General features: G+C 40.1%; 5 protein-coding genes across 10 annotated transcripts; 2 read left to right on the top strand and 3 right to left on the bottom strand.

The window, feature by feature from the left end:
- Positions 1 to 8,494: 8,494 nt before the first annotated feature.
- Positions 8,495 to 11,564, top strand: LOC143864862 (Pentatricopeptide repeat (PPR) superfamily protein). The gene has a single exon (XM_077375726.1). The coding sequence runs from the start codon at positions 8,831 to 8,833 to the stop codon at positions 11,108 to 11,110; it is 2,280 nt and encodes a 759-aa protein (XP_077231841.1). The 5' UTR covers positions 8,495 to 8,830; the 3' UTR covers positions 11,111 to 11,564.
- A 15,024-nt stretch (positions 11,565 to 26,588) lies between these two features.
- On the bottom strand, positions 26,589 to 45,872 carry LOC143864721 (PHD finger protein ALFIN-LIKE 4-like). The gene is made up of 5 exons (XM_077375505.1): positions 45,401 to 45,872; positions 45,274 to 45,306; positions 43,329 to 43,557; positions 30,231 to 30,366; positions 26,589 to 27,291 (listed from the first exon to the last, which is right to left on the bottom strand). The coding sequence occupies exons 1-5, from the start codon at positions 45,492 to 45,494 to the stop codon at positions 27,031 to 27,033; spliced, it is 753 nt and encodes a 250-aa protein (XP_077231620.1). The 5' UTR covers positions 45,495 to 45,872; the 3' UTR covers positions 26,589 to 27,030.
- A 5,401-nt stretch (positions 45,873 to 51,273) lies between these two features.
- LOC143864733 (ferric reduction oxidase 6-like) lies at positions 51,274 to 85,591 on the bottom strand. 6 transcript variants are annotated; one of them, XM_077375525.1, is made up of 10 exons: positions 85,570 to 85,591; positions 80,489 to 80,833; positions 80,302 to 80,392; positions 79,924 to 80,121; positions 77,805 to 78,039; positions 54,966 to 55,293; positions 54,498 to 54,771; positions 54,032 to 54,287; positions 53,530 to 53,950; positions 51,274 to 51,701 (listed from the first exon to the last, which is right to left on the bottom strand). In XM_077375525.1, the coding sequence occupies exons 2-10, from the start codon at positions 80,718 to 80,720 to the stop codon at positions 51,532 to 51,534; spliced, it is 2,205 nt and encodes a 734-aa protein (XP_077231640.1). In that variant the 5' UTR covers positions 80,721 to 80,833; positions 85,570 to 85,591; the 3' UTR covers positions 51,274 to 51,531. The 6 variants fall into 6 exon arrangements, with proteins under 6 accessions (XP_077231640.1, XP_077231638.1, XP_077231636.1 ...); XM_077375523.1 differs by lacking the exon at positions 85,570 to 85,591 and adding an exon at positions 81,862 to 82,018; XM_077375521.1 differs by lacking the exon at positions 85,570 to 85,591 and adding an exon at positions 81,708 to 81,847.
- A 9,803-nt stretch (positions 85,592 to 95,394) lies between these two features.
- LOC143864772 (alpha/beta-Hydrolases superfamily protein) lies at positions 95,395 to 100,923 on the top strand. Its single transcript, XM_077375590.1, has 6 exons — positions 95,395 to 95,835; positions 99,316 to 99,427; positions 99,585 to 99,678; positions 99,862 to 100,039; positions 100,118 to 100,187; positions 100,311 to 100,923. The coding sequence occupies exons 1-6, from the start codon at positions 95,534 to 95,536 to the stop codon at positions 100,620 to 100,622; spliced, it is 1,068 nt and encodes a 355-aa protein (XP_077231705.1). The 5' UTR covers positions 95,395 to 95,533; the 3' UTR covers positions 100,623 to 100,923.
- Positions 100,924 to 103,066: 2,143 nt separating this feature from the next.
- On the bottom strand, positions 103,067 to 114,421 carry LOC143864774 (NAD(P)-binding Rossmann-fold superfamily protein). Its single transcript, XM_077375592.1, has 4 exons — positions 113,735 to 114,421; positions 113,494 to 113,656; positions 113,235 to 113,421; positions 103,067 to 103,458 (listed from the first exon to the last, which is right to left on the bottom strand). The coding sequence occupies exons 1-4, from the start codon at positions 114,188 to 114,190 to the stop codon at positions 103,296 to 103,298; spliced, it is 969 nt and encodes a 322-aa protein (XP_077231707.1). The 5' UTR covers positions 114,191 to 114,421; the 3' UTR covers positions 103,067 to 103,295.
- Between the last annotated feature and the right edge of the window lie 29,758 nt (positions 114,422 to 144,179).

The raw sequence follows: 144,179 nt of genomic DNA on the forward strand, positions 1-144,179 counted from the left end.
CCAGATTATTTGTCGGTGGGTCGGCCGATAAACTCTGGTTCCGCCCACTGCCTATCTTCCACGGAGCCATTACGAGACGTGTAATCCAGTAAAAGAGAGGTCTTTTTTCAAAGAATTGTGCATGTATAGAAGGCCCCTATGGTCATGTTTGTATGGCAAGAATTTTGTGGAAAAGTTAGGGAAGGAAAAATATTTCTAAAATTTCTTACATTTTTTAGACTTGAAAAAAAGATAATCGGAACAAACCCAATTCAAATTTTGTTTAGAGAGACTTATAATTTATGATAATATCCTTCCAAATTAATCATAATCAGAGATTTTGTACGGTGTAATGTAAGCTCTTCCAAAAAAACAAAGGTGTAAAAATGGGTTTGGTGAGGGTAAACATGTAAAAACCCAAAACCCAAAAACTCCGTTCAAAACGGCGTTTTGCAAACGGACCTCCCCCCCTCCGTTTGCAAAACACCGTTTTGAGGGTTCAAAACGGTGTTTCAAACGGCGTTTCAAACGGAGGCTGCGCACCCAAACACTCCCAAACGGCCGTTTGGCCCCAAAACGGTGTTTCAAACGCCAAACGGCGTTTTAAACGGTACGCCAAACACGCACTTAGTGGTTTATGGTAATGAGATTCACATTTCTGGTTTTTTTAACACAGAATTTGGGTTTAATGTATTAGTTACTCAGAATTCTACATGTTAGTTTGTCATAGTTTCTGTTTAACAGGTTTCTATTGAGTTTCCGTGCAACGAAACGCATATTTCTGTAGTTTTTGTTAAGTTTCTATGAGCTTTCTGTTAGGTTTCTGTGCAACGAAACGCTCATCTGACAGATTTTCTGTCAGGTTTCTTTTCCTTCCGTTTCCTTTCTGCCACGCCAGTTTCCTTCCCATCACTTACCTTTCCTTTCCTTTCCCGACAAGAGAACAGAGCATCAAGGATTGGGTCTTCCATTTTTTTTGGATATACTCAATAAATCTCAAATATCTTTCACTCTCAGAATATGGGATTCAGCTTTCATTTCCACCCACGAAAAGAAGTATTGAGGGACAACTCAAACTCCCACACAACTTCTTCTCAAATATAAACTTATCATGTTCCCATAGTCAACAACAATCTCTCTCTCTCTCTCTCTCTCTCTCTCTCTCCCGTTGATAGATAAAACGGAAGATGTGTTTTAACCCTGTAATTCCGAAAGTTGAAAACCTCTAAGATTTCCTGAATCTTGCCGGAACCTCCACTTTCAAACTCCACTAAAAGGATATTGCAATTTCTCCAACTTATAACATGAATCTTGTGCGAAATCTATTCTCATAGTTAGAGCAAGTAAGACCCCTTAAAAAAGGTCATGATCTGTTGTGTTCACATCGTCTCTCCAAGGCAAATGTTTTCACGTTACTTGTTTATTTCATTAGTGGGTGTGTTTGGAGTTTGTTTTTGCAAAGATGCTAATGTGGCAATTAATTGCTTTTCAAGTGGTGAATGAAGACATTTGACAAACTACAAATCTGTAGACTACATATTGTTAAAAAAACACTGCAAATCTCTCGACTGAAATATCCAATTTGGAGTATAGGTTACTAGCACTACACATACTAGTCTAAAGAAGTAGATGATGGGATTGTGGTCTTACTCTATGTATCCATTTTAACATTATACGTTGTAGATGCACATTCAACTAAGCTAAAAAAATACTTTTTATAAAAGGGGGTTGTGGTCTTAGTGTATGTATGCATGTTCTCTTTTATGCCTAAGTTTGTCATCAACATGCAATGTATCGTCCCATAATAAGCTATTGTTCTTTCTCTTGAATATCGTATTATTCCTACAGAACTACAATACTACCGCATGAGCTATTTTGCATTCTTATGGAATACAAGTTTAAGGCATTGTTACTTTTGCTTCGCTTGTGCTATAAATATATGGTTAATTTTTATCTCTTTTTTATTTACTTGTTTGCATTTTTTTTATTTCATATTTGATCCATCAAATTCACTTTATATGAGATTATCTTTATAATTTTGGTGTAACAATATAGTCAATCAACCCATAATTTGGAGTTTTGAGATGGAATATGCCATCTTTAATCTCGAATTAGTAATTTTTTATTTTTATCTTTTGATTTACTTAACTCAAAAAAAAAAAATAGATATAGAAAGTACCATTATTGCTACTAGTTACAGTCCCGTGCGATGCAGTGAGCGATTAAAAACTTATGATGTTGAAATATTTTTCTTAAAAAAGCTGTAATTTGGAAATGCAAGTTCTGTGTAAAAAATGTAAAAAAATGTGAAAAATAAAGAAAATCAGCAGCCAATATGATTTATAAAAGGTATGAAGAAAATTAAATTCAGGAAAATTAAAATTAAAAAACGGCAGGTAGATCAAAACCATGTAGTTCAGTGTCTTCATCATGAAATTTCATAACCATGTGCAGACAACCAAAAGACCGCAAAATCATTATAACTCAACGGACCAGATCTTCATCTAAGGCACCACCATTATATTGTACAATAGGAAAGAATAAATGGCCAATGAAAACATATGGAAAGAAACATGCAAAATGAAGAATTCCTCTAAAATCATTGACATCGATGTAAACAAAGTAACATAGAAAACCAAAAACCATTGTATCCCGGCATCCTATCTCTTCTTTTGCGTTCTTGCTACGGTCCTCAGCAAACCGAAAATTCCACCGAAAATTTGAAATTTTGGCTGAAATCCCACGAAATCTATTTAACGCCTAATTCTTTTCCAAATTTATTTCGACCGAAATTTCCCAAATTTCGGCAATTTCGGCTGAAATTTCAGGATATTATTCAATAGTTGTCAAAAATCCAGATTTTTTGGTGAAATCCCTGAAATTTCAGGATAAGCGAAATTTCAACAAAATTTCGGCCGAAAAAAACTACAGTTTCGGATATAGTAGATTTCGGTTTTGTTATCGACTGAAACCCGAAATTTCGAATTTCGGTCGAAATTTAAAACCTTGCTTAGCATGAGATGAAATCCCAAGAAAGGAAAAGAAAGGGCGGCCCACTGCATGAGGCTCTGTTAACTTACCAACTTCTCCAATAGCTCAAGCTGTTGGAGAAAGGCAGTATTTAATCTTTTATACTTTAACACTCCCCCTCACGTGTGGCCCCGCTTTCTAGGGTTGGCCTACACGTGGCACATGTGGCCCCACTTTTGGGTTTAGCCATTGCATGTGGATTTTGCTATCAAGGAGGTTTGAACCCAGGCATTTGCTCTGATACCATGTTAACTTACCAACTTCTCCAATAGCTCAAGCTGTTGGAGAAAGGCAGTATTTAATCTTTTATACTTTAACAGGCTCCCGCCATTGTTGTGTCTGGGGAGGGCTAGACGTATGCAACCTTACCCTTGCTTTTGCAGAGAGGCTGTTTTCGTGACTCGAACCTGTGACCACCAACCAGGTCACATGAAATCACAAGAAAGGAAGAAATAAAACCAGAACTCCTCAAAAAGTAACGGAAAGAACATAATAAATCATGTTGACTCTAGAAAGGTGGGTGGTCATAAATTTCCATTTCAAAATGAACCAATTTCTCATCATGGATTAGATCTCAAGGTTTCTGATGAGAAGGGTAACAACCAGAGCCAAGTGACGTATCCAAAGAAATTCAGGACAGCAATGATGATGGTGGTTTAGTAGCAATGGAAGAAAATTGCACAGATCTCTGTGATTCGTCCACTGCCAATTCGTCCACTGCCAATGTAGTCATGCTTGATGAAGGCTCGGGTCCTGCAACTCCTCCTTGGGTTTATCTTTCGGCCAAAGTAGCAGGTGTTCAAGAAAGTGATTCTGATTCGAATAAGCCCGTCAAACGAGAAGATGAACAAGTTGGGAATGATAATGTCTGTAATAGCAGTGACTTGCCAGTTTCCGACACCAAGTTTACGCCAATAGATCGTCCTGGAGTGACATGTAAGGTAAATTTTCATCGGATACCTGAAAAAACACACTGACATTTTCTACATTTTCTATAATCCTTTTTATGCGTACTTTTCTCATGTATGCATATGCAGCCTGGTATAGTTGCATGAATCTTCAATGCAGGGTGCTTGCTCCCTCTCCGGAATGTCCCAATTTCTTGAGTTTTTTGGGTCTAAAATAGCTTATTTTGCACTCTGTTGCTCCCAGTCTACTCTAACTGCTGCTTCTCGTAACTCTTTGACCCTTTGTCTGGACGCTCTTCTAGCCCCAAATCATAAATGGGTGGTCATTTTGAGGGACTTGTTCAAGTCAGCAATGTTCTCCACCTAAGTCTATGTTCTTCATACTCTCAGGGTTAAGATGGTATCAGTTTTTTTTTTCCCCGTTACCTTCTCATTCTCCTGGCAGCCTGATCAGCATTTCTGCTACCATCTTTGAGCTCACCCTTTTGTCTAAAATGTTGGTCGAGCTTTTGTATTCTCCTCATGAAAAACAGGGATCGTTTTTTTGGGATTTGGCTTGAGCTTTCACCATGAAATTTGGTTCGGCTGTGGTTGAATCCAATCATTTTCTGCACATTTTTGGATGATCTAGTGCACATTTTCTGCACCACAAATGGTGTAAATCATTCATGGATCATCACCCTTAAGATGGGCTGTAGCCAATGGTCAAGACTTAATTCTGATCGGATGATCTTAACCGTGAAGTAGGTTGGCTGCAAATAGATGATTGAATCTTGAGGCACAATACAGTTCCCAGTCTAATTATCGAACTGCTAAGATCATTAGGTGACTAATTTTCAAAGTAGTCCACGCAATAGGGGAAAGTGAGGACAGTCCACATTGAGGACTTCACCATCTAATGTGGCTAACATGAATCTTTTGCACAATAAGTATTACCACAAGGATAACAAGCTGCGCCGCTTGAAGTTACGCGGATTGTCATTCGTTAGTCCAAGTAAGCAGAAACTGGCAAAATCTGAGTTGAAGATAATCAAGGGTTTCTTGATTAGTCTCCATTACTAACCTCTCCAATCTGTTTTCCGACACACCTCCATGGATCCCGATCAATCCCCGGCATAGCTTCGCTAGGGTCAGGTGAAATCTGATGGCAGAGGTAGGTCAAGAAGGAGATTGCATCTCTCAGGAAGAGGAAGGTCAAGACGGGGATTGCATCCCTCTGGATGTTGGGGATCATCAACAGGTAACATTTACAAACTTTATCCGGTTTAAATTGAACAAAGAGAAAGATCTTAGTGAGAAATTTCTTGTGCTCAGAAATCTTGCAAACACTAGCAATATAGATGAGGTTTTCTCTCTTCGCACAAAAATGGCAATCCTAAAAGATCTAGAGGCTGAACTCGCAAAATCTCCAAACTCCATTGGAGATGGAAATTTCTTGGAACCGTCCCCGTCTCAAGAATCCAGCTCCTCATCAATTGAGAGGTCTGCCAGTAAAAACCAGATACCCCAAACCAGTAACCTTGAAGTAAGACACTCTCCAGTTGAGAATGCTAGAGCATCCCTATCTAGAGAAACATCAGTTAAGGATGCTAGGAAAACGAAGGCAACGACAATGTTTCTGAGATTAAATTAGGCGCCTGGAAAAATATTTTTTTCCAGACCGAAGCAGAGTTCCTCTCCTACTCTCGAACATTTTCAGCTTAAAAATGAGCGGGAAGACAACAAAGTTATATCTTTTGATATGGAAGAGGTGAGTAATGGCAGAAACAAATGGGACAACAACTTGGTTGGTTTTTCCCTAGGGAGAAGACCATATTTCCTAGCTTTAACGGAAAATCTAGAAAGAAAGTGGAAGTTAAAGGGTAGTCTGCAACTCTATGCTCTTCTTAATGGGTTCTTCCTTTTTAGATTCAGCTGCGAAGAAGATTGCACGCAGGTTCTTGAATCTAACGACCACTCCTATGCTGGCAGACCTCTTATCCTCAGGAGATGGGTCCCTGGAATTCCCTTGGAGAAACCTGAGTTGTTCTCGGTCCCAATTTGGATAAAACTTCCTGGACTCCCCCTTGAGTACTGGAATACCAGAGGTATCAGCAAAATTGGAAGTGCAATTGGCAAGCCTCTCTACATGGACTCCCAGACAGCAGAGGAAACACGATTAAACTACGCTAGACTGTGCGTTGATATTGAAGCAGGTGCAAAGCTTCCAGAAACGGTAACCATCCAAGCTCCAACATGTATATCAATTCAACAAATCGAATATGAATGGGAACCAGCTTCATGTAAGGTCTGCAAGAACTTCAACAATTCAAATGAAAAATGCCCGCAGCAACCAAAGCCAATAACCAAGACTCAAACTAAAGAATGGAGACTAGTGGAAGTCAAGGCATCCCAGACTCAAATTCAGAATATCACAGACCCTAGAACCACAGTGACAGAGAACAAAAGAGGCCAGGTGTCTTCTCCAACCAAAGCCAAAACCCATAATAAGTTCGCCCCTCTAGAGCAATCTGAAAGCAGGGACCCGGATGAGGAAACCCAAGGCCATTCCGTTATTCCTCTGGAGAACGAACAAGTAGATGCTTCTGAAGACAATAGTGGGAGGGAGTTAGGAGATGAGCACAATGAAGATGATGAAGATGAAAATCTTCCTAAGGAACATCTAGTCCCTCTCTCGGCTGAGCCTATTGGTCACCACACCATAGTGCCTCATGGAATGAAACATGGATGGAGGTGAAAAGAAAGAACAACCAGAATTTGCGGAAGAGCCAGAGAGCTCAGAAGATGAGCCAACGGATGATAGACTCCCGTGGCTAAAAGGGGAAGGCCCCAAACCCCCCTTCTTCCATGGGGTAGGCCGGGTCCCTTACTTCCCTCTATGGCTCTGCTTGTTTGGGGGTTTTGGGATTCTACAGTTTGGGGGGCCAATTCTAAGTCCGATGGTGTGTTCTTGCTGGTTTTGTTTGTCTTTTCTTTTGCAGGCTTTTAGTGTTTTTGTTGCTAGGTCTTGTTCATCTTGAGCCCTTGTAGCTTTTGCTTGTTTTCCCCTTGTTTTCCCTTGTTTATGTGGCAGGGGTTGCTTTCCTAAGCTTCTTGATGTATCTTTCTCTTTCATTTAATATATCTGGTGGGGGTCTGCCTAACCCCAGCTTACCAATAAAAAAGAAAAAAAAAAAAAAGGATAAAAAGCTGCAGTTGATTTACTATCTTGAACGCTGTTCACTAACTCTGTTCTGGTAATATTTTACCTGAGAATAAAGGTCCAAGATAAACAAACAGAGGATAGCAACTCTATCCAAAATACAGCAGTAAGAAGTGTCCGCCGTTCATCACCCACCATAGAGTCACCTTCAAAGATTTTTCATGCAACTGTCCACAGAGCAATCCCTAAAAGTTTGAAGACGGGCAAGTACGCTCTGGCCTCTACATCATTCCAGTTACACTTGAGAGTTATTCTGTTGTGATTCCTAAATAATCTTCCAAAATCAGTTCAGCCCAGATTTCCTCAGGAGCTGCTGTTAAATTTAACTTCTATTGCATGGCTAGGAGGCATTCACAGGGAGTCTTGGACTCAGTGATGACCTTTCAAATAGTGGCATTCTTTGGTGTGTGACACAATGAGTCTCCTCTACTCTTGATACAACTTCACATAGGGCCCATCGCAGAGGCATTTTACGAACCTGCTGTTGCATGAGAGAGCAGCCACGTAGGCTCACCTTTTGTCTTATTCATTTAACTCATTCTATATGGCTGCACTCTCATGCAACGGCCTGTCTGCGAAATGCCCTCTGCGACGGTCCCTAGCAAATCTCATTCAATAATAAGATTAGTGCCAGAATAATAATAATCTAGGTGAAAGGCGAGCTCAATGAAGCAAGACACGCGATAGTGTTTCTCTTCTGCATATGTTGAGGGATATCTCGTTTCCCATATGTATATTTCTTTAAAAGATTATGGTTTTATCGTTAAACTCTGTTACTCTGCAATTGACAATCATAGAAAAATGGAAAAATTGCCAATGGGAGACATCAAAATACGAGAATTGCCAACTGGAGACACTTTTGAAAAATTATTAAAGAGGGTTGATAACCCCCTTTTGAGAGTTTGATAACCTCATTTAGAGGGTTGATAACCCCCTTTTAGAGACTTGATAACCCCCATTTCGTCCCCCTCTAACAATTTTTCTCATATTTTGATGTCCCCTACTAGCAATTTTTACTAGAAAAATATATGCAATAGTCTGTTACGAACCTATATCGGATCGCAATGGATTTGATCTTCTCGGAGGGAAGATCAGCTTCGAGGGAAGGGTCGTTCCTCCTTTCTGTGCAAAAAACACAAATTTGGGATAACTTTCTTCATTCCCTCCAAAAAAAACTTGTTACATGTTATTTATTAAAATTCCATAAACTAGATAAGCTTCATCTCTAAGACTCCTAGCTAACTAAATAACTACAAAGCAAATTTGAAAATAACAAATATCACAACTAACTTATTTCAGCCAAGGTGGGACCCAAATAAGCACTTAACTTATTCTCTTGCTGAATGATAAAAAATACATTAACTGAAGAGCAATCAAAGGTACTGCATGAAGCCACCCTCATCATACAATGATGATGTTGATTGAATTACAATCAAAGGTACTTTCCTCTCAAATCAAGAGAAAAAGGAAAGTAAAGAAATGAGATAGAGCTTACCTTAAACTCTTACTCTGTAATGAGCGGGAGCATGAGGTCACTTTGACGGACGGTCTCATTCTGGATCGTGAGCCAGACTAAAAGAGTAAGTTTCAAAAAGCAGTTAGAAAAGGATGATCATCCCACCCTACAGATAAGGAATCTGAATGGATTGTGACCAAGACATAGGTGGATGATCCATTGACACCCCACCCTTAAGTCCTTAACTAACTAGACATGTCACATAATTTAAACACAGTAGCACTCAACATAAAGAACTTGAATCACATCAAACAATTCCATGCACAGATCATCCGCCATTCCCTCCATCACCAAAACCACTGGCTCGCCACCCTAATCACCCGATGCTGCCGCTTTCGCGCCCCCTTACCCTACACCCGCGGTCTATTCGACTCTACGCCTCACCCAGATGTCTTCCTCTTCACATCCATCCTCAAATTCTTCTCCCAATTCGGTGCCCATCACCACGTTCTTTCTATCTTTGCTCGAATGCGAAATTCCAGCATCGAGCCTGATGCTTTTGTCTTCCCCATCTTGATCAAATCCGCGGGAAAGTCCGGGATTATAATCCAAACCCATGTTCTAAAATTGGGTCTCTCTTCAGATCGTTATGTTCGAAATGCGATCATGGATATGTATGCTAAGTACGGGCCGATCGATGTTGCTCGAAAACTGTTTGATGAACTGCCTGATAGAACAATTGTGGATTGGAATTCCATGGTTTCTGGATATTGGAAGTGGGGGGATGAAGCTGGAGCTCGTCGGGCGTTTGATTCGATGCCCGAAAGGAATGTCATATCTTGGACTGCAATGGTTAGTGGGTATTCGAAGAGCGGCAATTTGGAGAATGCACGGAGGTTGTTCGACGAAATGCCTGAGAGAACTGTGGTCTCATGGAATGCGATGCTGTCGGGTTATGCGCAAAATGGGTTTGCTGAAGAAGGGCTTAGGTTGTTCGAGGAGATGATGGATGCGGGAGTTAGGCCCGACGAGACAACTTGGGTTACTGTTATCTCATCGTGCTCGATACGTGGCAATCTTCAACTTGCAGAATCACTCGTTGGATCTCTCGACCAGAGGCTGATAGAGCTGAATTGCTTTGTCAAGACCGCATTGCTTGACATGTATGCGAAATGTGGGAGTTTGGTGAAGGCAAAACAGATTTTCGACGAGATGAAAGACCGGAACCCGGTTTCTTGGAATGCCATGATCTCGGGGTATACAAGGAATGGTGATTTAGCATCTGCGAGGGAGCTCTTTGACAAGATGCCTGGAAAGAATGTCATAACATGGAATTCAATGATCGCTGGTTACTCTCAGAATGGACATTCTATAATGGCGATTGAGCTTTTCAAAGAAATGGCAATGACAAAAGACTCTAAGCCAGATGAAGTGACAATGGTGAGTGTTGTTTCAGCTTGTGGCCATCTGGGGACTTTAGAATTGGGAAGATGGGTATTGAATTTCATCACGGAGAACCAAATTCAATTGAGCATTTCAGGGTATAACTCGTTGATATTCATGTATTCGAGATGTGGAAGCATGTGCGAAGCTGAGAGAATTTTCACAGAAATGGCGTCAAGAGACATAGTTTCTTATAATTCCTTGATTGCAGGATTTGCAGCTCATGGTCTGGGGCATGAAGCTCTTGAATTGATGTCGAAAATGCAAGGCGAAGGCATTGAACCAGACAGGATAACGTTTATCGGTGTCTTAACTGCTTGTAGCCATGCTGGATTACTGGATGAAGGCCGACGGATTTTCAGTTTAATTGAATTACCAGTGGTAGATCACTATGCCTGTATGGTTGATTTGTTGGGTCGATCGGGTGAACTAGACGAAGCAAAGGGACTACTAGACAAAATGCCAATGACACCACACGCAGGAGTTTATGGGGCTCTCCTCAATGCCTGTCGCATCCACAGAAGAGTTGAGATTGCGGAGCTTGCTGCGTATAAGCTCTTTGAGCTCGAGCCTGAGAATTCAGGCAATTACGTGTTGCTTTCAAATATTTATGCCTCGGCAGGGAGGTGGGAAGATGTTGAGAGGGTCAGAAAGGCAATGAGGGAGAGGGGGGTGAAGAAAACAACAGGTTATAGTTGGATTGAATTCAATAGGAAAATACATCAGTTTATAGCCGGAGACCAGTCACACGAGCGATCAAGGGAGATCTATGGGGTCCTGGAAGAACTGGGGAAGAGAATGAGGGGTCTTGGGTACAAGGCTGATAAGAGCTGGGTTTTAAGAGATGTTGAAGAGGAAGAGAAAGAAGAGATGGTGGGGACTCACAGTGAGAAGCTGGCCATAGGATTTGGGCTTCTGGTCAGTGAAATTGGGGATGTGATTAGAGTTGTGAAGAATCTTAGAGTATGTGGGGATTGCCATCTTGCTATTAAGATGATTTCAAAATTGGAGGGAAGGGAGATTGTTGTGAGGGATAACAACAGGTTTCACTGTTTTAAAGATGGGGAGTGCTCTTGCAAGGATTACTGGTGATAATTTCTTAGTATTGGAAACAAATTTCGGCAATGAGAAGAAGGCATTCAGGCCTCACTATTTGATAAAGGGCATTCCGTGACAAATGCCATGGGACAGACTGAGTGATGGCGGTTTATTAACTTGAAAGGGTTCCTTTTTCCCCGTTCATTGCATAAATCCTTCATTTTCTTCCTCCCCTGGCTATTATTAGGTGGAAACCATCATGTACTTGGGAATTCTTACTTGAATCATATACATGGTAATCCAAGCTTCTATCAACTAAACTCTGGGTCTACAATTTTGTTGGTGACATCTTTGCCAGCTTCCCTGTGCGACGGAGATCTGGATATCCTTGTGGTTGGTGATGCTTGAGAGGCTTCCAGTGTTTCTCAGCAAATTCATTTTTATGGAGGAAATTTGATGTCCTTTGTGTTTAAAGAAACTGGAATCGGCATACTGTTTATCCCTTGAATGCTTGTATTCTCAGCAGATTTGGAGGATCATCATTAACATATGTAAGAAACCTTGCCAATTTGATGGATGCCATTTCCAGCTTATTCACTAGATTTATAATAATAATAGTATCCCATTTGCCAATGATGCCACTAACAGAATAATCTCTAAAGTCTTCTCGATATTTCCTTCTTTTTTTTCCTGATAGATAAGCTGGGTTTTGGTGGGGACCCCTTCCATTTTATTAAAATGAGAATGACAAGCCCACAAAAACACTGACACTATCACAAGAATAGGGATACAAATCAAGAGAACAAAGACGGGACCTATCCCTACATACAATATCTAAGAAAAAGTGAAAACACAAAGGATCTCAAGAACCACATTAACCCCTAATGTGAGTCGCAATTGAATGGAAATCCAATGGGATACTTTGGAAGTTCAAGAAGTTTGAGGCAGGGGGCCCTTTTCGCCTTATTTATTCATCATGGTTGTGGAAGCACTTAGCTTATCAATATCAAAAAGCAGAAATGAGGGGTAATATAAAGGGACTGAAACAGAGTCGAAACTCCGAAACGATGATCCCCCACCCCCCTCTTTCAATTTGCCGATGACAAATTGGTACTCATTAAGGAAAATGGGAAGTCAATTTGTTGGGGTTACACACAGAAGCAAGAATCCCAATTCGGAAAGTTAAATGGGATGTGGATGGGTTATAAGGGAATGGACACCCCTCCCTCTAACGGCTAGCTTTTAGGGGTGAGTTCTACCCGGTTAAAATCCCTACACAATTGATAATTTAAAGAGGGTCTTCCGGTGGCTTGAAATGACATTGGGATTGAAAATAAATTTTTGCATGAGTGTTATTGCCGGCATCAATGTGGAATAACAGGTAGTGAAGAGACATGCTGAAAGTCTTGGTTGTAGAGAAGAAATGTTATCTATTACTTATCTTGGCCTACCACTAGGCTATGGATTTCCAAAGGCTTCACAATGGGACCCGGCGGTGGAGAGAATTAAAAGAAAGCTTGACACATGGAAGAAAAAATACATCTCTTTTGGAGGTAGAATCACTTTGATCAAGGCGGCTTGAGCAAAATGTCGTATACTTTATGTCTCTTTATAAACTACCGACAAAAATAACCAAAAGAATTGAAAATTTGCAGAGGGATTTTCTTTGGGAAGGGGATGGAAAAAATAGGAAGCTAAAAGGATTTAATGACCTGGAAGAAGGTGACAAAATTGAAGAAACATGGGGGCTGGGGATTGGGAAGATCAAGCTGCGAAATAAAGCATTGCTAGGCAAATGGTTATGGAAATTTGGTGAGGAAAAAAGGCTCTTTGGCATAAAGTCATTGGGGACAAATATGGGAGAGGGTGGGGGATTGCGTTGGAGGGTCATGTCATGCATTCCCAAACCTATTCAATTATGCAACCAATAGAGAGTCCAAAGTTTCTTACTATTTGGTGAGGAGTGAGGAAAATGGGAGGGGTTTTTGGGATATTAGACTTAGGCGTAATCTCAAAGATGATGAAATGGAAAGTTTCTTAGCTCTCCTAAACCTCTGAAATTCCTACTACAGTTTACCCTACAAACCGGACCATAGAGTTTGGACTCCCGAACCACAAGGGGGCTTCTCAATTGAGGCCAACCCGAACCCAACCCGAGAAAGCATTTACTCAACCAGACCCGACCTGATTTCCAACCCGGCCCGACCTAATTCTAACCCGATGAGGTTCAACCTGACCCGACCCGAGGAACCCTTTTTTTCAACCCGAACATGTACCTTACCGATACACCAAAAGCTCCAGAGCTTATGGAACGTGTTAGGCAAGGCCCTTTAAACCTGTCACATACCTAGCTGGGTCCCACCCAGTCCCATACCTAGGCAGGCCCCCACTCAGAACCGTAACATACCACCACGCTTCCGAATCCGCGGTCATCGGCGGCCCACTCTATGACGGCTTTCACTCTGGCTTTTCCAGGTAGCCCTTTTCACAGGTTGCCCCTCCGTGACTCAAACACGGGACGTGGTGGCTGCTCTGATACCAAATGTTAGGTACTTTACCGATATGCTAAAAGCTCCGGAGCTGATGGAACGCGTTAGGCAAGGTCCTTTAAACCTGTCCCATACCAAGCTGGGTCCCACCTAGTCCCATACTTAGGCGGGCCACCACTCAGAACCGTAACAGTTCAACTCGACCTGACCCGAGTTTTTTAGCTCACAAAAAAAATGATAAAAAATGTTGGGTTTTACTTGGGTCGGGTTGCCCAAGCCCTCAACCCAAACCCGATCTGAACGCAACCCGGGTTGGGAAAAATCAACCCGAACCCAACCTGACCCGACTGTTTTTCGGGTTGAACCCGACCCGAGTTGCACCGGGCCAAAACCGGCCCTCAGGCTTTACGCCCAATATATTGCCGTTCTCTCCGTCCAACTTTCCTATCTCTCGTTTTCCCCCTCTTCTAGGGTTTCAAAACGCCTTCTCCAGCATTTCAAAACCCCTTCCCGTTCTAGGCCACTTCCTCTCTCTCTCTCTCTCTCTCTCTCTCTCTCATATTCTTTCTCAACACAACCCTGACCTATATCAGCCAGCCCTCGTACTACTTCTTGAGAGAGAGAGAGAGATGAAGAAGAGAAGGTTGGGTAGAAATGCAACAACAACACCAACAACAACAACAACTGGAACAAGAATAGAATCTCTTCCTCAAGATATTATTTTCAACATCTTCTTCAGGCTATCAGTTGTATTCCTTCATCATGTAGTGAGGTGTGTTTGTAAGTCATGGCGAAACTACTTAATGATCCTGATTTCATCTATGCCCTTCTTTCTAATTCCATACCCGGCTTCATTTCCCAATCACATGCCATAAATTCAAACTCTTCTATTGATATGCTCTCCATACGCATCAACAAGAATCAAAATGGATACAATATCCATAGAGATTCAAGGATCTTCGCAGGCGGGTTAGATACGAAGGCCTCTTGTAATGGCTTAGTCCTCTTATACAATGAAATAAAATATCGCGTCGCAAATCCAATCACCGGCCAGTCGCTGCAACTCCCTCCCCCCAAACTTACTATACATAATTCCTATGGCTTTGCATTCGATCCTTTGGCTCGACACTACAAAATTATAGGTTTGTGCGGCCACAAATGTGAGATACTGACTCTGGCGTGCTTCCCAGTTATGATTTGGGGCTGGATCCTATAGAATTTATTAGTATTTGCGAGCGCGACCGCCCGGTTTGGGGCAATGGTGCCTTGCATTGGGTTGTCTATGGTGGGAATACCCGATCCCTCTATCCATCTTTCTGCCAATTTGATTCTCGTAAAGATCGTATACTGTCGGTGGAAGTAAGCAATGAAAGATTCAGAATAACCCAACATCCAAATGGTGCTCAAGGCAGTCAATGCTGTCTGTTGGAGATGGAAGGGTCTCTGTCTTTCTTCGATATTTTCTATCCGACCCATTTTGGATATATGGGTTTTACAGGACTACAGTAACCAGGTGTGGTTGAAAAAATACAGCCTTGGTATAAGAGCAAAAAACTTCTGGAAAGGTTGGTATTCTCCACTAGCTGTTGTGGAAAATGGGCGATTTATAATCTTTGCAACAGCCTTAGAGGGCATCAGATTGTTCTCGTGTGATCACAAGCTCCATGAGCTGAAGCCAATTAGGACCTACAGGAAACACCTTTACGGGGATTCCCATTTGTTCTTGTGGCCTTATGTCAACAGCCTCGTCTCTCTGCCTGCACTCAATTTTTCTATAAATCCTCCCCGGAAAATGCAGGTATGGGAACCACCGATAATGCGGCGAATGAAAATCCTAACCGACTTGGCACAGCGTGATCAAGTACTCGGTTGATGCACTAGTCATAACTCGGGAGAGTCAAAGGAGTTTTCTTTTTCTTTTTTCTGATAGATAAGCTGGGGTTTGGCAAGACCCCTACCAGTATACTAAGAGAAAGAAGAAATAATTAGTCTTGTGTAGCAAGCTCCCATGGAGTCTTTCAAAACTATTTAGAGAGAAAGTCTGCTGCTTGATTTGCCTCTCCAAGTATGGGACACTTTCCAGAAAATCGGGGAAGATAGAAGCTTATGGATCTCGGCTAGAGCAACCTTCTTTTTCCATGGACATCCATCTATCAAGTTTACTACTATAAGGGAGTCAGCTTCAATCCAGAGGCTATCCACTTTGTGTTCATGAGCCATCGTAATTCCTTTCAGAATTGCATCGATTTCTAGCTCATGGATTGACTTCAATAGAGAAGAAATGAATGATCTTGCCGTTACTGTCCCTAAGAATTCCTTCCAGTCTTGGAGTGTAGAGGGTTTCCCTTTGTTTTTTAGTTTAGAGCATGTAGTAAGGGACCTGTGTGATGCTGGAGCATCCACTAGGAATTCGACATTGGCCTTCAAGTGCTGGGTAGTCTTGTCATTTCAGATGTTCATGTCCTTTTAAGTTCTTTTTGTTAGATCATTTTCTATTTGTAAGTTGGGTTGATATATAACGCCTGTCTCCTTTTGGTTTTCAGCTTCTGATGAATATTATTGGAAACTTTAGGGTTTTTTTGGGAGAAAATCAGTTTGACAACGAGAAAGGGAAAGGCAATCTTGTATTCCAAGTTTCCTTCATCATTCTTCGTTTGTTTTTCCCATGTAGTTTGCAAGGTGTACTTCGATTAACCATCCCCTTGCTAAGCCAGTTCTTGTTTGCAAACATCTTGGTGGAATCTGTCCTGGAGAAGCTTTGAACATCTTAGTAAAGTCACGGTTTCCCTTGAGTATACTATCCTCTGATCTGTTCCTTTGCTATGACTTGATGTGGAAGCAATTTTAATGGAGATTTTTGCAATGTAATTTCCATATTTTTCACTGCTAGCAAGTAAGTTTATGTTTCTGCCCACTAGAATCCAAGTAAATGAAGTAATTCGGTGGAAGTTCAGTGAGAGAACTCCACACCTTTTAACTCTATCACCCGTTTGATCTGCGATAATGCACATTAAAAACGCCTAGATCTGAACGCTTTACCAGTTTCATGAGTTTCTTGGGTTGAAATCCCTTTCAATAAGTGGTTGATTCTTTAAAAGATGCCCATTTAGAAGCACCTAATGTGGACTGATGATAAATGTCGATTCATATACCTGGGAGCTTAGGTTAATTCAAAGGCCATGCATTTGTGGAATTTGAGAGATTAATAAGCCCAATTTCCATACAAATTTGCATCAAAATATCACTTTGTGCTGCATGTTAGAAGGTTTTTAAATCAACCTAAGGCTCAGACAAAACTAGCTCTCGGTTTACTTTTGAGCTCTAAAAGACAGACAGTTCAATGGATGAGCCTAAGTAGAATGGCACCAACATTAAGGGGCCGTTTGGATACACAGGCTTTAGAATCTTGGATTTCTTCAAAATTGTACATGAGAGACGAGAAGGAGACCAGCAGTCGTTTTCTGATTTCTCGCCCTTCTTTCCATCAGCAAGAGAGTAGGAGATCATTCCATGTTTCCAGGTTTTAGAAATCTCAGGATGAGGGAGAGATTTCTAAAACCTGGTTTTCTTAATTAAAATCCAAGATTCTGAACAGTAGTGAAACGGACGGTCTCCTTCTTCTCTTGTCTCCCATCTACAATTTTGAAGAAATCCAAGGTTCTAAAATCCGCATATCCAAACGGTCCCTAATTATCTAAATAATTTGGTATTTGTTCAGTTGGAAAGAGAATGGATGCTTTCCATTCCTATAGAACAGAACATGGGAATTCATTTTCAAGGTGGTTGCGTGTTCTTGGGCATTGGAAAATTGGCAATTGAGGTTGGAGTTTGTGGCTGTTGCTTCAAACAGTAATTTCATCATCTGTAGGTCATTTTCTGTTGCAGATGTTGAATTACACTAAAATGCTCAGCTTGTTAACAACTAAGAGCCTATTTGATTAGTAAATGATCTTAGCCCATATATACACTAGTCCAGAAAAATCCCACAAGTGCAAGGTGGATCCCTCGCTACGACTAGTCTCAATGTTTGAAAAGTTTATGATACCACATATAAGCTTGAGAGCTGGTAAGCAATGTAGCATGACTTTAACATGGTCTATGCAATTTTGTAAAATAAGAATGAATGCAATAATCAGACTATAAACTACAGTTCAGTGGGTATATATCACAGGATGAGAAAACACAAATATATTAATATTACAATATCAAAGTACTAATCATGCTATAAGAGCATGAAGAATATGAACAGATGCTCATGTGATAGGCATGGCCGTCAACAAACACTGCATCTCGCAGTCTGGTATCTGATATGACATGATATGACAGGGTCCATTATTTTACCTCTATTGGCTTAAGAGGCCAATGCATTTTTATCTCATTGGCAGGCTTACAAACACATATCATCCATCATGAGCCAAACCACGAGCGGCATTCGCAAATGCTGACGTCGTACAGAGGCTGTTTCCATGACTCAAACCCATGACCACCAGGACACAATGGAGCAACCTTACCGTTGCGCCAAGGCTCGCCAGTCCCTAAGTCAGGGAAAGAGATGGAAATGATTGGCCTAATGGATATTGAAGTAAAAGGGAATTATAATAAATTAAGTGGCTCTTCTGATGAGGACCTACATAAGGAATCATTCAAACTACCCAGGAAAAGCTTTAGCAATTCTGAAGGTAAGCTGCAAAGAACACTAAGTTCAGGTGATGGCTCTCTAAGCCTGAGAAGAATCAAATATTGCCACATGATGGCATCTCTCGTCCTAATCAAATGGCATCCATATCCTCCAAAGATTGTTAGGATGAACTAAATTGTGAAATTAAAGCTCTGAAACTTGACAACGGACGAAACCAACAGGACCAAAGTAGTAGAAGGGTTGATCACTATGCCATGTCTCCAAGCTTATTACACAGTAACAGCCTTGCAGCCAATTTCGACAAATGAGAACCTGTGAGTTACTTCTTTTGATTGATTATAAATGGCATGATCGCATCATTTTCTTTTTGAGTTTCATCTGATCTTCGTAGTACCATTGAACAAAGTATAGCTGTTGTTCAATGGCACTACGAAGTATAGCTGTTTTGTAGCTGTTTTATTACTTCTCATCATGATTAAATAATCTGCTCTATTCATCGAATCCACCCTAAGCTAAGTCAAGATGGTTTATCTAGGCTATAAGTAATGTCTTAATGAGGCAAAACTCTGTTTATAATTGTAACAGTGGCATGCTTTTCATGGACCACCAAGTCAAGTTCATAAACTGAGACCGGCCCAAGAATTTCTGCACTACTTTGCACATAAAGATTAGGGTAAGATTTTTGAACAGCCCGCACAGGTAAACATATGATTTCAGGAATCTAAACCTTAACGAATCAATCCAGTGTTTAATATACGTCAATCAGAGAAAAGGACATTGCCACATTGGTCCATCAGTGATGTTAAATAAAACCCAATACTTGGTTGGGACTTGGGACCACCCCAACTATTTTTGTCAATATACTGGTCACAATCAGTTGCCCTGGTGTTGTTACCACCAAGGTTTTAAATTTCGACCGAAATTTCGGGTTTCGGTCAACCCCGAAACCGAAATTGGATATACACGAAACGTTACAATATTTCGCACAAAATTTCGTCCCCCTCCCCCCCCCCCCCCAAAAAAAAAAAAAAAAACAAATTTCAGCCGAAATCCTAAATTTCGGTAATTTCAGCCGAAATTTTCTACGTAATAAAATATGCATTTATTTGGTTTCGTGGATTTCACTCGAAATTTCGGGATTTAGGCTGAAAATTTCGGTTCCGGTGAAGACCGAAACGCTTTCCGAAATCGAAATTTAAAACCTTGGTTACGACTTACTACACAAAAATGCCATGAATTAAAAAAAAAAATCACTTTAACTTACACAGAAATGCTATAACTTAACTAAAATTTGCATGAAGGTTATGTTATGGTTTATTTGTCCATTATCTTATTCTTTTCTATTTCTGGATGTTCGATAATACATATAGTTATTACATCGCATATATGGTATGGAATGCCATAAATTAACTAAACTTTGTCTGAAGTTTGAATATGGTCTATGACCACATCTCTTTTTCATGTTATTCCAGTTTTTCTTTTTTCCCATTTCTATTTTTTCATAAAAGAATTTCATACTGCTTACAACCATTTTAAGATCCAACTCAATATGTATTCATACAGTTTTATATTCGAATATGATGTCAGAACATCTAATAAATATGTAATTCAAGCTGGATTAAATATCAATGTTGTAGTTTTTTTTTTTTTTTTTTTTGAAAATTAACAAAATTTTATTTGATAAAAAATGGGGACAAGATGTCCCAGTACAGAGTCCAATTCAGTAATAAGGCACAAATTGCCTACATCTGATCCAACGAATTACAATAATTTACATTTGTTTCTGTAGCATATACCCCCTCTTTAGCCAGTGCATCTACCAAAGAGTTGGCCGTTCTCCTCCGGTGAACAAGTTGAGGATGGATCCGATGAACCAGATCCCGAACCTCATCGATAATATAGTTCAACCTCCACGGCCCACCTCCTTGGTTCCTAGCCCAATCAATAACATTTGATGAGTCCCCTTCTACAATGAGTGGGCCTAAATTGTTAGTATCGTACCATCGTAATCCAAAGAGCAATCCGCTAGCCTCGGCCCAATGTTTTAGTTTTATTGAGTGCTAAAGCTGGTACAGTTTGTTTCACAGATGAGCAAAATCATTTTTAACAGCTGCACCTGATTGTTATAATATTAGGACTCTTATTAAATGTCTTTAATTATCTTTCTTTTGTTTGCATCACTTCAATTGTATCACTCATTAGTAATTTTTTTTTTGTATAGGGAAATGAATCAGGACCTGGCTGCAATGGTCTTCTATGCTGGAAAAACAGTAAACCACCCTATACAAGAAAGGTAGGAATTGCACTGATCTTCCCATTATCATGACCCCATATTTTGTCATGAATTTCCTTAAAAAAATTAATGAAAATAACTGTGTTTCCGTCTATTTATTTAATCAGGTTAAGCAAGGGACCAGTGTGCGATCACATAAGCCTGGACGTTTCTTATGGTTTGGACAGTGTAGGAAATCAAAGGCCTCAGATAAAACAATCAAGAGATGAATGGGTAAAACTGAGAGATTTCGAATCTCAGATTCTGAGATTTCGTTCACATTTTTTCTATATAGTTTTGAAATTGAGCCATTTTTCAAGTTTATCAAAGAACAGAGTAGGGTCTTTTACTTGTTTTTTTTTTTTTTTCCAAATTTCTTGAGATGAAATAAAGGGATGGAAACATAGAACTTGCTTTTGTGATGGCTTTGCATTTATAGTGCAGTGGTTAAGAGTGATGAACAATTATGTTACGAACCCGGATCGGTTCGTAACGTGATTCGATCTTCTTAGAGGGAAGATCAACCTCTTGATCCACTTCGAGGGAAGGATCGGTCCTCCTTTGTGCAAAAAGACACAATTTCTAAGATGGATTTTTTTTTCATGAAATAGAAGATTACAACTTATTTATATCCAATAATCCTACATACTTTCCTACATAATAAGATTCCTAGCCAAATCTACTTCCCAATTAAATAATAGCTTACTATTCGAAGAGTAGCCAATATGCTAAGAGTCCCAACAAATATCCATCTCCTACTGAATATAGATAACTACTAAAAATATTGTCAACAACCACATTAGTATCAAAAGCCAATTTATATATTGCTAAATCCTAAGTGGGACCCATCTCGGTACGTATCATTCCACCGCCCTTGAAATCAACCTTGTCCTCAAGGTTGAAGATTAAGCACTGGTTGGTGAAAAATGAGATCTTGTGTCCCTTTCTTCCTCCCTTTGTCTTATAATTAGTCATCATTTTGCATGCCGTCATCAAGGGCCGCGACAACTTCATCTTCAAATGAATCTCATCATGTCGTTCATAAAAGCTCTTTTGCCACACTTTTTTTAAATAATTGAGATTTAGATGCACGAATGGTCTTGGATGACGATCTTCTCGATGGCGTTGGACATGTTGAGAGGGATGACGGATTTTCCGGAGACGAACTTGTCGAACTCGACGACACTGAAAATCTGCGACGACTTCCTTTTGTGGCTTCTTCTCTTCTCTATGATCTCTTTCGCGCTTCTTCTTGTCTCCTATTTTTCTGTTTCGTTGTTCCTTTTTATTATGCAAGGCTTTTCGACGGTGCTCTCGCTCAAATCTTCCATCAGACATGGAGGTTCTTTTGACTTCACGCCAAATGATAATGCTATCTCATTGAACTTGGCCTTCATAGAAGATAGATGCCTTAGGATCTCTCTTATATTCTCATCCCACCGATCCATTACTCCTTCGATTTGCTTCAACATGATTACGGGTCGTGCCGCTCTGATACCAATTGTTACAAACCCGGATCGGTTCGTAACGTGATTTGATCTTCTTAGAGGGAAGATCAACCTCTTGATCCACTTTGAGGGAATGATCGGTCCTCCTTTGTGCAAAAAGACACAATTTCCAAGATAGATTTCTTTTCATGAAATAGAAGATTACAACTTATTTATATCCAATAATCCTACATAATAAGATTCCTACCGAAATCTACTTCCCAATTAAATAATAGCTTACTATTCTAAGAGTAGCCAATATGCTAAGAGTCCCAACAAATATCCATCTCCTACTGAATATAGATAACTACTAAAAATATTGTCAACAACCACATTAGTATCAAAAGCTAATTTAGATATTGCTAAATCCTAAGTGGGACCCATCTAGGTACGTATCATTATTGTTACGAACCCAGATCGGTTCGTAACGTGATTCGATCTTCTTAGAGGGAAGATCAGCCTCTTGATCCACTTCGAGGGAAGGATCGGTCCTCCTTTGAGTAGAAACACAATTTCTAGAATAATTTCTTCATTGATGAAATAAAAGATTACAATTTATTTATATCTCATAATCCTAAGTAACTTTCCTACATAATAAGAATCCTACCCAAATCTACTTCCTAATTAAATAATAACTTGCTATTCTAAGAGTAGCCAATATTCTAATCAAATCCCCATCTCCTACTAAATATAGATAACTACTAAAAATATTGCCAGGAATCACATTAATATCAAAAGCTAATTTACATATTGCTAAATCCTAAGTGAGACCCATCTATCTAGGTACGCATTATTCCACCCCTCTTGAAATCAACCTTGTCCTCAAGGTTGGAGATTAATAAATGGCTATTTGAGGAGATGACCTTGCGCACAACTTTCCAAATTTCTTCTCTCTTTTCTTTTTCTTTATTCTTTCTCCCTCCTTTTCGTCCTTTCTTTGTCTTATAATTAGTCACCATCTCTCTTATATTCTCATTCCTTTGATCCAGTGCTCTTTCGATTTGCTTCGACATGATAACAGATCGTGCCACTCTGATACCAATTGTTATGAACCCGGATCGGTTCGTAACGTGATTCGATCTTCTTAGAGGGAAGAGCAGCCTCTTGATCCACTTCGAGGGAAGGATCGGTCCTCCTTTGTGTAGAAACACAATTTCTAGAATAATTTCTTCATTGATGAAATAAAAGATTACAATTTATTTATATCTCATAATCCTAAGTAACTTTCCTACATAACAAGAATCCTACCCAAATCTACTTCCTAATTAAATAATTACTTGCTATTCTAAGAGTAGCCAATATTCTAATCAAATCCCCATCTCCTACTAAATATAGATAACTACTAAAAATATTGCCAGGAATCACATTAATATCAAAAGTTAATTTAGATGTTGCTAAATCCTAAGTGGGACCCATCTAGGTACGTATCAAATTATTAATGGAAATTCTTGTTTGGATAATTTCAACGGGTGGGAATCGAAACTGAGTTCTTGTCTCATATTTTTATATTCTATTTTTAAAATTTTTAATATATTTCGAAAATTACAATTATGAATCAATTAGTCAGTGCATAATTTTCAACAACCCTTTGAGAAGTAGCATGTGCTGGAGAAAATGTACGGCCGAGATAGCAGAAAATGGAATGGAAATGGGATGCTTCAAGGTGCGAACTGCGAAGTCTCTTTCCTTATGACGACATTCCACCCACCCCCACCCCCCATTTATGTGTAGGGGAACCATGAATTCACCTCCAAGATACAATTAAGCCCGTTGAATCTTCACCTAATGTTTGTTGACATTTTGCACTAAACTGAAACAAACCCCAAATTACCCTTGGATTGACAAGTATTTGAGATACTGGTGTCTATTTTTGCAAAAAACAGAACCGTATGGTGAAAAACAAATTTAGAAAGGCTTTTAGAGAGTGAAATCATTGGAAACCATCAAGCTCGAATTTCCCAATTGGAATTTCGTAATCTGCTGTAAATGACAAGTTTTTGCTCTTTTTATAGAGCCTCTCGTGTCTTTTCTGTTTGAAAAACACTCTCAAAAGGCACATTTTCAAATTAGAATGAAATCTAGCAGTTAGATCGCGCCCAATTGCGATTCTATTGTCCAAATCAATCCTAGAGTGACTGTTGGTTTTTGTAAAACTTTTGTCCTCCCCTATAACCGCTAGATTTGCTAATCCACGGCTTGGATTGCACCCGATCAACTTATGGTCGTTGGGACGCAACTAGTCATGATCCGACGATCCACATTGCACCGGATCATTCACTGGCCGTTACTTGAAAACCTACACTTCAGATCACACTAGTTCCAGATCTGACCGTTTGATCATACCTGACCAACTGATTAATCACCATACGTGACCGATTGACGGATCAAGATCACATCCAACCGATCACCATCAGATTAGATTGATTCGTATCAAACGGCCTAGATCCAATCGTTCCTCACGACGATGCGAAGTGCGCCAAAAAGCGCCTTATAGCCTCCGTTCCGCGGGTCCTTCACTTGCCAAAAACCATTTTTGCAACAAAGCAATAGAGGGAAGCGAGAAAGGCTTTATATAGGCCTCTCTAACATTTTAACTTCTCAGTGTTGGACTATCAACTATGTTCTTCTTCCCACCCAGCACTTTTCAGCCCCATGTACATTCTCATTTCTATATGGGTCCAAACTATATCCACATGCTTCTTGTTAGCGAATTGGGTGAAGTAGCTGAAATGACTGCAGAGAGGCAATTTCTAAACTAAAATATTAACCAATTAACCGTGCAATACTGATGGGTCTAGACAGATGGCCATAATGGTTGAGAGAGAGAGAGACAGACAGAGAGAGAGAGAGAGAGAGAGAGAGAGAGTGTGCAAGGATGTTTGTGGCAGTCATCTCCTAATATCGCGTCACATGGCCAACAAGGATTTTGTGCCAATCACAAGGTTCATCACTCAAGGTGGTTAAAAATCTATCACAATATTCCATTCAACAAAAATTACCAACAATAAATCATGTAACCGTAATCTACCCAACGGCCCACCTCCTGAACACATCATTAGCAATTTTTACCAAAATGAATCTAAATAATGCATGCATGCATGCATGAAATGGAAACATGGTCCAAAAGCCAAAAGCAGCCAGTCAGACATTTTGCCTCTACTAACAATCCATATAGTGTGCACAAAACAAGTAGAGCGATAGAAGAATAATCATAATATCATAATCACAAAACCAAAATGTGATCACATAAGTGAATCTCCATACTTAATGCAGCCTCCAACTAATAAAGGCTATCAAAAGTGTCAATCAACCCTTGCACACTACATGCTCTCTAAGGAGCTTTAATGACAAGCCTTTTAGTCAAAGAATCCACCAACATAAGTGGGTGGTTAGGTACTCCACATATACACGTTGATCCTGAACTTCCTCCCCTAGAAAAAGGTACTTTATACGTATACGCTTCGATATGTCTCTAGACTTGTTGTTCTTGGAAAATAATACCTTGACAGACTTATCGCAGAAAAAGTTTCAGTGGCATTCTAATGAAATCGATCACCTGAAGCCCTAGAACAAATTTCTACAATCAGGTGTTACCCAAATCTTCAGAACACAAAACAAATCTTGCCTCCATTGTGGATGAAGCTGTCATTCTCTGCTGCAATTGAACAAAGTAAAGCTGTTTTATTACTCCTCACCATGATTAAGCAATATGATCTATTCATCGAATCCTTCCTAAGCCATGTCAACATGGTTTATCTAGGCTATAAGTAATGAGACCAAACTCTGTTTATAACACTGGCATGCTTTTCATGGACTCCGCCAAGTCAAGCTCAGAAACCAACGCCAAAACTCAAGAAGTGGACAACTACAATGTAAGAAGAGACTCAGTTGGAATTTCTGGTCAATCTTTCCTTTGAACCCTTGTGACAATTAAAAAAAAAGACATTTTTCTACTAGGAAATGCTGCTTAAATCGAAGAGATTTACTGCGGCAATAAAGAATGGTTTCCAAAACCATATATATATATATATATATATATATATATATATATATATATATATATATATATATATATAGAGAGAGAGAGAGAGAGAGAAAACGGTTCCTACACACGTGTAGATAGGTTATCTACACACTAGCTTAAAATACAGTGGGGGCCACATTATTTGGGTGATCCAAACCATTCATTTTTAAGGCCCTCACATAGATAGGGTGTCCACAAAAAATCAGATTCATAGGATCATCCTAACCATTCGAACTGTGGAGGCAAAAAATGGACTAATTTGTGAAGGTTTAAAGACATCCATTTTACCTTCACAAATCGTAGGGTTGGGATGATCCTATGGATCTGATTTTTTGTAGACACCCTATCTATGTGAGGGCCTTTAAAATGAATGCCTTGGATCACGCAAACAATGTGGGCCCCCACTGTATTTTAAGCTAGTGTGTAGAGAACTCTCTACACATGTGTAGGAACCGTTTTCTCATGTGTGTATATATATATAAAGAAAACTCTCTACACATACTCTAGCTATAGTAGTATATATACTACTATAGTTAGAGTAAAAAGGAATGTCTTTTCTTTTTATGTGAGATTTACACATCAGCATTACTCTTTTACCATTAACCCCTTACTTGTTATCTCTATGAGAAAAGGAATGTCTTTTCTTCTTCTGTGAGATTTACACATCAGCATTACTCTTTTACCATTAACCCTTTTCCTGTTATCTCTATGAGAAATTATTTGAGGGTAAAATCGTAATCTACATACGAAAAGTACCGACCCTATGTACCTGTTTATTACAATTACAAAAAAAAACTACGAAGAAGAGGTAAAGACATATGACAATGATGAAAGAACTACTTTATATTACTCATGCAGGATACTTGCAAAATATTGACGGATTCTGGGCACCTGAAGAGGAACAACAATTACGGAAATCAATAGATTGGAGGGCTAGGATCAGCCTATATCGATTGGAGGGCTATGATCAGCCTATGAAAGAACTACTTTATATTACTCATGACGGATTCAATATAGCGCCCAAACTTCTGAACCTATCTACCCATCTATGCATTTGGGTGTCCTAGACTTTTGCCCTCTTGTTGCTGCTGCAAGTTGGGCATTTGTATTGCTTGATGTGCTCAGCTCTGGCGGGAGTGATCTTTACGCATTTTCCGTGGAACCATCTCTCACACACATCACAGCAAATCCAGAACTCATCACTCGCATAGTTCTCCCCACAGGCTCCACACAGTGTCAACCCTTGCTCGTCCTCCCCACTCTCCTCATCTTTTGGGGGTGCCATCTTCAACACCTTCATCTGGGAGTCAGACTGTCTGGGTTGCTGAAAAAACAACATCAGCATTGTTAAATTCAAGTTTTTATATGGGGTGCGTGTGAAGCTGCGCATAATCAAGGCGCCACCTTTGATATTTGATCCAACAACAGCCAACTTTACAAGAGGCTGTAGTTGGATCAAACACCTAGGGTGGCACCTTTGATATTTGTCCACATGTTCACCATATAATTTTGCTGTTGAACCCTATTTATAAGCTATTCAAAACTCACAAACCCACAAATCCAATAGAAAATTCCAACCTACCCTGTGACAGATATCAATATAGTCCAAATAAGATGATACAGGCACCCCCTTAATATGCAACCACATGCCCAACCCCCATCTTTTTTTACATTTTTCAGATTGATTCCCATTATATGCATTTGATGTGATGCTTTCAAAGTAAAGATAGAGGTAGAAGTCCATATTACCTCCCCTTTCAAAATGTATGGTAGGTCTCTTGGCAGTTAATGGATATTTTTGTTTTGTTGAAATGGAAAAATAAAAACACCGAAGGCATCAGATAATAAGCTTGGCAGTCAATGGATTTAAAGTTGCTTTATCTTATTTTTCAAAAAAAATGTTTGATTTATCTTAAGCAGCCCATTTAGCCACATCTTCCATGGAGTTCATGGAAGAGTGCTTCTTAAGCCATGTATTTGACACAATCCACAGATACACAAATACCCCCAAAGGGGATATGAGACGCACACCCTGAATTTTCATAGTTTTGGTAGTCACAAACAGCTGAAGATAGGTGAGGAGCAGAAGGCTCCGTTTCATTAGAACCCAATCTGCCCACTAGACCAGAAAAAGCGAGAAGAATATCACCCACGTGATTTCTAAAAATGCCTCCAACAGTCCAAACCCTGCAGAGCCCAGATAACCAATAGCAGCAGCACCAAAGTTGAATTTGATAACGCTTCTAGGGAGAGGACGCCATCTCTCTTTCCTATTACCTTTCCCACCCTCATGCAAATTATTTCCTCCCACTTTTCATAAAGGTCCTGAATAGAGTACCCATGGAATTCCTTAATCAAGCAGCCCAACAGAAGATAAGGCTCTTCAAAACCCCAATAACCGTCGCCAAGGAGAATTGATCACTTGGTACCTTCTCTGTCCTGGTCAATGGAGTCCCTGCGGGGTTTTCAGTAGATCGAGAGGGCTGAGGCAGGGTGATCCTTTATCCTTAAAGGCAAGTCGGAATGGTCAGTCGATCTCCAATCCCCAATTCGCTGATGACACACTCATATTTTAGGAGGAGGAAGAGGAGTTCACAAGAAACACCAAAAGACTCTTCAAGTGGTTCGAGATGGTGTCTGGGCTAAGAATCCACTTCACAAAGAGTTCCTTAGCAGGTATCAACTTGCTTAAGGAGGCGAAGCATCATGCTTCTATTGTTGGATGTAAAGAAGTGATCTTGCCGATCACTTATCTCGGTCTACCATTGGGATACGGAGTACCAAAAGCAGCGCTATGGGATCCTGTGATTGAAAGGATGGTAAGGAAGCTGGCAGCTTGGAAAAAAAGACCCCGATCTTTTGGAGGGAGGATTTCATCTTGCTAACCTATGTGTTCTTTGTAAGGGGATTCGGTAGATTGTCTTTTGGTTCACTGTTTTTTTTTTCGCATGGCAGGGTCTGGAATCGGGTGATGAGATGGTTTAGGTTATTGTGAGCAATGCCCCTGTCCATTGCAGGCCTATTTACTTAATTGAGATGTGTTCACCTCAGTTCGTTGTGTTGTAGTTTCTTGCATACGGTCTTTTGGGAACAATCTGGACAACATGGTTTGAGAAGAATAAGAGGATATTCGAGGATAGGAAATTGCCATGCAGTCATCTGATTTTGAAAGTCAAATCTTTCATTATTCATTGGGCTTGTGTGTGCAACGAATTCATAGTGCATAGGTATGAAGAATTCACTAGAAAGTGGGCTGAGATTTTGGTTGGTAATATTCCACAAAAGAAAATATATACGTCATGGAAAGGGCCTACCCATTATATACTACAATTAAATTTTGGCGGGTGCTCCATTGGCAATCCAAGACCAGCAGGAGTTGAAAGAGTTTTTAGAGATTACAATTGTAACATGCCTTTGTCTTTCTCTAGACCGATAGGTAGAACAAATTAAATGAAGGAGAGATAAGAGCTCTTCTTTCGAGGTTAAAGATTTTCAAGAGGGAGATGAGCAAGACTCTTATTGTCGAAGGGGGACTCTTCTAACGCTATATCGTGGGAAAACAGAAGTAGCATTGGTTTGTGGAGACAAGCTAGCTAGCTTGATTGAGGAAGTTGTAGATTTATGTAGAGATTGTACCATTCTCTTTACTTGTTTTCCAAGAAGCGCCAACGATTTAGCGGATGGTTTGGCTAAATCAGGAGGGAATAGAGAGATATTGTATGAGCAACCTAGAGAGATATTGTGTGAGGAGCAACCATTGCCCCTATGTAATGCTGTTCTCCTTTTAATGAAATCATTATCGTTTCAAAAAATGACTTCTTACTCTTTTTTAGCACACAAATTTAAATGATCAAACTAGAAGGAGAGAGGAGATGACTTACTTACCCATTTTTTATTGGCTTTCGATGTTCTATGCAGTAAATTACCATTGGGGATGTCATTGAGGGCTCTAAATTTATATACTAACCGAAGTTCAATGTGTAAGGTTAGATGTTTTCTTGGCCATATCTTATTTTCCACATTTCCAATTATTTTCCGGTATCTTGATAATTTTATGGAAAAAAAAAACCACAAGTTAATTCTAGAAAAAGGCAATCTGATTCTATGAAGTTGATTCAACCTGACCTTAAAACTTTACTAAGCGATTCAAGTTTCAAAAGATGAGAAAAATGAAATGGGTTGCCGGAAGGAATTTAGATTCATGGAGAGAGAGAGAGAGAGAGAGAGAGAGAGAGATTAAAAATGTAAAGCATTTAGACTCACCATCTTCGAGGTTGACTTGCTCTTGTTGCTGCTATTGGGGTTGGATGCTGACTTTTCTCTTGGTTGCTTCTTAGCATTCCCAGTCACGACCTCGAATATGGTAGGAAGTTCATTCATCATGTGAAAGAGCCTCTTCCTGCAATTTTACATATCCAACCAAAATGCAATACACATGGTTATTAAAGAACTTTTTTGAACTAGGGAAAAGAAAAAATCAATTACCATTCAAAAAAAGTCAATTGTTCCATAGAAAATAAGGTTATGAAACCGAGTACAACATGCAAGAGCTACTACAAATAGTTGTTCTTCATAGTTTTGAAATATAAATTTACTGAAAAGAATCCTAACATCATCTCTTGAAAATATGAGATGGACAATGCTACTCCACACATTGGTACCTGTAGACACCCCATTTTGACCGGACCATTTTCCCCAAAATCGAATAAATTTCTGAAATCGATTAAATTCCCGAATGAAGTTAAGCCGAAACCTCAAAATTAAAACCCCATTTCAATCAAAAGGGATAAAAAATACATAAAAATCCAAAAACAACAAAAACATAAAAAAACAACAAAAGCGTTTTTCGAAAAGCTGTTTCGAACTACGTTGGCTTGATCATTTTCCACAGGGTACGTAGGCAGCTTGGAATTTTCGTCCCAAGTTCAGTCAAACTTTTCAATAAAATCATTTAAACCCTTCAAAAAAAAATCATTTCAGCATCTAAAAATATCTTTCAAGCTTTTCCCAAAAATACAAAAACCAAAATGGGCAAGGATGGTGATTGCCAGGTCACTTGGAGCCTTCTTTTCATTTCATTTCCGATTTTGATCGTGGTTTGCCGGTTTTATCGGTTTTCCGACGTTTTATCGGGTTTTGGGATGGGCGACGACGTAGCGTGGCTCATTTACAGGGATTGTCCTCGTTGAGCCCAACGATAGGCTATGACGATCGCGAGACTTGTCCGATCTTTAGCGGATCAGGATCACTGAGCTCGATTCCTTTAGAATCGCTCCCTGAGTCTACCGTATGTCCCATTTTCTTTTCCCTGGCATTTTGGGTTTGCGCATACCGTCTATTTTCTGATTCCTTTCTTCCCTCGCATCTTTTAGTTTATCGTGTGTTTGTCTTTGGTTCCTTGTGTGTTTACTTTCAGCTTGCTTATTCCTTGTGCGTTTAGTTTCACATGCTTAGCTGTAGATATTTACTGCTTTTCTGCTTATCATATCTGCTATTACTTGCTTAGCTGTAGCTGTGCATGCGGATATTATTGCTTTCCTAGATGTGATGGGTTAGGAGTAGATGGATACTTGTTCCCATTTCACATGATTTTAGCCCAAAACTCTTCAAAATTAATTTAAAATGGCATAAGAGACCAGGTGCTTGCACTTGGGCGAATTGGGGGCGCTTAATACCTTCCCCATTCGTCATCAGGCACAGACTTTTGTATCTCTGGTTATCCGTTGCAACAGAGTATTTTATGGGATCCAGGGCCTACTTCCTTGGATGACAACTCTTCTTTGTTATAGGTACATATTGGTTCCGGGCTGGTCCTTGAATCGAGAGGTATCTCATTTATATCGCCACCCATGCTATGAGTGGCATCATTTCGAGAGTTCCTTGGTAGAGCTCTCCTTCACATTGTGAAGATCTTAGAGGATAGACGTGGGATCTCGTGTCCCTCGCCCACCGTCCTCGGGATCGAGATCCACAGGCTGGTGACTCTGTTGGGGAACTCTTGGAACATTACCTAACTCTGTAAAAATGCAATTTTTACTAATTTTGGAAGAAATTTGAACTAAAATCATTTTAAATGGGAACCTTTTCCGTTAGAATGCCAGGGGCACCAGATAGAGGCGTAAATAAAACAAGGGCTCACACACTCACTTCCATCCTCGGAGAGATACTATGAGTAGGAGCCGTGAGGGCTATACCCGCCTTCTAGCGCCACCGCACTAGTAGTATACTCAGCACCTAGACACTTCGTGTGTAAAACGGACATAGTTCGTTTACTGGAGGGAACTCACAGTATACAAGTAACTATGAAACCGGCCAGGTGAACCTCGCAGCTTGACTCTTATATATATATTGCATTGTACTTTGTTTGCATTTATGGACGAACATGTGTTGCTTACACATGTGGAGCCTAGACTTAGGAGCCTTGTCCTACTTATAGATTATTGTAGTTCACTTTAAGTGGCTACAACGCGGTCCTAGTACACTCACATGTCTGTCTTGAGTTAAGACCTCCTTGACTCCGCTAGATTAGACTAGGATTGGTGCCCCTGGTTAGGATGTATATATATGCATATATATTTATTACTAGATTAGGGCTTGCTTCATAGTTAGGTTTTCTTTCCTAATCTAATCCATTTTTCCCATCCATCCGTCTTTTGGATTATGATCAGATCATTGGTTTCACATCATTATCTTTATAGCCATGATCTATCTTCCCTGAGCTTGATCATTTGATCGATCTTGATAAGATCGCTCTGCATGCCAATTATGAGTCTATCTTGCCATTATTACTACCAGAGTGTGTGTTCTTGCTTAGAGCCCTGTTTTATCAAGACCATGACGGCGTACTCTTCATGTTTAGTTGTTGAGACCCTCCTAGTATAGCCATTATACTGCCAATTTTTTCCTAAAAACCTTAGAGTGATCATTATTCTTTTAGGTTTGTTGATGAACCATGTGCTTATCGTACCACATCTCCTAGTATAGCTGTCATGCTGCCGAATTTTCTCTAAATACCTTGAGTGTGATCATTATCCTTTTAGTCTTGTTGACAAACCTACCTTACCACATCTCCTTGTACAGCCGTTTCGCTGCCAGATTTTATCCAAGGGAATGATGTGTTTGTGCTACCTTTTGTTTCAACTTGCACATTACATTATCATGTGATTACTTCTCATTGAGCCTAGTGTTTATGGTGTCCATGACAGGAGTCTCACCCAATTGCTCATCATACCTCCTAAAAAAGAGCCTTCATCTCTGGACTCGCTCACTCTCGTCAGTCCAACCCCACCCAGATGGCTGAGTCTCTTGAGAGTCTTGTTAGGGCCGAAATGAGGGAAATGACGATGAAATCCAGGACCTGATAGACGGGGATCCCCTCATTCTTCTCGAACTCAAATGCTTCCGAGAACCCTGCACCTAACTATGTTGCACCTCTTCCACCCACCATGGAACCATTCAACTCATTCAACCCTTCATAGATCTTACCACTTCTGGGCTGGAAAATGAATGGGAATGAAAAGGAAAGATGTCATGGCTTGAACCCCTTGAAAACATCATACCAGAGAAAGCCTTGCCATTGTCAGGTGCTAAAGATCAATTTGAGCTTGGTCAACAGAAACCAAAGAGGCCGTTCCTTCTAAGATTCTAACTCCAGGGTTGCTCTCTCCAATCATTATCATCATTAATGAAGGCACGATGTCATGAACTTTCAGCGCTAGTCCATTGCCTCCAAAAAGTGTCATTTCTTCGAAATTCGTCCTTCTCGTGTGTGTAACCGCTCTCTTGTCCGAGTTTGTAGGTCAAATAATCATGTTAGTGTCAAGTCCAAGTATTTTGTGTTTGCTCGCCTTTCTTATGATGAGTCAGCATTCAACCCATTGTTATGTCTGATGTAAAGCTCAATGTTGCGTGTCGAGTATCATCAATGTACATAAACTTCTCAATGAAATGAACATGTGTTTTCAATATCAATTTTCCTCTGTGTTTCCTCTTGGATCTAATGTTGAACAAACTAAGACACCCTTCTCGGAAGATGATGCAGACGAAATTCCCCTCGAGATCTGAAAGATGGTCAAACGAGAGGAAGAGCGTCGAGCAAAGCCACTTAAAGACGAAATCGAAACTGTCGATGGTGGTATCGAAATCTGAAACTCGGGAAATACAGATTGGCAAAATTTTATCTCCCGAAGAGCGCGAAGAATCGATAAGCCTACTAAGAGGGTTCAAAGTAGTTCTGCTTGGCCATATGAGGATAAACCGGGAGCATGCCCTAGTGCTATTCAATGAAAGAGTCCCTCAGCTTTAGACATCAGGTCGAAAAAGCGAAAATTTCAGAAAGGGGAGCATCAGACATCAAGTGACGATAGTGAAAAGATTGAGAGAACCCTTGCGAGCAACAAAATCAAGGCCATAGAATATGAACCCCAAAAGAATATTTGGGCCATATATTCTGATGGAATTTCAAGTCAAAACAGTCAAGGAGTAGGGGGCGATCCTGATATTTAAAAAAAAAAAGGGAACCAGAAGAAAAATAACATCCAAAAGAGAAAAAGAAAAAGAAAAAGAATGAAAAAAGATGAGGATAGAATCCAGAACAAAAAAGGAGAAGGGAACATACCCTTACGTCAACTCCTTAGAAATATCTGAATCCCAAGAAGTGGAGTCAGTCCCAAATGATCTTTAGCATTCAAAGAAGACCCCGAGTCTTAGAATACCGAGCATCAATTCAAGATCCCAGAGACAGGTGAGAATTCTTTCAGACAAGCTTGCGCAGTACAGATGAAGTCCTTACAGGAAATGCCGCCAAACTCCTCAAAAAAAAAAAAAGAAGGAAAGATTCAAAGCTATTGAACCTCAATCATTTGAGAAAATCTCATGCCAGAACACCAGAAAGCCATCCTTGGCCGTTTGAACTTTCAAAACAAAAAAATTTCAAGTTTGAAAAATCCTTTTGCAAACACCTTTGAGCCTCAACAAAATCAAACATCCTTTTCAAGCGCCCACAAACCAGGGGCATTTTAACTCTGAACTACACAGACCTGATCCTTTTCTACAGGGTACGTAGGCAACCTGATCTTCCAGGTTCGGTCAACCTTTGAGTTAAAAGCTAAATCATTCTTTTTCAAACCCCAAGCGAACTACGGAGACCTGATCTTCCATTTTTGGGGTATGTAAGCAATCTGGTTAGACCAAATTCGGTCGAAATCATTTGAACCAAAGAAATATCCAACCCTTTTGAACCCACGCCCACCTAGAAAGTCCTTCTGGTGAACAAGGAAAGGTTCGAGGCAAAAGAAGAAAGAAAAGAGAAAAACGATGGAGTCTGAGACCCGCTAGGCTGAAAACCCGAAAGGGCGGCCTAAGCAAAAGTTAGGGTCATTCACCCGCTAAGTTGACAACCAAAAAGTCGGCTTAGGCAAAATTCAGGGTACTCAAGCCCGCTGGACCGAAAACCCGAAAGGGCAATCCAGGCAAAAGATAGGACAAGCGGTCCGCCGGATTGAAAACCTGGAAAGGCAATCTGGTCAATGGCAGTGACTTCTCACAAGGAGCGAATCAATGAGGTGAAGAAAGAACCTTCAACCGGAGCAAAATCTCATAGTCCAAGGAGTGCCAGCAAGCTTATTTTGACGCTCCTCTAAACTAGGGCATTGAAACCGAGCAATCTGAAAGGGATAATAACCATGAAGGAAATACTGAAGGAGGAGAGTAGTGTCCCTTGACACGGTATTCGAAATACTCTTAGAGTGGTTAGGCCATACCCTAAAACATATAACACATAAGATCCAAGAGTGAGTAAAAAAATGAGTTGAGTTTCTAGAGTGATAGTTTTCTTTAATTGAGTCATTTGAAATTCGTTTCTCCTATTTATTTGTTGTCATTTCCCTTTGAAGTCGAAGTCGCTGGCGTTGGAAGAATGGCAGCATGGCCTAAAAAAAAAAAAAAAATTTAGAGTAAATCCTGGTTTAGGTATCAGAAGGAGCAAGAGTCATCTTATTCAAACCTACCAGAGACCTTAAGCCTCCAGAAGTGAGCAATGCAAGAAAGAGATTCTTAGACTCAGGCGTCACGGTGATAGTCCTCCTCTCTCCATCCGAAAAAAAAAAACCTATGCAACATTAAGCATTCATGAAACCAAGCATCTTTTCTTCAACTATCATTGTTTTTTCCTTGAAACTCTGGTCATGGAAGCACAAGTACACTAGGGGCATCTTTTATGACGCCATCCAGCAAGTTGAGATAAGAGAGGTTACGAGCACATCCCGAGTCAAACCTCCAATCTCCCTAGCTGAGCTTACTCTACAACAGAGTCAACTCATCAGCAAAATCAGTCCCCAGTAGAGTCTAGAATCTACTTCCCTGAAAGTATGCTGTCAACTGCTCCAAGCACTCAATTCCCAACAGAATCCAATTCTTTCAGAAAGGGGTCAATATCCAAAATTCCAGCAAATCATGTGAGTCCCGTCCTCAGCAAGGAACTCACACTCCCTTTTTCTCGGCAAGAGACAAGACAATTCTCAAGGGGATCAATCTGAATCAATCAATCGATCCAAATCAATCAATCAATCAAAAGCATGAGAGTATCAATCTTTTCATAAGAATTTTACTCTTCAAACAAATCTCCCTTGCTTGTTACTGCGTGAGGGTTCCGCATAACAAAGCTTTTCCTTTTGATTAGTGCGTGAGGGTCCGCCTAATTAAAATTTTCCTTTTGTTACTGTGTGAGGGTTCCACATAACGAAGTTTTTTCTGCTTGTTACTGCGTGAGGGTTCCGCATAACAGAACTTTCCCTTTTGATTAGTGCGTGAGGGTTCCGCCTAATTAAAATTCCCCCTTTTGTTACTGTGTGAGGGTTCCACATAACAAATTTCCATTGCTTGTTATTGCGTGAGGGTTCCGCATAACAAAGCTTTTCCTTTTGATTAGTGCGTGAGGGTCCGCCTGATTAAAATTTCCCATTTTGTTACTATGTGAGGGTTCCACATAACAAATTTCCATTGCTTGTTATTGCGTGAGGGTTCCGCATAACAAAGCTTTCCCTTTTTATTAGTGCGTGAGGGTTCCGCCTAATTAAAATTCCCCCTTTTGTTACTGTGTGAGGGTTCCACATAACAAATTTCCATTGCCTGTTACTGCGTGAGGGTTCCGCATAACAAAACTTTCCCTTTTGATTAGTGCGTGAGGGTTCCGCCTAATTAAAATTCCCCCTTTTGTTACTGTGTGAGGGTCCACATAACAAATTTTCCTTGTTACTGCGTGAGGGTTCCGCATAACAAAGCTTTCCCGTTTGATTAGTATGTGAGGGTTCCGCCTAATTAAAATTCCCCCTTTTGTTACTGTATGAAGGTTCCACATAACAAATATTCTTTGCTCGTTAATGCGTGAATGTTCCGCATAACAAAGCTTCCCTGTGGTTAGCGTGTGAAGGTTCCACCTAACCAAATCTCCCGTTAGTGCGCGAAGGTCCCGCCTAACTAAAAATTCTATTTTCAAGGGGTGAAGGTTCCGCCTGATTATCCCAGCCTCATTTTCAGTGCGTGTGGGTTCCGCCTGATTGTTCAAAGTCCAATATGCCATTTAATAAAAATCCAATCCCTTTTGTATCTTTTCATTTCAAATCTCCGACCGATCAAAATGTGTTGTTTCTTCAGCTTTGGCAATCTTGTGACGAGCGCCCTCTGCCAAAGAGGGACATCTGTAAACACCCCATTTTGACCAGACCATTTTCCCCAAAATCGAATAAATTTCTGAAATCGAGTAAATTCCGGAATGAAGTTAAGCTGAAACCTCGAAATTAAAACCCCTTTTCAATCAAAAAGGATAAAAATACATAAAAATCCAAAAACAACAAAAGTGTTTTTCGAAAAGCTGTTTCGAACTACGTTGGCTTGATCCCTTTCCACAGGGTACGTAGGCAGCTTGGGATTTTCATCCCAAGTTCAGTCAAACTTTTCAATAAAATCATTTAAACCCTTCAAAAAAAATCATTTCAGCATCTAAAAATATCTTTCAAGCTTTTCCCAAAAATACAAAAACCAAAATGGGCAAGGATGGTGATTGCCAGGTCACTTGGAGCCTTCTTTTCATTTCATTTCATTTCCGATTTTGATCGTGGTTTGCCGGTTTTATCGGTTTTCCGACGTTTTATCAGGTTTTGGGATGGGCGACGACGTAGCGTGACCCCTTTACAGGGATTGTCCTCGCTAAGCCCAACGATAGGCTATAACGATCGCGAGACTTGTCCGATCTTTAGCGGATCAGGATCACTGAGCTCGATTCCTTTAGAATCGCTCCCTGAGTCTATCGTATGTCCCATTTTCTTTTCCCTGGCATTTTGGGTTTGCGCATACCGTCTATTTTCTGATTCCTTTCTTCCGTCGCATCTTTTAGTTTATTGTGTGTTTGTCTTTGGTTCCTTGTGTGTTTACTTTCAGCTTGCTTATTCCTTGTGCGTTTAGTTTCACATGCTTAGCTGTAGATATTTACTGCTTTTCTGCTTATCATATCTGCTATTACTTGCTTAGTTGTAGCTGTGCATGCGGATGTTATTGCATTCCTAGATGTGATGGGTTAGGAGTAAATGCGGTGAGTTAGGATTTGGATGTTTATTTTCTTTTGCCCATCCCCGGGTCATGCATGCTTAGATAGACGTTTCTTCGGAGATACTTGTTCCCATTTCACATGATTTTAGCCCAAAACTCTTCAAAATTAATTAAAAATGGCATAAGAGACCAGGTGCTTGCACTTGGGCGAATTGGGGGTGCTTAATACCTTCTCCATTCGTCATCAGGCACGGACTTTTGTATCTCTGGTTATCCGTTGCAACAGAGTATTTCATGGGATCCATGGCCTACTTCCTTGGATGGCGACTCTTCTTTGTTATAGGTACATCTTGGTTCCGGGCTGATCCTTGAATCGAGAGGTATCTCATTTATATCGCCACCCATGCTATGAGTGGCATCATTTCGAGAGTTCCTTGGTAGAGCTCTCCTTCACATTGTGGAGATCTTAGAGGACAAACGTGGGATCTCGTGTCCCTCGCCCACCGTCCTCGGGATCAGGGTCCACAGGGGCACCAGATAGGTGCGTAAATAAAACAAGGGCTCACACACTGGGGACAAGATGGGTATGGTCGGTGGGGAAGTGGCCTCTCCTCTCCCTCTCCTCTCTTTTTTTATTAGCTGCCTATGGGGCTCCCCTGTTGGGAGAAAAAATGAAGAAAACCCCTTTCTTGCTCTCCCCTCTTTCCCCCTCTTGCGGCTGTCCATCCGGCTCCCTTAAGCCCTAATTCATTTCGCACTTAAGAGGGGAAATGAATAAATTCGCGCCCCTATTCTTGCCTTGAACAGCCCCTACAAGTGTGTTGCTCACTCTCTTTGCAAAGTGGGGTGGGCTGTCCCTAGAAATAAAAGGGGGGCGAATGTATTATTCTCTTTGTATATATAGGGCTTTGATATTGGCACTCTTTATCTCGCTATACCACACCCCTTTTCCTTGTCTAGCTAGAAAAAAAAAATTAACACCTCCAAGCTTGGTTTTTGCACAAACTTGACTGGTCTTTTCTTCACTTTGTCATCTTATAAAAGGAATGGAATATTCAAAACACGAGAGGATGGGTGTTCATATCCAAATATGGTGTGCAAATGAACACTGGGACTCACATAAAGGGGTGTTAATACCAAAGTTCTGGGCATTTTGTACTTTTTCTCACTTTCTTGCAAAAAATGGACAAAACTGAGGTAACTAAATAGGGAGACCCTAAGAAGCATGAGTACGGGTACGGGGTGCGGGTACGCGGGTACGTGATTTTCAAAAAAAACCCAGGTGCGGGTACGTTTGGGTACGCTGAATATAATAATATTTTTTATTATTTTATTTTCAAAGTTTCAATTCTACTCCAGATTTTGTCTGCCAAACAAACAGCAAGGCCTAAACAATTAAAGTAAAAATTACCCACAATCTCAAACAAACAAAGCCTAAACAAACATCTACTGATTTTTTCCTATCCATTTAATTTATCTGAGGTGCATGTTCTCTCCATAGAAAATGAGCCAACAAATGGTTTTTTGCAAAATTGCCTAGTAAATCCCAATCGGATTTCAAAATCTGAAACGAACAGGGCCTTAAAGGCTTAAACCCTAGATGGCTGGCACAATGGCACCTTAGATAAATTAAATGAATAGCACAAAACCTTTAATTTTGAGATTGTGGCAACTGATTATGAGCCTCAAACCTATTATCAGACTCAAATTAGATTTGGGGAACACAATCAGTTGGCATAATCTCAAGAAAAAAAATGGGAGAGAAAGAGAGAGAGCGGGAGAGATAGAGAGAGAGAGAGTGCAGTATCATTTCAAGAGAAATTATATGGTGTAAGGGCTTACAACAATAAGGCCTTTTGTACGGTGGAAGTACCACCCTTGTCTTTTGATCCAACAACAGCTCCTCAAAAAGCTCAAAAAGTGAGCTGTTGTTGGATCAAAACGGTACCCCTACCATTTTGTTGTAAGCCCTTACACCACATAAAATCCCTCATGTCAAAAAAAAAAAAGAGAGAAAGAGAGCAGTAGAGAGAGAAAGAGAGCAGTAGAGAGGGAGGGTGAGAGAGAGAGAGAGAGAGAAATACCTTTGAGAGAGAGGGAGGGAGAGCCGGAGAGAGCCGCCGCCGGAGAATCCATCCGGAGAGGGAGTCACACAGAGAGAAGGCGAGAGAGAAGCGTTAGGGTTAAAACCCTTCGTTTGCTTTTTATCTCATTTTAAACACCACCCCCCCCCCCCTCCTTTTACCTCAACACGCCCCCAACTATTTTTTTTTTTTTAAAACATCTGGTTGTGCGCACCCCGAACGTACCCGATACGCACCCGAAAGTCAAATTTCGTTTTTTTTTAAAACCCATCTTTGGGTGCGTACCCGGTACGTACCCGGGACGTACCCGAGGGTACCCGTACCGGATACGCACCCGACATGGGTACGAGGGCTTTTTAGGGGTACCCGTGCTTCCTTGGGGAGACCTAATGAGGTTTGGGGGGCACTCGGGCTTCCAAAAGATTTCAAAATGATATGCGAATGGGCATTTTCGGGCTCTTTTGCATTTTAGGACTCGATTCTTCGGGAATTTTTGGGATTCGGTTTCGAAACTTTATTCGGTTTTCGGGAATTTATTCGATTTTGGGAATTAGGGTCCGGTCAAAATGGGGTGTCTACAGTACCTAAAGAATGTTCGAGCAACAGATCAATTTCAACGCTTATACAAGTATGCCAGCATCAAACGGGTCATTCCAACTTCGTGCATAAGCGCGCGCGCGCGCACACACACACACACACACACACACACACACACACACACACACATATATATATATATATATAAAGCAATATGATAAATAGCGATTTTTTCTTGTTTTTTCAAAATCTCACGGAACGACGCCTGGATATCCTTCTCGATTTCGACAATCGTCTCCCCTCTTGAATACTGAAATTCCAACTCAATCCCTTACTTCATGGATTTTTCACGCTGTTTTCGCCATTGAGCCCCTTGTGAATTTGCCTAATTCCATCTCATCAGGTGTGTCCCTCCCTCCCTCCCTGAACTGCATACCTTTGTAATCAGTTTCAGGATCCGATTCATTTCCAACATGAGTAGAACCCTTTCCTTTTCCTATCGGGTCTCTTTCTCTTCCACCCCTAGACGACGGATGGAGGACCGTTTACCGTGCAACTCTGCCATGTGAAAGAGGAACCCCGCTCTCCCTTTTGAGTCACCATCGAATGACTCACCCCACAGATGTACCGACAGCTTGAAGGTCTCAAAGGAGAAGGTTGTAAATTCTAACCCATATCCCTTGGAAGGCAATCTTCTGAGCATAACGTGAAGACTCTTTTTTCGCCATCTTGCTTTCTCCACATGTTCCTTCCAGGCCACAGACATGGTTTTAAATTTCGGCCGAAACAAAACGTTTCGGCCGAAATATTTCGGTTTCGGTGGAAAACGAAACGAAATTCACAGTGAGTCGGAAAAGTACCAAATTTCGCCGAAACGAAAAATTTCGGTGAAATTTCGAAAATTTCGGTGAAATTTCGAAAATTTCGGTGAAATTTCGAAAATTTCGGTGAAACGTTTCGGTGAAGTACAAAATTTCACCGAAATTTCGGTGAAACGTTTTGGAAATTTTGGAAATTTCGGTGAAATTTCCGAAATTTTTACAAGATTTCGTCCGAAATTTAGTACCGAAACCGAGATTTATAACCTTGGCCACAGAAGCTAGGGTTTCTCTAAAGTTTAGTTGATTCTGATACGTTATGTAGGAATTGAGAGAGACGGATCTGTAGCATTCTCCAATTTCGGAGCAAATGGAGACGCTGATCCGAGAGCCAACGACCCCTCTCTTCCTCCCCGAAAATCTCTTTGGAACTTCTCTGACTTGCAAAAGCCCTTTCATGTGGCTTCTTCCACAGAAAAAATAATCGAGACCCCATGGCATTGGAAATCAATGTCCTTGAAGACTTCTAACGGACTAGTTGAGAACAAAAAATTCGGAGTTTGTCATCATTGCGGGTGATATTTCTATAGAATTTATAAATACATATGATCTACTTGCAGACATATTCACAAAACCACTTAATGAAGATAGATTTTGTGATATTATGAGTAGTCTAAACATTTGGAGCCTTGAACAAGTTAAAGAATTTGAAAATGGTACTTGATTGTGTATTTATCAGCGTGAATCTTATGATCTTAGCTAGCTTTGAATGTCCACACTTATTAGACCATACTTGATCAGCTAGCTTTGAATGTCCACACAATGAGTGTAACATTTTTTATACTGAATTTTTTTATCTATTGTTATCTTAGCAAAAGAAAAAAGAAAACAATGAAGTGCAGACATTTGGATTGCCACTATGACAGCTCATAAAACAAGAACAAGAACCGACCAACTGACCAAATTACCATCCCAAGAACCAAATACTGTAACAAACAAAGTTCTGTGTGAAAATAAAAGATAGAATGATGCACCTTGATAATGTCTCACCTAATAAATTCCTAGGGCCTTTATATTCTTCAAGAATGTAAAATTAAGGCTCAAATATGAAATATCTATCAATATTTGAAGTGCATAACAGACAAAAATGCATACAGATATCTCTCTCTCTCTCTCTCTCTCTCTCTCTCTCTCTCTCTCTCTCTCTCTCTCTCTCTCTCTCTCTCTATATATATATATATATATATATATATATATATATATATATATATAAATGAATTTCTACATAAAAAATATTTAAGAAAAAGAAAAAAGATGAGTTTAATGGCATGTCTTTTCAATTAATTGCCTATCAGTGCAACAAAAACAATAATAGTTACCTTTCATTTTTGTCAAAACCAAAGCGTGCGCCGAAATAAAACGCGACCGCAAGTAACCATGCATCGCTGTGAACTGCAACTAATGATAACCAGTCCTTTTCTTGCATTCCATCCCGAGCAAAATTTATTCCGAGTGCTGGCTCAGGAAGCTCCGGAGGAACTTCCTCAGCAGGCAGGTTAACTTCCCATGATTCATTGGGAAGTCCGTACAAACAAAGGTTCTCTTTTTCTGTCAATGCACCACTCATGTCTTAAGAAACAGTACGCAATACTGTCTTCATCAAATGATCAGACCAGACAAATTCCTTGTGGCCAGTAAAAAATTACTATATAAAGTAGTAATAGAATAAAATGTTCTAAAACTCGAACTAGACTAAGAAATATATCCTTTAATATAGGAGTTTAGTCAATAACTACTTATGCCGTTATTAATGGCACTGTGTGTGGCCCTGCATACTAAAACATACATCTGTGTACATATTTGGGAATTTATTCAATAGTTATTGTTAGTGTCTGACATTATTTAATACTCTTGAGTCTTGATTCCAATGGTTCTTATATCGCGAAGAGGATTAATATTTTTAGCGACACCATGCATTCTAAATTGGTATTGTACATAAATGTTCAACATGTTGGCAATTGACATAGACCGAATACCGAATCAGAACCCAATTTTAAAGAGCTGCTTGGAAGAGACCTGTCCATAACAGCCCTCCTATTTTTCCAAAGATCCTACACCACATTTATTTCCATTTTTTATGAAAAGAATGCCCCAATTTGCAGAGTGAGGTCAATCTGAGTCGATCAGCTAGTTCTTAAGCACTTAAATTGTACTGCCAAAATAGAATCTGTTCACTCTTAAAGAGGAAACCTCTTGGCAATGTAAGAACCATTAACACCCAAAACAAAAAGCAGCTTCACGCACAATTGGAAATTCTGATTGGTGACACAGGGTAATAATTTCTCGGAAAAGTTAAATTCCATACAAAATATTTAATAACAGTAGTAGAAGATACGAAAGCAGGGATGCAATAGCAGCAAAATTCCCAAAGATCAACAAAACCATAAATTGCAAATGAGTAAATCGAGGATGGTGGACAGTTGGGAGTTGGGACTATTTTAAAAAAAGAAAGTGTCTGCATATCATTTCCCCAACTTTATTGAAAAGCGAGTACTCGATTGATGCGGTCATAACTCGGGAGAGTCCAAGGAGTTTTTATTATAGGACACGGAACACGGCCACGGGGAAAGGGAGTCGAGTCGAGGGAGTTTTAAAACTATGGAAGAAAGAGTCTACCAACAAGTATTATAACATAATAAATGTTACTGCTGCTGACCAAGAAAAAATAATTTAGACTAATAATAGTAATAATAATAATAATAATATTGTTCATAGAAAGAAGACAAAATTAGATAATTTGAAAACTAGCTTAAATTTTCACTCACTTTAAAAAAAAAAAAGAACACAGAGCATAAGAATTCAAGGGTTCCCAAAAGAAAAGCTTTGAAAAAAGGATATTAGACTTTTGCTATCTAAATAAATAAAATAATAAAAAAACAAATACAAGTGAACCTACAAATTCTGCAGAACCAAAGGAAACATTAAAAAAAAGTCCAACAAAATAAAGAGGTTAAGACAATATAACGACATTAACCTAGGCTCAGAGGAAAAACATCATAGATAGGGCCTGTTTGGATTGTAGGAATTTTCAGGAAAAGTTTGGAAAGGAAAAATATTTCCAAAACCATCTACTTTATTTACACATGAAGAAGTATAACTTGAACCAACCCTATTCAATTTTTACGTAGAGGGAGCTTCAACTTATGATGATATCCCTCTACATTAAGCATAATCATATTATTTCCCTCGAGGAGAAAAAAAAAATTTTGGTTTTTCTTGCAATCCAAACAAGACCTAAATCTTGGGCATTGAGAGAAAACTCACCGGGATCACATTCCTGATAAAACTTGTCAACATCTGCAACGAACAGAAACAGAGAAAACTGGAAGAAATTACGAAAACACTGAGAAATTTTAGGAAGCGAGTAAAGAATGTGAGAAAGCAAGCGAACCAGTTGTGAGAGCTTTGATCATTCCTTGGCGCCGGCCTCTGAAATCCTTGAAAACGTCCTCCACCGTGCGAGGATTGTGCGGCGGTCCTTCCATGCCCTACTTTACCCTAATAAAACTCGTTAGGGTTTTTTTTCTGAGATAGAGAGAGAGAGAGAGAGATTAGGGCTTTTTCTCGAGAGCTTTAATATAGTTCAGAGAGAGAGAGAGAGAGACATGGGTTATATGGTTTAGAAGGGAATGGGATGAGAAGAGTGATGGAACTCGTTAGGGTTTTTTCTGCCCATCTTTGAATTTTGTAAGGGGGCTGCTTTATTCTTTCTGCAACGAAACCAACAGAGAAAACAGAAAGCCAAGACCAACACAGACACAGAAAACAGGGGTTTTGGGATTTTGAAAGCTGAGACTGAGAGCTTCTTTTTCTTTTTGGGCGAGGGAGTTTATTCGGAGATTTTATTATATGGTGTAAGCCCGTAATGTATGATGCAGTGTTTTTTTTAAAAGGGTATTTTGTACGGGCCACACCATATGTACATTTGATGGGATGATCCTAACCCCTTGATCGATAGAGGTTTCCATAGTATGCAACTCCTCTATAGATCGGAGGGATAGGATTATCCGATTTTTGGTTAATCCTTAAATTACTCTGTGGCCATCAAATGGACGGTTTCGATCATCCTATGATGTAGTCCGTACAGTATTTTTGAAAGATACTGGGCTTACAACATCTAAAACCTCGTTTATCCGTTGCTGTCTTGCATGCCCTATCATATGACATGGTTTTTCAATTCGGTCATGTGACCAATCGTTGCACCAGATCGCTGTCTCCTCCTGTCCAATAAAACATTTTGGCCTAACTAAGAGTTATGGGCATTGGATCAAAATTTATATCATCCATTCATGTGGGCCCGCTCTACTTTTTGGGTCCTACAAGGGAGCATTTATGTGAGATCAAGACCGTTTGATCATGTACAACATCACAAGGGGACCCATATTGAACATAGAGACATGTCATGTGTATGATAAAGGACAACGTGCTTAGAGTGGAATTTAAATGGGTTTTTTTTTTTTTTTTTTTTTTTTTTTTTACAAAGAGCACTTAAAGATTATATTCCAGACTTTTAGAGACAATCTGTATGCGAATTCTGGCTTGATGATGTGTCCTTCTTGGGGCATGTGATTTCCAAGGATGGAATCTCTGTTGATCCAAAAAAGATAGAAGCCGTAGTTGAGTGGAAGAGGCCTAGCACAGTGTCAGAGATACGGAGTTTCTTGGGATTAGCAGGCTACTACCAACGATTTGTCGAAGGATTCGCTCGTTTGGCAGTGCCATTAACTAGACTGACCCATAAAGGTGTTAAATTTCAGCAGTCTAATGAATGCGAAGAAAGTTTTCAAGAGTTAAAAAGACAGTTAGTGTCTGACCCTATCCTTTCTCTACCTGTGGAGGGAGGAATTTTTACCATTTATAGTGATGCTTCTAAGATGGGTTTAGGTTGTGTTCTTATGCAAGATGGCATAGTGATAGCGCATGCGTCCCGACAATTAAAACCATATGAGCGAAATTACCCCACTCATGACCTTGAGTTGGCAGTTGAAATACCCCAAACCCAACCCAAACATGGAAACGTTGGGGGGAGAGGGTATTTTCGTCCCAAAAAAATAAAAATTATAAAATATTGATTTTATTTAATTAGTAAATTAAAAAGAGGAATAAAATAGTTTCCTAATTAGAGTTGGTTAGGGTTTCCAAACGCCTTGCTAAGTTAGGATTCTCAAAAGCAAGAGTCTATAAGTAAATCCTTAAGCTACAGATTTTGGAACTCTAAACTCTAAGAGAAACTTATGGAGCTTTTGGGAGAGAAGAACGAAAGTTCGGGGAATTCATCTTCCAAGAGGTATGAAGTTATAATTATGATTTATTTTCTCCCTAAAGAGATTCAAATCTCTTACGAATAAAGATAATAGTGTAATCATGGTGATTTAATTAAGCCCTGTGTTTTTCGATGGAAGAACCATTGATTAGGGTTGAGGAAATTGGTTTTTCTCCGAAGATATTCGCACTCTTTCGCGTTAGATGCCCTAATCAAGTGGAGGAGATTAATAAATAAGCTATTAAGATGTTTAGTATGTTTAAGGGATGAAGAAAGATGGGTTTTCGGGTGGAAATCCGGAAGAAACTAGTGTTCTTTCGGGTTTCGAAGGAAAAAACCAGTTTTTCTAGTGGCAGTTGACTGATACGCCAAAACTGTGTTTTGGCCAAGAAATAGTAGTAGAGGGGCAATCGACTAGTCGGGCCAGTCGACTGGAGCGTCAATACTGTATTTTATGTTTGAAACAGTAGTCGATGGTTAATCGACTAGTGGAGCCCAGTCAACTGCCAATGATCTGAAAATTGTAAATTGAATTTGGAGGTTTTCCAATGATTTTGGTGGGCATAGATCTGCCCCAGGGTACTTAGATATTAATCCAAAGTATTGATTAAGGGTTAATATGGATTGTAGGAGATATTACATAGTAATCGAAGGAGTTACTTCGTGGGAGACAAATCAGACAAGTACCACAGGTGAGTAGACTTGTTTTACCACAGTTATTCTATATAATGAATATGATTTCTTATGCAAAGTTATGCATGTTTATGATTGTTATTGACTGTGTTGGAGTACACGAGAGTCAATAGTCATGGTATGGTATTGAATCCTGGTGCGGATCTACCATAGGCACTTGGATGCCTGTTAGACTTGATAGTCGTGGTATGGTATTGACTCCTAGTTCGGATCTACAGTACGCACGTATGTGCCAGTCTGACTTGATAGTCGCAGTCCTTGCATCAAGACAGGGTGTTGTCCAAGTGAGGATGCAACGGTTAATGTCCGTTGAGACAAGTGTTTTGCATGATTATTAGTGTATGAGACTGTTTCTAGGCCGTCGAAGTAATGGTCACGGATCAAGCCGCAGTATCACCTATCGAGGTATTACGAGGGTGAAATCCTGGACGAGATCGTTGGGATTTGGCTTCCTACGAGCTAGTAGGCAGGTTCCGTTGGCTACGTAGTCTAGATGTACTAGTCTCACTACACTATGGATCAGGCGAAGCTACTGTTACAATTAAAGTTACAGTTACGTTTACAGGTACAGTTATGCATGTTTATGCTAGTTATACAATTTGCTAGCTAGATTGCTATGCCAGTTACAATTACGTTTACAGGTACAGTTATGCATGTTTATGCTAGTTATACAATTTTCAATCTAGATTGGTATGCCAGTTACAGTTTTACATATATTGCCAGTTATTTTGTTTTATTTAATTGGTATTATGTTATTAAATGTAGACATGTTTATTTCACTGAGCATTAGCTCATTCCACGTATTCTATTTTACAGGTGATGGACAATAGGATGCATGATTTCGTGGGCTTGGGACTGAGCAAGGGCGACAAATTAGGAGATTTATTATTTTTAGTTATTCAGATAGTAGTTTTAGTTACAATGAACATTTAGACATTTAATTTGGTTTATTGATGTAGTCCGTTGGACAAGATTTAGTTTCCGCATTTATTACTCTGATGATTAATTAATAAATTAGTTTTGCTTTAGTGGCTCTGTTTATTGCATGGTTCCAGCGAAAGTGCCTTACATATTCATGGTTTGATGAATATGTGGTGTTGTTATGTGCCTAGATTGGAAACTCGGTCTGGGGCGTAACAGCTGTGGTTTTCGCCCTCAAGATATGGAGACACTATTTACATGGGGTACAGTGCGAGATATTCATTGATCATAAAAGTTTGAAGTACATCTTCACGCAGAAGGAGCTGAATATGAGACAAAGGAGATGGTTGGAGTTGCTCAAAGATTATGAGGTAACCATTAACTACCATCCAGGGAAGGCTAATGTCGTAGCAGACGCTCTAAGCAGAAAATCCTCAAGCAATTTGGCGACCTTGATCACCACTCAACAACATCTTCTGGAAGACCTAAGGAGGTTGGAAATGGAGGTATGTTTGCATGAGCGAGGGACACTTTTGGCTACACTTGGAGTTCAGCTAACATTAATTGAAAAGATTAAAATAGCCCATGATGGATCCTCAGTTGCAGAAGATCAGAGTAGAGGTAGAGGCAGGCTCACAACCAGAATTTAAAATTAACAAAGATGGTTCCTTAAGGTATGGAAGTAGAATATGTGTGCCGAATGACTTTGAGCTAAAGAAAGATATTATGGGAGGCGCATAGTTCTGGATATTCAATACATCAGGAGGTACCAAGATGTATCGGGATTTAAAGGAGTCGTTTTGGTGGAATAATATGAAAAGAGAAATTGCCCAGTTTGTTGCCCAATGCTTAGTGTGTCAGCAGGTGAAGGCTGAACATATGCGACCAGGGGGGCAATTACAACCTCTTCCCATTCCGAAATGGAAGTGGGAAGACATTGCTATGGATTTTGAAAAGTGAGATGGAGGTGGTCCGGATGTAAAGGTGATAGGGAAAAGTTGCCGGAAGTTGTGGCGATGGCGTCAATGATGGAAAAGAGGGTTTCGGCTGAGAAAATGGGTGAATCTAAGCTTTAAGATGGTGGTGGATGGACGGAGGTTTTGAAATGGGTTTCCAAGATCTAAAATAAATTTAGAGAGGGATTTTGAAATGGGTTTGAGATCTTGAGAGTTAAAGGTACTGTTGGAAGAGGTCATGGTGAAGAGATGGGTTTCAAGGGGTGTAGGAGTAGGATTAGGGTGGAGATAGAATGGGAATAAAATGGCCACGGTGGCTAGTGGAGGAAGAGACGAGGAAGAAGATGGGGTTATGGTGGCTGGTGGTGGCGAGGTGGAGATGGAGGGCCAAGATGATGGATCCAGAGCTAAAGGATTCGAGAAGATGAAGTTGAAGAACCCAACCCCCTTCTTTCCCCCTCTCTGCTCTGTAGCTTTCCCCCTTTGTGGCTGCAAAATCAGCTCCCTGTTTGGGAGAAGTAAAATGAAGAAGACCCCCCTCGTGCCTTAATCGGCTGGATCTTTATAAAGAAGGGGGCACATTTTGCCAACCCCTTTTCCTCCCATCACAGCCCATTTGTATGGCATTTAACCCTCATTCTTTCATGAAACAGGTAGTCTGGGTGAATAGAAGAGGAAGGAATATTTAACACCCCTTCTCCTTCTTTGGACAGCCCATTTAGGGGGGCTGAGTAAAGAATAAGAAGTGAGTGACATATTTGTCTCCTTTTCTACCTGATGGAGCATCTCCCACTTGGATGATACAGCCCCCTCTCAGACATCAGCACAATTATATGTTGATAATTGCACCCCGCCCATCTGTCTTTTTTTGTTTGCTAACTAGCGGACACAATGGGGCTGATATTGGCACATCGATATTTTGATAATTACACTCTCCCTGCTTGTCTTTTCTCACTTGCAAAGCACTCGGGAAAAAATGTGAAAAACATTTAATAATTCTTTAAATCCCAAGACAAACTGGGTTAGTGAAAATATCAAAATAGGACCTTGCCGGTATACATTGGAGCTCGGGGGATGAAATATAGGAGTGCCAATACCAAAAAGCTCAGGTGTATTTTTGTAGGTCTTTCTAATTTCTAAAAAAATGAAAGAGAAGGTCAGGGCAATGGCAATTGAACAGAGGATATCAATGGGGCTCGGGGATCACTCGGGTTTCAAAATATTTTGACAACTGGTCTCCAAATGGGCATTTTCGGATTTTTCAGGTTCTTTCGCAATTAGAGCTCAGTTTTAGGACATCAAGGAATTGTTTTTGGGATCCAAGGGTTCAGGAACCTGAAAGTTGATTCTGGAAGACTTCAACTTCAGTTTCGGGACCTGGATTTCGGAATTTTATTTGATTTTGAGAAATTAGGTCAGGTCAAAATGGGGTGTCTACACATGAGAACTGTTTTTTTATACATTCCTCATCGCTACAAACGAGAAACATAGCAATCCCATTTTATGTAGCATGTACATACAGATATATGCAAATACCATACATTGGATCCCCATAACAAAACCTTTTTATATATAATATATAGATTATATGCAAGCACATTAGAAGAATCTTCCCACGATTCTTCCATGTGAAAGGCATGATCCCTCTCGAATTTGAAGTTTCATGTTAGTTCTTCATTATATTTGAGGCTACAGATCAAAGCTGTGGCTATTGAAATGGAAGATTGGTTGATTGAGTCTGCACTTTAGGCTCTGTGACCTGCACTCTTTAGCTACACTAGATTGAAGGCTTGGAGGGCCACATACAATGACACCCACATCAACGTGCCCCCAACGCTTTGCAATGGAGTCAAAAATTTCTGAAATGAAGTAGAAGAAGAATCCATCAACTTGTGGTCTGATAACAATAAACTGAAAAGGATTCACACCATGAATGACTAAAACTTTTGGGTATGAATAGCTTAGATATTGAAAGAAAAGTACAAAAGTCTGGCCTCTAGATATTTATCACATAAACTGAATTTCTATTTGATTATCGTAAAATGCATGTTTTCAGGTTTCTTAAGTTCAACCATCGCACTTTGAAAACCATCAGCACAAATGTAGCAGGGGCATTCCATTTTTAAAGAAATTCCATGACACATGTCAACAGCCATTAGAAGAAAGCCATGGACACATTTTGCTTGTTTATTGTTATTGTGGTATTACTAGTGATGCATTTTTAATATTTTCAAATAATCAATTTTCTATATCTCATGACATTGCAAACTAGCATGTATATAACATCCCTTTGAATGCTATCATAACATCCTAGGTTTTTCAAGGTCCCATGTCTGGCGCCTTCTGTCTATGTTTGACACTGGCACACATCATTCTCCATGGTATAAATAAAGTCTATAAGAGGAAGGATTCTAGGAGCTTGTTGATTACAATTTTCCTCTCTTATTTCTCCTCTTCCCTTTCCCTTCTTCATTCTTCACCTTCCCCTCCTTCCTTCTTCCCCTTTCTTCCTCTCTTCTTCTTTTCTTCTTCTTCTCTTCTCCTCTTCTTCTTCTCTCTCTTCCCTGTCCAGCATCAAAGAGGTATAAGAGCGAAAAGATCCAAGTTTTGTTTTTCATGATCGAAGTTGCATCTATTTCGTGGTGAAAATCTTGGAAGAAACGATCAAAGGAGATGTCTGCCCAGTTGACTCACCGGCCAACTCCGTCATCCAAGTCCATCCCTTCTTCCTATGTTAAAACCTCCATCAATCCTGTTCAAGTAGCTTCTACAATCCCCATCACTTGTCATATGAGTAAAACATTCGAGGTTAGTATTTGGTTTTATCCTAAATGAGTAAGAGGAGATGATGTGTAAGTAAACTTCTAGGTTTGCAAGCTTACAGTTGAAGAGACTCATTAGTCCTTTTCACGGGATAACAAGCTCTCTAAATTTGAAGTGTGAATATGTTGGAAGAGACTTCCTCAACCACGAGCCTCTTGGGTGCCCCAGATAAACCTAGGGGCTCATAAAATGATAGAAAAGATCTCTCTCCAAAGCCATGATACTCAAATATTTCTAGATGCTCAATGTACCACGTTCGATATGACAAGATACCCAGAAACTTCACGGATACTTCTGTTGGTCAAATAATTGCCTTGTCCCAAACAAATGACTCTTGTTCGAATCAACTATCAAGTTTTTTGCTTGTTAGTGTCTTATATTTACAATTATAACTATATGAGACTTACAAATGATCTTTTAAAATTATTATTAATTCCATCGTCTAAGTCTAAGTTAAAGCTGGTTAAGTTCTATGATATTTTATTTATAGATGTATTGTTTCTTAGATCATGGAATGTCAGATTATCCAACTTTGATAGATGTATTTATAGATGTATTGTTTCTCAATTCTTGCTTAGTATGTCAGATTATCCAACTTTGATGAGGTTGTGCAAGCAATGGAGTACTCAAAGTAAGCCACTTTGCCCCCAATAAGATACATGCATGGAAATTTTTAATTCTACAATGGATACCATAGCCCAATAAAAAAGAATAGAAGCTCCAACTAACAAAAGCACCTAGAAGGGAAAAGGGAGACTACCCAGATGCAAAATGTGAGGACTTATTTCAATGATTTGTAAAAACTGTTAATATGCAGGATTTTGATTTCTTCGGTTAGAAAAATAATGTAAGCTGGATCATTACCTTGAAAGTTTGGCCTGCATCCATATTGTGTGGTTCTTAAGCAAGCAAGATTTGTCTGACATGCATCACTTTTTCGCTGTGGTGAGCCACTCCTCTCATTCTCATCCATAGATATTTCATGTTTTGAGACTTTCTCTTCCCAGAGATGCCATAAGAAAACCACAAGACCTCCAAATATGATAACACTAACGGTCATGCATATGATGAACAGAAGTCCTTGGAACCACCAAGAAGATATACCAAAAGGTCTTATGTAAAATGCTCTCAACAAACCGAACAAGATGACAAAGCCAAATGAAGATATGATAATGTAAGATCCAGACCATATATTATTCCCTGTACCAACCAAACTAGACATGCTACTCCCATTGGTCATGGGAAAAGACGAGCAGTTCATGCTCTTGTAATGGTTACCATCTTCCTGCAAATAGAACAGAATTATTGAATTCCGATTACTGGTGTCTTAAATCAAAAGAATTACTAATGATAAAGCCACACCTACCAATAGAGGCTCTGATTCTTGAGTGACGTAAGTTTGGATCTCTAGATGCAATTTATCAGAAAATGATGGACAGATGGATTCTGCATCAACTACTGAAAGAAGAGAAAGTTCCTTAGATCTTTTCACAGCCCAAACAATTAATACATTTTTCGGGAGACAGGGTTTTCTCTCCTGAACACGATGTAAGATGTCACTCAAGATAGCAAAAAAAGGCGAAATTCCAATGCCTCCAGCTACCAAAATAAGGTTTTCATACCTAAAAGATCAGAAAGGCTGGCCAAATCAGTTTATCTATCAACAGCGATGCAATGAAAGGCAATTTATAATGAAAAAGAAAATTTATAAAGTGCAGCAATATGTACTGTAGACTTGTTAATAATATGCCAAGTTGAAACCCAAAGCCTTTCTAGCAACATGCTGCCACCATATACTAGCTCCAGAAATATAGTACCAAAACAGTACATACATCAAGTGGTATGCTGACTCATGCCCATAGGGCCCCTCAACGGAAGCTGTTATAGTAGAATAAGGTTGAGATGTTAATCCTTTGGAAGGCTGCTCTGGAATGTTTATTAAGTTATCCTGTAGCTTCCTAGTCCATTCCCCGAGAACCTTTATAAGAACTGAAAGATGGCGCCTTCCATCCAAAGGACTGGAGGAAACACTAAAGGGATGCCATTGCAGCCAAGATAACTCACGAACTTGAAGGAAAATAAAACTAAGAGCATTGTATCGCAGATCTGTGACATTGGAACAGTAATTAGAACACATATAACTACTTAAATCGCCAACACAAGAAATCATCTCAGAGCTACGAGGAGAAGGAATCAAATGCTAGAATGAGAAAGGGTGTTCCACTGTAATAAATATTTTCTTTTGTTTACAAATGAAATATTTTTGCATGGAAGTATGGGAAACAATTGATAAGTAGTACTTTTAGGCTTTGAGAAAACCAATTCTACTGATCCACATGGAAAGGTCGTTGCAGCGATTATGTTGATGGTAGTTCGTGATTGGCAAAATCTCAAAAAGCGGTCAAGTAGGAAAAGAAATATCCCTCCCGCAGCGATGCTGAAAATGAAGTCTCCAACATGCATAGCTAAGAAGAGGATGAAAACTACATATAGTTGATGAGTGTAGAAGAAAAGCTCGAAATACTGTATCCTCACTGGACGAAGTGATGTCACCCACATTAGTATACCAGCTGCAAGGCTAATTACTCCGGCAAGATTGGCAATACCTATATTTCTCCATTCTAACATCTGCATGTGCAAACCGAATTAATAATTAAAAAACGCAAAACATGGTGGTAAATAGTGGCCCTTCATGAAGTCTATAATAAACTACCTAAACATTAGAAGCAACTTGGGCTAAACGTTTGCTGGCAATAAGACAGAGAGTCAAGGAAAATATATTGGGCAAAGATATATTTCTTTAGGAAATCACATTTTATAGAAAGCAGCTAAATGAGGTACCAAAAAATAACTCTGATATTTTAAACCACATGCAAGCAACTCTTAGAAGAAGGTTTTCGTAATAAGAGCAGTATGCCTTTCTTCTCAAAGAAATAAAAACATCATGATTATATCTTAATTTAGAAGGTTGCTGTAATACGATCAGTATACATTACATCTCAAAGAAATAAAAGCATCATGATCGTACCTCAATTTGATGGTTTGGGCAGTATCCTTCTCTCCTTTTTTCCCATACCAATATTTTAAGAGCGTATTTTTTCATGGGGACCTCCAATAAGAAGTTTACACAGACCTCCCACTTGGTTTTCAGCCACCAAAGGGGAGAAAGGGAAGGTGTGTAGGATTAAAAAGGCTATATGTGCTGATGCTGATCACGGTGTTAAAATTGATGGGTGGCAGCATGACCATTCTTGTGGTGTATGTAGATGACATTGTCATTACAGATCATGATGCCGAAATTATCAAAGTGAAAGAACTTCTTGGAAGAGTATTTGTCATCAAAGACCTTGAGCCTTGATGAGCACATTTATGTGTGAATTGTAGGTAGGAAAAACATGCATATTTCATATTTAGAGTGGTACTACTAAGTTATTTTGCTTGTTTTCCATCACTTTGAGGGATAAGATCATCTTATCGCCCACCAATTGGTTGGTTCGGATAAGCTTTGGAAAATGATTCGAGGGGTACAAGCAATTTATCCCAAGGCCCATTAAATGTGCGGTTAAAATCATCTTATGGCAGTGGATTGCAAAGGGCAATTAATTCACATTTGTTGACCATTAATTGAATGGTTAGGATCAGCCCGCAAAAAATGATGCAAGAGGTTCAACCATTGGTAAAACCGAAATTCACATTGGGATCCATCAATTTAACGGTTTGGATCATCTCATTGGAATGGTTTAGTGGTGCAATTAATTTACAAGTGGACCGTCAAATGGATGGCTTGGGCCATTCCTTGGAGATCAAGAGGAGAGAAGGGAATTATCAATTGTTTGTGTGCATTACAAATGAGGGGTAGACTAGACATTTGTGAAAATATGTGGCATGGTTGCAATTCATTCAAAAGATGAAGATAACTTGGTCTTTTTACAAAGCATGAAAGAGAAAAAAGGGAAAAACCCATCGACTTAGCTCTCCTCCCCTAATTCGTTTCACTCTCTCTCTCCCCTTACCCGATTTTTTCTCTCTCTCTCTGTCATCCCGTAATTCATCTCCCCTATTTTCTCTCCTAATTCGTCTCTTTCTCTCTCCCCCTTACCCATTATTTGGACGGTTAGATAATCCCATGATGCCTAATTTTTTTCTCTCTCATACAATAGAAAGTGTTGGGAATTCCTCCAAATTGATGGGGTCCACAAAAGTTTAAAAAATCAATGGGAATTGTTGTTCGGCCAAGTAATGGGTCCCACCAATAAAAAAATCAGCAAACCGACTTGTCTCTCTTATTTTAGGAAGGCAAGGCACGTGCAGCTCTTTTGTATAGGGTTTTCTATTTTGATCTTATCCAAATATAGTAACCCAATAGCTTCTTTCTATCAAAGAGAGTTAGTGCAACTCTCTCTCTCCTCTAATGTAGGACCGACTTGGGGAGGAAAATATTTTCTGACCCCCCCCCCCCCCCCAAATCACTTTCCTGGAAATAAGTTTCCAGGGCTGTGTTTCACCTCGCACTAGAATTTTTTTTTCCAGCCCCCAATTCGTAGGTCTGCTGGTAACCCTCACACCCCAACTTTTTCAACCCCCATCATTTTTCCTCCTCTTCCTTTCATCCCTTGGTAAACCCTACCACTCTTTTCTCCTTGTTATTATGTGTTAGATCTTCATCTCTTACTCTTATCCTACCTTGATTCTAGTTTGTCCTTTGCGGCTCCCCTCTGTGCCTCATGGCTTCCCTCTTGTCAAGCTTCGTCGATGCCCGTCATTCTTGGAGCCGCGTCTAGCTGCGTATCCTAGTTTACCCACCTATTTTGTTATCTCCTGTTATTCGTCTTGGTTTGGATTGTCTGTTTCTTTCTTGCTTGTTGTTATGGAGGAGGTGCTTGACAATCCTTCCACAGGAGTGGCTCCTGGTGTTCGTCCGACACCCTCTTTAGCGTCTTCTTCGTCATCATCTCTCTCTGTGGATGGATCATTCCCACATATCACTACTGTTAAGTTGGATGGGGCAAACTACGTTACTTGGAAAGCAGCCGTCGAGAAGTATCTTATTGCCCGTGGGAAAGCCCACGTCATTCGTCGTGATCCTCCTCCTACAACGGATCCCACCTTTGATCAATGGGAACAGGAGGATGCTCTTGTTTGTACCCTTCTGTGGCAGAGTATGTCTCCTCACTTCTCTGGGCCCTTGATGCTTCTGCCTACTGCGAAACGGATCTGGGATCAGGTTACTCTTCTTGACTCTGGAGTGGCAAACATTAGTCGGATCTGCTCTACCTATTCCGAGTGGGTGCATTTCCGCCGTGGTGATCTTCCTCTTGCCACCCATTACAGCCAATTCGTTGGCCTCTGTCAGCAGCTTGATGTTTACATGCCGCTTACCACGGATCTCACAGAGGCTGCCCGTCAGAGGGATCAGATCCGTGTTGTGCAGTACCTTGAGAGTTTGGGTCCAGAGTACATACATCTTCGTCAGCAGATTATCGGTTCTGGCGCTATTCCTTCCCTTACTGAGGTTTACTCCCGCGTCCAGCAGTGCTCTCCTGGTGATCTAATGATATCTGTTCCTATTGATGGTTCTGCTCTCGCGACCTATGATGGCAGTACTGGCCGTGCCGGCCGTGGTGGTGGTCGTTATGGTGGTGGACGTGGCCGTTCTTTTTGCACTCACTGTCAGCGCGAGGGACATTATATTGACCATTGCTATACCCTGCATCCCGAGCTTCGTCAGGCACGCTTGGCTCACATGGGTGCTACTACTGCTTCGGCTTCAGATTGTGCTCCCTCTGCTTCTGTTCCTTCACCAACTGATTCCACCTATACCTTATCCCGTGCCGATTATGAGGAGTTCCAGCGTCTGCGGCTCAGTTCTCGTCCTCCCTCTGCAGGTTTCTCTCAGCCAGGTAGTTCACCCACTACCCTTCTATCTAGCTCAGGGTCATGGATCATTGACTCTGGCGCATCCAATCACCTGACTGGTAACTCTTCTCAGCTTCATTCTTTTTGCTCTTTCTCGTCTCCCTCTCAGTCTATCACCCTTGCTGATGGGTCCACGACACCTATCACTGGTGTTGGTCATATCTCCCCTCATCCTGCTCTTACCTTATCTTCTGTTTTATGTGTACCAAAATCACCATTTAGTTTACTTTCAGTTAGCCAAATTACTAAATCTCTTCACTGTTCTGTCTCATTTTTCCCATCTTACTGTTTATTTCAGGATCTCTCGGCTAGGAAGACGTTTGGAACGGGTCGTGAGGTAGATGGACTCTATTGTCTTTACTGCCGGCCGCCTACTGTCTTACATAGCTCTGTGGATACATTTCAGTGGCATTGTCGCCTGGGGCATCCTTCACTTCAGTGGCTGCAGTAGACTTCTCTGGTTTCCGGACCTTTTTCTAGTTTTCAGTGCGAGTCTTGTGAACTCGGGAAGCACTGTCGTGTGTCGTTTCCGTCCCGGATCATTAGTCGAGTGTCTAGTCCATTCTGATGTATGGGGACCCTCTAAAGGTCGCGTCTACTACTGGCTTTCGGTATTTTATTGTGTTTATTGATGACTTCTCACGCATGACCTGGTTATATTTACTGAAGAGTCGATACGACGTGTTCTTTGCTTTTCGCACATTTCATTCTGAAATTAAGAATCAATATAATTGCAATATTAAATGTCTTCGTACTGACAATGCTAGAGAATATTTTTCTGATACTAATGGCTTTTAATCCTATCTCTCACAACATGGGATTTTACATCAGTCTTCATGTGCGTACACCTCTCAACAGAATGGTGTTGCTGAGAGGAAACTTCGTTATTTGCTTGAAGTAGGTCGCACTCTTCTTTTTCAGATGAGTGTTCCTAAGGCATACTGGAGTGATGCCCTTCTCACGGCGTGTTTCTTAGCAAATCGCCTTCCTCTGTCTTAGAGGGTGCCTCTTCTTTCGAAATTTTATCTCCTAGTAAGGAACAGTTTCCTCTGACACCTCGTGTATTTGGATGCGTTTGTTTTGTTCATCACCTTGGACCTGGCCATGACAAACTCGATCCCCGGTCTGAGCGTTGTGTCTTTCTGAGGTATTCCCGTACGCAGAAATGCTATCGTTACTATAACCCTCGTCTGCGTCGCTGGTGGTTTGTCTCAGTCGATGTTACGTTCTTTGAGTCTGAGGAATTCTTCCAACATGACGCAGCATCTTTCACCCCTTCTCTCGAGTCCGAGGTCTCGCTTCCCTTACCAGATCTACCTGCTTCTCTTCCGTCATCTCCTCTTTCCGTGCGGCCAGGTTCTGCAGCTTCTACTTCTTCTGCCACATTGGAGAAGCCAGCTCCACCTAAAATTATACAGCAGTATCAGCGGCGCCAAGTTACAGATAAGTCTCTTCTACCTCCTCTCGCACAATCATCTTCTGAGCCGATGATCCCTCTCTTCTGCTCTCAGTTATCTTCTCTTCCGCCTTCCTCTGTTGTTTCTGATTCTCCTATTGCATCTCGTACGAGATCCCGTTCCACTGCACATCCTATTTCGAGTTTTGTTTCTTATGATAAGCTCACCAGTACCTTCCAGAGCTTTGTTTCCTCCTTGTCTTCTATGTCTTTACCACAGTCAGTGGCTGAGGCTCTTGACCATCCTGGCTGGCGTGATGCTATGAACCTAGAAATGGGCGCTCTTCATAGTAATGATACATGGGATCTGGTTTCTCTACCCCCTGGTGCCCGTCCTGTTGGTTGTCGGTGGGTTTTCTTCATCAAATACCTCCCTGATGGTACTGTCGAGCGCTTAAAAGCACGGTTAGTCGCGAAAGGATACACTCAGACTTTTGGTGTTGACTACACTGAGACCTTCAGTCCCGTTGCGAAAATTCCCTCTGTCCGTGTGCTCCTGTCTCTTGCTGTTAATCATAGCTGGCCCCTTCATCAGCTGGATGTGAAGAATGCCTTCCTCCATGGCGACCTGACTGAGGAGGTGTATATGGAGCAACCACTAGGGTTTGTTGCTTAGGGGGAGACTTCCTCCTACGTGTGTCAGTCACTCTATGGCCTCAAACAATCTCCGCGTGCGTGGTTTGGGAGATTCGATGAGGCAGTCATGCGCTTTGACATGAAACAATGCGCAGTGGATCACTCAGTCTTCAGTTATCACTCTTCAGCTGGGTGTATTTTGTTGATAGTTTATGTGGATGACATAATCATCACAGGGAGCAATTCACAAGGTATACGACGTTTGAAAACCTTCTTGCAAAAGGAATTCTCTACTAAGGATTTGGGTCAGCTCAGATATTTCTTGGCGATAGAGGTTGCTCGTTCTTCTAGAGGCTTGTTTCTATCACAGAGAAAGTATGTCTTGGACTTGCTAAAAGAAACAGGCAATCTTGGAGTTAAACCAGCTTCTGCACCCATGGATCCTAATGTGAAACTCGTTCCAGAAGAAAGAGAGTTATTGGAGGATCCTGGCAGGTATCGCAGGCTTGTCGGTAAACTTATATATCTCACGGTTACTCGGCCAGATATTTCATATGCTGTTGGTGTTATCAGTCAGTATATGAGCTCTCCACGTACTTCTCACTGGGCTGCGGTGACACAAATTCTCAAGTATTTGAAAGGGGCTCCAGGGAAGGGATTGATGTTCAAAAGACATGGCCATATGAAAGTTGAAGGCTTCTCTGATGCAGATTGGGCTGGATCCCCAGCAGATAGACGGTCCACCACTGGGTAATGTACATTTGTAGGTGGCAATCTTGTTTCATGGAAGAGTAAGAAGCAGGATGTTATAGCTAAGTCCAGTGCAGAGGCTGAATACAGGGCAATGGCACAGACAAGCACGGAACTTATTTGGCTACGTTCACTTCTTTCTGAAATTGGCTTCATTTCATCTTCTCCTTCGCAACTTTATTGTGACAACAAAGCTGCAATATACATTGCCAACAATCCAGTCTTCCATGAGCGCACCAAGCATATTGAAGTGGATTGTCATTTTATCCGTCAAAGAATCCAGAAAAGAGAGATTTGAACTGTGTTTACTCGGTCAGGGGACCAATCAGCTGATATGTTTACAAAGTCCTTAAATAAGTCAAAATTGAGTGATATATGTAACAAGCTAGGAATGTATGATATCTACATTCCAGCTTGAGGGGGAGTGTTGGAATATGTAACTTGCCTAAGGGCATTTAGGACTTTGTACATCCCTTTATGTTTTAGTATAAAGATATGAGTCAGGGGGAGATAACCCTAACTCATTCTATTTTCTCTGTCTAAACTTTCGTCTAACAAAAATCATAGCATAATTTTCTCTCTACACGTGGATAATTCTTTCTTTCTTTAATAATTAGAAAGCAGCTTGTTTTAGAAACTCTAGGATTCTAAAAAAGATAGAAAGTAATCATGGCAATTCCTCTCCCATGTTATAAAAATCTCTCGTACCTCACATGCGAAAAAAAAAGTTTTTAGTATTTAGTTGACAACCTCTCTCTCCCTTGCTCGTTTTCTAGCCCACTTCCCTCTTTGTCTCTCCGCTTGTCATTTTTTTTAACTCTCTCCCCTCTTTATTTTACACGTTTTTTCTTTATTTGCCCTCCGCCAATTGTTTTTCTCCCAACAATCCCTCCTAGTTTTCGTCCAATTTATTTTCTCCTCCCCAATTTTCGTCCAACTTTCTATATTCCCTTAATTTTCATCAAATATTCTCTCTCTCTATTTTTCTCTTGTTTTTCTCTCTTGCTTTTTCATCTAATCATATCCACTCTCATCTTCCATCAAGAAGCTCGATCCAACCATCCAAGGCTCAATCAAAGGTGACATCAAGGCATCGAAGGAGGATTCAACCATTGAAGGAGGAGAAAAAGAATAAGTTTTTCTTATTTTTGCTCTTTATTTCAATTCCAATTTGATGTACTCTTGTTATAATTCCAATTAAAGAAGAGTTATTTCTGTTTCTTTTTCTTTTTCAAGTTCTTAGATGGTATTATTTTCTTTTATCTCTGTTTTTTTCCCTTTCTCCATGAGTAACTAACCCCATCTACTTAGGGTTTAGATGAAGCCATGGGGAAGGAGAAAGATTGTTGATTAAAATCAATGGTATGAAATAACATCATATATAGGGCTTTATAATATTGGATTCCCTTTCATCAACAATTATTCAAGCCTCTAAAATACTTCTTGGGTATTGAAGTGGTATTGGGTAAGATTGAAACGTGAAATCTGTATATCTCAAATGAAGTATGTGCAAGATTTACTCCAAGAAATAAGAAAGTTGGGTATCAAACTAGTAGACAATCCTACAAAACAAAACCATAAGGTGCATTATCAGCATTAAGATCATATGCTCCTCGTTCAAGTCATCTTGAAGTTGTCTACAAGATTCTAAGTTATTTTAAAGGGGCCCTTTAAAAAGGCATCATGTATGCTTACCATGTTAGGAAATAATCCTAACCATGGTTGTGGCCCTAGCAAGATCGACGGCCGAGATCATATTTGTTGGTTAGTTATGGTTATATGAAAAGACATAACCATATAGAGAAGAGATGTAAATGTATTGAAAGGTTGTTTGAGGGATGAGCCAGCGTGATGAGGAGTTGCGTCCCTTCCCTTAAACATCTATAAAACTCTCTATGGGTCCCTACTTGCACACATCCATTATCGCAGCCCATCCTTTGCAATCCACGGCAAAAGGAAGAGGAAGCCGATCCCCACCACCGTCGGTTGTGGAGCAAGGAGAAACTCAAAGAGGAATTCTTTCCGACATAATAAGAAAACAACATACATGGCTTCCGGTATGTTGCTTTTCTATTCAATTCAATCCATATTGTTAATTGTGTGTTTCTCAAAGTTGGACCGTCAAAGATCCGTCGCTTGTGTTCCTGTTGTGTTGAACACTAACATGTGGTATCAAAGCCACGGTTCCGGCGCGAGAAAATCGCATTAAAAGTGATTGAAATAGGGTTTGTGAAAACTTGTATTTTGACTGCCTCCATCAATTCTGAAGTCGGATCGATGATTAAATTGCATAGAAACATTGTTCATGTTCCCACAAATCCAACGCAACAAACGGTTCGTCGATCCGATGTCTGGATTGTGTTTGGTGGCGATTTAAAGATCGAAAAATCACTTTTGGGGAAGTTTTGGACCTCGTTGAAAAACAGTGTGCCTCTGGCAACCGGCTTGTCCGACCGGAGATTTTCCGGCATGGTTGCGAAGTTCGTCGAGAGACGAGTCCAATGGCATATTCTGCTCCTCAATCGGACATCAAACGAATCCACAGTGATAAATCGAAATTTGGGTGTTTTCGAAAATTTTCTAGAATTTCTTGCTGCTTTGGGAAGAAGATGAATAGCGACGGGCTTCACGGGCCGGAACCGGGCCGAGCTGGCCCGATAAGGGTCCAAGTTGGATCCACGCTCTGTTAAGACCCACTAGATTCGTCTAGGGCCTACCAGACCCGTTCAGAACGGGTCCAGACCGACCCAGTCGCCGGTTCGGCCTTATTTTAAGGGTTTTTTGACCCATATAAGATTCACCCTAGGGTTTTGGACCCTTCTGAACCCGATTTTGGGGTCCCTTTATGTATTTGAGGCCTATTTTTCATAATTACAGTATAATTTTCAAAACTTTTGACTTTATAAGTTGATTTTAAGTCAAATATTTTGGGCCTAGGTAAAACTGGTTCCTAAGGTTACGGACCGTTCTGGACCTATTTTTGAGGTCTTTTTTAGTATTTAAGCATTGTATGATATAGTTACAGTGTAAAATCAAGACTTTTGGTTTTGTAAGTTTGATTTTAAGTCAAATATTTTGGGGTTTTGGACTTGGGTTAGACCATTCTGAACCCGTTTCCAAGGTCTGTTTTGGTGTTCGGAGTCTGGAATTAAAAATTCCAGTGAAATTTTATAACTTTTGGGTTTTTTAAAGTGGGCCTTGAGTTTGATTTTGATTTCAAAATCTTAAAGAGTTAACTAAATGCCATGGAGACCCAGTTATGTAAAGTTTTGATGTTGTTTAATGATTAAAACTCAGTTAATGAACACCTTTGGTTTCTAATTCTTAACTTAAGAACCCCTACATGTTGTTTATATGCTTTATGTTTTGCATATAACTTAAGGGTTAAAATGATTAGTTGAATTCATATATGGGACTAAACTTTTAACTTGAATGCACATTAGTTCATGCCAGATATGCTTAAAACCTAAGCTTATGGTTATAATAAACTGATAGTGTGTATTTTCAAAACCTAAAACATTGAATTATGTTTAATCATGGAACTTGAAAGTTGGTTTTGTACACACAAGTTTATTACATTGTTTATTATTTTTAGTTGAAATTGAACTATATCTTGTTATGATTGGTCACTAAATGAATGAACAAAAAACTGCGATTCCAACCGGGAAACGAAATCGCTTAAGGTTAAGTGGTTAATTTTGAGAACCGTGTCGCATACAATGACACATTTATGGACTATGAACCACTTTCAATTGTGACTATTTGTCCAAGAGCAACACTTAGCCCAACGGATGACTGTTGTTTTGCACAAATAGGCAGTGTGAGAGGGCTAGGCCTGGGTAACCTGGTTTGGGGTTGTGCTTCTGCCCAACGGTGATGTGCGCCTCAAGTATAGGGTTATCTGGCCCTAGTTGGTCTCATGGGAGAGCCAATTGTGTGCCGTGGCACGGCCCAACGGACAGCCCAAGGTGACACGCCTGGTGTCTCGCCAGAATCACAGTATTGTGATTTCCTGAATTGAAAATCATTTGTGTGTTGTGGCACGGCCCAACAGACGACCCACAATGACACGTCTGATATTTCGTCGGGGTCACATTTTTGTGTTGTTTGTGATTCTGGGCAATCTAACTAATTTTCCCTTAAGATAGATTGACTGAGTATTGTATGTGAGAACCAATTGTGTGTAGTGGCACGGCACAACGGACAACCCACGGTGATACACCGGTGTCTCTTCATAATCATGGTATTGTATTTTCTAAAGTAGAAACCAATTCTGCATCGTGGCACGGCCCAACGGACGGCTCACGATGGCACATATGGTATCTAATTAGAAGCACACTTATGTATCATCATAATTTTATACATTTTAGTCATTCTTTTCAGTTGGATTGATTAAAATCGTGGATTGAGTTAATTAAACTCCATTTGTGGACTGAATAGGTGTTATAAGAAGTGAGCATGTTTGGAACTGCAAGTTTGTGTGTGTGACATTGAAGTTGTTGGTATCTTAGTGTCTTTTCTAGATACCGATTATGTTGAGTACTTTAGTGGGTCAGAAACCTTAGCAAGTGATGGAATAGATCTGCATAATTCAAGACTACAAAAGGCTAGACTATGCATCATTAAATGACAGGCTCACTAAACCCACATCTAAAAGATGCTTATGAATAGTGGGAGTTCAATGTTAGTATCAATCTAGTAGTAATAGTAGACCTCCATTTTTTTATGCAATTCGAGATGTTTTTAAGACTCGAAAATGCAAAGGAGTTCTTGAATGTAGTTAGTGAATATTTTAGAGGATCATTTGAAGCACTTGAAAATACCCTTATGATGTGTTTTGATAATCTTAAAATATATTCACCAAAGTTGTAGTTTTGAGCACATTTTGAAAGGCTTTAGATTCAGAACCTTGGTTGTGCTCACTTTACGACAAACCTCTTTGTTATTCTAAATGGCAACATTAGAGTCCCGAAGATATAGACTAGCCTTAGCATTATCATTAAAGAGAGTGAACTTGGTATCAAGTGCCATTATCTTGAATAATAAATGACACAAAGTATGGATCCCTTAAGTTCGATATGGCCTGGAATTAATACCATATCTTTGTACATTATGATTTCTATTTAGTAAGTGTTGAATAACATGTTGTACGGTAGTGTAGTCATTACCTCTAGTATAGAGGGTATTGTAGTCTTTGTACTCACTTGCCCTATTTGGGCCTATATATACATCATATTCATGAGGAGCTCCCTAGTGGAGACTCCATCCTTCACTCTTCTTGTTCCTCTCTTCTAACCAGTGTTTAAAAACGCGGATTTGACGCGGAACGCGGCCAGGAAAAATCCTTGTTGACTCGGCGCGGACACGGCCAAGAACGTGGTTGACACGGGTTGAAGCGGTCATAACTTGGGAGAGTCAAAGGAGTTTATTGACTCTGTAGGGCAAAACGCGGAATGCGGATGTGGTGCAATGCGGAAGCGGCCGAGGTAAAAAGGAGTCGACTCGGGTGAGTTCCTTGTCGAGTCAAGGAGTTTTTAAACACTGCTTCTAACCCTAATCTCATTTCTAACACGGTATCAGAGCCAATCGGCTGATCCTTCAAGAAGGAAAGAAGAAGAGTCTATCTCCCTCCATGCCATCACTTTCTCTCGTATCTCTCTCGTAACTCGTTTTCCTCTCTTTATCTCTCTAAAGTTTATCCCTCAAATCTCAAATCCCTCAAATATCTCTCTCGTAGTGTCTCTCTTTCCTTGTCTTTAAAAACAATTTTTTTTTTTTGAAGAAAATCTCTCTCGCGCTCGTGTCCTTCCCTTCTCCTCCTCCTCCCACTGCCCCTCTTCCCTTTCCCCTAACCCCTCCATTCCCTGCTACAGTAACCCGCTACAGTAACCCGCTACAGTAACCCGCTATAGCACCGCTACAGTAAATCGCTACAGCAACCCGCTACAATACCTAACTAAAAAAAAAAAAAACCATTTCTATACCCTAGAAATCTCACTCTCTCTTTCATTTCGTCAAACCCATTTCGTTTTTAACCCATTTTCCCTCTATCGTATATCTCAAAACAGAACAAAAATCATGTTTGTATTACTTGTGTAAACCCATTTTGGGTTCTCCTCCACTCCAAAGTTCTCTTTATTTTCTCTTCTCTATAGCTCTTTTGGCCTATGGCCTTTGTCTTTCTCATCTCATCGTCAAGGTGCACCCCAAGTGTTTGATGAAATGTCTCAAAGGGGTTTTGTGCCTTGAAAGTGTTATTTTTGTTTCAAGTTGAAGGCCTTTGGCCTCAACTTGAGGGGGAGAGTTGTCTTGTATTGTTTCTTGTTGTTCTCTTGTGCTTGTCTTGTTGTCGTCTTCTTATCATCTCTTTCTTTCTATTACCTTCTATGTCTTTTATGTAGTTCTTCAAGGCGCGCATCAAGTATTTGATAAAATATCTAAGAGAGATGTGGTGCCTTGTTTGTCATCTTTCCTTTTTCTTCTTCTCTACGGCGCACACCAAGTGTTTGATCAAATGTCCGAAAGCGGTGTAGTGCCTTGTTTGTCTTCTTTTCGTTGCAAGTAGAAGGTATTTGACCTTCAACTTGAGGGGGAGTGTTTTCATGTAGTTCTTTGTGTCTTTTCTTAGGAGTGTTGTCCACTTTGTTGTCTTTGCTTGAGGGGGAGTGTTGTTAGTGTTGTCTTTGTCTTCTTGAGGGAGTGTTGTCTTGTTTTCATGTCTTGTTTTTCATGTCTCTTCGTATTGTCCGGCTTTATGCCTTATCTTCACCGGGCGATGGTTTCCCCGTTGTTGGTCGGTTATCTTCTTCCCTGTCTTCTTCTTATCTCGAGGAAACTGTTTCTCTGCCGACCTCTCATTAGGCGACGATGTTCATGCCGTCGACCTTCTTTCCAGACGATGGTCTTCCTATCGTTGTTCGGTTATCTTCTTCCTTTTATCTTGTTATCTTGAGGCGGCGGTTTCCCCGTTGACCTCTCATTAGGCGACGATGTTCATGCCGTCGACCTTCTTTCTGGACGATGGTTTCCCCATCGTTGGTTGGTTATCTTCTCCCTCCTTTTCGGGGCGATGGCTTCCATATCCCTCGTTGGTCGGCTCTCTTACAGGCGACGATCTTTTCCCGTCGACCTATCTTTTCCGGACAATGGTTTCCCCATCGTTGGTCGGCTCTTTTCAGGCGACGATGTTCATGCCGTCGACCTTGTCTCCAGGCGATAGTGTCCCCATCGTTGGTTGGTTATCTTCCTCTTCTTATGTTCAGGCGACGATTTTCATGCCGTCGACCTTGTCACCAGACGATGGTTTCCCCATCGTTGTTTGGTTATCTTCTCTATCTCTTATTCTCTCCAAGTGACGGTTTCCCTGTCGACCTTGTCTCCGATGGTTTCCCCATCAGTAGTTATCTTCTTTTCTTGGCATTGACTACTTAGCTGATGTTCTCGCTCGTGGTGCTTCGTCATTGTTTGTGTGCGCACCTTTGGTGTGACCCCTTTTTGCTCAATGGATCATTGTTATTCCCTTACCGAGGTGCCTTAGTGCGATCCTTCGTGGTTCCAGACTTATTGTCGAGTTCTCATTCAGGGGGAGACCCGGTTGCGACCGCTCTCGCCGTAGTGCTACTTCAAGAGTTGTTACTTTTTTGTGGCCGCTGATCTCAACGACCGTACTCTCATGGTGGTCGTTATCTCTTGTTACGCTTTCCTTATGTATTCACCATACCAGCTTGAGGAGTGTTATACCAAGCTGGATGTGTGTATGAGCTTATTGTATTTTTTGTTATTTTTAGTTGTTTTTTTTGTAATCTCCTCTGTACCAAGCTGGAGTTCCCTAGTATATACACTCCAACTTGAGGTGGGGTGTTGAATAACATGTTGTAGGGTAGTTTAGTCATTACCTCTAGTATAGAGGGTATTGTAGTCTTTGTACTCACTTGCCCTATTTGGGCCTATATATACATCATATTCATGAGGAGCTCCCTAGTGGAGACTCTCCATCCTTCACTCCTCTTCTTCTTCCTCTCTTCTAACCCTAATCTCATTTCTAACAGTAAGTACTCCGGAAAAGATCTGTGAACAGATTAAGGCATTACTATTCACATTTAGAATTCTATGTGAGGTCTTCGTGCGAGTCGTGCTTAGTAGAGGAGAGTATACCATTATATCGGGAAATAGAATAAAGGTGGTTGTTGAATCCATTGTTACTCGCCACTCTTTTCTGAAATTTTGGTTTCATATGAACTACAAACCTTATTCTAAAAAAACTTGATTCCTTTGGCTATGAATCAAGGTCTGGAAGTATAATGGATTCTCTCTAGTTTTCCATTACCTATTTAGTGAGTTTGGTTCTCTTTAGGGCAATCCTTATTGACTTGGATAGCACTTCTCTCAAGGTCAGACTTGGCCCACCTTGCATTAGAATGCGATAATCGGTATTGTTAGAAATAAATGAAATCGCATGGACAAGAATTTATCCAATCAGTGGCTTAAGTTTTTTAACCATATATATGAGGATAGTTGGGTAAAAGAAGAATTCTAGATTCACTTGATTTTACCGATTTAAACAATGATACGGGGTACATTGAAGGAAAAATATATAAAGATTAATCGGTTTAGGGTGTCACCAAGAGTATTGATCTACTAAAGGTCATTCACAATGACATCTTGGATCTTTTGACTCTGACGGTTGGTGGCAAAAGGTGTTACCCTTTTGGTTAAATTTGCTAGCCATAGTTAAATGTGTCTCTCTAATCAGAAGTATGAGGCCCTATCTTTGTTTGTGATCTATAAGGTAAGAGTCGAGAATTAACTTGACATAAACGATCAAAACAATGAGGGTCATTTATGCAAGTATCTGTTGCCTAAGATGTGGGTTAAAACTCTTAAAACACCGATGTATTTTGTGATCCAAGTAAGGTTGTGCCTAAGACCCTTTAAGATTTATGGGTCATAAGGAAGCTGAAATTGGAAAACATGCAACTTTAGATTGTTTATATGAGGCAAAAGTTTATAACCCACGAATAAAGTGATTAAGCTCTATGACCATAAGTTGCAATTTCATAGATTATCTTAAAGTATTTAAGGGTTTTAGGTTCTGTTGGTTGACCCATAGTATGTATATTGTCGGGATTAAATGTGCCAAGACTTCTAAAGGATGGTGACCTTAGTGGGAGTGTAGTGTCTTTAGTAAAATCACCTTTAAGGAGAACTAAATTGTAGTACCGGTACTGGTGATCCAAGAGAAGGTGGTACCAATGCTCGTTGGAACATCAAAAGGCACATATAAGTTAACAACCCACATTATAGATGTTTTGGTAGTGACGACTACCGAACAATCCTTGATATGGTCACATTAAGTGGGAAGGTCAACTTTTGCTGATGACTATATGTCTTTCTGAGTGGGTGAGAAATGACTAAGTAATTTCATTTCTTTCAGTCAAGCACTAATGAGCAATCAAGAAACTCAATGGCTCGAAGCCATGAAAGAAGAGTTTCTCTCAATGACACCTTGTAGAAGACTTAAGAGTCAAGCCATTTGGCTGTATATGGGTCTTTACGACTAGGAGAGACTCCATAGGTGGAATTAAGAGATATAAAGAAAATTTGATTGCAAAGGCTTCACTCGGAAAGAAACAATAAGAATACTCTCTCATGTTTTAAGAAATATTCTTTTGGAATGGTCATGAAGTTTGTGACTCGTTGTGATCTAGAGTTACAATAAATGATTATAAAAGTGACTTTCTTAAAAGGTGACCCATTTGAGGTTATCTATAACCTGAAGGTTTTGAGGCTAAGGAAAGAGGCACATAGTCTGCAGACTTAGAGATTCTGCTTAAGGTTTAGAGCAGACTTCTTGACAATAGTACATAAAGTTTCATTTAGTACTCTATGTTAGATTGTAAGGAATTGTCACAGAATAAGTCAGTGGGAGTAATATTATCTTCCTCGTGTTATGTGTTGATGTTATACTACTTGCTAGTAGTACTTGGCCATGTTCAGTGATATTCATACAAAAGAATTCAGGTGAAGCATCCTACATGATAGGAGTTTAGGTTCACCTAGTTGAGACTCGAAGATTGTTGACATTGCAGAAAGCCTATATTGGTAAAGTCTTAAGTATTGAACATGGATAAATTACTCCATTTCTAGTGTTCTTATAGTTAATGATGATATATTCAGTCAGTTCCAAGGTCCCAGGATCGATCTATCATAGGAGCAGATAAAGGGATTCCCTAATAGTTCCGCAATTGGGGGTCTATTGAATGTTTAAATCTGCACCTATCTGGGTATAACCTATATAAAGGGCAAATTTAGAAAGTACCAATGTTATTTATGTATTAATCATTGGAAATTTGCCAAAAGGTTATACATTGTCTGTAAGGGACTAAAGGTTTAATGCTCACATATAGTAGATAAGATAACCCTAGTGTGATTGGTTAATCTGATTCTGACTGTTGTCAGAACACCTAGAGTTTTGCTTTAGTATATTTTGCAGAAAGTCCTAAATCGTGGAAGAATTTCAAATTGACACTTAGTTGCTTCCACCTTGGGTATGGAGTTAATTGTGTATTTCAAGGCCTTGTGTTATGCCTTGAAGTTGCGGAATTTTGTCTCAGGGTTTTATCATGTTGATAGTCGACAAGTTATTGAGAATGTATTGTGATAATTCCGCTGCGGTTTTACAATTCCAAGAACGACAAATCAAGTAAAGGGTCAATGTATTGACATATTGTCGTGAGGAAGTGAGTTCAGAAACATTGTGTATCTATGGAATGCATAAGCACCACACTTATGTCGGTGGATCCTTTGACTAAAGGCTTGTCACCAAAGCTCTTTACAGAGCAAATAACGCATAAGGTTGGTTGACATTTTTGATAACCTATACTAGTGAGAGTCTGCATTAGGTATTGAAATATACTGATGTGATCACATATTTAATTTCTGATTCTAATATATTATCATTTACTACCGCTCCATTTTGTGCACATTATGTAAATGGATAGTTAGTAAGAGGTAGAATGTCTGTAGACTGTTTTGGACCATGTTTACATCTTATGCATGTATGCGTTTACATTCATGTTGGAAAGTATTACTAATGATATAGTCATGGGGTAGGCTATTGGGTAGAGTTGGTGACCCAATGGTTACATGGTTTATTGTTAGTAGTTTTTGCTGAACGAAATGTTATGTTTGTTACTTACCAACCTTAAGTGATGATCATTATGTATGGCACAAAGATTCTTGCTGGCCAAGTGGGAGATTGTTAGGAAATAATCCTAACCGTGGTTGTGGCCTTAGCAAGATCGACGGCCGAGATCATATTTGTTGGTTAGTTATGGTTATATGAAAAGACATAACCATATAGAGAAGAGATGTAAATGTATTGAAAGGTTGTTTGAGGGATGAGCCAGCGTGATGAGGAGTTGCGTCCCTTCCCTTAACATCTATAAAACTCTCTATGGGTCCCTACTTGCACACATCCATTATCGCAGCCCATCCTTTGCAATCCACGGCAAAAGGAAGAGGAAGCCAGTCCCCATCACCATCGGTTGTGGAGCAAGGAGAAACTCAAAGAGGAATTCTTTCCGACATAATAAGAAAACAACATACATGGCTTCCGGTATGTTGCTTTTCTATTTCAATTCAATCCATATTGTTAATTATGTTTTTCTCAAAGTTGGATCGCCAAAGATCCGTCGCTTGTGTTCCTGTTGTGTTGAACACTAACATACCATGGTCACTTGGATGTATAGAAGTACTCATTGGAAAAGCTCTGCCACTGATTGTAGGCCCACTAATGGGTACTGCACCTTCGTTGAAGGCAGTTTGGTTACATGTAAAAGTAAGAAACAAGTCATTGTAGCCAGATAGAGTGTTAAGGCTGAGTTTAAACCAATAGCCCATGATACTTGTGAGCTCACGTGGATAAAAATGCTTCTTAAGGATACGGGTGAGAGTGAATATGAATATGAAATTGTTTAGTGATAATCAAGCAGAAATTCATATTACTATGAATCTAGTATTCCATGAATGGATCAAGCATATAGGGGTAGATTGCCATTTCTTCAGATAAAAAGTAAACGAAAAGGTAATGAATTGGAAGATCTGAAAATCAATTGGCAGATATTCTCGCCACGACAATGACAGGCAAACGACTTCAAGAAATTCTTTACAAGCTGGATACGATTGACATCTACAGTCTAGCTAGAGTTGAAATAGAGTATTTTCGTGTATTCTACATCCGTAGTCCAGCTAATATTGTATTATTTATATGAGGGACTTGATTAGTTTACATTTATTTCTATTTTATTTGGGATTTGTTATTATTTTAGCATGCCTATTATCCTCGATGTGGGCGTTGTCCACAACCCCTAGGGTCCACCCCGACCCCTCTTTTATTTCCCTTTTACCCTAGCCTATAATATCGGCTCACACGCACCCCACTTAAGTCACTTATGACTTAAATGGCTTTCCTTTATTTCATCGGTGCCTAATAAGGGCCAACACTTAAAAATCCAGATCATCACTTAAATCCCAACCCAAGCCTAATAGTTATAAAAGCTCAAGAAAACCCTGAAACTGCACATCATTGGAAATCATGAAGGCTCCCCGCTCCCCTGACCCCCACAATCACAAGGTGGTGCTCTTCCCCCTTATCGGTTCTCCCTTCTATTCTTCTTACTCTCTTCTCCTCCCATCCTTCCCTTTTTTCCTCCATCTTTCTCCACTCTTTCCTTCCCCCTTCTCTTGTTTCCTTTCTATCTTTCCTCTCATCCTTTGTTGTCGGTCAGCAAAATACGCAGCGCCCCCAACACACGCACGCACGCACACACAGAGAACAGCCCTCTCCACTAGCTATTGGCCAGCACGGCATCTAGGCTTCAACCGACGGCCCTTTCCCTCATCCCTGCACTATACTTACTACCAGCACCCTTTTGCTGATCTGTCTTCTAGTTATACCCCTTTCTCCTGTGACAGCCAGCCTTTGTAGCTTCTGTCCATCACCTGTTATGCTGTATCCCAGTGAAACATAGCAGATCTTGCCTCTCTTGTCTCTTTTATCTTCTACCCCTCACTCCTTGCTTTATATTTCTGCTAATACCCCTCTACTAGCTGGTATAATAACTGCGGTTACTGAAGTTTACCCATCCCCAAATCGCCTTGCGGATTTCCTTGCTGCCTTCCCATATTACCATGATACCAACCACTTTCTCTCTCATTTTACTCATCACCAGTAGCTGGTACAGTTCTTTGACAGACCGTGGTTGCTGCTATTGCTCTACCTCCTCTTGGGATATGATATCCTTCTCTACATGGTTCAAGGCAGAAGCCTAAATGAGATTACTCCCGTATTATCCGCTGCCCTATAGACAGTTGTATTTGCTGCCCTTTTCCTTCTGATCAACCTCCACCTACCCATATCTTTTATCATGATTACCCTACACTTGTTATAGTTTCTTTTGGGCCCTCGTCTTGATTATTTTTACATTTTTCATCATGTGGGTGGACAGACCATTACACCATTGTTACTATGTAATTATGGGTCTGATTTCTTTGGTGTGATCTAATTGTTTGCAAACTTTACTTGGGCTGAATTTATCCTAATAATGAATTGACTCAAAGGCTTGCTAAACCCTAGTTGCTGTTTTGTTTATTTTTGGATGTTTAATCTGTTCATGGAATGTTAGGGCTGATTTATTGAAGACGAGACCAAGGAAGCAGGATTCTTCCCTAGGAGCCTTCGATTCCCGTTTCGATTCTCGCTTTCGATTCCCGCTCTGGCAACCTTTCGTAGGATTCTTCCCTGGGAGCCTTCGATTCCCGCTTTCGATTCCCGTTTTCATTCCCGCTCGGGCAACCTTGGACGAGACACCATTTTGCTCCAGAAATTCTCTATAAAGAACTCGCCATCTCTAGGTTTGCACCAATTATAAAACTTTCACCCCCACAAAAACTTCCATCTTCTTCTCTCCTCTCTTCTCTTCATTATATCCTTTTTTTTTTTTTTGAAAATGTCTTCATTATTTCCTTTTATAGCTCCTTGATTTATAATATTAAGATAGTCTTTGTTTTCATAAATCCATTAAAAGAAGGCATGTGTCAACCTCTTTTCTTAGGTTACCCGAACTAGATAGAAACTTCTTAGTTTTGGCACCTCTAAGGAACCATGATTCTTGGGCTACTAGCCTCTGACTATTTGAGGCTTCATATGAAGGCTTGGTACCCAGTTTTGCCCAGTTTCTTCGGAGTTTCAATTTTAGCACAAGATGCATTCACCAATACCAAGGACATCATTTACCCTCATTCCATTATTCATTCTTAAAGAAATAAATAATCTCACAAGAGACCCTCTTTAATGACATGTAAATAGTCATCTAGTGAAATGAACTCTTTTCTTTGAGACGATAACAGAGTATTAAAAATCAAAGGGGTACTTACAATAAGGAAAAAGATCGCCCCACACAAAGAAGACCTATTTATACTCTTTTGGTAACAAGAAAAGATTCTAAACGTCTATTAATATCAGTGATTTCACTAATAATGTCCACAGCCTCCAGAGTCTTGATGTGGTGCCCACGCAACTGCATGCTTCCTCCACTAGAACCTGCCTTCCATATAGCTGCCTTCCATATAGCTTGAGAAGATTCAACAACACTCAACTCAACTCAACTCAACAAAGCCTTTGTCCCAAACTAGTTGGGGTCGGCTAAATGAATCCTTTAGAAAAATTTCATGAAGAAGGTGAAAGGAATCTACCCAGCTCTAATCATGGCTCTAGTTGGGTTCTTCTATGTGGATCATTTTCTTCCATTCTATCCTATCCAAGGTCATGTTCTCTGTTATCTTCCTAGCTATCAAGTCTTTCCTCACTGTTTCTACCCAAGTTGTTTTCGGTCTGCCCCTACCTCTTTTTACTCTCTCAATTTGGCACGAGTCGCCTATTCTCACCGGGGCATCCAAAGGCCTACGTTGGATATGTCCAAACCATCTTAAGCGGTGCTCTCATCTTCTCCTCAATTGATGCCACCCCCACCTTTTTACGAATGTCTTCGTTTTTAATTCTATCTAACCTCGTGTGGCCGCACATCCATCTAAGCATTCACATCTCCGCTACACTCATCTTATGCACATGCTGCTTCTTGGTGGCCCAACATTCTGAACCGTACAACATGGCTGGCCTCACAGCTGTCTTATAAAACTTTCCCTTCAACTTGGTTTTATAAGACAACTGCATGGCCAACAACAAAGATATATTAAAAGAAAAAGGTTATAACCATGGTTTTAAATTTCGACAGAAATCCGAAATTTCGGATTTCGGTGGGGACCGAAACCGAAATTTCCCGAAATTGGAAATTTTGTGAAATTCCAAATTTCTAAATTTTCTGTAAAATTTCGGTAAATGCCATTTTTTATTTTTTAAAAAATGTTACAAAATTTCGGCCGAAATTTCGAGCCAAAATACCAAATTTCGGATTTCGGTGGGGTCCGAAATCGTTACCGAAACAAAATTTAAAACCTTGGTTATAACAATGGTCAAAGATTTCCCCACACTGAAAGAAGACTTTTTTACACCCTCTTTCAACTAAATTATTTAAATCATTAGCCTCTCTTCCATATGAACAAAATATGCATCAAAACCTCTACTGGTATGTAAAATTAATTCACCCGATAATGTGCAGCCTCCACAGTCCTCATCTATGATGGGATGCCTATTTAACTACATTTGACGAACCGCCCATAGCTACCATTGAACTTAAGTTTAATAACAACAGGTGGAGGAGGAACCTGTCTTATTCTCTTTCTTGCCCTAATCAGATGGCTTCCAATGATGGTACTCCAGCTTTAATGAAAGGAAATTTTAGTAATTAATTCTTCACAAGAATGCTCTAGTTTTGGGAACTAAATTTATCTATATCTTCAAGCTTTGGCAAATGCTCTACCAGTTAACAGTGCAAGTAAACAGTTGCTAGAAATATGACTAGATCCATCAACCAACTTTTTTTTTCAAATGGAAGATCCATCGACCACACATTGAATAATAATGAGGCCATTTCATAATATGAATCTAAGCTGAACTGGTCACTTGATTCATTGCTTGAGGCTGGCTTATCAGTAATCATTTGTTAGTGAGTCTAAATAGAAGCAACACACTTTGAATAATAATGATGCCATTTCTTAATATGAATCTAAGCTGAATTGGCCACTTGATTAATTACTCTTTTTGGCCACTTGATTAATTAATCTTTAATTTAACCAGTTCAAAGTTCACATTAAATGCTTGTCATAAGAAAAGTCAGCAATAGATCGGTAAGCAGAACAATGGATATTTCTGTTGCAGTATTTTTAAGACTTAAGAGGTCCATATTAATTTACCACCATTCTACCAATTTATATGTTCATACAGTTAACAATGAGGAGCGCACACACACATATTTGAACTTACTTCTTGTATGAGACGGCCCTGCAGTACCCATGAAACCATATAACATATGCCATGTAACGTAAAAAGCATCATTGTGAGATGTCCCAGCCATATATGGTATTTGGTTGCATGCTCAAAAGGAATATCTATGACGCGAAGAAGAATTGACCCTCTTGAGACTGGCAGAAATAAAAATGCCAAGCAAAACAATCCGATGGAACCTAAACGAAGGCCCGACATGTCCAACATCTGATAACTGCAAAAATTAAAATTGTAAATCCATTATTCCCCTAGTAAAGGAAAAAAAAACTGTATGAATGCAAGGAAAGCTCATTCCTCCGATGATAAAACACATATAAGTGAGATGCACGGGGTTGAAGGACATAAGATTTCATGCCACTTTGGTAAACTCAAGCATGCATACGTAGAAACAATGTCCCAATGCAACAATTAAGAAAGAAAGTTGTTCAGAATATGTTTAGGGGTAGGGATTTGCTAGAGTCCATCGCAAAAGGCATTTCGCAGATGCTCTGTCTCATGTCAGAGCAGCCACCTTGTGAATGAAGACAAAATATGTTGCAAAGTGAGTGTGTGGCTGCTCTGACATGCGACAGAGCATCTGTGAAATGCCTTTTGCGATGGACACTAGCAAATCCCTTTGGGGTGGTATTTCAATGAAGAACAGTCCAAAAACTATTCAAAGGAGAAAAATCCACGTTTATTATATGCTCTAAGTCAGAAGATGAAGCAAATGTGAATGCTGGTACTGCATGCATACTGATGCCTAAAGGTGAACGCTTGATACGCTGGGGCACACTCAAATATGTAGAGCTCCCTGGTGCTTCAATGGTTACATCTCTATACAACTGATAATGATAAAGGGAGACCCAACACATCATATGGAGAGTAGGATGGCTCTAAACACAATCTAACAAGCAGGAGACTAACCTAAAACACATGGACAGGCATTGGAAATATAAACATAACTAGATACAAAATAACTGAACATAAGACATCATACTAAACTAATTGCATATTTCTCATCTTTAACAACTAGTATGATTATACATGTTTTTTGCTTACTAAGATGATGATTTTACTGATTCCTGTCCTTGATAGCACTTGAATCCTGAAATAGGTACAACTATTTTCAGCTGAGAGATGATGTTCCAGGGTTACTTATCCAGTAGAAAAGGAATTCATCATAGCGATGCATAATAAAAGTGTGTCACAAGGATGTGGGCTAATGTGAAATGTCTATGCTTGATATGGGCAGCTTAGCAGAAAGAGGATATGGCAGCTGTAATGCAGGTCTTGGTGTTTTCATGAACTCAGGAGCTCCATATTGACTTATAAGCAATCCCATCTTCTAGACTTATGATAAGGGTTGGGACAGCCTTGGGATAATCCAAAAGCGGTGAAGGATGATCTCGGAACAATATGAAGGAAAACGAGAAGTGGAAGACCTTCAAAGTTTATCTGCAAGTATGGTATCCAAAGGATCAAAAAGCTTCTTAAATAGACTTTGAGGTTTTAGGTCCCAAATATCAGTTGGTAAGCCCTTGACAGAAGTAGGGTGCCCAACATGAAATGTGCTTGGTGAATCACTAGGATCAATACCCTCACAATGCAACCGCTTTCAACCATACATACAGTATTGAGGCTTGTATATAATTCTGATGACTTCCCTCATTAACAGAAACTTTCAACATCAAAATACATTTGAAGGATCCATGATTCAAGAATACAAAGAAAGATAATGGCATTTCAGACATGGCTATGTCAGTCAGTATTAATAAACAAAAGTTTAGTGCTCTAGATGACAAAGAGGCATCATAAGTCAAAAAATAATAGTAGTTTAATAGGGCAAGATAACCAGGAAACACCCATGTAGATGGATATAAGCATATAACTGTAGATTCACCAATCACTATAAGCAGTGTAGGTAAACCTTTCATCACAACCAGAAAAAAAAACAAAGGACCGAGAAAATCAAATGATTTAATTCTTAACACACATGGTCACAGAAAGACAAGTTCCGAGTAACAAAAGATCAACAATATATTGAAATCAACACTACGAAAAATCAATTGTAGATCCAACAAACCAAAGCAAGACTTGATTTATCTGATTAGTATACCTTTTCACTTTAAAAGGCAAGGATGACTTGGATATCGAGCTATAGTTTTGCATTGTGTATGCATAAACTGCCCAGATGATATAGGCAGCAAACAGGAGTATCCCAATCAATTCCGCAGCAGAGACAACACCAAACGGTCCATCAATGAGAACAGGGAATGTCCACAAACTGAACCTTGGAGAGTTTGATTTCTTCTTCCTGGAAATGAAGCAAATCCTTATAATGAAAATATGTATAACAAAGGCGATGTAAAAATAGACACGCTGCATCGGAAATCATTCTTCTCATCCCGTTCGAGTCCATCGATAAACATTTGAAATAGGAAAACAAATGACTTTTGAAGAGATTTTATGCTGAAATAAGTAAAGAAATGCGTACCAGTGGTATGCTCTTGGGAAAGCAGTTACATATGCAATTGACAGAAATGCAATAATGAGAACCGGGGCACTGAAAAGTAGAAATATACTTCCTGCAGTTTGGAGACACAAAGAAAATAGCATAAATTAAATATCACTTCATTTTCAGGGTCCAAAAGAAATGAGGAAAATAAATTTCTACTGCTTACCTGAGTAACCAAAAACAGTTCCGCTGGTAAGAAGAATCCATTTCTGAAACAATCCCTGAATGAACTCACTAGGATAGAAAAAAATCAGAGCAACCCAGCCTATAAAAATGGCCCACATTAGAATTTTGAGTACCCATTTCACCAAAGATTCCGAGAAGGAAGTCTGTTTGACAAAACCATGTTCACTGCCTTCATTCAAGAGGAGTGGTTCACGAGCTAAGTGTTCAGCCATGAAAGGAGAATAACAAGCCCAGATCCAGATTAAAGTAAGCCTTCTTAACCTCCGTAGACTTCAAACCTCTCACCAATTTCTGATGATCGGCATCTCTTTAAATACTTCTATTGCTTAAAAGAAAAGAAAAGAAACAACAGAAGAAAGAGGGATTGTAAGCGACCATTTCACATCACCATCTCAGTCATGTAATTTCAGAATTATTAGAAGCAGATTTATCATATAAGTTCTTTACTGTTGGTTGAAAACAACTCAAAATCGAAAACCCAAAAACAAAAGTAATCTCGAACGGTCTAACCCATAAAATTTCAGTCAACAATCATTTAGTATGATACAAAATTCTAAAGGGTATATCAACCTAGTTTCGATGATTTACAGGCAGTTGAAAATGAAAACAACCAGAAACTCCCAAAAGGATCACCACCATAGCATAAAACAAATCAGGAGGTGGGTAATAAAATCCTGATAAGTAAATGCATTCCATAACATAAACACAAGAAAGACACAAATTTCAACCAATGGATACAGAAACACAAAAGGGAGAATTGCACATATCACTAGTAATAAATGTTTTTTGAATGAAAAAAAATTACCCCCACCGAAGGAAGGTTGGCATTCAAGGTATAAACAAATGCACGCCACTCATCCTATATATCCATAACATAAATACATGAATAAAACTAAAACCTGCCAATTTAAATTATATAGAGAATAAGAAAAAACAGACTATCCGAAATGGCTATAGCAAGTAAATAACCAATTTCAGAAAACCAAAGAAAAAGGAAAGGAAACCTCTCTCTCTCTCTCTCTCTCTCTCTCTCTCTCTCTCTCTCTCTCTCTCTCTCTCGCTTTTCTTTTTTTCTTTTTTTTGTCTAAATTAATTGGATTTAATTGTCAAGGAAGTTAGGCTTTCTCAATGTATAAAAACTAAAATACTTCAAAAAAAAGACCAAGATGAAAAGAGAAAAAATCAGAGATGGGTTATACCTCCACCTAAAAATGAAAACAACCCAAATTTAGAACTGAAGAAAAAATAAGAATGCGTCATTAGGAAAAGCTTAAAAGTTGATAATCTCAATCAATCTCAAGTCTAATAAGAAAGAAATTAAAACACCAGAAAAGGAGTGGTTGGCATACCCACCAAAAAAGATAAAAAGGGAGTGGATATTACGACAGTGGCTGGTGTCCACATGAAAATGGGAGGCGGCATTCCATGGTTGGATATGAAAAGGAAACGAGGAAAAGATAGCTGCATGGATGAGGGGCATGTGGTGTCTGTTAAGGAAAGAAATGAAGACGAATCTTGAATAGACAAAGAGAGAGAAAGAGGGAGATTGTGGGTCTGATATTTACTGGTTGGTGTCTGTTTATACTTTATAAGAGGAATCTTGAGTGGAAGCAAAGAGGAGCGAGAGAAAGAGAATCGGCTTTGATATTTAGACCATTATTTTCATTCCGTACCCGTACGGATTTGAATTGTGGTTGTTGTCTGGACACCTGGGGCCCTCAGAATTTCTCTTCTTTTGCACTCAGTTCCACATTATGCCTTTACTCTCGACTCTCGTGTAAGCTTTTGGGCCTTTTATCGGTCCTTGATATTTGTGGGCTTTACCCCCACGGTAGAGGGACATCTCTCTCTCGATACAAAAGAAAATAACAAGGGATTTGCTAGCACATCTGACAGCATCGACCTTGTAAATGAAGACAAAATCTGCCGAAAAGTTAGCCTCTGTGGCTGCTGTCAGATGCAAGTAGTGGTGCAACTCTGGCCGGGTTGAACCCGATTTTTTGCCGTGTCAGGTTGGGTTTTCTGAAATTTGGGTTGGGTTCAGGTTAGAAAAACTCAACCGATTTGAATTCGGGTTGGGATGTCGGGAACTTGACCCGACCCAAAACCCGATTTGTATTTTTAAAATAATAAAAGGAAAATTCTAAAAAAAATGTGATTTTTATCTGAAAATCTCAGAAAATGGTTGAGTTGGCTAATTTCTCAAAAATGGGTGAAACGCATCCCAATGAGTGTTTTAGGACCAAAATGCCCTTGTGTTACTTTTCCCTCCAACAAAGTAAGCAACGGATCCCAATGCATTTCACCTAATATTTTTACCTTCTTCTTCCCCATGCCAAAATGAAACTCTATTGCCTGTTGTAAAAATCCATGGAAATTCCATTGCAAAGAGGTGAAACTCTCCTCTCCTAAAATCTAGATTTTATTGGATTTATTTTTCTTGGCCTATGAAACCTTAGCTTCTCTGGTAGGTCCATTGTGATACATTTGCATAGGTTTAACATGTTCCTTACAATACTATGGTGTATTGTCATCATCTTGTTTATTTGTTAGGGATTTGTTATGGTTTTGTTAGGCATTTGTTATTGTCATTATCCTCTTTACAATGTTATGACGTATTGTCATAATCTCTCTATCTCTCTATTGCCCCCTATGTTTCTATTTAGAGTAAACCCGGATGAAACTCATGTCTATACAATTACAACTATTATTTAAATATGTAGAAGCAATATTTTGTTCTCAGAACCACTGTTGATATCTGGGAACCAATATTTAAACACTCAAAAGCACCAATTATACTTAGGAACCATTATTTACCACTATGCAGTGGTTCCGAGTTATAAATAGTGGTTCCAAGATATAAATATTGGTTCCAGGGTAGAAATATTGCTTAACACAATCTAATAGTATTTCATTGGGTGTCAAAGTTACAATGAATTTATGAACAATGGGTTAAATAGTTGTCTAAACACTCAGATCTTATGGTGGTTCATAGTTTAGATGGCCTAATACTTGTTCTGAGAGTTTAAATTGTGAGATTGAAAAAGTTATGCAGTCAAAAGTACTATAAAAAGTGAAAATGACTGTATTTATAGGGTTTTAAACACTCAGAAGCACTCATTATACCTAGGAACCACTATTTACCACTATGTAGCGGTTGTAGTTGTTCCGAGGTATAAATAGTGGTTCCAAGGTATAAACAGTGGTTCCAGAGTAGAAATTTTGCTGCACACTTCATTGGGTGTCAATGTTGCTACGAATTTATGAACAATGGGTTAAATAGTTGTCTAAACAGTCAGATCATATGGTGGTTCATAGTTTAGATGGCATAATACTTGTTCCAAGAGTTTAAATTGTGAGATTGAAAATTTTATGCACTCAAAACCACTACAAAAAGTGGGAATGAGTGTATTTATAGGGTTTTAAACACTCAGAACCACTAATTATACCTAGGAACCACTATTTACCACTATGTAGTGGTTCCGAGGTATAAATAGTGGTTCCGGGGTATAAATATTGGTTCATACATTTTAATAGTATTTCATTGGGTTTCAAAGTTGGAATAAATTTATGAACAGTGGTTTAAACACTCAGAATATCATTTAGATGAAAGGAACAACAATTAAATCCTTTCAAGCACTAATTGTGGTTTCAAGATTCCTGAAAACCACAATTACAGTCAAAACTACTATAAAAAATGAGAATGAGTGTATGCGTAGTGGTTTAAACACTCAGAACCACTAATTATACAGTGAGAACCACTATTTATACCTCGGAACTACTATTTACCACTATGTAGTGGTTCCAAGATATAAATAGTGGTTCCAAGTTATAAATAGTGGTTCATACATTCTAATAGTATTTCATTAGATCCATTATCCTTTTTGGAGTGCTTTTCAGATCTTAGTTTCTGAGTCCGGGTTACAAGCTATTTTGAGTCGAGCGGGACCATCCATCAAAGTGTTATAAGTCCTACTTATATTGTACATAGTTAGCACTTACAGTTTGGGATCAAGAGAAAGTGGAAAGAAACTCAAGATGATACATAATTTTTATCCAAACAAAAATACAAAACATGAAATGTTGTTTGAAGTTTTGAGTATGTTTTCCATAGGCTGATCCTCGCCCTTCAATCTACAGAGATTTCCATAATCCGAATTTCCTCTATGGATTGGAGGGCTAGGATCACCCTATGGAAATGATTTTTTAGGCACGACATATTTGCATTGTGGCCCATCTAATGGACGGTTTGGATCATCCTATGGTGTGACACGTACAATACTTTTGGAAACTCGCTTTACTTTCTACTTCTATATTGAGGTTTAGAAGTCATCGAGTTGAAACCGGATCCAAGGGCCAAACCTTAACACATATTCTTTTTGTAAGAAACCCAATAATAAGGATCAAAATGATACCGGTCCATAAAACAAATCCCAAGAAACATTCTAGAAGCTGAAATAAAAGGAATGAGGGGTCCAAAGTTATCATTACTTTCACCTGGTAAAAGATCTAAAGATTAGGATCTCCCGCTCACCTTATCCGAAACGTGCAAACAAACAAAAAATGCATTGTTCGGTGAAATGAGAATTCACGTTTACATCCTCTTGACTTTAGCTTATCTATCAACATTCGGGAGAGCTATCAACAGTGATTATAACTTTGAAAATGAGAAGCTTTCCGAAGCCAATTAATGAATTAATGGACAAGGTAAGTTTATGCAATTATCCAGCACAATTATTAAACACAATTATACTGTCAACAAGGCATTGACACGAATACAATCATCTTGTTAATCACATAAAGTTCAACTCAACTCTCAAATCTACACAATTTTTGAAAGCTCTTTTGAATTCTTAAAATGAATTTTATGAATGAAGAAACAAACTGATTGTAAACTTGCAAATATTAAAACACCTTTCTCTATTCATGCTTCTCACCAGTGATATATCAAGTTGATCTAACTAAAAATCAAGCACAAGAAAAAAAACTAAGAAACTTAGATTCTGGCCATGAAAATATTTAAAAAGACTAAAAGAAATAGAGAAAAAGAATATGAATTACCTGAAAGAGGATAAAATTGGAGATCAATTCGCCAAATCTTGTCAGAAATGAAACTCACCGGAGAGTGTTCGGATTTCCAGAATTTGCAAAAATTGTCATGCGCATCGTATGGATCCGAAGACTTCGGATCTAATAATGAATGTCCGGAATCAGCGAAGATCCGTCAGAAAATGACAGCGAGGACCGGAACAACAACGATAACCAGAGAGTTGTAGTTGGCACCGGCGAATCTGCCGGAGAAGAAATTCAAGCTTGTCTTCCCTTTTATCTCTCTCTCTCCCTCTCTTGCTCTCAACGAGAACCCCCTTTCGCTTTGATTTTCTAAAACGAAAAAAGGAGTCCCCTTCTTCTGTGATTTTTCCGATTGAAGACAAAAACCCATTTCTCCGTATATTTTCCCTGCAAATCTCTTTGCCTCTGAATTTTAGATCTGAAATAATAAAGATCCAAACCCTAGTCAATCTTTTCTTTCACAAATCTCTTTATTCTCTGAAAATTGAGAATCCAGTGATGGAAAAGTGATGGATGGTGATAGAGGAAGAGGATGGATGAGATCTAATGGTGGAAAAGGAATAGAGGTGATCAGATCTTGGGTTTTTGTTTGAGGAAAGTAATGGTGGTAGCGGTAATGGTAAGGAAGAATCCTATGGAAATGATTTTTGGGGCACAATCTATTTGCGGTGTGGCCCATCAATTGGGCGGTTTGGATCATCCTATGGTATGGGTTGTATAGTCCATTTTGAAAAATATGGGCTTAATTCATCCTACAAGGGAGCTGTACAATGGAATTTTACCAAAGGCAATGGATTTTCTACACTTGCGTGGGGAAGAAGAAGCTAAAAAAGGTGAATAGGGTTTGTGAAATGCATTGGGATTCTTTCCTCAAAAAAGTGGAGGGAAAAGCAACTCAAGGGCATTCTTGTCTTAAAACATGCCTTGGGATGCGTTTCACCCATTTTTTGAGATTTTCAGTTAAAAATAACATTTTCTTGAGAATTTTCCCAATAATAAAATATACTTAAAATGAAAGTTGAAAATTTGCCTTCTTTATTTCCTCTCAAAAATTTTAATTTTCTAATTTACTTTTAACATTACCTAAAATAGTAAAAGTCAAAAAAACTAAAAAAGGAATGATATTATCCCTCTAACGCATAAAATATTAAAATCTCCCCTTTCACATTACTTGTTAGTTAAGTTTTCAAGGCACATGGAAAGACGGAAAGTTAGAAATGTTAAAAGGCTTAAAGCCTAAAGGGGGGTCAACCCGACCTGATTTGAAAATCGGATCAGGTCGGGTCGGGTTCGGGTTGAGCCTCAGCTTGCTCCCTCTCAACAACTAAGGCTTTGTTCACAACAGCCCCAAGAGTAGTCAGTTCAAATGGTGCCACCACATACTTAATGCTCGATCTCAGACCCTCCTGAAATCGCTTGACGCGAGAGGCCTCGCTCGCCACCATGTTTGGGGCAAACCTAGATAAACTAGTGAACTCTGCCTCATATTGGGTCACTGTCATTCCTCGTTGCTGAAATTTCATAAATTCGATCTCTTTCTGATAGTGCACACTCTTGGGAAAGAACTTTTCATTAAAGGCTCTTTCAAACATCTCCCATGTGTACGGCTCAGCATCCTGCTCATGGATTCTTTTTTCCGTTTTCCACCAGTTATGCGCTTCTCCTTGTAACATGTATGTTGCAAAATTTAATTTCTCCTCATCCGTACTCTGTAGAACAGTGAATATCTTGTTTATTTCGTCCATCCACTTATCCGCATCCAATGGGTCAACACCTTTTCAAACAGTGGTGGATCCATCCTCTTAAACTCCGCAATCCTACCAAGCTGTCTTGGCTGGTTTTGTGCTTGCTGTTGTCGCTCCACTCCGATTAACATTTGCATCATATTAGCCATATTAGGTGGATTTGGCTGCTCTACTCTCGGCTGTGATCTGGCTTGCCGAGGTACCTCCTGGGCCTGAGCCTGCTGAGGTGGCACTCGATCAGCAGCGGGTTGACCGACGATATCATTATTATTTCTAGAACCTCTGGCCACCATCTTTCACCTAATTCACCAATCATAACCAACATTGTAAGGCTCCCATAGATACCATAGAATGATTAAATTTATCACAATACATATCACATATTATGATAATCATTCTAATCGTCCTAAGGGTCACTTCATACAATATTATCGAATCCTAATTAGTGAACGATTGGTTCCAGAAACATTCCAGGGTTCCTAATGTCTCTAGTTTAAAAATATGTGATTTGATACCACTCTCTGTTACGCCCCCAACCCAGAAGCGTGGAAGCGAGGGCGCGAACAGCGACCACGCGCCTATGGTTGACCCAAAGACACGCAAGGTCGATTTCAATTACAATGTCTAGCACAAGGAATTGATTAAAAACCCACAGTTAATAAAAATAAAAATTTCATCAAATACCATTCCATAATAATTAAATAATCCCAAACAACGACATAATTAATTCTTTCACATAGTTCAATACGAAATGAAATAAATAAAGGTTCTTCTAATTCTTTAAATAACTAAATCTTTTATTTGAATCTCTATCTTCATACTAGTCTTCTACGTTTAACCGTCTCTCGTTGGAAATCCTAAGCCTCCTGATCATCTGAAAAATTTAATGTGAGGAGTGGGATCACGCTCAGCAAGAGATTATATCCCTTACTTAGCCGAGACAAGTATGCCACAATAAAAACATTAGAAGAAAATCACTAAGTAAATCATGTCACAATTTAAGAAGAAATATGCAACATCTCAAAAATCTACAAACCAAATAGCTCAATCACTTTGGAAACTATGCATATTTGATAATCAAAATAAGCAATTAAACCATTGTACTTTAAGATGAGAAGCAATTTAAGCATTGAAAAAAATTTAAACACTTCTATTTGCATTTTGGAAAGAACTTGGAAACTACGATCACTAGGACTACGATTTTACTAAGTCAGCACTCTCTGGCGACGACAATTCACTTTAACTTTGGAGTCACTACCATATGGTCACTAAAACATGATCATGTGTCAGCGATTAAGCCCCACTGACGGGCTCTTATGTAGTCCAATTGAGAATCCATTAAAACAAAACATTGAAATAAACATTATTCGATGTACCCTACACTTTTAGAAATCAAATAACAATACAAGTAATCACAATCAACATATTTTTTTTCTATATTACATGCTTGTCTCGTATCTTTTAAAACATGGGTGTACAATAATCTTAATAGAATTTCTATTTGGAAATATTTTTCAATTATCATAAAAGCATAGAATTTTTTATTTATAAAGAATCATTTCAAAACCAATTTACAATTGTCCAACAATTCATTTAAATAATTCTTGGAGTAGTTTAGGGAAAATAACTATTAAATAATTCTTGGAGTAGTTTAGGGAAAATAACTAAGTAAGAGGTATAACCACTTATCTTCTTCAAATACTTCTTTTACGAAAGTCCTCTTTCCAATCCCTCGAAGATCGGAATTGAATACCCTATCAAATAAGGTTTCCATCATTGAAATATACTTAAAATGGTAAATTATGGGTACAAGAGAGTGTGTTGGGGGTACTAAATCGGATTAGATCGACCAATCCCCTCTTTGGTCAACCGACTGTCAATTCTAGGCCCAAAGTTTCCAACTCTAAATCCCACAACACTGATTTACAAAGCCATGTCCGTAATTTTCATTTTAAGTTAGCTCTATTAGATATGTAAGGTTATTGTATGAAACAAAATATTTATAGAGTTAATAAGTGAAACATAATACACTATCCAATAAAGGTACTGTATAGAATAAATTTTGACAAAGTTTCTTCTCTTGATTGCCTGAACTCTGACCCATTCGAGTGTCTGACGGGTTCCCCCTTTTCTTTTGATTATCTTCTTATACAATAACTTTGTCAAAAATTGGTTTTGAAATGATTCTTTATAAATAAATAAAATCTATGCCTTTATGATAATTGAAAAATGTTTCCAAATAGAAATTCTATTAAGATTATAGCACACCCATGTTTTACTGTATTGGGTCGTACAAACCCAAATGTCACATCCATTGACTCATCACCACCAGAACGCCATTTTTGGCATATATACTTCAACTACACCATACTTTTATAAGTTTAACTTGATCTACCAGCTTTTGGTGTACCGAGGGCATATCAACCATCTACACGTTTGGTTGTCTGTCAATTTTATTTTTTGTTTCGAATTGAACTAAAAGTATAAAAATATAATTATTTTAACTAAAAATGAACAAATTAATGATAAAATATATAAACACTAACGATACGTGTAGACCCCGATCCGAGAGAGAGGTGGGAGACGAGCCCCCAGCAATCTGTGGACCTCCACATGTGAAGGAGAGCTCTACCAAGGAACTCTCGAAATAGATGCCACCTTCATAGCAAAGCACGAGTGGCGAATAAACTAGATACCTCTTGATCCAAGGATAAATCCCCAAACCAGGACGTACCTAAAATAACTCAGAGTCGCCATCCATGGATAGGCCATGGAACCCCCAAAATCAAATCCTCTGTGCAATGGATAACCAGAAATACATATGGGCTCGTGCCTGATTACGAATGGAGAAGGTCCGAAGAGCACCCATAATTCGTCCGAATGCAAGCACCTGGTCTCTTATGCCATTTATATTAACCTCGAAGAGTTTTTGGGTGAAAATCATGTGAAATGGGAACAATCCTCAGGAGTCGTCTACCTAAGCATGCATTTCCTGAGGATAAAATAATAAATATGCACAAAATAAATGAAAGATGTGTCACCTAATCACAACTAGATTATGAGTGACATGCTTAACTGGTGTCTAAGTTCCGGTGAACAAAAACATGCATGCTACAACTAAAGGTATAAGGTCTGCGCATGAAGGTAAGAAAACACAACAAGATACACAACACGACAACACAACAAGTCCTAAGACTTTAAACGATTTAGCCCGAGTCCTTGGACAGTCTGATGTTCATCCAAAGAAGCCTACGTATCCCTGCCTCCACGAGAATCAGAGCAACGTAGTTCTTCGCACCTATTCTAAGCTATGATGCCTAAGACACCTAGACCTCTATCCTAGATTCGATCTAAAAGACCGGTCTAGTTATTAAAATTTCTTGTGCGATTATTTAAATTCCAGTGAATTGCGGATTTTAGGACACCCTATATGCCCTAACTAAATGCAGGTTAGCCCTAAGCTAATGCAGGTGGTTCCTACAACCTATGTGTAACTAGGTTGTGTTTCCTAAGAAAAATAAATGGATCATTAACGTATCATATTCTAGTCACCAGTCGGCGATGTGGATCACCAACTGATCGGACGGAGGGGTTCCTATAACTCTAGGACAAACCCCTAACTCTAAAACAAGCACAAACAAGCACACAACAAAACAAAGACCAAACCTTAACTCTAAAACTCTTTATCTAGGACATAGTCCTAGCCTTGAAGGATTAATAGCGGTACCGAATTGTGGTCGGAAATTGGGCCGGAGATTGGCCGGAATCTGACTGGATTAGTCGGGGGAAGAAGATGGAAGAGGTTAGGATTTCGAATCTAGGGTTTCAGAGATATGAGAATGAAGATCAAGTAATGGTGGGTGAGATGATTGAAGAAGAAGAGGTGAATAGTGATCGGAGGTGGAGAAGAGGAGATGGCCGGCGAGCATGGGGTTGATGGCCGGAGGTAATGAAGCTAGAAATCTCTCCCTCTCTCATCTCTCTGTATTTCTCTGAGATTTTTACAAATATCCCTATCACCCAAAAATCCGATCGAGTCCATATATATAGAAAGAGATGATAAATTAAACCCCCTTGCATCTTATTGGACAGCCCACTCTGTAATTGATGCACCCCTCCTATGTGCATATCCAAGGCTATTTTCAACTATACAAAGGGGGGAGGGGGCAGGTAAGAAACAGAGCTAAAATCTGACTATTTCCTTTAGGCTCCTAATTAGCATTGACACCCACATTTTAGATATTCCACTCCCCTATTTAGGGTTCGGTCAAAATGGGGTATCTACAATACGTCATAAACTCTAATAGGTAAAATAGTTGGAAAATAGTGCAAAAAGGAAAGAAATAGCAATATGAACAAGATACTACACAAAGATCTAGGACTAATTTTCTAAAATATCAAATATAAAATAAATTGAATTAATGAAAAGTTAAAAAGTATGTAAAATACAAAAAAAGTAAGAATGAGTTCTTAAAAATAGGCACATAAACTAATACATGCGTGGATCATGCTCCTAACATGTGATGTAGCACTATATACATATATGGAAATGATTTTAGCGCTCCAATGTTTTGATAAACATGCGTTCCACATGTTTGTCGTGTAGTATTTAAAGGGATTTAAGAGCTTTTTGAGAACTGTGATAGTCATTTGATAGCACTTTAAATACTACACGACAAAAATTGGTGCGCATGTTTATGCAAATAGTGGAGTGCAGAAATCATTTCCCTATATATATACACACACATATATCAATTAAAACATAGCGGATATTATGAAATTTTATTAGGTAAAACTAAAAATAAGTAAATAAAATAAAGAAAAACCAAAGGCATGCATAACATATATCTATCGTAACAAACATAAAAAATAATCAAACACTACATTACCTAGATAAATTTATCAACAAATGCAATAGAATGAAAAAATTAGAATAGATTAAATAATAAAATCAACACATATAACACTCAGATCTCACGAAATCTTGTATCAAACATGCATGTTATTTATGTATTATTACTAATCAAGAGAGGAAGAGATAGTCAGAGAGAGAGAGAGAGAGAGAGAGAGAGAGAGAGAGAGAGAGAAGAAGAAGAAGAAGAAGAAGAAGAAGAAGAAGAAGAAATAAGGATTTTATGTTGGACGAAAAATCTATAAAATTTGTAATTATTTAACACATTAATTCATACGCCAAATCTTATATTTTTTTATGAATCTTTGATCCATGGATTCACACTTCAAATATTAATGTTTCATAATTGAATCTAGTAAATCTATGTCAATTTAGGTCATATAACCTCATGTCAAGCAAAATTGCTTTAAAATGACAAAACAAAAAAGAATAAAAAGAATAAAGGTTTAGCACATTCACGTAAATATGACAAGATATAGATCACGTATTAGTACCATATCGACATATCAATCCCTCTGATACACTTCTACTTTTTTGTGAGCCCTCGAAAGGGGGGGGTAGGGGTGGGGTGTAAATGTTGGACGAATGAGGGATCCAGTCGCAGAGGAAGAGGCCATGGAGATATGGAAAACAAAAAAATCTCTCTCGCTCTTTTACCCAGAATACCTAGATTACTAGATTGTTGATGGCGACATAAGCAAAATTCAGAAGACCAAGAAAACAATACCGATTTGGTTACCTGACTAGTAACCTCAGCTTGATTCACTCCCCTCTTGGCTTCGATGTTTCTCAAACACGAAGCCTAGGAAGTTGGAGTGATGGCTCCCTTTGATCGCAACAGCCAATGGAGGACGTTGAGAAGAACCCTTCTTATCAATCTTGGCTCCAAGCCAAAGAGGAAAAATATCACAGAGATCTTGAAGAACCTTTTTTCCAAAACTTTGCTCAAAGCCCAAGAGGAAAAACATGTGGAAGAAGAGAGAGAGAGAGAGAGAGAGAGAGAGAGAGAGAGAGAGAGAGAGAGAGAGAGAAGAAGAAGAAGAAGAAGAAGAAGAGGAAGAAGAAGAAGAAGAAATAAGGATTTTATGTTGGACGAAAAATCTATAAAATTTGTAATTATTTAACGCATTAATTCATACCCCAAATCTTATATTTTTTGTGAATCTTTGATCCATGGATTCACACTTCAAATATTAATGTTTCATAATTGAATCTAGTAAATCTATGTCAATTTAGGTCATATAATCTCATGTCAAGCAAAATTGCTTTAAAATGACAAAACAAAAAAGAATAAAGGTTTAGCGCATTCACGTAAATATGACACGATATAGACCACGTATTAGTACCATATCAATTTATCATACCATATCGACATATCAATCCCTCCGATACACTTCTACTTTTTGGTAAGCCCTCGAAAGGGGGGGTGGGGTGTAAATGTTGGACGAATGAGGGATCCAGTCGCAGAGGAAGAGGCCATGGATATGGAAAACAAAAAAATCTCTCTCGTTCTTTAACCCAGAATACCTAGATTACTAGATTGTCGATGGCGACATAATTAAAATTCAGAAGACCAAGAAAACAATACCGATTTGGTTACCTGACTAGTAACCTATGCTTGATTCACTCCTCTCTTGGCTTCGATGTTTCTCAAACACGAAGCCTAGGAAGTTGGAGTGATGGCTCCCTTTGATCGCAACAGACAATGGAGGACGTTGAGAAGAACCCTTCTTATCAATCTTGGCTCCAAGTCAAAGAGGAAAAATATCACAGAGATCTTGAAGAACCTTTTTTCCAAAACTTCGCTCAAAGCCAAGAGGAAAAACATGTGGAAGAAGAGAGAGAGAGAGAGAGAGAGAGAGAGAGAGAGAGAGAGAGAGAGAGAGAGAGAGAGAGAGAGAGTTAATTTTTTGGAAATTTGGAGAGAGAAGGAAAGAGTGTAAAATGGTGCAAGAGCAATTTACTTCTCCCTTCTCCACTATATATAGAGATTGAGAGGTAGGCTGGACGTCCAATGACTCTTGGATGCCTAAGCTTCTCAAAAACACTCACTTTCCATTTTAATAAAATTCTTTTATTTGTTTTGTAAACTTGTTTCAAAAACACCTTTTGCAAATATGGAAACCGTCTCTCTTTATCCCTTCCTTTCAAAACTCCACCAATTTGGAACTTTCAACTTTCCTCAAATTAATCAATTAATCATATTAATTAAGGGAAGTGATATATCAGCCCCCTTTGATCACCGGGAACACCCCCTGTCAGTGTTTGTGGCAATCAAGGGCATTGAATTCTTTTGACAAAAGTACAACAACTCCTTTTTAGTCATTGATACACTGACAGGGGATTTTCCTGGTGATCAAAAGGGGGGGATATATCATTTCCCTTAATTATTTAATCAACTAATATACACCGTATATGCACTAATGTGTAATCCTCTCTGTATCGAATACACTAAATCTAATCCGTCAATTGAACCTATAAATCCTGGACCTTGATCCTCCAAGGATCGTAGCGGGTCATGCGAGTTATGAGTAATATCAATGCAGGGATCTAACAACCTATCCTGCGAGCCCTAAGATGGGCCCCACTACGGACCTACGCAATGTAGTCCAACTATGGTCACATTAGGCAAAAGGTCCCCACTAGGACATTGCCCTGAAAATGACTGTTAGATCAACATACCCTATTCATATCCGATGTGTACATCCTTCCTCCAACCCTTCATTCACGGGGTTGGTTCTTACTCGGGTAGACATCAATTATCCCCTTGCCCACCTAATGGTAACACATTCCAATCTTTCAGCTTGGGCCTGCTAATGCATTTTCAAATCCGTTGAAAAATACAAAATTGTTTTTAAAGTCATTTGATAAAAACTTTATCAAATTCGTCTGGCCAAACATATTTAAGAAGGCTTAGGTGAGATTGAAACTGTAAATCCTCTTAGATATAGTCTTAAATATAGGACATCCTTGTTGATCCCGTGAGTTACCCTAAGACCTAGTGATTGACGCATTTATCTCCGAGCTGCAGCTAATTCAGAATTAATATTTTATGTCATACAGAGAAACATCATTCAACTCACAAGTAGTGGCAAAATTGATTCTTAGATGTGAGTTTGCCAAACAGGATTATATTGCCAAGGACACTTGGAAAAACTCATTTTGTTTCTTGAATCCAGATTGAAAATCAAGAGAAAGTAAAAGCTTGAAAAGCCTCAACAGGGTGACAATGACAATTATCTATAAAACTGTAGAGCGAGCAAGGCCTAAGAAAAAATAAGGGTCAAACAAGAGCATGGCTGTGGCATTTGTTCCCACCACCATATCTTCACCTCCTCGTCTCTTTACTTGTTCTTCTCCTAGGACTTGTACTTGTTCAGTGCTGTTTCGTCCTTCAAGGCAAACCCATCTCAGTAATTCCATCCTTGTTTTGTCCAATGCCAGAAACCTGGCTGATAGGTTGGAAGTGAGAGAGATATACCAGAGCTGTAACACATGGCTGTGGAGGGGCCACGTCATCAACTTCTTGGTAAAGGGTAATGGACCCCCTCTGCTCCTCGTTCACGGTTTTGGTGCCTCCATCGCCCACTGGCGCAGGTTATTCATCTCTCCTTTTAGAATACCACTTGTTCCAATCTTCTTTATTGATTTCCATGTAATTATCAACAAGGCTCAAGGAAAACTGTCATTCATTCTCTTCCCTTGTTTGTGACTATTTGTTGCTTGGGAATTTACGTTTTCTTCTTCTTTTTCTCCTTTCCTCTGTATTAGGTTTTGTATATTGCTTTTTTTTTTTTTTGAGAAGGTAACTATTTCATTTCATCTGTAAAAAATTTACAAATTGACACTTCCCTGTGACTGTACACAAAAAGCAAGGCTATAATCTTATGTAATCCCCGTGATATCGTTAAAAGATATTTCCGTGTCTGATCGGATTGCACCTGCCTTTGCTAAAACGTCCGCCCATTGAATTTGCTGTTCGTCTCCTATGCGTTAATGATGGGCGGATATCTCGAATAAGGTCTCTAATCTCTTCCACCGTGCTAGCTAGTCTCCATGGCCCAGCACGTCTACCCCTAGCCCACGCAATAACATTTGTGGAGTCCCCTTCTACCATCAGAGGACCCATATTGTGAGACTTATACCATCTCAGCCAGAAGAGTAATGATTTTGCCTCAGCCTCATTTGCATCACACAACCCAACCGGCCCTGAGTAAGTCATGATGACTAACCCATTTGCGTCACGTAGCGTGCCCCCGATTCCACCCGGGCCTGGATTTTCCAACGAGCTTCCATCAAAATTTAACTTATAAAATCCGTCAGGAGGTGCGATCCATCGTGGGCCAATAGTTTTTGACACTTTTCTTTCACGGAAAACAATTTGAGGCTTCCGTAAGGTCTGATCAACCGAATAAGGCATTGTCGAACCAATCGCCCAGGCCAAAACATTGGAAGAGTCGTCCTCCACGATCAAGGGGGAGGAGAAATGAGACATGTACCACTTGATACCCCACAATAAAGCCTTTGTGTCTGCCTCATTTGACTCGCAGACGCCTGTTGGACCAAAGAAGGACAACAAGGTACATTTGTCTGCATCCCTTATTAGCACAACCTGGTTTTCCTCTCACGCCTCCGTCAAAATTGAGTTTTAGCCAATCGGGGTGTGTGTGTGTGTGTGTGGGGAGCGGGGGAAGAGCGAGGAGTGGGGCAGTTTTCTTTATGCCTTTTTACCGTATGACCGAGCGTTAGTTGCGAATAATATCTGTTGTATAATAGATCACCAAAATGTCCTCCAATTTAGCCCAATCTATAAGTGGTTTATGGCAGCAAAATATTACTGTAGGATAGATTGCCAATATCCCCAAAATATTGGAGTGAAATTCCAATATATTGCCGGTTCCATTGCCGTAAAATATTTCCCATTTGCACCTCCAAAATATTGCCGTAGAAAAGATCTCCAATATCCCAATGGTTTATAGCAGCAGCAACAACAAGGCATCGATCAGTAACTAATATGGCTACTGGAGTGAAAGTATCGTGATAATCAAGACCTTCCATTTGAGTGTAGCCTTTGGCTACAAGTCATGACTTGTATCTTTCAATGGAATCATCTGCCTTGTATTTGGTTTTATATATCCATTTGCATCCAATAGGGCATTTGCCTAGAGGTGATGGTCCTGGTATGTTTGTGTTGGACAATTTAAAAAATTTTAAATAGAAAAGTCAAAGATGCTTTTGTTTGGTGTTTAAAATTTGGAGGGAAGATTCAAATTAAAGTTATCCCCCTCTTTCTTATGAAAACTAGAATCAATTGCATGAATGGGGATTTGAAGTTTTGAACCCAAGACCTTGATGTGTGTGTGAATGTTGTGCTCTCTAAACCAAGGCAAAATAAATAGTCCCACATAGGAGCTTGAGAGAATTTTTCTCATCCATATAAGATGGAGAGTTGGAGAAAGGCTTGAGCCTTCAAGGGGCTTTAGAATTTGTTGGATCCCGTGGCCCGAGGTCCGAGGTCCGGGTTCGGGTTTGGGTACAGTTAAAGTATCTTTTTAATGCCCAAATCATATTTAATTTTTCCCATTAAATTTAAATCGGTTTTTAATATCCCCATGTTTTGGTATTGACACCCCTAATAAGTGTGCAAACCGTTTCATATCCAACAGTCACATTTGTGACTGTTGGGAGAGAAACGTTTAAGACACTAATGGTGGTGATTAATCTCTTCCAACGGTCACTTCCTCATCATCTATAAAAAGGAGAGATCAACACCGTTTGGAAAACAGATTGATGTACACGAATTCTGATTTTTAAAGGCAACTTCTGTACTGTTTTTTATTATCTTCTTCCTCCGATCTTTCTGTGTTTGAGCACTATTCCAAGGTGGTTCTGGGTGGACCAGTCAGCGAGTGCACGTGGACTGGAGCCAACTTTGGGTGTTTTATCTTTTGGAGCATCGGTTCGCGGATCCCGGTTGCACCGGTAGGGGGCGGATACGATTCTAAAGGAGAGTGACCAGTGGCACGACTCAGCCTTCTTCTTCTTAATCGGGTTTTCCAGAAACGTTTTTCTACAAAAAAAGATAAGTACTGGTTTATTTACATTTCTGGTTTCCAACAGAAAAAAGTTCTCCTTTCAAGTAACAATTCTCGGGTTCGATTAAGTCACAGATCAGACCATTGACTTTCCAACAGTTTGTCTTCCAGAGCTTGAATTTCCTTTGGCATAGCTTCTCGTCATTCAGGTACCTCAGCTGCTTGAGAAAAGGTAGTAGGTTCAGGTACTATTGATACGAGATGGTACGGGTGAGGTGGGGTCTCGTGAAATTATTGAAAAGTTCCATTTTTTATGGGATTGTCGCTTTTTCCAGTTCCTTTTTTATTATTGTTGATGTTTTATTGGATTTTAATGTACAATATGTTTAATAGCTATTTCTAGTTCATTTTTTATTATTATTGTTGATGTTTTATTAGATTTTAATGAACAATGTGTTAACTAGCTAATCGTATATAGGAGGATAAGTATGTTTTATGACAAAACATTTAATTTGTTTCTCTTTATTTAATAATTATATTTGAGGAATTGTAAGTGTGGTGCTTCATGTATATGGGGGCTTAGGAATATAAGATTGATGTACTGCTTGACTGTTTTCTTCCCAGGCCAATTTTTGAATATATTGATGGTTCCTTCTTCACTAATTGATTGTTTTTTGTTCTATCTATTTTTTGTTCAGAAACATGAGAAGATTGGTTTTACCCTATATATGGTTTGATTCTTCAGTTTCTCAACGTGATTCCTTTTACTTTGTTCCAGATTGTTGGCAGTATTTGCTTTCTGGCTGTTATTAATTATTTGATATCTTGCAAGATAACCTGAATTTTGTGAACTTTTCCTTTTATCTACTTGAGTTCAGGAATATTATTGCATTGGCTTGCCTTCTGATTGATGTAACTATTTGTTTTATGGTTCACTGTCAACATTGGATTCTGTCTATTTGTGCTTTAGGTTCTAAATAACATTTGTAAATTCTTTCTACACTTTTTATGTGAACTTTGGGTTCTATCTGCTTGACTTCAGGAATATCAACACATTAGCTGAAAGCTACACTGTTTATGCCATAGATCTGCTTGGTTTTGGTGCTTCAGATAAGCCAGCAGGCTTTGCGTATACAATGGAGGCATGGGCACAGGTAATCTTGTCTACTTCTCTGCGACTGACCATGTTCTACGTATCTCATTAAATTGCTGCAAATTTTGGGGTTATCCTGTCGTTGTTACTCTAGTTTCTGCAAACGTCTTAGATCTTCTTGCATTGTTAAATCTCTCATAGAAAACAATTTGGAACAGTTGATTTTGGATTTCTTACACGAAATCGTTCAGAAGCCAACTGTGTTGATTGGAAACTCGGTTGGAAGCCTTGCTTGTGTTATTGCTGCTGCAGGTTGGCTGATGATTTCATAATTGTTTCATGAGTTTCTCTGGATGAAAAGCTATTGCTCAAGAAACATCACAAATTCTTTGAGATTCTCTTTTTTTGAATGGCCAGATTCTTTGAGATTCTGAGCCATCAGATTAGCTTTGAATCATATCTCTGCACCTTACATGATCTCCTTTCCTCAAATAGAATCTTCAAGCGGCCTGGTTCGGGGGCTCGTGCTACTGAACTGTGCTGGCGGCATGAACAACAAGGCAATTGTCGACGATTGGAGAATTAAGCTATTGCTGCCTTTACTTTGGTTGTTTGACTTCTTATTAAAGCAACGGGGAATTGCGTCGGCACTTTTTGAGCGTGTCAAACAAAGGTACATTTTCTAGTTGTTCTTATTGTTTGTAATATGCGATAAAAAAAACAAAAATCTCATGTATTGAGACTGACACAGAGATAATCTGAAGAACATCCTATTGTCTGTGTATGGAAACAAGGAATCTGTTGATGAAGATCTGGTAGAGGTAAATTGACTCTTAACATTTGAATTCCATTGCTGTAACATTGCTATTCTTCTGATTTGTTATTTTTTTTAATGGTACTCTTCTGATTTGTTATTTAATTTTGAAACTCTCTTCAATATGCAGATCATTAAGAAACCGGCGGAAGATGAAGGGGCACTTGATGTGTTTGTTTCTGTTGTGACAGGCCCACCAGGGCCGAATCCGATATCCTTGATGCCAAAAATCTCATTACCTGTTCTGGTTTTATGGGGTGATCAAGACCCATTTACTCCTCGTGATGGACCTGTTGGTAAATATTTCTCTGCTCTCCCTTCTCAGCTTCCAAATATAAGCCTTTATGTTCTGGAGGGTGTAGGGCACTGCCCACATGATGATCGACCTGAATTAGTCCATGAAAAACTGCTCCCTTGGTTGGCAACTCTCCCTCCTTCATGAGTGAAATCCTACCTCTCCCACCATTTTATGAACACGACCTAGATGTTGAAAGTTGAAACCAAGAATCACATATCATAGCATTCATGTTCCTGGTGTTGAGAAAATTTAGGAAGATTCAAGAGATGCCATGAATCTCAGGCAAGTCCACGATTGAGTCTAAAATTCAGAATGCCCCTTGATTTGTTTTTGATGATTTAGGGTTCATCATGTTGTAATTCATGTATATGATAATTGTTAAAGCCTTCTGCCTTGATTATCTTTGAGCAGAATAGAAAGCATATGCATCATTCCTCTGTGGTTATTCTACACGAAGGCTGCCTTCAGGTGCTGATATTTAGCACTGTAAGTGTTGAATATGGTATGCTTTTATTGAATTTGAAAGCTTTGCTTGATTGGAAAAATAATTGCAGCGTCTGAGTGACATAGCCTTGGGGACTGTGTGGGGAAAAATGACTACAAGCTATGTACAGCTCTGCCTATTTCTAGCGAACTCTCTCTGCTTAGTGAGTTTGTACTACAAGTAAACAAAATTAACAACGATTGTTCTTGAGAGGACCGTGTGTAATTTATCCAAGATAGACAATGTGAGCAAGTGTTCAACCGGTCCTCTCAAGAACAAGTGCTGTTAATTTATCCAATGTGAGCAAGTGTACCGTAGCTAATTTATCGTGTTCACACTGTCTATCTTGGATAAATAGCGCGAGCGACATGAAGTAGACTGGCATATTAGCTAAGGGATAAATTACGGCGAGGCTTTCTTGAGAGGACCGTGTTCAACCAAGATAGACAATGTGAGCTATTTTCTTTAAGCAAGGGATTTATATGCTATAATAATATGATAACCTTAACAAAGTAAATTGTCGTGAAACAAAGCAGGAGATGCTTCCTCGCGCTTGAAAGTGAGGGTCTCTTTAAAGATCTCAATCCTCTGTTCTACGCTGTTAGTAGCAATGCTAACGAATTACACATTTTCCTCAAGACATAAAAATCAAATTCATAGCCTTCTCCAAATACAATAATTAAGACAATGTCTGCAGTCAATTGGGAACTGATTTGGGAATAGTAAAAAAGCCAAGTGGACGACCCAAACTTAAGTCCGTTATCTACCACTGATGGAAGCTTCAGACTCCCATGACATGATGTGGGTGAAATTGCCTCTTCCAATATATTTATGGGTGATCAACAGTTTGTTATTTAAGCAAAAATCCACATGATCCATCTACTGTGGCAGAAGACAACGGAGTGTTCGGATTGAGAGACAGGTTCATTTTTTTGTAATCCGAATGTTAACAATACCTGGTATGTAACTCTTTTTTACGAGACAATCTAACATTTACACAACCGTGAAACTGCCGAGACTAACGATCTTTTCGTACAGATAGCAATTGTTGATCAGGAAGGCCATTGGGTGAAAATTGCACTAAATCAGACTAACTGTTCTATCAATAGCTTGAAAAGGGATAGGTGAGAAGGGCAATGAGCCACATTTAGCACGTAGAAATCATTTGATAGGATCATCCAATCATGGCGAGGCCCATAATTTTGGATGGTACTGATTAGCCTGATCATGTGTGATCATGTGTCACACTTCAGAATAGTCTCGCCACTCAACGATAAAGACCAGTGTCGCAATGCATGAAGCAAAAGTGGAAAGTGAGAGGATTAGAAAAGAGAGAATGCGGGAAGGAAAAAGCTCTTAAGAAAGTAAAGAGAAAATAAATAGGAAGCTTCTCTTAATTAGGAGGAAATTTGTATGAAACGAATGGGTAGTGATCTTCCCTTAAATTTGAGAAGCAGAAATAACTTAGCCGATAACTATGTTTGAAACCTCCATTTAAAAAAAAAACTATGTTTGAAACCATAATAGGTACAGAGTCAACTTCCGCTGCATCAAATTCAAACGCCAGCCATGCAAAGCTCCCAGAATCGATTTTTCCTCTGATAGAAGCAGATAGAGAGAATCACGAATGCTACGGGTTGACAACCAGGAAGGAGTGCACAGACTCATACATTTTAGCAGCCACTGCATCCTCTCAACATCAATGGAGGGAGATAAAGATTTAAGGGAGAGGATGAAGACAAAGTGGGGTGTTGTGGTGATTGTTGCACATGCACTGCCAGAAGAACCACCATGATAGGGGCTCAGCTGAGGGTAAGGATAGGGGGAGCCTTGAGCACATGGACCTACTGGTGGGGTGTGAAGGTAAAAGAAGAGGGGAAAAAACGAAGGAACAGAGAAAAAGAAGGTGCTCAGCTGATGATATTAAGTTTGCTTGCCTTGTTGGGGGTAGAACAGACACTAGTCAAACAGAAGATCAAATCAACCCTTTACAAGCTATTTACATGAAAATAAGCATCACTAAACCACTACAGAAAGCAAAAGAACACCAAAATCTCTAATGAAACGACTCTTCACAACCTACTAAATGAAATTAAAGCTGAGCTAAAAGTGAAGGGAAGACAAACTTCATTGAGAATCCAATCCTGTAAAAGGTCTGATGATATGGTAAGTAACACACAGGATTTGTAATGTTAATTTGCTCAAGACCCAATTACATTCAGTTATGGTATGAAAGTAGATTGAGTAAACCACGAGAGAAAATAACTTTATTGTCCAATACAGCATTTATTAGCATATATGCATGGACTGATAGCCCACTTGCTGTAAAAGATCTAAGAATGTTGGTTAGCTTGCCCAAGGAAGCCTTTCTCTTTCATGCTGCCGACGGAATCTTGGATGGCCTCCTCAATTGGCCTGAAGACTATTCCGAGATCGATCAACCTCTTTGCTGCATTTTTACATTCCACGAGGCCAGGTTGGGTTTCTTCAGAAAACCTGATATCATCAATATTAGGATATCGAATTCAGATAAAATCAAGTATATTAAAAGATGGGGTGAAGTTCAATTTGGAATGCCCAAGATTGAAAAAGAAAACCAAAATAATGAATAAGTACGGGCAGTTATTAATACATGGTTATACTAACTTAACTTCGTAAAGGGAGAAAAGACTTTCCTCTTATATTCATGATAAGACAAATAGAGATTACTAGCCTTTCTAGAATATTGACAAAATAGAAGGAAATCGATTCACAGCTTACAATTGTAGGGTGGGAATGAAGAGATTATAGTGCAGCAATATCGTATAAATAATGGAGACTTTTAACTGTGGCTTTGCCAAGACGTTGGTGAAACAGAACTAAGGGTTTCTCCTTTGTTCCTTAGGATTTACGGTTACAAGTCTACAGTTTTACAAGGTTTTAAGGTAAACATCTGTCATCTCATGTGATCAAAATGTCAGGTAATTAACCTGATGCACGTGGTTTACGGGTGGCTGCGTGCATCCATAGGGATTAGTCCCGCCCTAAAATGGGGTGGGGATACCCTATGTCATAAAAAAAAATGTCAGTTAATTGATGTTCACTTTCATAATGGCAATGCGTAGAAGAATATATGTTGCCAGTCCATGAACAGGAGAAAAAACGAAGGGATTGGCCTATTTACAATTTTTGAAACCCACTGTGTAACGTATACATGTCACACACCCGGGTCACACTTCAAGACATCTATTAGGAAAAACCCCCTATCTTTTTTCTTGTGTTAGTAAACTACTTACATATTTTGAATGCATTTATTATCTATATATATTTTGCTATGCTTCTAAAAAATAACAATATATCTTTCACTAAACTGAATGTATAAACATGCCAGCTTGATGGGTTTTCAAGGATTTCCATGTTACACATGTTAATCTCTAAGACTAAAACATTTAAGTACACAGGAACTAATGAATGCCAAATTGCAAGCTTCTACACAGCCTTCAACATGACAAACATTGAGAAAATTGCATGCTAATTGACCATTAAAAGAAGAAAAAGAATGCAAATTGAAAGAAAACTCCACCCAAACTCATCTATCAAAATGAAGGATTAAAAAGAATCCCCAAGCCATCGTACTGGCAAACCAGGAAGAAGAAAAATCAGCAAACTATACAACGTAATCTCCATAACTCGAAAAACCAAACATAATAATATGGCGGAACTAAATGGGGCGAAGTTGAAGAAGGGAAAAGCTCATGGACAAATAATGACCTGGCATTTGATGAATGTGGACTTATTTGAACCATAAGAGAAGGGTATGTGCCCACATGATAGTACACCAAACAGAACATGGACCAATACATGGACAATAATGGCTAACCAAATCTCCCATATATGTTCCTAAAACTTGAGGTGGGTATAACAGACTCTTGATTGTTAAAAAGATGCACTGCGTACCCCACCCATAATTTATGGATGCATATATGCTACTTTGTGGGTTCTGAAGCATCTAACTGCATTACTTAAATTCCATTTTTGAAATTTACCAAATGAATCATGGACAAATGATAAACGAAAAAGAGAATCATGACAATATTATAGGTCTCTAACATAAATACACAGTATATATATAATTTTTCTAAAAGGCAGAGGCGTGAGGCCAGGTGCAAGCCTCACAAATTTCAGAGTTCTAAAATTAAAAGTTAAAAAAATAATAAGAAAAGTAGCGTACAAAAAGTAAGGAGATTGAGCCAGTAGCTCAATTGTTTAAACTTCGTTCTTAAACCTAGAGGTCGGAGGTTCAATCCCAGCTTACCTACAAAGAATAAATAATTCAAAAAGGAGGATTTTGGATAACAACTTTAAATTAATAGCTTCATTGATTGTCCTGATTGAACAACCATTTTCATTACGGAGTAGCAATGAAATGATGATAGAGATGTCTAAAACGGGACAAGTACATGTATCATATCATTTTTTGAAAGGTGGCTGCAATTTCATTCATAGAAAAGGAGAGGACCGAGTTGGTCAACTCCAAGGAACAAGATATAGATACAATGATAGAACCAAAAATAGAGAAAAATTACAATAAGTCAAGGAGGAAGATAATCAAAGCACTCTAAAACTGTCCTAAAAACGCCTCCCCTGGCTAGAGAATCTGCTTCAGCATTGGCTGATCGCCGAACATGGCCAAACACAATAGAAGAGTCCTGAATCAGGTCCTCAATCTCTTCGAAAAAAGGCAAAAATCTCCAGGGAGGAGCCGCCTCACCCGAAAGCCATCGAATTACATTTAAGGAATCCCCTTCCACTATAGATGTGTCATAAACCTGACTATCCAGAAATTTAATCCCGCTATGAACGGCTCTAACCTCTGCTTCATTCGAGTCCGCTACTCCAATAGGTCCTGGGTAAGCCCAAAGAACTTCCCCATTGTCATTTCTACATAGACCCCCAATTCCTGCTTCCCCAGGGTTACCAAGAGACGAGCCATCGAAGTTAAGCTTCATTAGCCCCTGTGAGGGAGGAACCCAAGATTGTATGATTTTCGCTTTGCTGACCCCTTCCTTACAGATGATTGCCCATCCTTCCCAAAGGTCAAAAGCTGAAACAAAGCGAAACAAAGGGAGACTCCGAGCCCAAGATATAATAGCTGCTATCAGCTTTACATAAATCCAATAGGGAGACCTAGCCTCTCCGTCAAAGACTCGCGCATTCTTTTCTTTCCACAAGAACCACCACGAAGCCATAAGGCACATCTTCCAGAGTATCCTGCATTTCTTTCTCCAAGGATTCCACTCCCAACTCCTAATGAAGTAGGCCATAGTTTTGGATGGAACCCAACAGACTCCAAAGCGAGTGAAAATGAGACCCCAAATGACTCGAGCTACCTTGCAATGAATGAAAAGGTGATCTATTGATTCGCCAGCAGATAAGCAAAGAGGACAATAATCTACCAACCACATTCCTCGCTTCCTCAAAAAGTCCATTGTCTGAATCCGACCGCTGCAAACTGACCACCCAAAGAAAGCAACTCTAGGCGGACAAAAGAACTTCCAGACCGAAGAAGATAAAGGCTCCGCTATACTAAAAATCAAGTGATGGTAAAAAGATTTAACTGAAAAGAATCCAGAAGGACTCCAACTCCACACTCGTTTATCTGCGCCCAATTTCTTGATGTAGCAAGGTTCTAATAAAGAAAGGAATCCTTGAAGATAATTTAATTCTCTATAAAAAAAGGCTCTTCTAAACTTAGGAGGCCAAACCACTTTCGCGTTCACTCTTTCAAAGCAGTCCTTGACCCATGCCCCTTTCTGAGACGACACCATAAATAACTCAGAAAAAAGCTCCTTGAGACATGGCCAAGCACCAAGGGTCCAGCCAAAACCGAATTCTGTCCCCCACATAGACCCTGAAACGAACGCCTTTCTCAAAAAGAACCTTCACCTTCAAAATGTCCCTCCAAACCGAGACACCTTTAAATTTATAGTTATCAGCAGAGCACCAGTGACCATTCGAGAACCCATACTTACTTCCAATAACTCTAACCCACAAAGAAGACCGTTCTTTGCCAAACCTCCAGAGCCACTTTCCCAATAGAGCCTTGTTGAAGCCTTTAACCCTCCTAATACCCAATCCTCCATTTTTTATGGGGAGACAAACCTCACTCCATTTTACCAATGAAATCCCTTTTGAAGAATCCGATCCTCCCCACAAAAATCTTCTCTGGATTTGCTCAATTCTCTGAGCAACACTCACGGGACATTTAAAAATAGAGAGAAAATATATCGGAATATTTGATAAAACTGCCTTTATGAGTACCAACCTACCACCTTTGGATACCAAGCACCGCTTCCAGGTGTCCAATCTCCGCTCAATTCTTTGAATAATGGGGATCCATAAAGTTTTGTTTGGTCTTCCCACTCCAATGGAAGGCCAAGATAAGAGGCTGGTAGAGAATCGAAGGCACAACCCAAAATTCCCGCAAAAGAAGAAGCGTCACACGCGGAAACGTTGATCGCATACAGCCTGGATTTCGCAAAATTAGATCTTTGACCCGATACCATCTCGTAACATCTTAATATTGCTTTAAGATTTAGAATCTGGGAGACAACCGGCGGGCAAAACAGGAGAGTATCATCCGCGAATTGAAGAATCGATACTTCCACCCTATTATTGCCAATTAGAAACCCTTCAAGGAGACCCAGCACGCTTCATTTTTTCATCAATCTGCAAAGGGATTCTGCTACAATCACAAAAAGAAAAGGAGACAAAGGGTCCCCCTTCCTCAAACCTCTAGTCGATTTGAAGAAACCTTTTGCAGATCCGTTGATCAGAACGGAGAACCAAGCAGACGCTAAACAATTTCGGATCCACCACATCTCCAACGGCCACTAAAGCCCATTCGACCCATTAGATAATCGAGAGCTCCCCAATCCACTCTGTCATATGCCTTCTCCATATCAAGCTTGCAAATAATTCCTCCTTCCCCAGTCCTTCGGTAATAATCGATAGCTTCATTATCTATCAGAGAGCAGTCAAGAATTTGTCTGTTGCTTATGAAAGCGCTTTGACAGTCGGAAATAATTGATGGTAAAACCGCTTTGAGGCGATCCGCCAAAACTTTGGCAAGGACTTTGTATAAGCTACCCACCAAACTAATCGGACGAAAATCCGAAACTTTTGACGCCCCTTCGATCTTTGGAATTAGGGAAATAAAAGTAGCACCTGTTCCTTTGTCAAGAACTGCTCCCTCAAAAAATTCATGGAAAAATTTTAGTAAGTCCGATTTAACAGCTTCCCAACAAAGTTGAAAAAAGGCCAAACAGAAACCATCTGGACCAGGAGCTTTATCTTTTGCTAAAGAGAACAATGCTTTCCTAATTTCCTCCTCAAAGAAAGGGGTTTCCAGCCTAGCCGATTCCTCCAAGCTTAAACTATCAAACGGAATCTCTTGAGGAATTGGACGAAGCCTCCCGTCGGCTGAGTACAACGACCTGTAAAAGTCAATAATTTCTGCAACAATCTTCTTCTTGTCCGACACACATGCCCCCTCCACCATTAAGGATTCAATTCTGTTTCTTCTCCTGCGGGCACTGGCCATGGCATGGAAGTAGGCTGTATTTTTATCGCCCTCAGACAACCACTTGCTCGGGATTTTTGACGCCAAGAAATTTCTTCGAGCAGCAGCAGCCCTTTATGCTCTTGGCTTAACCTTCCTCGATCCTCATAGTCTTCGTCCGACGCCAGACCACACTCTTCTAGGGCATTTAGCTCCAGCATTCTATCCTCAAGGATCCGCTTCCTGCCGTGGTCAAGCTCTTTCTTCTCCTTAGCCCACTCTTTCAATTTTGACTTAAGGAATCGTAATTTTTTGCCAATGATTACATCAGCTGGACCTTCAAAGACGCAATCAGACCACCAACTTGCTAGACGGCCCTCCATAAGGGAGTCTTCCAACCATGCTAGCTCAAATCTAAAAGGAGCCGGTCCCCACGACTCCATTTGAGGATTTTAAAGAATAGGGCAGTGATCAGAAACTGAATGAGCTAAGGCTTTTTGATGGACTTCCGGAAGTGTTGCCAACCATTCTCCTGAAAGTAAAAATCTGTCCAGCCTACTCTTGATCGAACCTCTGGCCCAAGTGAAAGATGCACTGCCCAACGGGAGATCCACCAGCTCATTGATCACGATGAAGTCAAAAAAATCTCTCATGCCAGAATTGACTCGCTGACACCCTAAACGATCCCCTATTTCTAGAATTTCATTGAAGTCTCCCCCAATGCACCAAGGGTAAGAGCAGAGATTTCTCATCTTTGCCAATTCTTCCCAAAAAAGGCTCTTCTCAGCTGATAATGTAGGACCGTAGACTCCAGAGAATAACCAAACAGAATTGTCATTCGACTTTCGGAAAGCTACTGACAGAGAATAAACTCCACGCCATACATCCTTAATGACCCATTTAACCGTGTCCCAAGCCACCAGAATGCCCCCCGAAGCTCCTTTAGAAGCTAAGAACGCAAAATCCCACTCATTTTTGAACCCCATGCTTCTCATGTCTATTCTACTAATATGCGCAAACTTTGTTTCCTGAAGGCACACAACTTCAGGTCTCCATATTTTAACGTATTCTTTAATTTGGATTCTTTTCTCCTGTAACCCCAAACCATTTATATTCCAGGATAAGATCTTCATTAACAACCTTAAACAAAAGAAATCTTCCCCGTCCTGGCACCGAAAGCTCTTCCTTTTTTCTTAGACTTAGGGCCTTTACTTTGCGACCCTGAGTCATAATTGATATTAGATTTTAATCTTACCAGCTCTCTTTCCTTCCTTTTCAAATTTGCTTCAGAAAGGGTATTTGAACTTATAACACCGCCAACTCCCTGAGTTCGGCTTCCTTGATACTAGATCTGTATTCCTCTTCAAGACCCGTAAAAATTAAGCCCAGGTGAGCACTAATTTGCAAAGTATGGTCCACCATCAAATCAACCACTTCCTGATGAGAACCAGACCCAAAATCGTTCTCCGATAAAACAGGAGAAAGCTCTGAGACAAAAGGCAGTAAAAGAGGCACCGCCTTGCTACACTATCTCAGAGACGAGAGATGAGAGAAATTTCCAAGCGATACCCTTACGAGAAGACGAAGAGGATGCTCCCTAGCACCACCAGAGAAACAATTCACCAGCCCTGCAAAACCACTAAGGTCAATCATCACCTTTTTGTAGCCCAAAAAGCAAAGAAGGAACGAACTGCCAACAGGAGAAATAGAATTTGGATTCCTAAGCATGCAACGGTTTTCCACCAGACTACTCCCCCTCAGACCTTCCTCCTCAAGCTCCTCCTCTATCTCGAAGTTCAGACTGGTTCGTGAACCACCCACTAGAATTAAGTCATGAAAGCACCTCTGAGCTATGGAACCCGACAAGGACGAAGAAGGAGAAGCATATGAAAAAGCCTCCCCACATACGGGAGGCAGGAAAAGATCGACTGGATAGTCATAGGTTTCATCCCAGGGACTATCGAGAATCAGAGGTTGGGATAGGTTCGAACCTTTTGCTAAGGTAAAAGGATAGAGAAAATTAGGCCCATTTGCGCACGCCGGTTGACACCAAACAGAAGGCCCATCAAAAATTAGAGGATAAACAGAGGCCCAAGACTCCTCTTGACTTTTAGGGCCCACAGGTAAAGAAACTAGAGGGCCTGTTGTTGAAAAAACTTCTAGTCCAGAAAAATCTAGAGAGCCCACTTCTGACACTTCGAACAGCGAGACTCGAGATGCATCTCGTTTAGACGGAGGAGATAATGCTGAAATAATATCATTGAAACTGTTGACCAGAAAAGAGGACTCTTCCCCTGATGAGACGTCCCTGACAGGACCACACAGACTCCGCCATCTGTAGCCTTCTGGGGAACCGGATTTTTGAAATTCAAAATTTCCGCCATCTGTTGCAATGCTATCCTGCGCCCCATGAAGCGCACAATAGTCTGTATTCAAGAAAACCACCTGATCCGCCTCCCCTTCTTCCCTAACATTAGTCTCTGGCACAACCACAGAGGGAGAAGCTTCTTTAATGGCATTGAATTCTTCCTTATCCACATTAATGGGATTTTCACCTACTTCATCTTCAAGAACCCCTTTAGTGACTGGACTAAAAGAGACCTGCCTCTCGTCCTTCCTGTCCAACCGATCAACCACAGAAGTTGCAGAGGTTTTTACTGTATGCTCTTATTCTTCATCTCTTTCTCTTGAAGCTAGAATCCATCTGAGAGCTCCATCAATAGAGCTTTGTATGGATAGCTCTCTACCAGGAATGCCTTATGACAAAATCAGCAACCGACCCTCTTCATAACCATTCCCCGCGTAGCAAGACGAGTCAACCTCCACCACCTTACCTATTTTTCCCCCTATTCGACGAAAATTGTCTACGCACCAGGCTTCAGGCGGAACTCCTTCTATCTTCCACCAGTATGGATTCCCAGCCTTAGGGAATTTTGAATCCCACAATTTAAGATCCTCAAGAGGAGAGTTATTTGCAAGGTATCAATCCTTAAGTAATTGAGGTCTGTTTGCGCCCGCGGGAATCAAGATTTGAATTTCTAGGTTTGCAATTTTATAAACCACTACCTCTACCCCAAGAGTACTGTTTCGAGAGAGCCAGGCATCCATCACCTCCAAATCACCATCCCATCCCTCCCTCATCTTCCCCCAAAAGCCTAGATCTGCATTGCTAATAGACTTCAAAGGAACCACTTCGAGACTAAAAGCTATACCTTCCGAAGTAGCAGGAAGTAATTTTTCCACTCTAGCTTTCCCTTCTTCAGGCTCTTTTGGAATAGAGACAGGCATCCTTCTCACCGCCCGGCTCGCCATCTCTTCTTATTGCACTCGGAAATTGAAATCCAAAGTAGACCAAAACTTGTTACATTTCCAGCATTTGACTCTCTTTCTGAAGTTTCTGAAAGCACATTTGCAACACCTCCAATCTCCCAGGTCCCTATCCTATCTTCTTTTGGATTCACTTTTGACTCTTCTCCCAAATTTGCTTTTTACTGGATACCATTCCGCCCCCTCATCTTTGTGGGACCGATTTCCCAACTCAGTATCAGATACAGGGCCAAGCAGTACCGTATTGGCTCCAGAAGCTATAGAGATCCCTTCTGCTGTAATACTCTTCCGATCGCCAAGAGGAGTCAAATTTGCCCCACTAGCCCATCTAGGACGAGCATCCACTGGTCCTTTTGCGACAACTGAGGCCCACAGAGGGGCACTAGTGGCTCCACTCATAAGAGACAAACCTCACCAAAGCCGCCTCCTTTCAGAAAAATGTGCCGGCCACTAGACAGGTTTAATCCTCCAGACTCCGATTCCGATACCCACGAAGACACTGAAAAGGAAAATGACACCGAACCGGAGAGAGGAGGAGCAATTCAGAATCTTCCAATAAGAAAAGTTAGTTTTGGGAAATCTCATTCGAGAGAATGAGAGAGTAGAGAGAAAAAGAACCGTTGAAACCCTGATGTATTCTTCCTCTTCTTCTTCTCCAGTAAGCTCCGTCGAGCTCCGGCAATATTCCGGCCAAGCCTCCTCCGACCGGCTAGCTACCCTCCACCCATTTCTTCAAATCCCAGCCCAAACTCCTCTTCGAACCCATCTCATTTTCTAACCCAGAATCCCCATAAACCACCTTCCATTTCTCTGCAAACGCATCTCAAAACCCACCTCATCTTCAAACCCTATTTTATTTCCTCTTCTCCATTAAAATCACCCAAACTTTTCCCATCTCCATTAAACCCAAACCCTCTTCATCACCAATAGCTATACTTTTCTCGGTTTATGTCATCTAAATCAATTTGTCCACCATTGATTCCGTCCGTTTTGCCGGAATTCGATCCTTGGAATTTCGCTTGTACTCTGTTTTGCAATGCTAGAAGGAGGGAGCTCACTGATTTTTAGTAAATAGAAAGCTGAATAATGGCATGTGGAAGCTGAGGATTTAGCTCATCATCGTTGATTCACTCGTCAATTCCGGGAGAAAAGAGCAACTGCATCTTTGGCCTGCTCAATTTCTGTAAGGAGAACCAATCCTAAAGAGGTATTGTAGACAAACCTCAATTTCTGTAAGGAGAACCAATTCTTTGGCCTACATGTATCATATCATGGACAAACAAAACTGATATTGTAGACCCGTGCAACAAAAAGATAAAAGATAAAAGCTAATGCTAGAAGAAAATAATGTGGTAGTGAATTCCAAATGTGAGTGCCAAGAAGAATCAAATGAAATGCCATGTACCTGTGTACAGGATACTCCGGACATAACTTAGCGACGGTCGATGCGAAATCTTTAAATTGGTAGATTCCATTAGTGCAGAGGTATCTTCCTGAAGCGCTGGGTGTCTCAAGCAGCAAAACATGAGCCTCAGCGACGTTTACAACGTGTACACAACCCAACCAGTGATACTCTTGTGTGTCCCTTGACCCTGCCCGAGAGAAAAAAAGGTTGACACTGTTGTGTGAATAAATGGAGAAAAAGAAAGAAAGAGAGGAGGTACCTTGAAGGAGTTGGAGTAGGACGGCAGAGCTGGCATTCAAGGAAGATTGGAGAAGAGGGCCGAGGCAGGTGGAGGGATGTATGGTCACTATATCCATACTATACTTGTTTGCGTAATCCCACGCCGCCTTCTCTGCCTCCGTCTTCGATACCGGATACCATTTCTGCAACATCAATTCAATTCAATTCTTAATCAACATACAACATCAATTCTTCTTCTTTCTTTCTTATATTATTATTACCTTGCGGGACTTGCAGTAATGGAGGTCAGTCCATGAGGTCTCATCGACAGGGGTATTGGTGGGCCAGTTAGGGTTTGGGACGAGTGCCGAGATGGAGGACGTTATCACCACCCGCTTCACACTCCCCGACTTTCGAGATGCTTCCAGAACGTTTAGGGTACCCTGCACGGCTGGGAGGACGAGGTCCGTTTGGGGGTCGCGTGGGTCCTCTAGGGTACATGGGGACGCGATGTGGATGACGCCTGAGCAGCCTTGGATGGCCTTGTGGAGGGCACCCTGGTCCAGGATATCTGCCTCGTGGAGGTGAAGGGATAAAGAAGGGAGGTGGGCTGTTCGGGTGCCCGGCTGGTATGTGGCGTGGACGGTGTAGCCCTTCTCCACTAGGACTCGAACCACCCACGACCCTATGAACCCATTGCCTCCAGTCACGCACACCACCCTCTTCTTCGTCGCCATCTCTCTCTCTCTCTCTCTCTCTCTAGTAGATTGGATTGGAGTTTGATATTTATTAACTTCTAGTAATAGAGAAGATTAGGATGAGTGAGCTTTTTAGGGAATGATTTTATTCCCGCAAAATTAGCATTGGATAGGGTTTTATAGTTTTGATGATGATTATCCTATCGTAGATAGAGAGAGAGAGAGAGAGCCTAACAAAAAAAAATTTGGGAATGTGTTTTGCATGTTTGGATGACGTGGCACTCTCCCTCTGCCCAAATCGAATCTGATGTGCTCTCCCCCTCGGCAAAATTTGTTGTGGGTTTCACCTCTATATCTCTGTCAATTCCACTTCTACATTCGACTCTATAGAAAAGTGTTTCTAAGCACGTGCTTAGGGAGGTCTCTAACCACAAGTGGCTTAAAAAGCCACATATACCTAATATCTCTCCCCTCCAATCTCTCCCTGAAATCTTTCCTAATGAATAGGGAGTAAAACTGCAACTACACATAAAAAGCTATCACTTCACTCTGTCTCATTCACCTCTCCTTACGGAGTGAGAAATTGAATTTCCTGTTGGTTTTTTCCCTGGACTCATCCGGCAAACACATGTAATTCTCTGATAAATTATTGTCAATGAATTCCTGGAAAACATGATGTGGAAACTTTGATTTTACCCACTTCTTCATAAAATGATTATAGTGTATACTACTCATGCTAGGGTTTAGTTTTTTGTTTTTCCTTCGTGTGCAGTTTATTTGTTACTGAATATTGTTTAATGTAGTTCTGACTCGGATGCAATGGTTGAAACCAATGGCAAGTTTTTAAGCTAATTTATCATCCTTCACAATTTTAGCGTATTGTTAAGATTTCAATTGGAACTGGAAAAATGAAACAGCAAAAGAGGAAGTCACTGCTTTTATATATTGTTATCCATGAAAGAATATTGATGCAGGATGGCCACCAAAGTGGCATTCTAAAAGGTGTACGATGGGGAATAAGGATCGGTCTTGTGGGATTAAGGTTTACGTATTGGTTTTGGGTAGTAAAACTGGTTAGGACTGGGTTAGGGCTATCAGGACTGGTTTACGACATTAATGGAGTGTTAAGACTGGTTTGGGATATTAAGGAACTGTTAGAACTGGTTTAGAGAGATCTAAGGGGAGAGGAGTCAGTTATGGGTATTTGGGTAGGAAAAATCCCAATTTTGGACTGGTTTGTTGGGAGGTGGAGGTCGGATGAAGGTTCTTGGATAGAAACTACTGCCGGCTGTAGTGAGGAGGTTGGTGGGTGGAAGAAGGATGGTCGTTGGGTTGAAGGGGCTGGTGGTTCAAGGGTAAAGGGGTAGGAAAAGGTAATGGACCGGTTGGTCTGTGGTTCAAGGTGGAGAGCGGTTCGGTTAGGGTGAGGAGAGGTGGTGGGTGAGGGTTAGGTGGTCATGAGGTTGGGAAAGGGGTTGAGTGGGGTCTGCAGCAACGAGAAAAAAACACACCCACATAGGGAGGGAGGAGGGAGGGCTATGGTTCAACCAAACTTGGGAGCAATTCTTCAATTTTTCTATTATTTCTCAAAAGTGACCAAAGGTCTTACATTTATAGACAAACAAAACTTGGGCTCCAGGTTTAGTGAAGTTAAATTTTGATGGATCTAGTCTTGGGAATCCTGGGCCATCCAGCATAAGAAATCTCCTTAGAGATGATCATGGAGCTACCTTATGGGCCTTCTCCGGTTCTATTGGGCTTGCAAACTCTAATGAGGCGGAAGTGCGGGCGGTGCTCCAAGGAATAAGAAAATTAGAGTCGTATGATCTCAACAAGGTCATGGAGGAAGGCGATTCCCTCAATGCTATTCGTTGGTTAAAACTTAAAAGGCTCCTCTCGGCCTCCTTTGAGGTTCGCTCAATGGATGGATGGGATCGCGGATTGTATTGATGGATCATCAATTACTTTTATCCATGTGAGAAGATCGGCTAATGTATAGGCCGATAGGCTTGCAAGAGATGGTGTAGATAGGTCCGCTTTGGAGTTCTTTGATTTTCTCCCTCCTTGAGGATTGTAGTCTTCCTCTTGTATCTTCCTATGGTTATTGTCTCTTTGTATTGATGACCTCAATTGCGGGATTCTTCCCACCATTACCATTTAAAAAAAAAAAAAAAAAAACAAAACTTGGGCTCCAAGACTTAATCCCCTCATTCTAATAAGACACAAATGCCAACTCTAAACAAATTAGAATTCCTAACTTAACTACAACATCACTACAAACTAGATCTCTTAATCAAACCCAAATAAATATGAGACGTTCTATTTTTAGTAAACCCAACATGCTATTCTTAGTAAGCATGATCTTACTATTTAGTAAGTTTGATAAGTACACCCCAAAAGTACTTTAATGCTCCTTGCTAATTGACATTGGCACCCCTTTTATAACATAAGACACTTAAAAATATGGATCTTTGGATGATCCCCATCATTCTCCCCCACTTGAAAAGATTTAATTCCCATCGAATATTGGATTGGCATGACAGGCAGGAGTTTTGCAACTGGAATCTTTGCACTTGTCCCATATGGTTGTCCTTACCAACAAACCGGGTACTTCCAATGCACAAGTAATTTCAGACGCTCATTTTGTGGGTTAGAAGTGATGTATTCCGAAGGTGTGCTTTCGAGATAATCCCTGTATCATGTCAGTTTAAGTAGAAAGAAATTTGGTTCATCCACTTCCCTAGGTCTGTATCTTCTGCTCGTGTGTCCTCGAGTAAGTAGTGAAAATTCGGTTTAAGTCTAAACGCTATGATCGATGACTTTGTTGGTGTGATCTGAAGTTCTCGCCGACTATGTCGAACAACTTTCTCTTTGAGACATGTTATACGATGGTTTTTGCTCTCTTGATCCTTATATAATGTTCACAAGCTTTTTATGACGAACCCAATTTTCAATGATGTTGATGGCTTAATCCGTAAGTAATTCGAACGAGCCATGTACTATAAGAATTATCGGTGGATCACTAGTGTGGCTTTCCTTCGCTGCTTCAGGTCAAGTGCTCGCCGTACTAGCAATCGTCGTGTGCAAGTTTGGATCATAGTGGCTGACGAAAGTAGTCTCTTATATGATCTCTTGGCAATACACATTTTCCAAGCCTTTTGTATTCTGAGACAAGGTTAGATCTGGATGACTGAAGATAATTTGCTATTGTATGCTTTCTTAGCCTGGTACATTCTCCAAGTTGCTTGAATCTTCTGACAAGTGGATTGCCTCACTGTACGCATCTCTTCTTGAGCCTTGGGCTTTACCTTAGCATGGCTGTTTAGAGTCTCATAAGACATAAAGTAAGAAGGATGCGCTCCCCCCCCCCCCCCCCTGTTTTTTTTACGCTGTAGGTGTTCGTTTGCCAGCAGGCAGCTATGTATACGTCTTGGTTGTGTATTAGCTTGCCCTCTATGATATACATCGTTGTCGTACATCCAAGGATGTCCCAAGAATATGCGAGTCACATTAATAGGCATGACATCACACTGAATTGAGTCGTTAAAAAGACCACAGGTAATAGAAACTACGGCCAGCTTATTTAGCGACATGGTGATGTTATCTACCCATGCAATCTTATATGGCCCGGGATGTGGCTGGGTCGTGAGTTGCATTCGATCAACGGTAGCTTGTGATATTATATTCATGCTCCTACCTCCATGGATGATATGCTTCTTTTTTTTTTTCGAATGGTTCCATGGATGATATGCTTGTAGTACTTTGTTTTTGAATGGTATATGCTTGTAGTACTCATCTCCACTTTTAACGAGGGTGTAGAAGATGATAGTACGTAGCCGATCTTCTTTTAACTCTTCTTATGGGGGAGCTTAGAATACATTGAATGCTGCATGCTAGTGACGTATCCACCTCCTCCAAAGGAGACTCTTCGTTAGGAAACTCACCTTCCTCTTGAGTAGAAATTCCCCGAGAGCTTCTTTTTCTTCTCCTGAAGTAGGTTCGTGCCCAGGGAAAGGAGAATTACTAAGTGTTCCTATTTATGTTTCCATGGTCTATAATCTCTCGGTCAGATTGTGAATCATCTCTGCCAACTCTAGGTTTGAGGGTGGTTCTTTGTGGTAAGTCCTACTACTTCTAGTAGCCATGGTAGAATCTAGGCTATGATTTTCTCATCAAAATCCCACCACGATGAATAGCCATTCTAACCTAGACTCTGATACCAAAGTGTTAGATACCTAACAAATACGCCAAAAGCCCAGAGCTGATGGAACACATTAGGCTAGGGCACTTTAAACCTATCCCATACCAGGGTTGGGCTCCACCTAGTTCCATACCTAGGCAGGCCCCCACTCAGGATCGTAACATTCCACCACACTTCCTCATCCGCTTCCTCGGCAACCCACTCGTAGCAGCAGGTCATTCCTTCCACGGCACCCCACTGTGGTAACTCCACTTTGACAACTTTCACTTTGGCTTTTTACGAGTTATTCCTTTCCAGGTAGTCTTCTCCAGAGGTCACCCCTTCCGTGACTTAACACGTGACGTAATGGCTGCTTTGATAACGAGATGGTGGAGACGGCTAGAGAAGTTATATTCAAAAATGTGTACGATGGGAAATAAGGATCAATAGTGTGGGATTAAGGTTTAGGTATTGGTTTTGGGAAGTAAAACTAATTTAGGACTGATTTACGACACTAATGGACTGTTAGGATTGGTTTGGGACATTAAGGGATCGTTAGTATTAGTTTAGAGACATCTAAGGGGAGAGATGGGTGTTGGGGTAGGGAAAATCCCAGTTTTGGACTGGTTTGTGGGGAGGTGAAGGATAGGCAAAGGTTCTTGGGAAGCAACTGCTGTTGGCTCCCGTGATGAGGTTAGCCGGTGGAAGAAAGATAGTCTTTGGGTTGAAAGGCTGGCAGTTCAACGGTACAGGGATAAGAAAGACAAGGGACTGGCGGGTTTGCGGTTTGAGGTGGAGAAGGGTGAGTTGGTCGTGAGGTTAGGAAAAGTGTTGAATGGGGTTTCCACCAAATAGAAAACACAAAAAGAGAGAGGAGGGCCTTCCTGCGTGCTACAGTTCGACCAAGCTTGGAAGCAATTCTTTAATCTTTATATTGTATCTCAAAAGTGGCCAAAGGCCTTATATTTATGGACAAACAAAACTTGGGATCCAGGATTTAATACCCTAATTCTAACAGGACCCAAATATCAACTCTAAACAAATTAGAATTCCTAAATTAACTAGAACATCTCTTCAAACTAGAACTCCCTTATCAAACCCACACACACACATATATATATATATATATATATATATATATATATATATATATATATATATATAGCTTATTATTTTTGGTAAACCCGAACTTACTATTTTTATTAAGCGTGAACGTACTTTACTAGTACATTTGAACGTGATAGATAAATGTTTTTTTTAATGAGAAAACAACTATGAATGGAATGCTTCTCTCTCTCTCTCTCTCTCAAACCAAAGAGGTGCTTTGTCACTTCCAAATGATCCAGGAGGTAAACTTTTTATTTCCTTTGTTTTACGCATTGTGTGTTTACCTTAAAAAGCCGATTTTTGCGATTGTTGGGTGTTATGCAGGTGAAAATATTCTATGCCAGGGTTTTAATTATCAAACATCTTGCCATGCATTTGGAAATGGGTGTCTTTGGGATCTCCATGCGAATATAATTTAAGTTTTTTGCGTTTTCTTGTATAACCATTGTTGGTCTGTTAGCCTTTTATGGATTTCAAATTCTTAGTATCATTTTTGTGATCTTGTTAGGAAATTTTCTTTCAGCTTCAGCATACTATTATTGACCTGATCCATGTTTTCTTATATCATCCTGCTTTTGTTGGATGCATATCTGTTTAGCGTTTCTCAATTTTTGGATTGCAAATTGAAAAATGCTGATGGTGGTAGTAGTCCTTTTTTTTAATAACATTTGGATTTATTGCATTCTTATGTGTCCCAAGGTTATAGGCAACTTTTATCTTTTTTTTCTTCATAGATTGCATGCTTTCCTATTTCAGTCTCCTTGTTGGTGGTGAAATGACTTGGAGGACCTCTGGTCAGAGTTTATCCAGGCTGTGCTTAGAGCTTTATCTACAAGAAGAATGATCTTAATACTTCAACGGCGAGATATTATAATCTGATAATCTACTTTGACACAAATATCAAACGTGTATTAGCTGGTACATTATAGGTGTTAACTAACCAACTTCTCCAAAAGCTTAAGCTGTTGGAGAAAGGCGTTATTTATCTTTTATACTTTAACACTCCCCTGCACGTGTGGCCCACTTGGCAAACACGTGGCACATGTGGTCCCACTTTGGGCCGACCATCGCATGTGGGCTATCTGGAGGTTTGAACTTGAGACCTTTGGCTTTGATACCATGTTAACTAACCAACTTCTCGGAGAAGTCGGTAAGTTAACAATAGGCATAGACTTGAACACAGTTTTATTCTATAAAAGCACTGTTTTTACACTGACATGGATTTTGGTGTATAAATTAGGCATTGAAAATATTTTTGGAAACACATCATGATATGATTGTAGAAGTACAAAAATCTAAAGATCACAAAATCTAACATCCTGCACGAGTCGCCCTGTGTTAGAAGGTTACTTTGTCCATTCATCATACTGTCGTACTTTTATGGTTCTTATTGTTTTTGCTTAGTTTTTCTGTAGTTACTGTGGGTGGATTCTTTTTATGGTTCTTTTAAAAGTAGTAAAAACTGCAACAAAACTCTACCTTATGTTTGTCTTTCTTGAAAGCATCATTTCTTTGTATTGGCGCATTTGTCATGAGCAATTACCTGAGGAATCTTGTGACACTACTAGCTTCTTACAAGAAGTTCCTCACTATAATTCCAATGACACAGGAAGTTAATGCATGCTTCATTTGTTTTGTTATCTTGATCCTCTTTAAAGCATTAGATGGAAAATAATGGGTTGCTCTGTCTCTATCTGTAGTCTCGAATACAGTTGGACCGGCTGAACATAATCTCCGATCTTGTCATGGAGTAGTTCTGATCTTAAAAGACCATCTATTGGTCTGATTGGATTATCTTCACTTGAAACTATGCCATCCTATGATAGAGTGTGGTTTCATTTTTTTTATCTCTCTTGTATAGTTAATGCATGCATGAATTGTAGATGCATGATTGTTTTGCAAGCTTTCTATTGAGTTCATAGGCTTACAGGTTTACTCTTCCCATTGGTTTTCTCATAATTTTAAATATTTTTTTCTTAAAAAAAACTTTTACCGGAGGTCATCACTAATTTTTTTTTGTAATTTTTTTTGTAATTTTTAATCGTGGTCATTAACGCCGGTAAAAGTGTTTTGCAGAATTTCTATTTTTATAATTAGCAGTAATTATGACCACCTGTGCCATATATATTAGCAGCAGTCATAACTGCCAGTAAAAGTGTCAAATCTGTAATTTCTAGAAGTCATTTTGCAGAGGTCTGACCGTTGGTAAATATGAATCTATACCAGCGGACATTGATATCCGTCGATAAAGGCTTTACCGGCATTGTATCTAGAGGCAGATACGTGACGCCGGTAATCCACCTGTATGTCTTTTACCAGCGGGTAATTTGACCTTTATCAGCGGTCGCGATTGCAGGTAAAACCCAACTTTCTTGTTGTCACCGCCAGTAAAACCCAACTTTCTTATACTGGTATCTCCCCTGTGTTCCTTATTGTGTAATTCATGACTTCGTAGTAAGGTACTGCATCGGAGTAAGAAGACATTGGAGGTTTAAGCATTGCCGTAGTAAAGGATTCATATTTTGGTCCTAAGTCCTTTCAACATTATAAAGACCGTATTTGCATGGAGAACATGCTTTCATATTGCATTTAATTTATCAAAGGTTGATTTGAATTGACGCAAGAAATAGGTAAGGATAACATACCCTTGGGATGTTGCAAATGCTAGAAGAGCTCAAAGTCTCGAGCATGTGTGTCTTGATTAGCAGATGTGTTATCAAGAGCTTTCCACACATCTATTGTGGTTGTCAATCATGTTGCGAACTCGAGAACTTCCTTAGAGAGTGTTCAGTGATCCACGCCTCGAGAAATTTATCTATTAGAATCCATGATGCCAAGTTTGGATTGAGAATTTTTTCTTTCCTGTCTTTTGATTGCACTTCAGATCTTGGCATTGGTGTGTTCTCATCAATGAAGCCGAGCATATCTCCGCTCTAAAAAAATGCTATAATTTGAGTCTTGCACAAGAAATAATTTGATTGTTTCAGTTTTAGTGAAACAAAGTATCTGGTGAGGGTTCGGTAACACCCCTCGGAAATTTCCTTCCAAAGCCTTAGTATATGAGTCTTACATGTATGCATGGCATAAGTTGATGCATGTGATGACATGAATGCATGCCATATGATGATCAGTATGTATGCATGCCATGGGTAATGCATATGATGATCAGTATGCACTTTATAATAACTAGCATGAAGGCATGAAATTCACCCATATGATGACATAGTAGGGCTTGGCTGGCCGAGCCAAACTCTGGCAAACCAAATCGCGCCTCCTGAAATTTGTTTCAGGGGTTCGCCCCACCGGACCTTTGCTGACCCACCTAACCCGGGAGTCCTGGAACTTAGTGCAAGCCCGTTCAGAGCATCTCCGGTGGCCTCCCTTGCTTTGACCGTGATGGTTACGCAGGCTAAATGAACTTTTGATGCAGCATGATTGGATTTAATGAGTTATACGTTTGGCATCAGAATTTTAGGTGATCGAAACCATTTGAGATGGACACTTGGATTTCCTACCGAGGTGAGTAATAAGGGTTACTTTAGTGGGCTGTTTCCAAGCCCCTTCGATATCTCCCTCTATTGAATTGCATTGATTAGTGGAATTTCGTATGTGTGCAAATTTGAATCGTGTTTGCCTTGTTATTTATCTCTAAGTCCTACCAGCCCCTGTAACTTGGTATTCAGTATTCCACATTGAGGATATACCCCTTGTTTGTTTTGAATAACAAGTTATTGCATTGATTCATGTAATCTCAGTTTATGTTACACTTACTTGACTGTTGCACCACTTTGTGATTGACACCTTTTGTGAGGCTTAGATTTGACTTCTGGACCCGCCAATGGGGAAAGCACAATAAGTTGGTAATTCTGGACCCCACCAATGGGGAAAGCACAATATGTTGGTAATTCTAGACCCTGCCACCAGGGAACACATAATAAGTTGGTTCTGGACCCTGCTAGTGGGGAATGCATAATATGTTGGCCTTGTTGATAAGAATTTCCGTAGGAACGAGTTCCGACAACGTGGCAGTCGGTGACAAAATAACGGGAATCAAGGCCCCTAAAAGATTACTAACTTCAGGCCACACCTTAATTGAGACAACTCAATTGAAATAGACCAAATAATAAATCTAAGAATGGGAGAAAAAAGATAATAAATTTGAAAAGAAAGAAATGGTGAGGAGAAGCAATGACCAGCGATGGACTTGGTGATGGCCAAGGTTTTAAATTTCAGTTTCGGTATGTGTTTTGGTCCTCACCGAAACCGAAATTTCAGCCGAAATCTCTCGAAATCAAATAACGTATTATTTTATCCCCTAAAAAAATTTGGCGAAATCCCTGAAATTTTCGTAATTTCTGCTGAAATTTTGGAATAATATTAAATAATTAATAAAGCCAAGATTTTTTGGTGATTTTCCTTAAATTTTGGGGAAAACAAAATTTCGATCGAAATTTCGCTCGAAATTTTGTAACGTTTCGAGTTTACCCCATTTCTGTTTCGGTCTCAACCTAAACCCGAAATTTTGGATTTCGGTCAAAATTTATAACCTTGGTGATGGCAATACCTGTAATACCCGGTAAAAATAACAGTTATTATGCATAAAAACAATTCACATGTTACTATTTCCCTCATTTTTTTCCTGGTCGTTTTTATCTTCAAGGTCAAGCATCTTCAATTTTCCACTTCTCAGGTTTGATAAGGCAGGTGATAGCTAGACTCGACTTGTATCTTTTCTCAATGAAAATGATGGGAATATGATTATATGTTGTTTTGATATTTCTTATCTGTTTTACTGTTTGATTTTGGTAAAATCATGTTTGATTCAAAGAGATGAAATGTTATTGAAAATTAAACGAAATGTTGGATTTCATATGTATGAAAAGTTTGAACGAAAATGGGAAAAGAAAAAAATGGAAGAAGTAAATGTGCGACAGTATATCTCTCGTGTGATGTGTTTGTACCTTTGAGCCGTTGACTTACCCAAAAGCGGAAGCGGGCCAAGGCCAAAGCGGACAATACGTAGAGGAGGCTGATCATTACAGGAAACTTCGAAAATGGAAACTGTTGGAAACTATTGGCTTTTAATTGGTTTGTTTTTCCACTATCTGGTTTGATTGTTTCTACCAAAAATACTGTTTAGTTTTGACTCATTATGTTCTAAACAAAATACTACATATTTTTATAGAACTGTCTCTTATTATTGATTTCAGCCACTTGTCGAAGCTTCTATATACCTGCCCTCCTAACCCACTTTTTCCCACCAGGATTTGAAAATTTGGATGCGAGAGTATTTGTCAATGAGGAACCTTAGTTATGAGAAGTGTGAAAGTCACTTGAGGAAATACGGAAATGATGAACCTAGTCAATCTCCTCAGATGTAAAAAGGTTTTAAATATATCATACTTGGGATTTTTGTAAATTCAGGATGTACTTTAACCTTTCGCTGCATAATTACAAGAATAAATATGTTTTGTTGCCCGTAGCGATCCATGCTGTAAAAATTCGGGTCGTTACAATACCAGTGACATTAGGAAAGGTGCAATGATATTATTGATTTTGACAGCGTAAGGATATTTTTTGAGCGGTTTTAGGTATCAAATTAGGGGATCACATGTGTTTGAAGGAAAATGAAGGGATTCTTAACAAAGTGGGGGATATCTTTAAAATTGAATAGGGGGAGGGCAATTATAAATTTTTGGAGCTTGTAAAGATGAACGAAAGAGGTGTATGTATCAGAGGGGTGGTAATTTTCACCCTTCTCCTTGTACATATTGCTTTTCGCAAACCCTGCTTTTCTATCTCGACACTACCCCGCTTACCATGCACTGTTCTATCTCGACATCGCCATCAAGCGGAGGCGGCAAAGGACTAGGATCTTCCTTTGATCCCAGAGAGTGGGGAGATGATGCAGGTTCATCTAGGATCAAAATACCTATGAGCCGGAAGACAAAATTCTCGAAGAACCCATTGCAGATGAGGAGACACATGAGGAAGAAGACCACGTCATTGCTGATGAAGATGTTACAGGTCAAAGCTTAGTCACGCGAAGACTTTGCCTTACTCCATGGAAGGATGAAGAATGGTTTCGTCATAATATTTTCACAACACGATGCAACATCGACGACAAGGTATGTATGTTGATCATTGATTCCGGAAGTAGTGAGAACGTGATCTCACAAGAGGCACTGTAGAAATTGAACTTAAAGGTCGAGTCTCATCCGCAGCCATACCGACTTGCCTGGCTCATTGACACTACGGACACGTGGATCAAGAAGCGTTGTCTCATATCCTTCAGCATTGGAGATCACTACAAGGATCGTATTTGGTGCGACATAATTCCTATGGATGCTTGTCACGTCCTACTTAGGAGACCATGGCAATACGATAGGAGCGCCTTGTACGATGGCCGCGAGAATACATATTCCTTCCATCACAACGGAAAGAAACTCGTGTTGACCCCTTTAAAGGATAAAGATCCATCACAAGCATCAGGGAAGAAGCATTCTTACTTATCCCGACACGAGACCGGACAATGCGAGAACGGGCAAAGATGGAGGAATAAGCTTGATTGCATGTATCCCTTCTCAGGAAATGATGTGAACTCGCAGTCAAGTTCTTTTCAAGAAAGGGGGTATGATGCAGGTGCATCTAGGATCAAAATATTCAACGGTCTAGATCGTCGATCCTTGGAGGAATTCAAGATAGAGTAGGAGAGAGTATTTTTAGGAGTTTAGTTTATATTTAGGAGTTTTATATTGTTTTTTTTTTTTAGTTGGATATCTTTTAGAATATTAATTTAGAGAAAATTTAGGAGTTACTTTTGAGTGGGACACCCAAAGTGGATGGAAATTTGAGTTTTAGTAGGTTTAGGAAGAAGTCCATGTAAACTCTATAAATACTCCACCATTGTAAACGTTTTACAAGTTTTGATAAATGAAAAGTTTATTTGTTGCCTCGGATTTGTCCCGTTACTGGAATCATTGCCGGAAAACAAGCTACCCGCTACTTGTTGTTGCCTCCCATGCAAGCCATCTGCTGCTTGCCTCTCCTTGCCACAGAAATCCCTCCGCCGAAGTCCCTCCATTGCCGCCCAAGCCATTTGCAAAGCAATTCGCCGTATACGCCCTGCGTCAGGAGAGGAGCCGTAATCTTGATGAAGGGCCATTGCTTGTTGAAGCATCAAAGTCACGTCAATACAAGAGAGGGAGAGAAAGTGCTAGATTGGGCTAATAGTCGTCAATTGGTAGTCACGAGGTATTGTAGCATGTGTTTGTGGATGGGTCTGACAAGAGTATGAGGAGACACAAGGGTTTGGATTTGGAATGGTAGTGAGTATCGATGGCGGCTGGGCGGATGGCTGGATTGGTCATCCGCCGGAAGAAGGACTCGCTAATGTTATGATCAGGGCAAGGTCCGATTGACATGCTATGATACCATGCAAAGAAAATTATTTCTGCTAATCTTGAATGATTACAATAAACCATAACTAGTGATTATATAGAACACTTAGGTGATTATATAGAACACTTACGAGCATTGTCAACAAACAAATATCATAACTCTCCAACTACTTTTCCGATTTATGAGTTCTTATACTTGTTGGAAAGAGCATAAAATACTCTACAACTTCATGGTTTATCACTTTTCAAGATTCATCAATTTAGTAGTCCCAATGTCAGGTTCAAAAACAATTTGCTGCATTATGGCGGGAATACACCTGCATCAATCTCCCCCGGTTGAATGTCAAACTCGTCCCTGAGTTGGCTGTGTCATTTATGATGCGGAATAAGACAGGAGACATTGAAAGTATTTGAAATGCCATAATCATTGGGTAATTCGATCTTGAATGCATTATCTCCAATTTTCTTAAGCACCCGAAGAGAACCCATCTGCACGATCTTGAAGTTTGCTAAACTTCTCGAGAGGAAAACGCTCGTTGCGTAAATGAACTTATATAAGATCGCTTTCATTGATATTAGCTTTTCTCCTATGTTTGTCCACTTGTGCATTATACTTTTGGGTGTTCTCAGTATTGGATCAGACTCTTTCATGAATTTTCTTAATTTCCTTTGCTCGTGCTTACGCATCACTACTCAACTTAGTAATAATATGAAGAGGAATTAAATCAAGAGGGCCTTCGGATTACAACCATACACTACCTCAAAAGGACTAGTACTGGTGTTGTGGCTAGTAGAGCGATTATATGCAAATTTTGTTTATGCAAGAACAAGATCCCACTATTTCTTATTGCCATCTACAAAGCTCCGAATGAGGTTGCCAAGAGTCCGATCGATCACCTCTGTTTCGCCATCGGTTTGAGGATGGTGAGAAGAGCTAAATTGGAGCTTAGTCCCTACCTTTGCCCATAATTTTCTCTAAAAATGACCAACAAACTTCGGATATCGGATCCCTATCCAAATCCAACGCGAAAGTTTTTGGAATACCATGCTACTTGACAATCTCCCAGAAGTAGAGATCGGCTACTTTGGATGCATCATCGGTCTTCTCACATGCCACAAAATTTGCCATTTTAGAGAAACGATAAAAAACTATCATGATTGAATCTTGCTTCCTTTTGCGTGCGGGGAAGGTCCAAAAAAAAAAAAATCTAAACTCACGTCCTCCCAAGGAGCTTGAGGAATGGGAAGAGGAGTATAGAGAACTGTGTTTTGCACCCTGCTTTTAGCCATATGACAAATACGAGATTGTTGGAGATGATGTTCCAAGTATTTACCCATCTTTGGCCAAAAGAAGTTTTCCTTAATAAGAAAATTATTTGTTCTCTTCCCAAATGCCCATCAAGACCTCCATCACGGGCTTCTTTAATGATGGCTTGCCGAAGAAATCATTATGGAATGCATTCAACGCTTCCTTTGAACAAATAGCCTTCATGGATTGAGTAGTCCTCGCAAGGACCTTGGCACCGAGATGAAATATTGCCAACATGTGGATCCTCAATATAAAGATCCTTGATGAAGTCGAAACCCAATACTCTAACTTCAAGAGTGGAGAGAAGAGAGTGCCTCTGACTAAGAGTATACGCCACTTGATTTTGACTACTGGCCTAGTGACATATGATGAAGTTAAAAGATTGAATGAACTCCACTCATTTGACATGTCAAAAATTTAATTTTTGTTAGCCATTAAGTATCGCAAAGCTTCATGGTCAGAGTGAAGAACAAACTCCTTACTTATGAGATAATGACACCAGTAACAGATGGCTTCTACAATAGCATAAAATTCTTTATCATAGGTAGAATAATTTCTCTTCCCATCACAAATCTTAGCACTAAAGAAAGCAATAGGACATCCTTCTTGACTAAGAACCGTACAAATCCCCACGTTGGAGGCATCACAATTCACTTCAAAAATCTTATTGAAGTTAGGGAGAACGAGTAAAGGAGCTTCGTCATCAACTTCTTGATAAGTTAAAAGCTATCTTGGGCTTCCTTCGTCCAATGGGAAACTCTACCTCTGAACACTCCATGACAGGACCCATCAAAATATAATGCCGAATGAACCTCCTATAGAAGGTTACTAGACCATGAAAGCTTAGGATCTCATGAATGTTGCAGTGCACTAGCCAACTTGTAATAGCCTCTACTTTCTTTGGATCAACCTTAATGCATCGAGTTGAGATCACATAGCCTTAGAAGATGAGACTATTGGTCAAGAACTTACACTTGGAAACATTGGCATATAGCTTCTCCTCTTGAAGCTTAGTGAAAACTTGCCGAAGATGGTCCAAATGCTCTTCTTGACTCATAAATAATAATGTCGTAAAAAATATACAACAACAAACTTATCGATGTAGGGCTTGAAGATTTGATTCATGAGGCGCATAAAGGTATTTGGAGCATTTGAAGGCCCAAATGGCATGACAAGCCATTCATATAATCCATCCTGAGTTTTAAATGAGGTCTTCCTTTGGTCTCAGGGTCGCACTCGAATTTGATGATAGCCTCTCCTAAGATCTAACTTTAAGAAAACTTGAGAACTGACAAGTTGGTCAATCATATCTTCAAGTCTTGGAATAGGAAAATGATATTTGATAGTGATCTTATTCACTGCTCTAATATCGATGCACATCCCTCGTGTGCCAACTTCATTTAGAATAAGTAAATTAGGGGATGACACATGAGTTGCTGCTTTCTTGTGCCATTCATTTGGTGAAGAATTCATTAGCATGCTGTTGAAGTTCTTCGTGCTACTCCTTTGGACTCATTTGGTAAACCGCCTTGTTTGGAAGAGTCAAGCTCATAACAAAATTGTTACAATGTTGGATGCTTCTCATAGGAAGTAGGCCCAAGAGAGATTTCATTGGGCACATCATCTTGGAGCTCTTCAAGGATTGGTGCAAGCTCCTGAGGGAAAGAATCGTGCTCCTCATTAGCTTGAACAACAAGTAGAGCATAGGAGATGTTGTTGTCCTTGGTCTCTTGATCAAACTCGGTATTGGAAAGAAAGATGTTACTCTCTTTCTTGTCATATTTGAGTCTTCTTTCCAACCTAGAGGGAGCCAAAATTACCTTAGCTCCATCCTTGACAAAAGAGTAGGTGTCCTTGAAGAGATCATGAATGACTTTGTGGTCGAACTCCCAAGGGCGCCACAAAAGTAAATGACATGCATCCATAGGTAGTATATCATACCAAACTTCATCTCTATAGTTAATGCCAAAGGAAAATTAAATAAGACAATGCTTAGAAACCTTTATCTCCTTTCCATGTTTAATCCAAGAGAGAGTGTCAGCATGAGGATGATGTTCGGTCGTGAGGTTGAATTTCATTCACCATTTCTATTGCGACAATGTTTTCACAACCATGGTTTTAAATTTCGGTTTTGGTATGCATTTCGGCCCTCACCGAAATTGAAATTTTGGCCAAAATCAGGTACACAATTAAAAAAATATATTTTATTTAATACCAAATTTTGAATTTCTGTTTTGGTATGCATTTCGGCCCTCAACAAAATCGAAATTTCGACCGAAATTAGGTACATAATTAAAATATAATATTTTATTTAATACCAAATTTCGGCCAAAATTTTAGTTGAAATTTAGGGAAATGGCTATATAATTAAAAAAAATGAGATTTTTGGGTTGAATTCCTCAAAATTTTGAACGAAATTTCAGACAACATTTCAAATTTGCAGTTGAAATCCGGTACCATTTCGGGTATTGGCAATTTTGGTTTCAATGTTGACCGAAATCCAAAATTTTGGATTTTGGTCGAAATTTAAAACCATGTTCGCAAATGCCCGGGTTGATGAAAACATTGCAAACCTTGCCATAAGAAGTACGAGTATGAAAATTATTGTGGCGAAGCAAATCATTATCTTCTTTAGAACTGTCGATGTTCATAGCTTTCCGCACCACAAGTAGCCTGCCTTGATCGCTATGGGTGACCTCCTCTCCATCTTCTTGAGGTTCGGTCGTCAGTTCTTCATCATTGAGCTCTTGTATTTTATCATTCGCAAGTGACAACCTGTAGACACCCCATTTTGTTTTGTTTTAATCAACAAAGAAATTAGTGTGTTAAATCCATGTGAGAACCCCCTCTATCATTGATTTATATGTTTTAGGTCATTAATATCTTGATCTGATTTTACGGATCATCAATCGGGACAAAATAAGCTAGGGTCACTTCATAGCCCGGACCCTGATTCCATTCCGAGACCCGATTTCCGTAAATCGTTAGATCAATGGCAGATCTTGACCTGGGTCTAACCATCCAAAATCACCTAACCTCTCCTCTCATCCTAACCATCCAAACCTCACCTAACCTCTCCTCTCATCCTAACCATCCAAACCTCACCTAACCTCACCTAACCTCACCTAACCACCTAACCTCACCTAACCTTACCTAACCTCACCTAACCTCACCTAACCTCCTATCCCATTCTCCTATAAATACCCTCTCATCCCACCATCCAAAAAGGAGAAAGAAGAGAAGAAAAAAGAACCCCTCTCTTAGAAAATTCATCCCTCTCCCTCATCTCTTCAAGGGTTCGGCCATCCTTGCCGGATCGGGTGATTTTATACGTTGGGTGATATATATCAAAAGCAGTCATTATCAAGCAAGGAATCATCTTCAAGGAATTAACATCAAAGAAAAATCAAACACAAAGTGGGTTTCCAAAGAGGTAGGCATTTATTTCAATTCTATGTAGGGTCTGTTTTCATGCATATCTTTTACTTTAAAAGAAAAACCATGTTAGGAAGCATGTAGGGTCCGTTTTCCCCCTGGTTAGCCTCTGGTTAGACCCTGGTTGCACCCAGGTTCGCTGCTGGTTGCACCCAGGTTCGATGCTGGTTGCACCCTGGTTCCCTACTGATTCGCACCCTGGTTCCCCTGCTGGTTGCACCCTGGTTCCCTACTGGTTGCACCCTGGTTCCCTGCTGGTTGCACCCTGGTTCCCTACTGGTTCGCACCCTGGTTCGATATTGGTTCGCACCCTGGTTCCCTGCTGGTTCGCACTCTGGTTAGACCCTGGTTGCACCCAGGTTCGCTGCTGGTTGCACCCAGGTTCCCTCCTGGTTGCACCCTGGTTCCCCTGCTGGTTCGCACCCTGGTTCGCTGCTGGTTCGCACCCAGGTTCGCTGCTGGTTGCACCCAGGTTCCCTGCTGGTTGCACCCTGGTTCCCCTGCTGGTTCGCACCCTGGTTCCCTGCTGGTTCGCACCCTGGTGCACCCTGGTCCGCACCCTGGTTTGTACCCTGCTTCCTCCTGGTTAGACCATGGCTAGTCTCGGGTTTGCTCCTAACTTAGACCCAACTCACTAAACCCCATACCCATAAGCCTTAAACCCTATAACCGAGTCACATCAACCCAAGCCATACCTTTGTCCACTCACTGAGGCACACCATTTATCCATAAATCTGGTTACATTAAATCTAACCCAGCCAGGCCACCTGCAGCTTAAGTCAAATCGCCCCAATACAATCCAACCAAGTGGGATCCCAACCCAGCTCAACTGAGTCAACTCTAGCCAACCTCCCTAGTCGAGTTGACCCAACTCTCTAGTCGAGTATGCTCAACCTCTTTAACCGATTGGACTCTCCCCTTAGTTGACTCAATCCAATTCCTTAATCAACCCATCCCAATGCAACCGAGTCGCATTCGACCAAGTGGCGGCCTTCCATGTCACAACCGAGTCATTCCCCTATTCTACTAATGCCCGTTTACACCTAATAGAACTTCCTCCCTTTTGCCTAACCAAGCCATATCCCAACACAATCTGAGTCGCATGTCTGAATCCATTTGGCCGAATCTCATAAGCCCGCCCATTTTGAATTCCCAAAATTCAAACCCTTGATGATTCCTATATGCTCAATTCTTTGATGCAAATTCCCAATTCCAAAATCCCATTGCTAAATCAATGTTTCTGAATCTCAAGTCCAATGCTCAAATACAAACCCGATTCCTGATCCAAATACCAATTCTGTTTTTCAAAATCCAAGTAACCTCCCCAGCGGAACTACGTGTGGCTTGATCCCCATCACGGGGTACGTAGGCAATTTGGCACTCCCAAGTTCAGTCGCACCTTTCTCTATCTTTCCCATTCCCTCACACTATTCATCATCTCGATTCATCTCGTGTCTCTCGGAACCATTGGATTATGGTTTCCGTCGTAAGAACCCTTAGAGCCCAATTTAGGAACAATGGTGTCGTGTCGTGTTGTGTCCTAAGTTTTAGGGAGTCCTAGAGTTAGGAGTCCAGCCTCATCACGGACGCTTGCTATGTATAGCAACCGTGCCATAGGTCAAGTTACACTAGTCATCCAGTTTTTCCCTAGGACAAGCCTAGTAAACTAGGATGTAGGCTAACCTGCATTAGTCTAAGGGACAACTTGCATTTAGATAGGATCATATAGCATCTTCGATGAAATCCTAAGATAATAAAATCCTCAACTTGAATTAAATAACTTCTCTTAAAACTGTTGAAACAGTCAATCCCGTCTAGATCGGTGTCCTAGTTGAGTTAGGCATATGTAGCTTAGCTTAAATGCACCGAACTACGTCGACTCTGATCCCAGTGAGGCTTGGGTACGTAGGCAGCTTGGATGTCTGACGGCATACCACCCGCGAGTCGGCACCATAACAAATTGTGGTGTTTTGGATATTAATTTTCTTGTAAATGCTTAATCAAATCATTTAGGGCTTTCCATGAAATTAGAATTCTAGGAGAACTTTCACTTAGAATGAATCCAGACAAATTAATAAATCAAGATACACATCTAGGATTCACATTGAAATTAGATCATAGGATGCATATCACTTAGTTCGCACATTAACATAGAGTTGAATGAGCTATTTAAAATAAATTTAAAAGAGTTAGCTTTTGGAATCGAAGACCGATTATCGGGCAAGAATGGTGCATGTGGCGGATAACTCCCCATACCTTCCATTCTCGTAACCAGGTAGCGAGTCTAGATTTCTGGTTAATTTCGGGTCCTAGATCCCACATCTAGGTGGCGACTCTGTCATTCTCTTTCGTGTGGAGTTCGGATTGCCTTAGTGATCCCAAGTTCACATGAAAGATGAATTCAAATCAATATTAAAATGCACACGCCAATCACGTGGATACGAGAGACCAAGAGAAGAGAGCGCGGCGGCTCGCCCCACGCCCCTCTCGCGGGATCAGGGTACCACAGTCTGGCGACTCTGCTGGGGACCACCTAACTTCATTAAAATTTCAAAAGATAATTCATTTGAATTTAATTTAACTGGCTCATAAAAACTCTATACTTGTTAGATTAGTTTGCCTTGTTTTATTTTCTCATCACATTTTACTTGAACTTAATCTAACAAAACCTGAAGGCATCATAGATTGCGCAAATTTATTGCACACACTTACATCACTTGCATCTAAACCCTTGCATTTCACGTACACACACGTCCTATTTTAGGAACCCGGAGTGTTATCTAGCATGGTTGACTGGGATTTCATCACCTGGTGCCTCTGTGCTAGAGAAGCATTCCACCCTTAGCCTGGTACCTTTATGGTACGTAAACGGATCTCTTGTTCACGTACTGATACGCCGGACACTGGTACAGTATATCGAGCAGGGATTCGCGCTAAGGGAACTCTTGGCCTTACCCCTAGATTAACCCACACATGCATGTAGTATACGAACACATGTGCATCACGTGTGTGAGCCTAGTTTAGGATATCCTACCCATTGGTGTCTAGATTAGGCCGTGGTCCATCTTCCAATGGTCACGATCGGTCCTTATATACACGAACAAAGTCATGAGTCGAGATTCTCTCTCCACTCCGATAGATTAGGATTAAGGTTGATGCCTTCAGGTAACACTGATAAAATGTGAAAAAAAAAAATTCCCTTTGAGTTAGGATATAAATCCCATCATTTCCAAAGATCTCATAGGATTAGTCATTCATGATCTATCCGTTGAAAGCAATCTTATGCTATCTCATCTAATCTTTTGATCGTGCGTCTTTCGTTCTTCTGTCATACGATTCGATCGTATCTTCATGCCATCCCCTAACTGGCAGATGCAGAATCTCACAATCTTTCGATTATGCGTTCTCATGATCTGATCATGCCTGGTCCAGATAATCCAATCTTGCTTGTACCCCTGGTCTGTTCCTCCTCTAGGGGCTACCTTTTTCAAGATTATTTTGCTAAGTCCTTCAGAGTTCACTCTCAGAATCCTTGAGCTAGGGGCATTTCCCTATGCGAATCAGTCATCATTGTCCAAAATTGAAAGTATCAGCCATGATGATGTTCAGAACGAACCAGCCTTCGCCGAGCCTTCAACGCCAAACAGTTGCAGCAGTTAAAGTTTTAGTCACTTACTATTTTATGTTGAGTCAGTCATCATGGTCAGTATAATTGTTGAGTCCGGTCTTACAGTTAAAGGTCAATGCCTAGTCCAGGCAAGTTATCTTCTGTTTCCCTTTCTTATTTAGAGTTGTGAATCCTGAGTATGTTCAGGATAGGTCGTCTGATGTAATAGCTTTTCTTTAAATAAAATTTCAGTCAGTTCCAAAAAGTTCACTTGTGTCTGTTCTTAAGTGTGCTTCTGATCTTAAAATAAGACTCCCTCTTCAAATGAGGACAAAATTGACGAAACTCCACTTGAGTCACAGCAATTACTTGAACGAGAGGAGGAGCGCCAATCCCAACCTTTCAAAGATGAAATTGAAGTGGTAAACACTGGCACTGAAACCTTGATCCAATAAATGCCGATTGAAAATACATTACCCTCTGAAGAGTGTGAAGAATTGGTAAACCCGTTTTGAGGATAAAAAGATGGTCCCGTAAGCGTTACCATTAATGTCAAGAGAAAGACCCAGATAGAAGGTTCAAGAAAGAATGAAGTGAATATCATATGCTATGCAAGGGGCATAGAGTGGAAATAACTTTCATATTTCCAATCAATGACCTTGGTTCTCAAATTCATAACATGAAGCCAACAAATTCAAGATAAGAAGTTCAAGAGCAAGCATTGAAAAGTGATCATCAGATATCAAGAGTTACAAATCCATAGATGGAGGATGTCGAAGAACAAGTTTCGCTTTATGAAAGCCGAAAGCACGCATTAGAATCTTGAAAGAAGAAAATCCATTATCTTACCTGGAAATGCCGTCAAACTCCGTGAAAAAAAAAAGAGAAAAAAAAGAAATAAAAAATCAGTACCAGACAGACTCTAGTAACCTAGATCGATTCCCAATCTGAACATCGAAAGGCCTCCTTTGGCCGATTAAATCCCAAAATCAAAACCCAATGTCAAAAGAATACCGATTTGCAAACCCTTCGAGCCTAAATCAAATTTTCTTGAAAACCCATCAAACTCGGGGCATTCGCCCCGAACTACGCAAGACCTGATCCCTACACTGGGGTACGTAGGCAGCTCGGTTAAACCGAGTTCGGTCGATTCAAAAAAAAAAGAAAAAAAAAGAAGGACAAGTTCCAAAAGAAGAGAAACCAATTATTCCAGAAAGAAAAGAAAAAAGAAAAATCAATTAACCTTCAAACAATTTATTTTCAAACTAGGGGCATTTGCCCTGAACTACACACGTCCTAATTCCTACATGGGGATATGGAGGCAACCTGTTCACAGGTTTGGTCGAAATCTTTGTTGAGCCTTAAGCCATTCTTTGTAAAGCCCTATCCTACCTATAAAGTCCCTCCGGTGTTCAGATTTAATGATCTAGGTCCCGAAACACAAAAAGAAAAAAAAGAACGGAGTTTGAAGATCTGCTAGACTGAAAACCTGAAAGGGCGGTCTAGGCAAAATTTAAGATCATTTCCCTGCTAAGTTGAAAACCCGAAAGGGCGGCTTAGGCAAAAGCTAAGGGGATAGCCTGCTGGATCGAAAACCTAGAAAGGTGGTTCAGGCAAAAGTTAAGGCTAGCGCGGTCCGCCAAGTTAAAAACCCTGAAGAGGTAACTTGGTCACGGTAAGAGAATCAGTATAAGAAGGCTACAGCCGGTATCAAGACTGAAGATCAACTGAAATTCAAGCAAATTCAAGTGATATCCTCAAAACTGGGGGCATTGAAGCTAAGCAATCTTAAGGGGCGTAATTAAATCCTTGAGGCATTACTGTTTCAAGGAAGAAGTCCCATGTGCACCAATTGAAAAAAAACATTCCTTGAAAGGATAGACTTACCAAATAAAATATTAACTAAGTCAGAAGTATTACTGTGTCTGTCAGTGTAGTCAGTCAATCTTTGTCATTCTATGTTCACTCCTTCAGAGCTGCTCAATCTTTTGAGTAGTGCATTTTATCTAAGTTTTCTCTTTAGAAAGAGTCAATCGTCGTCCTGGTGTCCAAATGATGCAACTGTCTCGGTGAAGAAGGCCCAGCCTCGTCAGCTCCCTGCGATCGTATGAAGGAGTTCGAGAATCTAGTCAAACAGCTACATTTCAAAGAAGATCAACTCAGAAGAGTTCAGAAGTAGAAACATCAGAAAGCCCAACTTTCGTAAAAAGATCATACCCCAGGAAGGCACCTTAAGCTTGGAAGAGCCCCAGATGCAATGGTGGTTGAGCCAATTTCTCAGAAAGATGAACCATTAAAATTCGGAATCTCCTTCCAGTTGTTAAATACTATCCTGGTCAAGAAATGTTTATCTAAACACCTGTCAAGAGGCAAATCCCACTTTTCCATGATTATATCCAAGAGAGCCATTGTTCTAAATTACCAATCTCAACTGTCTTGTTCAAGGTTTCAGTTATCAAAATCCCCAGAAGACAAGACCAACAGTCTCATTGAGAAAAATCTTGTTGAAGTTTCATAAAAGTGTTCCTAATCCATTCTTGTTACTAATGGTTCTTCGTTCATAAGGTTGGTCGTCTCATCATTCGTCAAAGTCTTGGTTTCCAATATCTTTACTGGGCACGATCTATAATGTCCCCGATTTCATTGAGTTCAAAAAAAAAAAATCTAAAATTCATCAAATCCAATTCTACGTCAAATTCAAATTCATGAAAACCTCTAAATTCTTCGAGCCCATTTGTGAACGGTGCCTCTTTTCTCGAGGCCATTTGTGAATGGTCTCATCTTCTCCATGAGCCCGTTTGCGGACGGTGCCACATTTCCCAAAAATACAAAAAAAATAAATAAAAATTCATCAAATCAAATCCCAATTCAAAAAAAAAAAAAACAAATCCAATCTTACGTCAAATTCAAATCCTACGAAAAATCTCATGTCCTCTTTGAGCCCGTTTGTGAACGGCGCCTCTTTTCTCGAGGCCATTTGTGAATGGTCTCGTCTTCTCCGTGAGCCCGTTTGCGGACGGTACCTCATTTCCCAAAAATAAAAAATTTAGCAAATCCAAATCCTTACTTCAAAAAAAAAATCCAATCCTACGAAAAATCTCATGTCCTCTTTGAGCCCTTTTGTGAAAGGTGCCCCATTTCTCGAGTCCATTTGTGAATGGTCTCGTCTTCTCCTTGAGCCCGTTTACGGACGGTACCTCATTTCCCAAAAATAAAAAATTTATCAAATCCAAATCCTTAATTCAAAAAAATCCAATCCTACGACAAATTCAAGTTCATAAAAATTCTCTTGTTTCTTTGAGCCCGTTTGTGAACGGTGCCTCTTTTCTCGAGTCCATTTGTAAATGGTCTCGTCTTCTCCTTGAACCCGTTTGTGAACGGTGTCTCCTTTTTCCGAGTCCATTTGTGAATGGTCTCATGTTCTCCTTGAGCCCGTTTGTGAACGGCGCCTCATTTCTCGAGTTCATTTGTGAATGGTCTCGTCTTCTCCTTGAACCCGTTTGTAAACGGTGTCCCATTTTCTGAGTCCATTTGTGAATGGTCTCGTGTTCTCCTTGAGCCCGTTTGTGAACGGTGCCTCATTTCTCGAGTCCATTTGTGAATGGTCTCGTGTTCTCCTTGAGCCCGTTTGTGAACGGTGCCTCATTTCTCGAGTCCATTTGTGAATGGTCTCGTGTTCTCCTTGAGCCCGTTTGTGAACGGCGCCTCATTTCTCGAGTTCATTTGTGAATGGTCTCGTCTTCTCCTTGAACCCGTTTGTAAACGGTGTCCCATTTTCTGAGTCCATTTGTGAATGGTCTCGTGTTCTCCTTGAGCCCGTTTGTGAACGGCGCCTCATTTCTCGAGTTCATTTGTGAATGGTCTCGTGTTCTCCTTGAGCCCGTTTGTGAACGGCGCCTCATTTCTCGAGTTCATTTGTGAATGGTTTCGTCTTCTCCTCGAACCCGTTTGTGAACGGTGTCTCGTTTTCTGAGTCCATTTGGGAATGGTCTCATGTCCTCCTTGAGCCCGTTTGTGAACGGTGCCTCATTTCTCGAGTCCATTTGTGAATGGTCTCTTATCCTCCTTGAGACCGTTTGTGAACGATACCTCATTGTCCGAATCCATTTGTGAATGGCCTCCTATCCTCTTTGAGCCCGTTTCTGAACGGTATCTCATTTTCTGAATCCATTTGTGAATGGTCTCATCTTCTCTCGTTGCCCGTTTGTGAGCGGCACCGCAGCGGGATTTTTTTTTTGCATTCCAAATTCCAGGATTTCATCTAGGGTATTGCATTATGTGAAGGTTGCATTATGTTAAGGTACATTGTGTCTAGAGAGTTCTTTGTCGATTAAAGCTACGCAAAATGGTTTTGTCATTTTTTGCTTTGGTATTCAATGACTACGTCATCTCTACCAAAGAGGGGCATCTGTAGACACCCCATTTTGTTTTGTTTTAATCAACAAAGAAATTAGTGTGTTAAATCCATGTGAGAACCCCCTCTATCATTGATTTATATGTTTTAGGTCATTAATATCTTGATCTGATTTTACGGATCATCAATCGGGACAAAATAAGCTAGGGTCACTTCATAGCCCGGACCCTGATTCCATTCCGAGACCCGATTTCCGTAAATCGTTAGATCAATGGCAGATCTTGACCTGGGTCTAACCATCCAAAATCACCTAACCTCTCCTCTCATCCTAACCATCCAAACCTCACCTAACCTCTCCTCTCATCCTAACCATCCAAACCTCACCTAACCTCACCTAACCTCACCTAACCACCTAACCTCACCTAACCTTACCTAACCTCACCTAACCTCACCTAACCTCCTATCCCATTCTCCTATAAATACCCTCTCATCCCACCATCCAAAAAGGAGAAAGAAGAGAAGAAAAAAGAACCCCTCTCTTAGAAAATTCATCCCTCTCCCTCATCTCTTCAAGGGTTCGGCCATCCTTGCCGGATCGGGTGATTTTATACGTTGGGTGATATATATCAAAAGCAGTCATTATCAAGCAAGGAATCATCTTCAAGGAATTAACATCAAAGAAAAATCAAACACAAAGTGGGTTTCCAAAGAGGTAGGCATTTATTTCAATTCTATGTAGGGTCTGTTTTCATGCATATCTTTTACTTTAAAAGAAAAACCATGTTAGGAAGCATGTAGGGTCCGTTTTCCCCCTGGTTAGCCTCTGGTTAGACCCTGGTTGCACCCAGGTTCGCTGCTGGTTGCACCCAGGTTCGATGCTGGTTGCACCCTGGTTCCCTACTGATTCGCACCCTGGTTCCCCTGCTGGTTGCACCCTGGTTCCCTACTGGTTGCACCCTGGTTCCCTGCTGGTTGCACCCTGGTTCCCTACTGGTTCGCACCCTGGTTCGATATTGGTTCGCACCCTGGTTCCCTGCTGGTTCGCACTCTGGTTAGACCCTGGTTGCACCCAGGTTCGCTGCTGGTTGCACCCAGGTTCCCTCCTGGTTGCACCCTGGTTCCCCTGCTGGTTCGCACCCTGGTTCCCTGCTGGTTCGCACCCAGGTTCGCTGCTGGTTGCACCCAGGTTCCCTGCTGGTTGCACCCTGGTTCCCCTGCTGGTTCGCACCCTGGTTCCCTGCTGGTTCGCACCCTGGTGCACCCTGGTCCGCACCCTGGTTTGTACCCTGCTTCCTCCTGGTTAGACCATGGCTAGTCTCGGGTTTGCTCCTAACTTAGACCCAACTCACTAAACCCCATACCCATAAGCCTTAAACCCTATAACCGAGTCACATCAACCCAAGCCATACCTTTGTCCACTCACTGAGGCACACCATTTATCCATAAATCTGGTTACATTAAATCTAACCCAGCCAGGCCACCTGCAGCTTAAGTCAAATCGCCCCAATACAATCCAACCAAGTGGGATCCCAACCCAGCTCAACTGAGTCAACTCTAGCCAACCTCCCTAGTCGAGTTGACCCAACTCTCTAGTCGAGTATGCTCAACCTCTTTAACCGATTGGACTCTCCCCTTAGTTGACTCAATCCAATTCCTTAATCAACCCATCCCAATGCAACCGAGTCGCATTCGACCAAGTGGCGGCCTTCCATGTCACAACCGAGTCATTCCCCTATTCTACTAATGCCCGTTTACACCTAATAGAACTTCCTCCCTTTTGCCTAACCAAGCCATATCCCAACACAATCTGAGTCGCATGTCTGAATCCATTTGGCCGAATCTCATAAGCCCGCCCATTTTGAATTCCCAAAATTCAAACCCTTGATGATTCCTATATGCTCAATTCTTTGATGCAAATTCCCAATTCCAAAATCCCATTGCTAAATCAATGTTTCTGAATCTCAAGTCCAATGCTCAAATACAAACCCGATTCCTGATCCAAATACCAATTCTGTTTTTCAAAATCCAAGTAACCTCCCCAGCGGAACTACGTGTGGCTTGATCCCCATCACGGGGTACGTAGGCAATTTGGCACTCCCAAGTTCAGTCGCACCTTTCTCTATCTTTCCCATTCCCTCACACTATTCATCATCTCGATTCATCTCGTGTCTCTCGGAACCATTGGATTATGGTTTCCGTCGTAAGAACCCTTAGAGCCCAATTTAGGAACAATGGTGTCGTGTCGTGTTGTGTCCTAAGTTTTAGGGAGTCCTAGAATTAGGAGTCCAGCCTCATCACGGACGCTTGCTATGTATAGCAACCGTGCCATAGGTCAAGTTACACTAGTCATCCAGTTTTTCCCTAGGACAAGCCTAGTAAACTAGGATGTAGGCTAACCTGCATTAGTCTAAGGGACAACTTGCATTTAGATAGGATCATATAGCATCTTCGATGAAATCCTAAGATAATAAAATCCTCAACTTGAATTAAATAACTTCTCTTAAAACTGTTGAAACAGTCAATCCCGTCTAGATCGGTGTCCTAGTTGAGTTAGGCATATGTAGCTTAGCTTAAATGCACCGAACTACGTCGACTCTGATCCCAGTGAGGCTTGGGTACGTAGGCAGCTTGGATGTCTGACGGCATACCACCCGCGAGTCGGCACCATAACAAATTGTGGTGTTTTGGATATTAATTTTCTTGTAAATGCTTAATCAAATCATTTAGGGCTTTCCATGAAATTAGAATTCTAGGAGAACTTTCACTTAGAATGAATCCAGACAAATTAATAAATCAAGATACACATCTAGGATTCACATTGAAATTAGATCATAGGATGCATATCACTTAGTTCGCACATTAACATAGAGTTGAATGAGCTATTTAAAATAAATTTAAAAGAGTTAGCTTTTGGAATCGAAGACCGATTATCGGGCAAGAATGGTGCATGTGGCGGATAACTCCCCATACCTTCCATTCTCGTAACCAGGTAGCGAGTCTAGATTTCTGGTTAATTTCGGGTCCTAGATCCCACATCTAGGTGGCGACTCTGTCATTCTCTTTCGTGTGGAGTTCGGATTGCCTTAGTGATCCCAAGTTCACATGAAAGATGAATTCAAATCAATATTAAAATGCACACGCCAATCACGTGGATACGAGAGACCAAGAGAAGAGAGCGCGGCGGCTCGCCCCACGCCCCTCTCGCGGGATCAGGGTACCACACAACCTTGCGAATGGGGCACTTTGATGCACATTTGAAACATTGTGACAACGAGGGATTAGGCAGTTTATAAGCCAGGTTGCATCATACTTGGGTGGTTGGGAGAAGTTATTAGAGGGATGAGATTGAGACGTACTCCCCCAGTTAGGAGTAAACTCATGACCTAGATTTCGAGTTCTTATAGAACCCATTAACCCTTGCTCTCGTCGTAACCGGAGTTGTTATTCCACATTGTGAGGCAAATGATGAACATCGTTGAAGGACCAATAAGGTTGGAGGTATTCCTTTATTTTGATGTCATGCCTCAACCCTCCTGATATCGAACAATGGTTTATTCTTCAGGTTTGGCAACTCCACATCGCACCATTAAATTGTCAAACTCTTCCATGTATTCATCCACAAAACGACCAATGCCTCAACCCTCCTGATATCGAACAATGGTTTGTTCTTCAGGTTTGGCAACTCCACATCGCACCATTAAATTGTCAAACTCTTCCATGTATTCATCGACAAAACGACCAATAAGGTTGGAATTGGTACAACACGAAAGCGTCTTGTAGATAATTTTTGGGTAGATACTTATTACGAAGCTCCTACTTCATTTCCCCCCATGATCTAATCTTCGATTTTCCATTCTTCTCTCATTGAAGCTTTAGTCGTTCCCACCATATTGAGGCATGCTTACGAAGTTTGATTGTTGGGCTCTTCACTTTGTGCTCTTCGGGAACTTCTTTATAGTAAAAAAAATTCATTCAACAATAGTAAGCCATTTTATGAAGACATCTAGTTGCATCTTTTCTTCAAACTCGAGCACCTCTAACTTAACGTCAATGAACCATGGATGAAAAGGAGGACGTCTCGAAGAACAACCATCACTCTCTCTTTGGTGTTGACGTGGCGGAGAGAAAGGGTTGACATCATTTGACTCTGATCCATTGCTTTCCTCTGCCTGATCCGGAGGCCCTTGTAGAGCTAACATTTTGGTGATGGTTTGGACTTGAAGCTGCAACTCCTCAATCTCGATGTCGCGGAGATCCCTTTCTCGGGAGTAGTCTCTATTTCAATCGGACCTCGACAACTGTTGACGTGGCCGAGAGAAAGGGTTGACATCATTCGACTCTGATCCATTGCTTTCCTCTGCCTCATCCGGAGGCTCTTGTAGAGCTAACCTTTTGGTGATGGTTTGGACTTGAAGCTGCAACTCCTCAATCTCGATGTCGCGGAGATCCCTTTCTCAGGGGTAGTCTTTATTTCAATCAGACATCGACGACGTCGGTTGGCCATTGAGAGATTTGAACTTGTGCAAATTCTCGTTGGCAAGCACTAACGTAGGATCGTCTCACGATCACCGTCGCAATGTTACACGTAGATGCTCTTATATCACTTGATACTATTTGGATTGACGAACTCAATCCT

This window comes from Tasmannia lanceolata, unplaced genomic scaffold (genome assembly GCF_043159265.1).
Source record: "Tasmannia lanceolata isolate RefF3 unplaced genomic scaffold, GAP_Taslan_0.1 ptg000054l, whole genome shotgun sequence".
In the NCBI taxonomy this organism is placed as follows: domain Eukaryota; kingdom Viridiplantae; phylum Streptophyta; class Magnoliopsida; order Canellales; family Winteraceae; genus Tasmannia; species Tasmannia lanceolata.

What these genes read in the sequence shown, in the direction of transcription:
- LOC143864862 (XM_077375726.1), top strand. Translation starts at nt 8,831, where the DNA reads ATGTCACATAATTTAAACACAGTAGCACTCAACATAAAGAACTTGAAT.
- LOC143864721 (XM_077375505.1), bottom strand. Translation starts at nt 45,494, where the DNA reads ATGGAAGGACCGCCGCACAATCCTCGCACGGTGGAGGACGTTTTCAAG. An exon ending in GGTTTTGACAAAAATGAAAG is followed by an intron (nt 30,367 to 43,328) that starts GTAACTATTATT and finishes GTAAAATTGCAG; the next exon opens with GAAGAGGCTCTTTCACATGA. An exon ending in GCAAGTCAACCTCGAAGATG is followed by an intron (nt 27,292 to 30,230) that starts GTGAGTCTAAAT and finishes TTGTTTTTTCAG; the next exon opens with CAACCCAGACAGTCTGACTC.
- LOC143864733 (XM_077375525.1), bottom strand. Translation starts at nt 80,720, where the DNA reads ATGGCTGAACACTTAGCTCGTGAACCACTCCTCTTGAATGAAGGCAGT. An exon ending in TTCCCAAGAGCATACCACTG is followed by an intron (nt 80,122 to 80,301) that starts GTACGCATTTCT and finishes CTTCATTTCCAG; the next exon opens with GAAGAAGAAATCAAACTCTC. An exon ending in AGGGCCGTCTCATACAAGAA is followed by an intron (nt 55,294 to 77,804) that starts GTAAGTTCAAAT and finishes TTGCACATGCAG; the next exon opens with ATGTTAGAATGGAGAAATAT.
- LOC143864772 (XM_077375590.1), top strand. Translation starts at nt 95,534, where the DNA reads ATGGCTGTGGCATTTGTTCCCACCACCATATCTTCACCTCCTCGTCTC. An exon ending in CAATGGAGGCATGGGCACAG is followed by an intron (nt 99,428 to 99,584) that starts GTAATCTTGTCT and finishes AATTTGGAACAG; the next exon opens with TTGATTTTGGATTTCTTACA. An exon ending in TTGATGAAGATCTGGTAGAG is followed by an intron (nt 100,188 to 100,310) that starts GTAAATTGACTC and finishes TTCAATATGCAG; the next exon opens with ATCATTAAGAAACCGGCGGA.
- LOC143864774 (XM_077375592.1), bottom strand. Translation starts at nt 114,190, where the DNA reads ATGGCGACGAAGAAGAGGGTGGTGTGCGTGACTGGAGGCAATGGGTTC. An exon ending in CCTACTCCAACTCCTTCAAG is followed by an intron (nt 113,422 to 113,493) that starts GTACCTCCTCTC and finishes TCTCTCGGGCAG; the next exon opens with GGTCAAGGGACACACAAGAG. An exon ending in CCGGAGTATCCTGTACACAG is followed by an intron (nt 103,459 to 113,234) that starts GTACATGGCATT and finishes TGATGATATCAG; the next exon opens with GTTTTCTGAAGAAACCCAAC.